Below are 144,179 nucleotides of genomic sequence, written 5' to 3'. Positions count from 1 at the left end.
AGCTGACCCAACCATTCTGGAGCACAATTTGGAACTACACCCAAAATGCGCACCCCAAAGAGCTATAAAAATGTATATACCCTTTGACCCAGCAATACTGCTTCTAAGGCTGCATCCCAAAGAAACCATAAAAATAGGAAAAGGATCCATGTGTACAAAAATATTTATAGTACCCTTTTTGTGGTGGCCAAGAACTGGAAATTGAGGGAATGTCCATCAATTGGGGAATGACTGAACAAGTTGTGGTCTATGAATGTAAAGGAATACTATTGTGCTATAAGAAATGATGAACAGGCCGACATAGAAAATCCTGGAAAGACTATATGAACTGATGCTGAGTGAAGCAAGAAGAACCAGAACATTGTTCACAAGAAACAGTCACACTGTGCAATGACTGATTTTGATAGACCTAAAACAATTCCAAAGGACTCATGATGATAAATGCCATCCACATCCAGAGAAAGAACTATGAAATCAGAATGTAGAGGGAAGCAGACTATTACCTTTTTTTTGTTTTATTTTGTTTTTTCTTTCTTATTCATTATAATTCTTCTATGCAACATGATGTGAAAATGTGTTTAATAGGAATGTATGTGTAGAGCCATATCATATTGCATGCCATAATTTAAAACTCATGGAAGTGAATGTTGAAAACTAAAAATAAATAAACTAATAATTTAAAAAAAATAAATTAATTCCTTCTGTCTTCCAGTTGTTTCCAATAAGACTGTAAAGAATTATGTAATTCAGTTCCTCCATTAATATACCCACTCATTGGTTATTAGACAGAGATTCCACATTTAGAATAACAACAGCCAAGGTAAAATATATAGATGGTCTAGAACCAGTGATTCTTAGCACTCTCTGCCTCTTTTTTCTGCCATCACTGAAGAAGTGGAGGTGGACTATAGAGGACTAAAAACTGGTTTGTATTTTTGTTTTGTTTCATGGTTTTCTACATGAAGTAGCCAACCTGCTGGCAGGTAAGCCTCTTCATACTCGGGTAGGTTTATTACATACTTGAGTACATGCTGTCTGTTGTTGAAACCATATTTGAAGCCCTTCCAATAGGGTAAAACTTACAAGAGCTTGTGTTCATCTGGCATAGCCTTTGAGAACCCCAGGTCACCTCCATGCCATGATGAGGCATCAGAATAGATAACAGAAGTGTAACCAATATAAAACAGCAAGGGGACCGAAAGAACCCAGAATCATCCTCATTTAAGCAAAACATCATTTCCTTGCCAAGTGGAGAAATATAGCGACCTAGGGTGACACCAGTATAAAGCACAAATGCATTGGCAAACATTATGGGGGCAGATGACAAAAGATCAAAAAGCAATTAAATGCAGTGGAAGGAAAAACAAGTCTTCAGAAAGCCTGAGATGGGACTGAATTATGACATAGCATTTCAAGGCCATTTACAGCAATCTGGAAGGAGTACAGCAGACAGACATGAACCAGAACACATTTTGCAGCATTTCTAGAACAATCTATTTTCATCACTGATGATACTGTAATCACCACATTTAGACTCTACCACCTCATTCATGTGCTATATGAGGAAATGGACATGAGACTCAAGATTTAATTGAGAAGAAAGTTTGTATCTAACCATGTTCTTACAGAAATCCATATTGTAGACATTTTGGGATAAATGTTTAAGATAATTCAAAGAGGAAAAATCCCCCCCAAAAAATATGAAATGTCACAGATACCATTGTTAATTTTTTTAAAAAGGGAGGCATAAGCAACTAGTGATCCTAGTTCTCATTTCTATATATTTATGAAACTAGTCAACACCAGTGCTTTGACCTGGTAGGCTATGAATTCCTAGAGAGCCATGGAGTTATAAAAGTCTGTATCCCATCATTTGTTTTCTCAATCATCAGATATTCATAGTAAAATTATATTCATATAGGGTCTGGGATTTTTTTTAACACTGAAAAGGGGTTCTTAGACTTAAAGAGACTGGAATTCACTGGTCTACTAAACCATTAAGTAATTAATGTTATCAAGTTATTTTCATCTATAAATGAAAATATGACAAGGGAATAAGAAGGTTTTTGTAAATATTTGAAAAATATTTACAAAAGTATTCTTTAAATAAGAAGCCAGTTACTTCTTAACAGTAACACTGGACTGTTTGGAGGTGTCTTGTTTCTGGGCTTCAGTATAAATCTCTTTTGTATTTTTTTTTATTAAAGCCTGTTCTATATTTGATATTCTGTCAGTCAGAGTACTTTCATAAGAGCTGAGGGTCTTTTTCCTTTTGTGGTAGAACCCTAAAAACAAAGAAAATTCTGATGGTACCATAGGAAATGTAATGGCTTCCCAGGGCTTGAGTAAAAGGGTATGATTATAAAGAAGCCCTAAAGATGAACCTAGCTGGTGTATAACTAGAGCTTTGGTCCTGAACCATGCATTACATATGAAAAGAGATTTGTAGATATGAAAGCACCACATGGATATATCACGGCTATTGTTGTTATTATTTTGTATTGCTATTATTATTATTGTCTAAGTTCACATGACTAGTAAATGGAGGATTAAGACCCACATTTCCTGGTTCTTAGCCCAGTGTTGGTGGTGGTGGTGGTGTTTTATGGTAAACTGTGCCAAAGGTATTTACATTCAAAAAGAGGACAAACCCTTGAACCAAAAGAATGAATCCCTAATGATAGAATTTTATTGGCTAAATCAGATTTTTTTTTCCTATCTTAAGTGGGGAAGTACTTCCTAGAACCCTCCATATTAGAACAAGCAGGCTCCCGTCTACTTGGCTTCGGTGCCAATGCCTGTGTCCTCCTCCTCCTCCATAACAACCAGAATCACTGACTCTTTCCTTTTCTTCTGTGCCTTCATGTGATCCTTAATATTCTTTCTGGTTGGAATAATACGAGGTTGCATCCACTCTTGTTCTATTCATCAGTGTGCTAGGAGACTTGCCAAGGTTTCACTGTGAGAACCAAAAGTAACTCTTTTCTCTTATCCCATAGTCTGTGGAAGAACTGAATATTTAAAGACCCAGGAGGGCTATTAACTCATGCAGGTTGGCTCCCATCTTGTGACACAGTGATTTGGCAGTCAATAGATTTTAAAAAAAAAACCAGTGCTTTTAAAAATACTTAAAAAAAAAAAAAGAAACAGGATAATGCACTAAATTCAGCCTTTGCTGTCACCAAACAGAATGGAAAATAAAGAGAAATTAACCCCAATTTGGCCTGTAGGTAGTATCTTATTCTCTTTTTCTTCTGTTGTCACCCTAATAATTTTTTCCTTCTCCTTTCTGTTGCATAACCTTACAGCCAAATAAATCTTTTTGTTAAGAATTTATAAGGAAAAATAATAGAATTTGAGTAAATATTCCAAAGGTGTATCAGGAATAAAGTACATGGAATGAAATGTAAACAGAGTAACTTGACTTACTTCCAACCTTAAGAAATCTGCCTATAAGTTAGGACAGATACCTTCTCAAGGCCGGTTCCTATACCACAATTTGTGGTGACTACTCTCTTGGCTCCGAAGAGGTTAATTTCATTATTTTCAAAATCCTGTCAGCATAACTTGTCCCATCCACGATTCCCTAACTTACTGGCATGTTTTAACCACCTCATCAAACCCTTCACCAAAAAGGCACCACCATTGATGCCCGGCTAAGCTTTCATCTCCATTAATAAAATTCCCCTTGAGATAACTAAGTTTCCACCACCCCCTCCCTGCAATGAGAGCAAGGAAGAGTGGGGGAGCCTCACTGAGCAGAATCATAATTGGCATGCTGATACTAAGAAATAGGTATTACGGTGTCCTTCTGGTCTCCGTTGGGGCTCCCACCCCACTTCGCGTGTCTGGGTCACAGCCCCGTTGCTGTGCCCTCCCAACGTCGCTCCCCGCCGTGGTCGCCGCCACCCGCACCTTCAAGGCCTCCCGGCCCGAGGAATCACCAGTGGGCCCAGCCTGTGCCCTTGCAGGTGCGGGAGGGCTCCACACCGAGGGAGACAAGGTGTTTGTTGAATTCCTGACAGATGAAATTAAAGAGAGGAAAATCCAGGACCACAAATCCCTCCCCAAGATGTCCAGAGATTGGGAATTGAGTGTGCAAGGGAGAGAAGCCAGGTAAGTCCCGAGATCAGCTGGAGAGGGGATCACGGTCACATTCAATATTAACCACAGTCTCCTTCCGACATTTGATGACGAGCCACCGGAGGGACAGAAAGCCCCAGAACAGAGAGAGCTTGAACTTACGGCTACCCCGAACTCCGTGGTGGAGGTTATGAAGATGGTACCAATGAGGCCCTCGTGCTGCACTGTCACCATCCAGAGGACGTGGTTGGACAGGAGGAAGAGGAGGAAAGCTGCATCTTCTCCTTCAGCAAGTTAGCTTTCAGCCCACCAGCAAGTCCTCATGGAAGGATACAAACTACACGTGTGCTCAACACGGGATCCCTGCACTGGGCCCTGCAAGACCACTTAGTGGACTTCCTGGCTAACCGAGGGGTGGACAGTATGTTTGCAGACGAACTGACCGAGCTAAACACAGCCTTAGAATCACCAGGAGTACATCAGTTTTCTGGAAAGGTCTGAAAGGGTTTGTCAAGTGTCCGTAGGGAGGCCTGAGGCTGCAGGCCCTTGCTGGGCACTCAGAGCCCTTCCTTCCAAGACAGTGATTATCTAGAAGTTATCATGGAGAAAGTGCCATGAAATACGGTCAGGCATAAATTATGTTCCCTAACTCTTTTATTTCCCTTGTGTGCTGGCATTTTTGTACACCACCGCAGAATGAAGAGAAATAAAACCCTTGGACCCCTCCACACACACAAAAAAAGTATTACAAAATGTTCCCAGGAAAGCATGAAAGTCACTCTCAAATCAATTTTTAAGGCAAATTTATTTGTTTATTGAGAAAGATCACTGAAAAAAAGTGTTAGACATTTAAACAGAAGGCCCCAAGACAGAAGAAACCCCAGTACACACAAAGCTACTACTGGAGAGGCCTTTGCTAGGGAATGGAACAAGGTAGATCCAGTCCTTAACTCTTACATGTGTTAAACTACTTGGTCCTTATTTCAGAATGGGTTATTTTGGTAAGTTGAAATTACCATTTAACCCAGATGTGTGTGTGCACGCACATACACACACACACACACACTTGCTATGAAAGGGCATGGTGCCCCAAATCTGACTGGTTGTCCTAAGGGTAAGGGAGTAATGGCTTATTCTCCAGAGAGACTAACTCTCTGTTCATGATCTCATGTCTTGGAGGCATGCCGATAATGGTCTTCTTCAACATTGAGATATTAGTGGTGCTCTGTATTGTAAGTGGCAGTTTGAGAGATATATGACAGCATTAAGGCCATTGGAGATGATATCCTGGGGCTTGGATTAGAGGAGAGGCAAGCCATAGGAACATGGCGCAGGCCAGAGGACTACTGGGCATAGGAATCATTCTGCAGATGTTGGCTACCCACCCAAAATGAAAGATATTTCTGGTTTCTGAACGAGTACAAGCACTAACAGTGCCCTCTAAACTTGGGTACCCAGGGAGAAAACCCAGATTACTTTGCCCTAATCCTTGCTGCCCTGATTCCAGCTCTATCACAGAGCAAGTGCTCACCATATTCAAATATTTAAAGCTTCACCAGATATTAATGATCAGAGAGTCATCAAACAAGGTTATCTCCATTTGTTATGTCTTACAATATCTTACAGGTGGCACAATGGATGGCGTTCCAGGTCTACAATCAGGAAGATTGATCTTCCTGAGTTCAAATCTGGCCATAGACACTAGTTCTGTGAGCCTGGGTAAGTCACTTATCCCTGTTTGCCTCAGTTTCCTCTTCTGTAAAATGATCTGGAGAAGAAACTGTCAGACCATTCCAGTGTCTTTGCCAAGAAAACCCCAAATGAAGTCATAAAGAGTCAGAAGTGATTTTTAAAAACTGAACCATAAGAACATCATGTTACACTAGAATAGTAAAGACTTTGTTGGAAGAAAAGTCTTTAAGGTAGTTTTTTGTAATACCAAATAAATTGCTATTTTTTAGTCAACGAGCACAATGGGAGCTTGGATTCTCTACATCTTTCAGACGACTATATAATGGTAAAGGTGTGATCTACTGTGAAATATTGTTTGTGAAAGTCTGTTACCTATTATTACTCTCAACAATGATGCCCTTGATTGAAGATATTTTTTCTCGTAACAATATTATGTACATGAGAAAATAAATATATATATATGTCAGCAGTTGTTGCTCTTCTCTGGGTCTTTTTTTTTTTAATTTAATAATAAGGTTTGAGGGTTTTTTCCTACATCTTTGGTATCTTCCTTCCCATAAAATACCCTGTGAATTGATCTTTCAACACCATAACCATTGTGTCACCTTCAGCATTTATTTTATATACCCCATTTCTAGCTACCCCCATTCTAATTCAGACACTTTTCAATTCTTTATTTTCTTTAGTATCATTTCTACTTTATCTTTAAGCACACGTGAAAATGTGATGTTAAGTGTCCAAGTATGGTAGATTCACCTCTCTCAACAGTGAAAAGTATCTGTCATTAAAAAAAAAATCCCTACAGATCTTTTCCATCTTTTACCTATATATTGTCCACCTTCTCTAGTTCCATCCTTAAATATCTTGGAGATGATTTTGCTCCTGTGGGTCTCTCATCAAGATTTATTTAAACTAGATTTATCCTCTATGGCTATTCTCTGTTTTGCAAGATATTATTAAAATTTTTCTGTCACCCTTTGCTGCAAAATGATACACATAAATTTTCATTCTTAACCAGTTTTTCTCTTTATCTTCATATCTATCCACTTAGTATATAAGCAAAGTGTTTACTGAATAAGGCTTCTATGTAGTCTGAAAATGTTTGCTGTCATTTCTTCTTCCTTATATATGTGTGTGTGTGTGTGCAATGTATGTATAGATATATACTTTTTATATATCTATATATTAACATATAATATATATGTATCATACATAGACACATTTCTCACCCATTCCCACATTCACAGTAAAGTGAGTATTGAAGGATTAGTTTATTTTTGAAAAGTCTCACTGAGTTTTTCACAAAATTTCTTTTTCTCTCCATCCCCTACAACAGATGTTGGTGCATAAGCTGCAATTATTTTCATGGTGGTCTTTTTGCAAATACTTATCATGAGCACTAAAAAACAAGATGAACAAATGTTCCACAAAATTATGTTTCTTGTTGTCTTCGGATGCACAATAAAAACAACTCTACCAGCTCCTTTATTTTACTCTGCAGGGACAATCTGTGAGCTATCCTTCTATTTAGCAGCAATTTTCTTCTGTCTCCTGGGTTTTTTCATAGTGGTAATTTCAATATTGATTTGGTTCAATTCCTTTAATCATGTGTCCACTCGGGGTCGTTGGATAAAGATCTCATGTTTAAGTTACCAACATCTGGGGCAAATTTTATATAGATGGTTTACAAAACATGATTTTTAGCACCTTCCACTGCCTTTTCTACCACTCTACTACTGTCACTTGGAGTTTATTGCCACCACTCAGAAGTTAGTTATTCTGTGAAAATCTCTAAATGCAGCTTAGTTACAGCTCATGTCAAAGTTTCCCCAAATGTGGGTAAGAGTCCCCAAATTCCCTATAAGTGCTCAAGCCATTAAGGCAATATCATGTATAGTAAATAGCCTTTATTTCACTGCATAGAAAATTCAGAAAGGACAAACATAGAAAATACACAAAGCACTCAAACAACTCACAGGAGTCCTGAAACAAATCTTAAACACACACAAAGCACTCACAGTAATTTATACTGAAAGAATCTAAATGCAGGTTTGCTATAGGGTAACCTTTAATATTCCAGTGGAACACTAGCTCTCCCATAGGGAGATTCCAACACAGTCACTCCTAGATTCATAGGATGACATTCTGGATTAGACTCCCCACTGAAGGCAAGCACACTTTGTGGCAGCTAAACAAATAATCCTTTTCCCACTGGACTGATACTGTCTAAATAACTTCCTGTAATAGTGGAAGTTGAGGAAGAAGCAAGATCTTGATAGCTTACCAACCAGATGGCATAGCTTAAACCTTTATTGATCTTCCAGCTTCAGGGATCACAGAGGTGATGTTCTCTTTTTGGAGAAGGGATACATCGTGCCATGGATTAAGTTGGAAAATTATTGCCATACTTGAAATCAAGACAAGTCATCCCCCAAAACCATCCTCATTGCTTACGGGTTTTCCTTCAAAAATTTTCTTACCTCCCAAATTCAGATTGTTTATGCAAAGTATTTACTTTCTATCTGGTGTATGAACTTGTGATTGTTAATTTACATTATTCAAATAAATATCTCCATTTTTTCATTTCAAGCCTTTAGCTTGAAATACACAATCATAGCATTGCAAGGTGTGAGTGTAATGGCACCCTGGAGTTTATAGGTATATCATAGACAAAGGGGCAGGGAGGATTACACAAACCAATAGCTATCATTTTAAAGGGGCAGCAGATTAAACAAAATTATCCTTGGCCCTGTCAGGGGCACCATTTTCTAGAGCTCAATCAAAAAACTAATGGGATTCAGTGGGATGCCTACCGTCCAGCACTTTGCACCATGCAGTGCAATAATTATGCTCAATTACAGCCTAGTGTGTGGTTTCTGGCACCATAAAAATCTCCCTGAGTCAAACTAGTCTTAAAGAAAACGAAGAGCCAGCTTTGAAATGACTCTGCACTGTTAAATATCAATCCATAATTTAGTTCTCTGGGGTGCCTCTACAACTTCATATGTGTCACTAGTCTTTTGTAAGATCACAGCGTTAAAAGGTTAAACAATGACTTGGATTCATCTAGGGACATCTCTAGACCCAAACTCTCCCAGTGAGTTTGTGAGTATGTTGTCCCTGCCTTGGTCAGTGGATCATGAGCCCCATGGCAAATTGATGAAAAAAAAAAACAAAACCCAAATAGAAACACAGCGCAGAAGTCTCAGCACAGAAAATGGCCCACATTCTCATTTAAAGCCCGTGCCTGCATGTGTACACCCACCAGCTGTTCTGAATTGGAATAAGAGACACAGAGCCAAATAAAACAAAAGCTTTAGAAACTTGTATGTGTGTACATGGGTGCTCATGTGTATATACCCTGCCCACAAACACAGGCAACAATTCAATAAACATATATTGTCTGCTATGTACATGGCACTTTGCTAGATACTAAAAATTAGAACATCTTTCCTCCCAGCTTTTATTCTATTTGGGGAGATACAATATGCAATCAAATGAGTAAGTACAAAATAATATCAGGAAGAGAAAAGCCTAACATCTGAGAGAATCAAGAATAGCTTGACATAGGAGGAGGCATCTGTGCTAAACCTTAAAGACAGATAAGAACTCTGAGGCAAAGGAAAAGAGGGGATCCACTCTATGCATGGGGATACCCTATGAGGAAACAGAAGATGAGTTTGAGAATTAAGTGGCAGATCACTTTGGTTGGAATGGAGAATAAATGAAGGGAAGTAAAATGAATTAAGTCAGGAAAGGCAGGTGGGAGACATTGTAGAGTGCTTTAAATTCCCTGCTGAGGCATTTGTATATTATCCTACAAGCAATTGGGAACTATTGAGGGTTTTTGTGTAGAGGAATGTTATGGTCAGATTTGCACTTGAGAAAGACTGTCTTGGTGTCTCTGTGGAGGATAGATTGGAAAGAATAGAGAGAATTAGAGAAAATAGAAACATGGTTACTAATTACGAGGCACTTGCAACAGGTCAAGTGAGGGGTGATGAGGGTCCGTTCTTAGGGAAAACTGAAGTGAAGATTTAGGTAAGATCTGAGGTGGTTAATGGCAAAGAGCAACCAAATTGTGCATACTCTTTGATCCAACAATACCACTACAAACTAGGTCTGTGTCTCAAAGAGATCATAAAAAAGGGGAAAGGACCTATATGTGCAAAAATATTTATGGTAACCCTTTTCATGGTGGCAAAATATTGGAAACTGAGGGTATGCCCACCAATTGGGAAATGGTTAAACAAGATGAGGCATATGAATGTCATGGAATACTATTGTGCAATAAGAAATCAGCAGATTTCAGGAAAAACCCAAAAAGACTTGTAGGAACTGATACAAAGTGAAATTAGCAGAACCAGGGAAACATTATACACAATATCAGCAACACTGTGTGATGATCAGTTATGAATGACTCAGCTTTTCTCAGCAACACAATGATTCAAGAAAAGTACAAAGGACTCACGAAGGAAAATACTGTCCACATTCAGATAAAGAACTGATGGGCTCTGAATGAAGATTGAAACATACTTTTTTCCCTTACTTTAATTCTTTTTCATATTTTTTTTCTTTTGATCTGTTTCTTCTTTCGCAACTGTGACTGATATGGAAATATGTTTTACATAATGGAACATGTAACCTACCGTGTTTCCCCGATAATAAGACCTATCCCGAAAATAAGCCCTCCCCTTACTGTGTAAGATTCCTCTAAAATAAGCCCTCCCCTGAAAATAAGCCCTATTGAGATTGCTACTGTAGTGAAGGGGATCTCCTGCGCTACACGCTACATTACGGTACCCTCTGTATGCACCGTTCCCCCCCCCCATGAAACGCACGCCACGCTCCGAGCTTCATCCAATCAGAGCTGCAGCAGTGAGCGTGTCATCCTGTTCTTTATTGAATTCATTATTGAATAAAGGTACATTTTTTGTTCACATTTACCCGTTTATTAAAATTGCTGTCAATGTTCATTAAAATAAGCCCTCCCCTGAAAATAAGCCCTCTGGTGCTTTTCTGTCCAAAAAAATTAATAAGACAGTGTCTTATTATTGGGGAAACATGGTATATCAAATTGCCTACCACTTTAGGAAGAGGGAAGGGGACAGAGGGAGGGAGAAAAAATTGGAACTCAAAATCTTGTAAAAATGAATGCTAAAAATTGTCTTGACATATAACTGGGGGAAAATACTATAAAAATGGAGGGTGCATTTCAGAATGCAAGGTGGCATATATAGGCAGAGGACATAGACTGAAAAGGATTAGAGCTGAGATGAATTGGGATGAATTAATGGTTTTTGTTATTGCCTCATCAAGATATTAGTTTTTAATAACAGGGGTAAGGGGAGCTGCCACTGGGAGTTGGCCTTCTAGAGTAAGGGGATCAGAATCACCAGTCTCCATCATATAAGACAAAACTATGTCCTATATCTATATGCATACTTTCATCCTATATATGGTGAAGATTAGCCAATATTTGTCTCCAAAATATACTCATCACACTCTACAAAATAATTTAAAAGTAAAATTTCTATAGAAACATAGGTCTTAAGTAATTATCTCCCCTGGCCCAAAGGCACTCAGCTTTTTAGTAACCAAACCAAGGCTACAATTCCTCTCTCCTGATTCTCAAGCTAGTATTTGTCCTGCTACACCAAAATACTTCTCAGTCAAAGCTTCCTTAGCCCCTGCTATGCACAAGATTCTGCATATGATGGACTCTAGAGAGGATTCTAGGATTTGGAGCGAGAATGAATCACAGAAATCATCTATTTCCAATTCTTCAATTTACACAGGAGGAAATTAAGAATCAGGAATGTTAAGTGTCTTGTCTAAGGTTATACCGGTGATCTAGAATTTAAACCCAAATATTTTTACTCCAAATCCAATTTTTAAAAAAATTTCTATTCTGAAGGGATTAAAAAATATACATCACACATCTTCAAGGAGCTTTCGATATAAATGGGAAGACAAGATAAATATAATAATATATCTAGAATAATACTATCATTAAAAGGGAGAGCATTACATAGTAGATGGACTGCTGAGCTCACATCCAGGAAGACTGGAGATCAAGGCCTGCCTCCAATACATGCTGACTATTTAACCTTTCTCAAGTTGTTTAACCTCTTCATGCTCTGGGCAGTTAAGACCACAAACTGTAGAAAAGATATCGATATGCATTGGGAGAAGAAATTTCCTCATCAGAGAATTGTCTTTACCAGTGAAATTACAGGCTCAATCCACATCCCAGTATAATAATTAAAACATAATAATACAAGGTCACATTGTCAAATGAACATACCATGCACTTATTCTTCCCTCATCACTTCATATATGACCATTTTTCTTCCAAAGAATTTTTACTAAAAAGTTTTAAAAAAATCTAATTCTTTTCAATACCCCAGGCCAGAGTCAGTGTGTGTGTGTACATGCATATACATATGTGTGTATATACACATAAAAATAAAATTTTATTTATTTTATGTGTGTGTATTTAACTGTCTCATCCCTTTACCTCTAAAATAAAACAAAAAAAACCCCCTCACTTTTGGAAGAAGTCTAAATAACACTGTTCAATTCTAAAGACTATCAAGGTTAAAGAAATAAACTGTTCAACCACACTGACTCTCTATTCCCTTTCTTTTGACCATGACCTTGTGCTGTCAAGAGTAAATCATCAGCTACCTCCCATATGCTGGCAGCTCCTTCTCTTGATCACCCTTTAGGAAGGAGGAACTGTATTTATGGGATTAGACAGAGATGATCAAGTGTCAGACTAGTGGGAGGATTTTCTTTTCCCTCCAAACCCATACTCCCCACTCCTCAGATCCCAGGTGGACCACCAAGCTAAAATTTTACTCTAGGAATAATCACACTAACACATGCAAAATCTTTCACTATTCTTCATTTTGCAGTTCACTGAGGAAGGCAGAAAATGTTTCAGTTAGAGTCAGGCATCTGAGGAATCAATTAATAGCAGGAGCATCTCCCTCCCTCCTGCTCCTCCCCATTTTGAATTTAAAGAGGGCTCCTAAGAGAGTGTCATTAGTAGCCCTTTAATTAAGAGCAAGTGTTCTTTCAAGGTAAGCTTGCTATTAAAACCAGCAAAATGGTGTTTTGTCTTTTAAAGTAATCAAAAGCAGCAGGTAGGCTGAGACTAATCTTTAATATTGTAGGAAGAAAGAGTGAAGGGGGTGGGGCATGTTTGCTGCTCTCTTAATACCAGGTGGCAATATGGTATTCCTAAATTCAAAATATGAGGAATATTGTGATGTAAGACCCAAACAAGGCATTGAATAGAACACAAATAGTCTCAAAACAGAACTTAAATAAAATCAAAAGTCACTTGGGGAAGGGCCTAGAAAAGCCACCTTGTATTAACTTTGTTATTCAAATAAACAGCAAATATAATGGGATGAACTGACTTCAGTGTACATCCTCCTTTTGCCTTATCTCTCATTTGTAATGAATGTACTCATTTCATAAATTTCTAAGTCCTAGATGAGCTTCCAGAATGTGTTTTATTATCCCAGAGCATCTCTTTCCTCATCCCCAAGCCAGAGGCATTTTTAGTTTAAAATAGGAAAAAGTATCTGCTTTAAGTATATCCTATGGCTTTTTTATTGATTGGAAGCCCCAAAATGCTTTGGAAAGAAATGATATTCATCTATTTGGATAATCAATAGATCAACAAGCATAAATTAAATGCTTACTACATGCTAGGTTCTGTACTAGATGTGGATATACAAAGACAAAAATGACACAGTTCTTACCTGGAAAGACCATACATCTCATCAGGATAAAAAATATGTGCCCATGAAATGTAAACCAAAGTTAAAAGCCTATTTGCATAAGGCCTGCTTCATTGATGGAAACTGATTACTCAATGATCTAAGCCTGAATGAGTTGTAGAGTGGGCAAGAGCTAGAGAGAAGAGAAATTCTGGTCTTGTGGCTTCCAGCTTTGAGAAAGATGACATATGGTTTTGTTGGTTTTTTTTGTTTGCTTTTTGGAGGGCAATTGGGGTTAAGTCACTTGCCCAAGGTCACACAGTTATTTTTTGTGTTAAGTGTCTGAAACTGGATCTGAACCCAGGTCCTCCTGACTCCAGGGCTCATGCTCTATTCACTGTGCCACCTAGCCACCCCTGACATATGGTTTTAAACTCTTTTCAGGCCCCTAAACAGAAAGAAATACTATGGGAAGAAGCTGACATTTAAAGGAGTTGGCACCTTGATCATGTCCGTATCCACAACTTGAACAGTCAAACCTTAGATAGAGAGTTTGGAGTCACTCCTTCCCCAAAAGATAGGGATAGGGTAGAAATAAAGAGCTAAATATAAACTGAGAAAATATTTCCCCAAGCTAACAATATTAATGGGTTTATATAATTCTAACCTAGCACCTATTCTCTGAGGAAAGCAGAATGAGCAGCCCCTGGCCCTAACTTTATGCTTCCCCTCATGGCAGGAATCAAAATCTCTCTGGGGGAGGGGAAGAGGAAAGGGTAGGAGAGTGTATCACCAAGGCAATATTCACAACACCAACAGCAACTATGAATATGCTAGCATAGTTCTGAATTGCAAAATGTAACAGACTCTCCATAAAGAAGAAGGAAGCAAAATATTTATTCAGATACCAGAAAGTCAAATCCTAATACCAGAAAACCGAATCTATCATAGCAACAAAGAAGTTAATACATCTTATCATAGCAGGAAGCAACACCATCCCAAAGCCTTCCCCCTGCTCAGACCTTCCCACAAACACTCACAAGCCTAGCTGTCTCCTTGCTTGCATCCTCTCCTCTCTCCATTCTAACTTCTCTGTCTCCCAGCTTCCTCTGGGCTCAGCTCCACTCTTCCTGCTCCACCCATTCAGCAAGCTCCTCCCACCACAGGCTCCATGTGATTACATTTGGCCTATTAAGGGGCAGGGAAGATCTTCAAATTCCCATTATCATTACAGGGAGGTAAATGAAGAAAATTCTGGAGATATCTTATTCACACCTCCCCTTGAGCTTCATCTAGACAGTCTTAGGTGGACACATATTGAACCCACAGGGGCAAAATATGGCACACACTAAATACTACAAAAGAATATATAAGATACATATGAAGCTGACATAAGGTAATCTTGAATAGAAGGCAATAGCAACTAAAAGACCAGAGAAATCCTCCCGCAGAAAGTGGACTTTGAGCTGTCTTAAGAAAACCAAAGATTCCAGAAGGCAGAAATGAAGAAGGGGGACATTCTAGGCATGGAGGACAGTCTGAAAAAATGAGAAAATGGAAGATAGAGTGTGAGAAACAGTAAAAGTAAATAAAACTACATTGTAGAGTATAAAGGGGAATAAAGTTGAAGTAGACAAGAAAAGTAGGAAGATGTTTGGGTTGTAAAGAATTTTAAATGCCAATCAAAGGGGTTTGGATAGGATCCAAGAGGTAATAGGACATTGGAGTTCATTGAGTAGGGGTCAGCATGGTCATCTTTAGATTATGACTTTTGTTAGGACACCGATGCATTATTGGTAGAATTGTGAACTGATCCAACCATTCTGGAAAACAATTTGAAATTGCCAAAAGAGCTATAAAACTATGTATACCCAGGGGCAGAGTCAAGATGGCAGAGTAGAAGCAGGACCTCTGAGTGGCTCCGGCTTCCACCTTCCCCAATCAATGTATAAAGGGGACTCTGAACAAACTTTGGAGCTGCAGAAACCACAAAATGACACAGAGAAGCTAAACTCCCGCTGAGGACAGCCTGGCAGGTCGGCAGGAATTGGCCAGAGCAGAGCTTTGGGAGCCGAGCCCAGGCCCATGGGAGACAGAGGTTTTAGCCCAAGGGTGGGTCTGACCAGCCGCTGCTCAGAGGGACTCCAGATCAGCAGCAGCTGTGGCCGTTTCCAGAATTATCAACACATAGATGCAAAGAGCAAAGTGAGAGGTCTGTGCAGTCTGGACTTTGGGACCCAGTAAGTGGGAGTGCGTGGCTTTTACCCCTGGGGCGAGAAGCCACTGAGACACCCGGCACAGCCAGCACCACATGGCAACTTCAGTTACTGGCCTGTGTAGTGTAGGGGGTAGAGTGTAGGGGGACAAAGCGACCAGTCTGAGGGGTAACTCCTCTTTAACCTGCTTGGATCTGGATTGGTGGAGGTCCTAGGGTGTGTGTCCAGCTTGCCAGAGCATGTGAAAGCCTCAGAGAGACACCCATCTAATACCTCTGGCAGTTGAGAAAACCCCAGCGTTTGGGATGAAAGCTCCCCTGTCTGGTGGCAGAGTCCTACTGTGGCAAAAAGCCCAGGGGTCAAGTGACTGAGGGGTGTTGTGACCAGGAAAAGGAAACAAAGCAGACAGAAGATTCCAACATTACACTCCCATTTTGGGGACAAAAAGGAGCAAAGCATGGAACAGGAGGAAGACAGTGAAGTCAGAACTCCTGCACCAAAAGCTTCAAAGGAAAATACAAGCTGGTTACAGGTCATAGAGGACCTTAAGAAGCAGATAAGAGAAATGGAGGAAAAATTGGGAAGAGAAATGAGAACAATGCAAGAAAATTACGAAATGAGAGTCAACAACCTGACTAAGGAAAATTACATCTTAAAAAATAGACTAACTCAATTGGCAAAAGAGGCTCAAAAAGGCAATGAGGAGAAGAATGCCTTAAAAAGCCACATTTGCCAGATGGAAAAAGAATCTCAAAAGCTCACTGAGGAGAATCATTGCTTCAGAATTAGATTGGAGCAAATGGAAGCTAATGACTTTATGAGAAATCAAGATGCTGTTAAACAGATCCAAACAAATGAAAGAATAGAAGGCAATGTGACATATCTCATGGTAAAAACCACTGACCTGGAAAATAGATCCAGGAGAGATAATTTAAAAATTATTGGACTACCTGAAAGCCATACTCAAAGTAAGAACCTAGAAAGCATCCTCCAGGAAGTTCTCAAAGAAAACTGCCCTGATATTTTAGAACCAGAGGGCAAAATAGAGGTTGAAAGAATCCACCGATCACCTCCTGAAAAAGAACCCCCCCCAAAAAAACTCCTAGAAATATTATAGCCAGGTTCCAGAATTCCCAGATTAAGGAGAGAATATTTATTAGAAGCAGACAGGAAGGAACAATTTGAATATTGTGGAAACACAATCAGGATAACGCAGGATATGGCAGCTTCTACACTGAGGGATCGAAGGGCTTGGAATATGATATTCTGGAGGTCAAAGTAGCTGGGATTAAAACCTAGAGTCACCTACTCAGAAAAACTGAGTATCATGTTTCAGGGCAAAATATGGTCATTCAGTGGAATAGAGGACTTTCAAGCATTCTTAATGAAAAAACCAGAGTTGAATAGAAAATTTGACATCCAGATACAAGAAGCAAGAGAAGCTTGAGAAGGTAAACAGGGAATAGAAATCATAAGCTACTGATCAAAGTTGAACTATTAACATTCCTACATGGAAAAACAATAATTGTAACTTATGAAACTTTTCTCAGTATGAAAATAGTTGAAGGGAATAGAAATTTATGTGTCTATATATGAGGGTATATGGGCATATGAATACATATGTGAATGTGTGTATATATGTTTACAGGTATACATAGATAGAGAGCACAAGACCAATTTAATAGGAAGGGATGATACTTAAAAGGTGAAATTAAGAGGGGAGAGAGGAATATAAAGAGAGGAGATGGGGAGAGGCAGAATTGGGTAAACTATCTCATATAGAAGAGGCAAGGGAAAATGGTTACAATGGAGGGGAAGAATAGGAAGGCAAAAGGGAATGGGTCAAACTTATTCTCATTAAATTTGGCTTGGGAAGAGAATGAAATACACACTAAACATGGTATCTCACCCTACAGGAGAGTAGGGGGGAAGGGGATGAGAGGGGGGATGATGGAAGGGAGGGCAGGCTAGCAGGGAGGGAAGTTGGAAGCACCCACTTTTGAAAAGGGATGGAATCAAAGTAGAGAATAGAACAAGTGGGAGGTGGGATAGGAGGGAGGGAAATATAGTCAGTCTTTTACAATATATCTACTCTGTTATTGTTTTGCATTAGCTACACATGTACAACCTGTGCTAAACTGCTTATCTTCCCAGTAAGGGTGGGTGATGAGGGAGGAAGGGAATGAATCTGGAATTCAAAGTTTTAAAATCAAATGTTTAAATATATATACATATATTATTATTATTAATACTATTTTACATGTAATTGAGAAATAAGATATACGGGCACTGGGGTATAGAGATCCACCATACCCTACTGGAAAAGTCAAAAGGGGTATGGGAGAAAATATGGGAGAGAGCAAATTGGAGGATGGGATATCCTGTGGGACTTCTATTTTGGGATGGTGGGTAGGGGTAAAATGGGGAGAAAAGTTGTAACTCAAAATCTGGCGGAAATGAATGATGTAAATCAGAAGTTAATAAAGCATTTGAAAAATTAACTATGCATACCCTTTGATTCAGCAATACTAGGTCTATATCCCAGTAAGACCAAAAGAAAGGGGGAAAGAACAAAAATATTCATAGCAGTTCTTTTTGTAGTGGCTATAAATGTTTTTGTATGTCTGGGTCTTTTCCCCCATTCTTTTATCTCTTTAGGATATAGGCTTAGTAGTGGTATTGCTGGGTCAAAGGTTATACACAACTTACAATAGGACATTTCTATCAAACTATGTCACCCTGACAAGTTGGACAACGTGTAGTAGAATGCTGGATCTGGCAAAATCTGCATTCAAGGCCTGTTTGGGCTGTTTACTGCCAGTGAGACCTAACTACTTCGGTATTTCAGTTTCCTCATCTGTAAAATGAGAGTGTTAAAAAGTTCTCACAGCCAAAGTCCTTAGCTTTGTCAAATGGTTCGGTATCAACCAAAGATATGATTTTTTTTAACCAACAGTTATTGTTGTTCAGTCATTTCAGTCATGTCTGACTCTTTGTGACCCCATGTGGAGTTTTCTTGGCAAAGATACTGGAGACATTTGCCATTTCCTTCTCCAATGCATTTTACAAATGAGGAAATGGAGGCAAAAAGGGTTAAGTGACTTGCCCTAGGCTATATGGCTAGTTAGTATCTAAGGTTGGATTTTAACTCAAGGCCCAGCATTCTATCCACTGCACCACCTAGCTTCCCCCCTCCCACCTTTTTTTTTTTTCATTTTTATCAATGGAAATAACACCAAAGATGCTGTAACTGAAGGACCATTGAGCCTTTCCATAGAAGTTAGAATGGAAATTTACTATGTGTGTTGTCTTGATGTGAGCTCTTTGATAGCAAGTACTGTCTTGCTCTTCTATTTGTGCCCCAAGCACTTAGCACAGTGCTTAACACATACAAAGCATTTAGAATTTTTTTTCCATTTATTCATTCTTTTGTATGTTCTACTTTTAGGACACTTGTCTACCACTAACCAGATGGGTTATCTAAAATGAAACCCTAACTAAGGCTGAAGACACACTGACAAAATCTTTCCTACTTAAATCTCCTCTTTCAATATTCCCTATTAGTTACAAAATTTGTTATTTCAACATTTCAAGATGACTATATTTCATTAGTTACAATAGTGTCCTATTGAAATCTTAAAGAAATATCAGGCAACATATCTGCAAATCATAGATTAAGGTAGGAAAGATTTTGCAGCTGTTTAATTATGTACATATTCTGATTCTTATGTTTCTTCTCTCTATTTGATGGTACAGTTTACTTGAGAATCTTGCAGGTCTTAATGCACTTAATGAAAAAAAGTCTAATGCACTTAATGCACATTTTCAGGTGCCTCAATATTACATATCCATAAATTCAGATAACATTGATACTCTCTTAAAAAAAAGACAAATAATAACTTGCTTATAACATGCACTGAGATCAGCAGAATATTCCAGGGATGACTGAGTTGGATAGAGGCCAAAGTAAGGCAAAGATCATAGATTCAATCCACATTTTTATTAACTAGTTTGGTTTCATTATGCTTTATGGCCTCAGGTGGATTCCACTACTCACAGCTGGGACCAAGTGAGTATGAATGGATCACTGCAAATCTATCCTCTACTCCTAGAAAAATAAAATATGCTACAATAGGTCCATAGCACCATTTGAAGGACAGCACATCATTACTAATGTTGTTCTGCTTGTCAAAACATATTAAAGACCGAATAGAATGTGAAGGGATGAAATATTTGAGAAATGTTTTCTATCTCAAGTCCTTCTTATTCTCCTTGATTTAGGCAGTTTAAGGCCCACATTTCTACCATAGCTACCAGGCTAGGTAGGATGACAATGAAAATGAACCACTATTATCAGGAAAAAAAACCATCACTTTGTCACTTAGAGAAGCATTGCCTATTATATATGACCTAAATATATATATATATATATGTATATATATACATATACATATATATACACACATATGTATATGTGTATAGACATCATATATATACATGCATAACACATACATATATACATGCATACATAAGTTTGTGTGTGTGTGTGTATATATATACATATATATGAAAAGGAGGAAACAAACCGTGGCTTCTTTTTCCTGTTGTCACCAAAAATTAATTTAAAACACTAGTCCATAGTATGTGATGGTCATTGTACACAGAGTTCTATACTTGATGGAGGGGAGAATAGATTGTTTTTTTCAATTACTATTTAATCCTTGATCTTGATGTTTTTACAATCTAAGGAAAAAGAGAAAATACACTCACCCCAAAAAAGGCAAGACCATTCTCTCACATCCATTAATCTGGTTAAAAAAAAAAACCATAGAAAATAAAATATTTCATCCCTATCCTCATCAAACTTACATTCTAAAATATACTCTGACACTCTGATATGTATTTGGTCTAGATTACTATAATGGGTTTCTTTCTTTTTTCGGGGGGAAGGAAATTGAGGTTAAGTAACTTACCCAAGTTTACACGGCTAATTTTTTTGTGTGGGTGTTAAGTGTCTGAGGCCGGAACTGAACTCGGGTCCTCCTGACTTCGGGGCCAGAGCTTTACTCACTGTGCCACCTAGCCGCCCCTACTATAATAGGTTTCTAACTGATCCTATTGCCTCCTGACTCTTCTCCAAATCCATCACTCACTGAGTTGCCAAAACAATCTTCCTGTTCCATAAGTCCAACCATATCATTCCTGTGATCCAAAACCTTCAGTAGGCTCTACTGAGTATAATATAAAATACACACTCTTTAACCAGGCATTCAAGTACAATAATAAAGCTCCAACCCACCTTTGTAGTCACACACTATTCACTCCATCCAAACTGAATTAGTCCCACTGTTCTATGATTTCATCCTGCCCTTTCCTACCTCTACTTTTTCTCATTCTATCTCCATAACTAGAATTGATTCTGTTTTTGATGAATGATTTCTAAGATCATTTCCCACTCTTAATTCTTTGATCTTTCCCTCAATCCCCCAATTATAAGTAATCCTTCCCCTCGTTGACTGTCTTAGTACTGTATTTGACCTTTCTTATACTCTTAACCATATTCTAACTTGCATTTTATGTATACATATCTCATCCCTCTATTAGATTGTCAGATCTTTAAGGGATCTTCTATTTTTCATTTTTACCTCTCCAGAGCAATACACAAACACACACACACACACACACACACACACACACACACACACACACAAACTGGACTCTTAATAATCAATGGATAAAACCGACCCCAGCACACAGAAATAAGAGCATGAACAAAACCAGCAGAAAAGTACATATGTGCTGTTGCCAGATGCAAAGGATATATATGATGTATGATTTCTTCTACCCTACTCCACCAAAGTTTCATGGAAGGGGATTTGAGACCAAAAAAAAAAAAAATCAAGGGAGTTAGGACAATTGGCCCAAGAATAATGATAATGAAAAGCAAATACCAATAGAGAAAGGGAAGAGAAAAAATATCGAGTCCAGAGCAGAGGAAAGGTGAAGAACAAACTATGTTATCTGACTGCAAGAGGGGAATAAGATGAAGGAAAACTTTAAGAACATTATCTCAAACTTTGCTGATCATCCTTATGTTTAGCAAAGACTTCTTTTTCCCCTTGCCCCCTTACAATTCCCACTTCCCCAGCTCTATCCAGGTCTTATGTTGTGTCCTTTCATTTCCACTATAAGCACGACTGTCCTCTGCAACTCATACCTGTGCTTCATGAGGTAAAGGCAGCTGCATCCCCACCTCCAGTTCAGATTTTAGAGACAGACATTAAAGTATATCAGATAAATTCTCATATGCTATTTGCTCTCTGCCTATCTTGGTCCTATAGCACAGCTGAAACTGGTACCAAACAGCATTCCTTAAAAGCAACTCCTGCTACAAAACCAAATACATGAAAAAGAAACATATGCCTTCTCCCCTACCCCCAACAATGAAGAAAAGAAAGCTTTCTGCTAGAGAAGATAATATATGACGTAAAACTTATATCACTTAGAAAATGCAATAATTGTATATTTTGGAATAGACAATCATATTATTTAACATGCCTATAGGTTTTCAAAACAGCCTTAAAAAGTCAATACTTTTTTGATAAAACTAAGTAGCTGGTGGGATGGACAATTAATTTTCTGTCCATATTTCTATAAAGAGCCATGGTTGTATAAGCCCAGGTTGAAGGCACCCCACTCCTGCAAAATGTAAACAAAAACATTACACTCACACAATGTAATAATGGGTTTTACTCATCACAGCTAACAGCATGATTCTAGTAATTAGGGCAAATAAGCCCAGTAAATGTTGCTGGGATGGTAGGCTCCTACAAAGATGAGCCAATTTAAGTAATTAGCCAGTCTTTATGGTATGATCATCTTCTGGTCACAGCGGGACAGTAGCGTAGCACATGGCTCTTATGCAATAAAAACCATCCTTCATTTTTATAATCTTTTCATCACTTTCTCATGTCCCAAGCCTCCACACTACACCCACAGAGGATATTTCTTCCCAGTAACTTTCAACCAACTAGAAAGGAGCAGGAAAATTGCTGTCACAAACTAGCACATGATTACAAGTTTTGCTTTATGGGAAGAAAAAAAAAACAGATGAAGTTACTCAACAGTCTAAATTACTAAAATCTAAAATGGAGCCTTATGTCTCTCTTATGTAGTTCTCATGCTTAAAGAGAAAAATGTTGGAATCAACAATGTAACAAATAGATTTGCATTTCTTCTTTAAAAATTCTTCTTGACTAATCCAGTCCCCACTGATGTGTTTTCTTTAAATGATTCAGTCTCAACCACACATTTTAGCATAGCACTTTATGTTGTTTTCTAATTGCTTTCTGTATGTGTCTTGTCTCCCCAGCAAGAAGGTAAGTTCCTCTGGAAGGCAGGAGCTGTCTTATACTTTCCTTGAATTCTCCCAATTAATATGTGAAATAATGCTGAGAACATAGTAGCCACTTGATGAAAACTGGATGATTGACAGACACAGTCTTCTTCTAAACACTTTGTTCAGCAATCAATCACATGTTGTACTTTGCTAGGTTCTATACAACAGTTCTGTCCCTCTAAGAACATCATCTAAAACAGAATAGAAGTAAAGAAACTATGTCTAATTTATATAATGGCAAAAGCACTTGACTAGGAATAAGGAAGTTGAATCCTCCTGTTTTTCCCAGTAACTGGCCTTATTACCTTAATAACTATAGTCCTTAGTTATTCAGAGTTCTAGGGATACCTCTGAGGAATTGGGATGTCTTTCTTTTTTTCAGTTTATAATATTTATTCTTTACCAATAACTTGTTAAAATAATTTTTTAAACATTTTTTAAAATGTTTTTAGTTCCAAATTCTATCCCTTTCCTCTCCTCCTCTCCCCCCTGCCTGGGATGGTAAGCAATCCAAAAATAGTTTATACATGTGCAATCATGTAAAACATTTTCATATTGCTCTTTTTGTGCAAGTCTTGAATTTTAAAAAATGAATGAAAGAAAGTGAAAAACAGCATCCTTCAGTCTGTATTTAGACAGTATTGATTCTTTTTCTAGAGGTAGATAGTATGATTCATTATGAGTCCTTTGGGATGGTCTTAGATCACTGTATTGCTGAGTTTCGCGAAGTCATTCACAGTTCTTCATACAATATTGCTGTCACCGTGTACAATGTTCTCTTGGTTCTGCTCACTTGACTTTCTATCAATTCATATGTCTTTCCAAGTTTTTCTGAAATCATTCTGCTTGTCATTTCTAATAGCACAATATTATTCCATCACAATCATATACTACAGCCATTCCCCAACTGATGGGCATCCTGATTTCCAATTCTTAGCGACCACAAAAAAGAGCTGCTATAAATATTTTTGCACAAATTGGTTCTTCCTCCCCCCCACACCTTTTTTTATGTCTTTAGGATATAGACCCAGCAGTGGTATTTCTGGATCAAAGGGAATACACAGTTTTATAGCCCTTTGGACAAAGCTCCAAATTGCTCTCCAGAATGGCAAGATTAGTTCACAATTCTACCACAGTGCATTAGTGTCTTGGGGTGTCTTTCTAAAGCTTTTGGCAGCTAGGGGAATCAGGAGTTACTGACTTCAAATCTAGCTTAAGATATGTACTAGGTGCATGACCCTGGTAAATCACAACCTCTGTCTGCTTCAGTTTCCTCAACTGTAAAACTAGGGATCATAATATCACCTACTTCCCAGGGATGTTGAGATAGTATTTGAGATGTCTGTAATGAGCTTATGTGCTATTATTTGTAATGCACTTAGCAGAATGGCTGGTTTAATAAATATTTGTTCCCTTCCCCTACTAGCTTAGCTCTCATTCTAGTGTTTCCTCTCCACCCCCATCAGTGACTAAATGTATTACTTCAACTTAACCAATTAACATCAACTAGCTTTCCAAAAACATACTTACTTTGAAGATATGACAAGAACAGAACAAACATTCCTCCCCAACTCCTCAGGAGCACATTCTCCCATATACCACATCAATCTCAGGGGAGAAGAGGCTCAGACTTAATATATTTTCTAGACAGCAGTAGTCAAGTCCAAATGTGGCATCACTGTCAGATGAGTTAATGTCTCAACTACTAATGGGGTGGTCTCAAATATTGTGCTTCAGGCCATTGACTGGACTGCTTAACTGCAAAAGCATGACATGGACTCTGATCCCAGATGTCTCCTGATCATAACTCAGAATCTCCAATCTCTTTCACCTAAAAGAGGAAAGAACCAAGGCCAAGGCAGAGAAGGGAGGCTTGTATTCCCAGGTCACATGCTGGCCTCTGATTGGGAAGGCTTCTCCCTCTGTAGCATTGTCTTTTTTCTTTCACTGGGACATAGCCAGCCAAGAAAGAGTCAGACCAAAAGGACAGGCCTGGATTAACTAGCAACTTTTGAATTTATCACAGTTCTGGCTCAAACTAAAGTTCTAATTAACCAAAGAGGTTCCTTTATACCATGTGGTTAGCAATCTGGAAATCAGTTATAGAATATCTGAATACAAACCAAATCTAAGGCACTTCCATTACAAATCAACATGCCTCTTCTAAGATTTCCCCATCGTCTCCCATGTAGAGGATTGTATTCTATTACATAGACATAAAAATCAAACTAATTTCAGGGTAGCTCAAAGCCTGCAAGGCAGCCACTTATGTATAATGAAGATAGAAACCTGGAATGGAGGGCAAGGATATTGAGACACTTAGGAAAACTACAGGGCCTCAGATCTAGAAAGCCTTTTTTGGTTTGTTGGAAGGAAGTGCCTAAAATTATTTCAAAGGGGTGTAAGCAAGCAGTTGGGTATCAAATACAAAGGCTTTTGCCTCATCTCCACATTTTGATTTTTTAGGTTTCCTTAAAGGCCCAACTAAAAATCCCATCTTCTACAGGAAGCCTTTCCCAACCTCTCTCAATTCTAGTGCCTTCCCTCTATCATTTCCTATTTATTCTGTATATAGCATTCTTGCATGTATTTGTTTGCTTTTAGTATCCCCAATTAGATCGTAAGCACAGTGCTTGGCAAATAGTGGGCACTTAATAAATACTTACTGACAGACTGACCCTTTAATCCTTGATCAGACAGAGGTTTGGGACTTCAATCACTGTAAGCAGAGGAAGCAGGTTCAAACACAGGCTAAATGTCTGAGGGTTCTACTTTGCGGGTTGATTGTTTAATGTTCTAAAAGTGTTTGGTTGGGGCAGCCAGGTAGCACAGCGAGTAAGAGCACTGGCTCCAGTGTCGGGATGACCTAGAGATCGAATCCTGGGCTCAGACACTTAGCACCCACCCAGAAACACCTGGCTGTGTAACCTTGAGCAAGTTACTTAACCCCAATCGCTTAGGGGCGGCCATGTGGCTCAGTGAGTAAGAGCACTGGCTCCAGTGTCGGGATGACCTGGAGATGGAATCCTGGGCTCAGACACTTAGCACCACATCCAGAAATAACTGGCCGTGTAACCTTGAGCAAATTACTTAACCCCGATTGCTTTAAAAAAAAAAAAAAGGGTTTGGTCTCTGGAAGCCAGGACTCTGGAAACTCACAGATCCCATTCCTTATGGAGAGAAAATAGCAGAATTTTTTTTCTTAGACTGAGTAAGTGAAAGACATGCCTTTCTTACTGAAAGAGCTGAAGGTTAAATTTCTGGGCTCTAAGCTAAGAGAAAGAGCACCTAACCCACTCCACCTATTATAGCAGAAGCACTTTAGTTGAGAATTCCAACAGAAGACAGAGACTCATAGCAGAAAGAAACTGCAATAAAGCACCCAGAGGAAATGTCTTATAGGAGACAATCAGAGAAATCCTCAACAGAAATTACATGCCCAGCAGCAAGACTGAAACCAGGGGGAACATCATGGTGACATCACCAAAAGACATTGGCATTTCTGCAATGTTGGAGACACGAGTTGCCTTTCCATGCATGAGATCTGGACACATGTATTCTCTACACATTTCCACAATACAAATGTTCTCTAGGTGGGTGTATATTTTTTAATTAGTGTTATTCTTAACTTGGCAAAAAAAAAGAGCATTTCCATATGCAAAGAATAGAAAAAGGTAATGAAATCCTGCATCTCCACTACATATAGTTTGCCTTTCTTTTCAAAATTATGTAAGTACCATATATTATATTCAATCATTTTAACTTCCTATTCTCTTGCATTCATTTTTCAAAAAGTTACAATTTCCATCTTTTTTTTGCATTACTATAATACTTTCCCATATGCCCTCTCCAACTTAAAAAATATCACTTGTAACAAATAAGCATAGTCAAGCAAAACAATTTTACACATTAATCATGCATGAAAAATTTGCATCTCAGTCTGTACCCCCTAGAGATCTCCACTGCTTTGTCAATTGATGGATAGCATGTTTCATCATCATCTTTCTGGAGTTGTAATTGGTCATCACATTAATTAGAGTTCTTAAGTCTTTCAAAGTGTTTTTCTTTACCATATATTTACTGTATAAACTTTTCTCCTGGTGCTTATTTCACTTGGCATCAGTTCATGTATTTTCTCAGATTTCTGACTTTATCACTTTCATTATTTCCTATGGTACAATGATATCCTATTACATTCAAGTACCATAATTTGATCAGCTGTTCCCCAGTTGATGGCCACCACCATGCTTCCAGTTCCAGTTCTTTAATATAATTAAAAGTACTACAAGAAATATACATGTGGGCACTTTCCTTTTTTTTATTCTTTTGTGGAGAGGCAATTGGGGTTAAGTGACTTGCCCAAGGTCACACAGCTAGTTTTTTGTGTTAAGTGTCTGAGGCTGTATTTGAACTCAGGTCCTCCTGACTCCAGGGCCAGTGATCTATTCATTGTGCCACCTAGCCGCCACCCCCCTTTTTAAAAATTTCTTTGGGGTATGACTATTAGTGGTATTGGTGGGTCTAAGAGTATCAAGTTAAGTGAATTTGTAGGCATAGTTCCAAACTTCTTTCCAGAATGACTAAATCAATTTATACCTTTGAACTCAGGTCTTCCTGACTCCAGTTGTTATTTTCTTCAGTCAGGTTGTTGACTTTCATTTCATAATTTTCTTGCATTGTTCTCATTTCTCTTCCCAATTTTTCCTCCACTTCTCTTATTTGGTTTTCAAAATCCTTCTCAAGCTCCTCTATGGCCTGTAATCAATTCATATTTTTCTTGGAAGCTTTTGGTGCAGGAGTTCTGACTTCATTGTCTTCCTCCGGTTCCATGCTTTGATCCTTTTTGTCCCCAAAATAGGAGTCTAATGTCAGATTGCTCTGCTTGCTTTGCTTCCTTTGCTTGCTCATATTGCCACTCAATTACCTGACTTTTGAGCTTTTTGCCACAGTAGAACTCTGCTACCAGAGAGGGGAGCTTTGTCCCAATCACTGGGGTTTTCGCAGCTGCTGGAGCTATTAGTTGGGTGCCCTCTCTGAAGCCTCCACATGCTCTGGCAGACTGGTCACGCACCCCAGGACCTCCACCCTAGATACCAATCCAGATCCAAGCAGGTTAAAGCAAGAGCGATTAACCCTCAGACTGGTCGATTGGTCCCCCTACAATCTGCAGGAGCTCTGAAGCAGTTATGTGGCAGTGACTGCACCACCACAGTGCCTCACCTGCTTCTCCCTCCAGGGGGTAAAGGCCGGACCATATTTCCCAACTCCTGGTTCCCAAAGTCCACACTGCACCAACCTCTCATTTTGTCCTTAGCATCTACAGATTGATAATTCTGGAAACCGCCACAGCTACTGGTGATTGGAAGTCCATCCAGCTTGTTGTGGCCTTGCTGAGGCTAAAACCTCCAGCTCCTGTAGGGCTGGGATCAGCTCCTAGCATGCTGCACTGGCCCCTTCCTGCCAGTCTGCCAGACTGTCTTCAGTGGGAAGTTAGTTTCTCTGTCATTTTGTGAGTTCTGTAGTTCCAAAGTTTGTTTAGAGTCATTTTTTACATGAATTGGAGGAGATGGAAGCGGGAGCTGTGCAGAAGTCCTGTTTCTACTCTGCCATCTTGACTCTGCCCCTAGATGTCAGATTTTTACTAGAGAAACTTTATGTAAAAAAATTTTCCACCATTAACCATTTCCATTCTAATTTTAACTGCACCGGTTGTACAAAAATTTTTCAATTTTATGTAATCAAAATTAATATTTTTTCTTCTGTGATCCTTCTTATGGTTTGTTTGATCATGTACTCATATTCTATTCATAACTGTGAAAGGCATCTCCTTTCTTCTAATTTATTCATGTGACTTTTTATATCTAGGTCAAGTATGCATTTGGAGCTGGTTTAAGATGTTGTCTAAGCCTAATTTCTAACAGACTGCTTTGCAGTTTTCCCAGCAGCTTTTGTCAAATAACATTTGTTTTTATAGGAGAGTGAACCCAAGGTTTGGGTGGTTGAATGATGTATTGATACTTTCTTGTTATGTGACATCATTAAATGCTTTTTTAAAAAAATCTAATTGTATCTGAATTATTAGTAAGAGTAAGCACAAGAAAGGCAATGATAACAGCTGATGAAAAACTAGCCTGCTACTCAGGAATACCTAGGTTCATGTCATGCCCTTAATACATATACTGGTCATTGAACCCAGTGGAAATTACTTAACTTTTCAACACCCCAGGCAACTCTTTTAAAATAAAAGTTACAGAGAAGGTGTTTACCTGCATTGGTAGAAAAATATTTCTCACTGGGGGATATCTACATGAATGAAATCACAGGTCTAGTTTTTCAAAAGTAACTTGTAATTTTTTTTTTTAAGATTGAGCTTGTTGGGATAGCAAGCAATGGTTTTGAGGAGATGCAGACCCACACAGTATCTTGAATCTATGACAGTTTATGGGAGGCAGGAGATACAAAAACAGAAGGGACAAGGGATTATAATGTTTTTAATAATGTGGTAATATTACATAGATGAGTAAGTGCCTAGTGAAGTTTTCTCAAGAGTAATGTATTTAACATCAAGTATGCTAATTATGTAAATAACAAACACATGTATGTAATTGTTTTTTCCCTAGGATGTATAATATCCCCATTATATTCATATACCTCAATGCTCAGTCCTGGTTTTGAACCAATGCAAGATGCCTCAAATTAAAGGGATCTGGAGAAATTTTCAAAACAGGGACAGAGTCAACATAGCAGAGTAGAGCCAGCCACCTAGTCAAACTGTCCCAATAGTCCCTCCAAACAACTTAAAAACAGCTACTCAAATAAAATTCTGGAGTGGCAGGGTCAACAAAAGCTTAGGGTGGGACATTTTTCCAGCCTAAGACAACTAAGCAGATCAACAAGAGAGGTTTGTGACACCTGGGCCAGGGACAGCCCAGAGCCAATGAGACAGTAGCACCAGTGGTGGGCCTTGGAGGCAGCTGTGACAACAGAAGCAGCAGCTTCAGGAGCTCAATTCAAAGATGTTAAAGGAGTTGGATAACTGGTGCAGGGCCTGGAGATGTTTGGTAACTCTATTGCTCATATGCAGTTCTGAGTCTCGATTCTGGGTGACAGTTGTGGCCAGTCAGAAGGCAGCAGAAGTCCTGGTTCTGGTTCCAAGAGAAAGAAGAGCTCTAGCACTTGCAGCTGCAAGAAAGCAGGGAACCTGGGCCAAGAGTCCCAGAGCATGCTTGCAGCTACAGAGGAAGGAGAATCTTTCCTGCATAAAAACCAGAGCTAAGACCAAGAAAGTAATGACCACACCTCACCCCTGATCACACCACCTTGAAATTACTGGAAACTTATAGACCCCCAGAACTAGCTCTGAAGTTTGGGACAGTGGCTCCCTACTCTCAGAGAAGCAGAACTGAATTTTAACATAAACCTCAAAGTTTTAAGAAATAGACTGGAAAAATGAGCTAAAAAAAAAGAACTTCACAATAAAAAACTACTACAGTGGTAGGGAAGACCAAGACACAAACTCAGAAAAAGACAACACTGTGAAAACAGCTATCATCAAAGCATCCAAGAAAGATACAAATTGGATGCAAACCCAATAGGAATTCCCGAAAAAGTTAAAGAGATGAGAGTAAAAGAAGAAAAATTGGGAAAAGAAATGAGAATGACGCAAGAAGAGTATGAAAAAAGAATTAACAGCTTAGTAAAAAGAGGCACCAAAAATACTGAAGAAAATAACACCTTTAAAAACAAAATTGGCCTAATGATAAAAAGAGGCACAAAAATTCACTGAAAAAATAATTTCTTAAAAAGCAAAATAGGTCAAATGGAAAAAAGGTACAAAAACACACCGAAGAAAAGAATTTCTTAAAAAGTAAAATTGGAGGGTGGCTAGGTGGCATAGTGAATAGAGCACCAGCCCTAGAGTCAGAAAATCTGAGTTCAAATCCAGCCTCAGACACTTAACACAAAACTAGCCATGTGACCTTGGGCAAGTCACTTAACCCCAATTGCCTGCCTTCCCCCTCCAAAAAAAAAAATAAAATAAAATTGGCCAAAAGGAAAAAAGAGACACCAAAAGCTCCCTGAGGAAAATAATTCCCTAAAAATTATAACTGGCAAGTGGAAACTAATGACTCCATAAGACATGAAGAAACAATAAAACAAAGTCAAAATAATGAAAAAAAAATAGGAGAAAACATGAATATCTCATCAGAAACACAACTGACCTATAAAAGATAATTTAAGAATTATTGGACTGCCTGAAAGCCCTAAGATCATATTTCAAGAAATTACCAAGGAAAACTGCCCTATATCCTAGAACTAGAGGGTAAAAAAGGAATTGAAAGAATATACCAATCACCCCCTGAAAGAGAATAAAAATTGCCAGCAATATTATAGCCAAATTCTAGAACTCCCAGGTCAAGGACATAATATTGCAAGCAGCCAGAAAGAAACAATTCAGATATCACAGAGCCACATTCAGAATCACACGAGATTTAGCAGCCTCCATATTAAAAGAGTAAAGGGTTTGGAATATAATATTCTGGAAGGCAAAGAAGCTAGGATTACAACCAAGAATCACCCACCAAGCAAAACTGAGTATAATCCTTCAGGGAGAAATTTTCCAAACAAAATTGCCTTAAATTCTCAGGAAGCTTTATAGTATTTTTTTTTTGCTTTGCTTTTTGGAGGGGGGAAAGTAGAGCAATTAGGGTTAAGTGATTTGCACAAGGTCACACAGCTAGTTTTGTGTTAAGTGTCTGAGACCGAATTTGAACTCAGGTCCTCCTGACTCCAGGGCCGGTACTCTATTCACTGCACCACCTAGCTGCCCCAATTTTATAGCATTCTTAAGAAGAAAATGAGGTGTGATTTTTTTTTTTAAGGATAGGATTTAGACAATCATAAAAAATTTAAAGATCAATGATTTCAACAAGTGGCACATTCATTCAATACCTTGGGCAATTTAAATTAATGAGCAATGACAATGTAATTATCATTTCACTGAGAGTTTTGGAACATACAAAAGAAGTAGAAATTTTGACCACTGATCTGCAGAAATTCAGGCTTTAAGTAAAACAACCAGAGGAAAACTTCAGGGTAACATATAAGCAAGAAGGATAAGGGAATTTATAATAATGGAAATTTCATAACAGGGCAGAATTAGTAATGGAATGTCAAAGAGATGATGAATCTTAAGCTGGCTTTTGAAGAATGAATAGGATTTATGTTGGAAGAAAAGTAGACAGAAGACATTCCTTATATGAGGAACATCACTTCACCATGGAGTGAAAATACAAAGACAAGGGGAGGCCAGGTGGCTCAGCGAGTAAGAGCACCGGCTCCAGTGTTGGGATGACCTGGATCAAATCTGGGCTTGGATACTCAGCACCACACCCAGAAATAACTGGCCGTGTAACCTTGAGCAAGTTACTTAACCCCTATTGCTTTAAAAAAAAAAAAAATACAAAGACAGAGATAAAAACAGCAAATGTAAAGTACCATAAAAAGATCATAACAAAGTGGCTTTCTAGGGGAGCAGAGATACATAAAGTAGAGCATACTGATGATTTCAAATACCAGTCTGAGTTTCAATTTAATACAACATTCAGAAACCATTGTAGATCTTGAGCAAAGATGTCTTTCTCCCTACTGCCACACACCCAACCACTGATTTTTTGTGTAGAGAAATAATTCTTTCCTGGGCCAAAGGACTTTAAAGAGGATTCAGAGTTGGTAGAAGTGCAGGTATAAACTGAGGTCGGGCCATACTGATTACCAAGTATCAATGTAGAGGGGAAATCCACAGGGCTGAAACAAGTGGTAAGTTAGTAGCCAATGACTTAAGAGTTGGTAGAATCCATAGGAAAAATAGAAAACCAAGTATTAGGGAGTACTATGGAGTTGATAATTTGTTGCAAATCATTTGGAAGCTCACCCTGGGCTGATGCAAATATTTCCATGTAATCATGGAGAAGGCTACTCATTCCTTCAAATTTAGTATTTTAGGATGAAGAATTTTACAGTTGAGTTTTGAACTGACTGGAATAAATAGTGATGAGAAACTAGAAGACCATCTTGGAAACTGCTGCAGTAGACAAAATGAGACGTGATAAGGCCTAAACTGAAAAGGTAGCTATGGAAATGACAAGTGGGGTGAAATCTGAGACACTGCAGAGAAGCTGAGAAACAGTAGAGAAACAATTAGCAATGTTTCCCGACAGTGGATATTAGGTGGAAGAAGACACTGAATTTGAGCTTAGGGTATTAGAAAGATGGTATTGTCATTAACAGAAATGGGGAAATGGGATGTTTGGATATTTAAATGGTAAAGGGACAACACTCATCTGAAGCAGAAATAGCTAAACTCTTGATAAGACATGATGTGTTTTGTGCTTATCATGTCTCTCACAAACACAGGAGCATAATGACTTGCTATTTATCCCAGCTTCCTTAGGAACTTCTTTCTGCTTCTCAAAATGTAATTTTTGATCACCATCTAGTTCTTCTCATTGGCACACCTGTCAGGCATAGCTCCTGGTAACCAACTCCACTGCCAGACAAAAATAAAGAAATTTCTACCATGAGCAAGGCAAGGTTTCAAAGCTTCCGTCTAGTCTCCTTACTCTTGCTCCTTTCCTTGATCTGAAAAGGTCATATCAAGGACTTCTCACTTACTTATGTGGATTTTACCAATAGCTTTTTACAGAAAGTATATTTATTTTCACAGTACTTTAATCCTCCATACATCCTGTTCCTTCACTAGTAAGCTTTCTTGGTGATTCAAACCTCATCTGATCTTTATGCAGGTGTATTTTTCTCTGAGGTTATATGCTAGATGCCTTGTTTTTTGCCATTGGTTTTCTAAGATGGCATTATAGTGTTTGCCTGGTTCTTAAGAGTCTCCCTTTGCTGAACTTTCATTTATTTCAAAGGCAGGATGCTGAAAGGAAAAGATTACTATGCTTGAGGGTAGAAGAGATGAAGGTTTGTGCCTCAGTTTCTTCAGCTGTAAAACAGGGATAGTAATAGTTATAGACTTCACATCACAAATTTCCTGGAGGAACCAAAGGAGCTCATGCATGCAAAACATGCTTTAAATCTGTGTATGAATGTCAGCTATTGTTATTTTTCTTCGTTGAAAAATATTTCTTTTTACTAACATTTTTGTCTCCTGTATTTTGGGGGAATGTAGTTCTTCATCTTTCTATAATATTTTTAATATGGAAAAAGTTAAGGTTCCTCTCATTTTCTTTGTCCTTAACCCCCCAGGAATGCAAGAAAATAAAAGGGGTTTGCATCTAATTAATTCCAGCAGCCACAAGTAACGAGCTATCTCTTTAAAATCTATAGCAGAAATGTCTATGTGAACCAAATTTTCTCTAGCATGATACAATAAGAAAGGGGTAAACAATTCTCAAAATCCACCATGCTGATTGACCAGTGTGTTTTTATATTTGTTGAGTCTGTGTGTGTAGGTTCAGCTTTGCTGTTGCCACAGTGCTAATGACAAGAACCTCATATGTGAAATTTAGCTCCACTGAAGATTTTGACATGACAACAGAAAAACAGATTAAATGAAAATATGGGCTATTTCTGTACTTGCTTGCTATTTCAAGGTCTGAGAAAGATGTCACTGTGCAACATTTAAAAATTACAAATGGTTTAGCAATCTCTTCAAAATATACCGTGACAGTCAATATATACATATCTATGGATTTTCAATGGCAAATTTTCAATCTCAGGATGGCTTTCTTTGCCCAAAGAACCTGGAGTCACTTATCTCAAGTGTATGTGCCCAGTTGACAGAACCCCAACGTCAATCATGTGATTACATGTTGTAATAAGAATGTAAATTTTAAAGATCTTCCCTGCCCCTAGGCTAATGTGCACCTGAAGCCTGGGGTGGGGGAGGCTTGTTTTTCAGTAGATACTCCTTGATTGGCCAGTGAGTCCATGAGGTTGTTACATTCTCTGAGCCAGGAGAAGGCTATATAAGCCCTGATGTGTAGCTTTGTTTTGGGACTCACTTTGAGAAGTGTTCTGTGATTTGATCTGAATTCTGGGAAGCTGTTGTTGAGAGTCCCCCGGCTTTGAAAAACCCAGAATGTGGAAACCCAGATGTTGACTGGGTATGGATGTAATGGTTGGACAGTTTGGAAATCTGTCTACTTGATGTTTCTGTCTTGATAATTATGCCTGTATACTTTGAGGTTCGGGGTGCTGACCTTTTCTCCTGAACAAGGTAAACGATATATGTCTGACTGATTAAAGTAAGCTTGTTAACCCATTTTGAGTTGCTTTCCTTTAACAAAGCAGATCCAAGAACCTGTATGGGCAGCAAACCCTGAGGACGCGCTTGGGGTGCTTGCTGCTACAAAATGGCGTCAGGAACAGGATCTGCAGAGTAAAAGGAAAGTATGGGGGCTGGGATAATTGTTTGTTTCCCAGTTGTGGTAGCTGTGATTCTGTGGAGCTGTGGAGCAGGAGAGAAGAATGGCCTGCATGCAGACTTCGCTGAGCTGAGAGCGGGAATGGTGAGCTGCCTGCATCGGGACCTGGGCAGAAGCCAGGAGCAGCTGCCACCTGCGGGAGGAGAAGGAGCCCAGGAGTTCAGAATTCAGCCACAGGAAAAGATAAGAACTGAGCAGCAAAGCAGGGGCACTGAATGTGTTTCCTGGCTGCATCCCACAGCTTGGGACCCAGGGGGAGGATGGACTTGTGACTATGGTGGGTGGGATGAAGTGCCTTGGATCCTCAGGGACCCCACCTTGTTGGTTTTGTTGCCCAGCCCCCTCTCTGTGCTTGGAGGCAGGGGCTGGAGCTGTGTGAGGGGAAGGATACCCCTCCCCCCTCCCCCAGAGAACTGTATTTGAACTCTTGTTTTGAATTGAGATGATAATGCTATGTACTTTGTGTTTGTTTAAGGGCCAGTAGCCACTTTGGTAACTTTGGTTCTGTACGAATAGGTCCTTTTCTCTTTTCTTTGATCTCTTTGGCATAGCAGTGGTATTGCTGGGACAAAGGGTATGCACAGTTTTATAGCCCATTAAGCATAGTTTCAAACCATTCTCCAGAATGGTTGGACCAGTTCACAACTCCACTAATAGTGCATGTGTCCCAATTCTTCCATATCCCTTCCAGCATTTGTCATTTCACTTTTCTGTCATGTTAGTCAATCTAATAGGTGTGAGGTGATATCTCAGAGTTGTTTTCATTTGCATTTCTCTGGTCAATTGTGATTTACAGCACCAACTGTACCCCTAACACAAATAAATAGTACATCCTTAAAGACAAGGAACACTATGCAAATGGCTTAACCCCAAATTCATATCCACTGTGGAAAAACTACTTAAATCACATGCCTTCACAGTGATTCAGTAGTGTCTTCATAAGAGCACTGTATCAAAAAATCTACTAGTGACTAAATTCATAGGACTCTAAATGGAAAAAGTCTGAAAAGGGTAGAAAGTTTTTTAACCATTGCATAAAATCCCCAAAGGATCCTGTTTAGTGGCATACATAAAGCCAGTGCTTAATAGATATTTGTTAATTCTAGGCATAAGTACCAACCCACACCTACTGAAATGGTAACTAATCTCGGGAGAAGCAGGAGGGCTAGGGAAGAAAAGTCCCCAGATTTTATGCCCTAAAGACCTATTAGATTGGTGACAAGATGGAACTGAGAAGTAGGCTTTATGAAATACTCTACCTATCTTATACACTGCCCCAAACATTCATTCACCAGCAAAGCACCCAGACCTAACTACTCCCAACATTTCAGCAAAGTAGGATATATAAGTCGATCAGATCTCAGGAGATCAGAACAGATTGCCTTGTATTTTAAACTATAGTCCAAAGAGGTTAAAAAGGAAAGTAAAAAATGATGGGACAAAGTTAAAATCTAAAAGAAAATCCTAAATTATTTGAAAATATTTTTTCTGAAAAAAAAAACACGTAGTAAGATGTTTACAGATCTTTCTAACAATTACGTTGATAAATGTGGCAATTAAAAATGCATATGTATAAATCTTATAAACAATAGTGGGGGCAAAGGGTAGGGATTGAGAGATTTTCATAGTACTCTCCCAACACTGATCTAAAAACATGAACTGCTACTTAGGCTGACATTCAGGAAGCTTGAGGTTTTGTAAGAGTAGCTGAGAACCAAAGAAATTCTACAGAAATCAGTGCCTGAAACAGACTCAGGAACCAGTCCTTTTAGGACTAGATGCTGAGCTCAGCATTTACATGACAATCTCTACTCTGTCTCTGTTGTAATCAACTTCATGCTTCACATATTCAAATCAATGAGAGATAAGAATCTACCCAAACTCTATGAAATTAATTTCATTAAATACAGAAATTGGCAGCTCAACAAAACCAAATCTTTAATAATTAAATAGGTACCCTGAAAATTCTCCTCTATGAAAGGACATGATTAATGCAATTAATAAGGGAGTTTTGAAGATATAGTACTTTAGTCCAAGAGTTAATGTCATCACTCAATAAAAGGACAGCTTTAGTGTTTACAATTCAGTACGATGCCTTGTCTATACAACAGTAGTGCCCCCTGCTGGCCTGATGAGAAATAAGATTGTTTCCTATTAACCTCTGGATTTTAGAATAATCCATGTTAACAGTGGAAACTTTTTAAAAATTTTATTTTAGATTCAAAATGTGTTGAGAGCCGTCCGTCTTTTCTCTGCTTCCTTGTGAGTTTTCTTTTGCTCTCTGCTGTATACTTTTTACTTTGTTGGGGTTTTTTTTTGCCCTTCCCCCCAGAAGGCTACAATTGTGAATATGTAAAGATGCATACACATAGACATATACTTTCCCTAACGAATTCTACTCCTGATCTTTATATTTGTGCATATCTTGTTTCCTATCCCTCCTGCCTCCTCTATTTTACTTCTACCTGCGATCTAGCCCTCCTACTACTTAGCCTACCACCCTCCAAGGATCCCTCCCCCATCTTCCCATTCCCATAAATCTAAATACTCTCCTACCTCTTTGAGGGGGTAAAGTCTTGAGATCTTGGGATTTTCTGACCTATTTTGCCACCTTCCCAGAATCCTCTCCAGTGGATACTTTTTAAAAAGTACATGTGCATTGACACTTCTCAACTCCTTGCAATCTGACTTTCAAACTTGGACATAGCTAAAACTGCTTTCTCTAAATTACCACTGACTTTTTAATTGGCAAAACTTCTGGTCTTTTCTCAATCCTCGATCTTTCTGAACTCTCTGTAGCATTTGACACTATTAACTAATCACCCTCACTTCCTGGATATGCTGTCCTTTCATAACAGTCTCCTGGTTCTCCTACATGTCTGATCACTTCTTTTCAGTCAACTTCACTAGACATGCCACCCCCTGAGTATGTATCCTAATATATTTATGTCTTCTTCATCACTTGGAGACCTCAACCATTTCCAGTTAATTCAATTATCATCTTTACAAAGTTGACCTCTCATATCTCCATATTTTTCACCAGTCTCTCTCCTTGAACTAAAAGGGATCAGGAAATGCTTCCTGGTATTTTAGATGCAGCTTCCTGACGCTTTACTAAAACACACCTGAAAGAAGCCATGCCTTTTTCTGTACAATATGCCTGAATGCCATTTGAATTTCTAGGATTTTAAGAAAGCCATGGAAACCTCAAGGTGTAGATGAGGAGAGAGCATTCTAAGCATAGATGACAGCCAGTGAAAACCCATGGATTGTATTGGGATTGCTCTCTCCACACTATTTTCTGCATGTAAATCCAATGTCTTTTACCCCATATTCACACAAAATATTTCAGATTCAGTATTTCAGCCTATCTAAAACTTAGGTCTTCACAAGCCCACTATTAACAGAAACAAAGGCATTCCTTGGCTCATAAGGTGGTAATTGTTCTTCCATGGCAGAATAAAAACAATTTAAAATACATATCCACTAAAATAAGAAGTTTGTTGAACATTGTAAAAATATTACAGAAAAAGATGAGCTATTACTATTCATGCTAAAAAATATCGCAATTCTATTAGCATGCAGTACACTTGAAAATCATGCTCATTTCATTAAAGCATAATAATTTATATGGACTACTTTGGATTTTAGAATATAAAACCGTATCTTCTATGGCTTCTCCCCGCTCCGAGTTTTAAATAGGGCTCATGCTTGATATATTTGAGTTTTCTTAAGTAGCTCTGGGTGCTAGAGTAGGCAGTTGTGGTAGATAAGATCTGAATGGTTCTTCCCATCAGTGAATTCAGACTAATTTTTTTGTTGTTGATAAGCCCTAAAGAAATCACTGTCCCATTCAAAACACAATTTCTATATTGATGTGAAGTTGAAGAATTGAATATAAATGTTCCAAATAAAGCATACTTTTTCTTTGAGATGCAGCTTCCTAAGGTTTTACTAAAACATACCTGAAAGAAGTCATGTCTTTTTCTGTACAACATGCCTGAATGGTATTTGAATCTTACCATTCTGGATCAAGTCTCTGCCACCTTCCTGTTTAATAAAAATTAAACATTTCTCTGAAATTCATTATTTGGTTTTAAAGAGATTATAGTGCCCTTCTCATTTTCCCTAAGCCCTATTTGGATTCCATTTGCACAACCAAATAGAAATCTACAGATGACAGAAGCAGCAAAGTTTGGAAGAAAGCTTTTGTGTTAATAAAAAGCAAAGGCTACCTGGTTAATTATATTAAGTTCATATTCTCATTCATTTTTCATTTATTATCCTTACAAGTGTAAACATAAGATAGTAAATTGACTTCTCTATAGGTTTTAGACTTGTTATAGTAATTCCTCTTTCAAAAAATCATTCCATTCACTCTTCATTATCTTGTTAGTTTTTTTTTTATTACAGAAGTGATTTAAAAAAAAAACAATGAGGTATTGGCAGAATCTGAATTTCAATATCAATACTAAATTCTCAGAGTTGGAAGAGATACTAGTGGTCTATAGAGTGCAATCCTTTGATTCTAAAGAGAATGGCCTCTAACTATTGTTAGAAGCAGAATGGAAGAGAAGAAAAAGCAGTGGACTTGAAGTCAGAGGAAGAAGACTAGGGTTTGAATTCTGGCTTCTTCCACATCACCTGTGGGACCTTAAGCAAGCAAATTCACCTCTCTGTGTCTCTTTCTCCATCTTCAAAATAAGGGAATAGAATTAGATAACTTCTGAGGTATATTCCAATTATAAATCTCTGATACTATGTAGTTGACCCAAAAGTAGTCATCCAAACAATTCAAAGATCTGTTAAGAAAAAACCCATTAAACCTCCCAAGTGCATACCAGGTATGGGGGATGGCCAGTCAAAAGACAAAGAGAGGAGTGAAAAGGTGTCATGTATAAAAAACACAAAGAACACTTTGGCCAAACAACAGTACAGGAGAATCATGTATAGTGAGGCTAATGGTAGGTTAGGACCAGGTTGTGAAGGGCTTAAAAGTCAAACAGAGGATTTAATCCCAGAGACAATAGTGGAATCCTGGAGTTTGAGGAGTAACACAGTGAGACATATACTTAAAATCACTTCAGCAAGTGTGACATGGAGAACAATCAGGTCATTGCAATAGATAATATCCACAGGTCCTTAAACAGATGCTTATATGGCATAATTTCAAACTCCTTTACAATACCGGATACTCTCTTGAATGTCCCCCAGCTAAAATATCTTTCCTAAATATTGTGCTAAAACTGAACACAATACTTTAGATATTGTCAAACCTGATTATGGTACAGTGGGACTATTACTTCCTTATTCATGCCTCCTTTAAATTATAATGAAACTTAAGATTGCATTAAATGTTTGGGCTATTAGCACACACTATTGCCTCACTGAGCTTTCAGTTCACAAAGACCAAGATGTTTTTCAGAAGAACTGCCGTATATCTGGACCTTCCCCACATCAGGCTTATGAAGCTGAAGTATAAGAGTTACCAGTAATCTTCCTAAAGCAGGCCTGCCCATGGGTGGTATGTTGTGCAAATCTGTTTTACATCTTCTACATTTTTCACAGGCCACCTAAAATCCCTTGGCGGGTAGGCCTGCCCTAAATTTCACAAAGTCAATTCTGCTGAGGGATTTGCATAGAGCAGCACTGCACAACATACTGCCTGCATATGACATAGGCAGTCCTGCCCCACACCCCACAACAAAATCTTGTGACTTCCCATCAAAAATAAAATCTGCTATTCAAAGCCTTTCATTACCTGTTCTCCTCAAAACACCTTTCTTTTTTTTTGAGGGCAATTGGGGTTAAGTGACTTGCCCAAGGTCACACTGCTTGTGTTAAGTGTCTGGGGCCGGATTTGAACTCAGGTCCTTCTGACTTCAGGGCCCGTGCTCTATTCACTGTGCCACCTAGCTGCCCCTCAAAACACCTTTCTGCTCTTCTTAAACCTTACATCTTCCCTTTCCCACATACTCTGCAGTCCAGTGACATTTGTCTCCTTGATGTTCCTTGAACAAGATACTGCATCTCTCAGCTCCAATCATATTCTGTCCCCTGTGCCTGGAATCCTCTCTCTTTGCTAGCTTCCCTCAAATCCTGGCTAAAACCCCATCTTCTACCAGATACTTTTCCTAGGCCTCCTTAATTCTATTGACTTCCCTCTGCTGATTATTTCTAGTGTATCTTGTATTCAATTTGTTTGTATACAATTGTATGCATGTCATCTCTCCCATTAGATTGAGTTCCTTGAAAACAGATACCATATCTTGCCTAACTATCCCTAGTGCTCAGCACAGCATCTGGAACAAAGTGGCACCTGATATACATTTATTGATTGACTGACCAATCTTAATCATATGGCACTGATTTGGCCTGCCTTTTTGAAGTCTTTTGCATTCAGACACCCCTCAGTTGTGCACCCAAATTTATTAAACACGTATATATTCCCTATGACCCAGAGAAACTTCTACTAGGCTTATGCCCCCAAAAGACCCAAGACAAAAGGAAAGAACATATCTATAGCAACTCCTTTCGTAGTAGTAGCAAAGAATAGTAAGCTAATGGATTACCTATCAGAATAGTTGATACATTATATGAGTATAATGGAATACTATTATGCCAGAAGAAAGAATGAAAGAGAAGTTCAGAGAAACCTGGAAAGACTTATATGGACTGATGTAGAGTGAAGTGAGTAGTACTAGGGGAAAAAAATTTATACATGAACACTGGAAAGACTAACAATTTGGAAAGATAAAAACTTTGATCAATGCAATGACCAACTATGATTCCAGAGGACAGATAATAATCTATCCTCTACCTATCTCCCAGGAGATGTGATGGACTCAAGATACAGGACAAGATACATTTCAAGACATGGACAAATGTAGACATTTGTTTTGCTTGATTATTCATGTTATAAGGGTTTTTCTTTTGCTTGCTAATTGAAAAATAAATGAAATTAATAAAATCCAGCTATCCCTGTTTCATCATCTACAAATATGGTAAGCATGATATCTGTGTCTTTATCCAAGTCACTAATAAAAATGTTAGAGCAAACCACAGATACACAGATACCCTTAAGGTGTCCTTCTTAGAAGCTGAACTCAGTTCTAAATTCACCTAATTATATTTCCATCTAGTCCCCCTCTTTTGATCTTTTTTCCTAAGAACAGCATGAAAATTTTGTCAAGTGTTTGGCTAACGCTAGATAATCTATGTCTATAGTATTACACGATCCACCCATTTTGCTAAGTTTGTTGAAATTAGGCTAAGAATTATAAACGTGTTTCAATAAAAGGAATCTTTATAAACAAAAAGCTTAGAGGATAGACCTACATTTTCATGTCTTTTGTGGACACACAACAAATATAAAATACATTTTACATCAATTACTTTATACAATAAGACTCACATTTTTCTTTACATTTATTTCACAGGGATTTGGCATGGATATTAAAAATATTTTCAGTATCAGAGCCCATCTTTCTCAATTTAACAATTAAACGCTACAAAGTGGTATTTCAAACTACTCAAACATCCATTTTTTTTATCTTGACTCAGTTATGCCATTAAAAACTAGAAATGAGGCATTTAAAAATGTATTTAATTAATTTAAATCTATCTGTATTTAATTTCAGATGTCAGTTTCTCAACATTTTTACTTCATTAAAAATTGTGGGAGGAAAAGGAAAACAAAAATCAAAAGTTGTAATAAGTGTTGAATAAAAACCAGTATTAAATCACCTACACCAAATAAGAACACACCAGAAAGAATCATCTAATGATTAATCTATGCTTAACAATATTTCACTACAGGTACCTGACTGTGTCTATTAATTACCTTTCTAATGATTTTTATGTAAATTACTCATCTGCATAAGTCCATTCATTACTGAATGGAGAAAGATCAGATCAAATATTAAAACATGCTACAATTTGATTACAAGGGCAACCACTATACTGACCCAAGACAGATCTGTAAATGCAATATATGCTAAACCATTTAACAAATAGTATTTTACATTCACTAGTAAAAAGGACTATGGCACAAAGTTACACTAAAAATAAATATGACAGTGTTTCGAAAATTCCTTGAAATCTTTCAACCCTAAATAAAATTATTCTTTTACATAGGGTAATTTTGCTCTGTTACACAATTGATTGTGAAGACTTGCTTCAGAATGTACTAATTTCACTATTTCCGTTACACTACAGTACATGAAATAGATTTTTGTGCCATCATAGATAATTTACTTTATTCTAGAAAAAGGGCATCAAAATTCTTAATGTTCTGAATACTTTTTCCAAATTATTACTTTTCTTTAAAGATTTTTTAAGTATTTCAAGCAGTCTAATGAAGTGATGTATTTAACAATACTCAATGAACAAGGCCTCACCTCTCCTACTCTTAAACACACTTTATTCACAGCTAAAATTTTCCAAGCTTTCTAGAAGATAGTAGATACTTCATTTTGTTTCCACATACAAATCCAAGCCATGGCCAAGTAGACCCTTAAAGCTTTTAAGCTCCTCAGATCAATCCAGTCTATGCAATAGAAAAGAAGTTGGCATCCAGGGAAGAAATTATGTTATGTTTATGATTACTTTACTTTTCTTACAAATTGGAATTAAAAGTTAAAGGATACACAATTATTTTAACATAAGACCTTTAAGTAACCCAAGTTTTAAGGTTTTAAAATTCATAATACCCAGTTATTGCTTCAAAAGTAACTTATGACCATTAAGTTAAAAGCCATGTTCTCAAAATACTTGATCTCATTTTCTTTGAACCTCATTTTAAGCAATCTGTGTCTTAAAGTTTCCAATAAAAAGGGAGTCAATTACATATCATATGAAAATGTATTAACACTATTGTGCCACCAGGATAAAAACTGATACAGTAAAGAATTCATAATTTAACAAATAATAACAAAATATAGGTACTTCATTTTCTAATTATCTGAAGGACTACTGAAATAAGATAGTCACATATTCCAACATCAGGTGTACATTTGAACTCTTGTCACATAAACTGTACTTCATCTGACTCTTGAAAACTTTGTAAGAATTTTGATATCTGATTGAAATAAAACACATTCATTATGACACCAATATTTCTCCACATACAAAACCTTCAGCAGGCAACAAGCTGCTTGGTCTGATACAACATTAACCTATTAAAGTCACAAAAATCATAAAATAGCCCAGAAATATAACTTAGTCTAGTTAAGAACCAGATGTGGAAGAAACTTCAGAGACCAGCTAGTCCAAACTGTAAATGAAATGGAGTCCTCTCTACAATAACCCTAACAAGTTAACCTCTGTTCCAAGACATGTCATGTGTTAATAACCCTTTACATTTGAGGTTAACTCAACTATTCAGAAATTTTCCTTACAGTGAACTTAGATCTGCCTCGATGGACTTTTGAGTCCAATTCTTTCATTTTATAGATTAGGAAACTGAAGCCCAGACTAGTCAACTAATCTACAAGCATTTATTAAGTACTACTAGATGCCAGGTACTCTGATAAGGGCTAGAGATTTAAAGTCAAAAGTGACAGTCCCTGCCCTCAAGGAACTTACATTCTAATGAGTGAAATAAATTTACCAAGTTACATAGCTAATTGGTGGCAGAGTTGGCACTAGAACTCAGCTTTCAGATTACTATTCCAAAACACTCACTACATTGCCTCTCTCATGTATACTTGGGTGTATATGGCAAAACACGACAGTTTTACACAACACAAAGTCTGAATATGATCATGCCATTTTTCTATACTTAATTAGGGTAAGGATGCCTTCAAAAATGTTTTTGCTATTATGTTATATATTTCCTCACTTGTAACATCTTATTTCTACTGGATTTTTTTCTGTAGGAAAAAAGTAGAAGTTATATGTGTGTGTGTACACACACACACACACACACACACACACAAATACTGGTAAGTAAAGTGTTAAATTTATTTGTACCATACAGAAAAAGATTTATTATCAGCACTTTCCAACCTGTATGATAATTATTTTTGTAAAAAGAAGAAAAGTTACTGAAATTAGTGGATACTTTCATAATGCTGATTTTAATGGTACTTGAGCTAAAAATAACAACCAGAAAATTATGTAGGAAAATACTGCACGGTTAGTTAGCATAATAGGATATTTTGGACAATAAGTATTAAAGTAGTTCTTTTGCTTTTATAAAAGAAATCATATCTAAAGCATTAATTCTAAAATGAAGTAAAAAATTTTCAAGTAAAGCAATCCATGTCCTCTATACCCATATATAGTCATTCATACTATACATACACACACATACACTTTATTAGATTCAAATTTTCTGTGAATTCACAGACCTCTCATGACAAAGTTTCTTTGTATTTATGTTTAATAAATGCTTAGGAATTGAATTGAATTGAATAGTGCCCAAAATAAATCCATGCCTATACCATCACAGATTCAGGTCTTTTTTGTTTCAGAGCTACCATCTCACAAACAAATTTCAAAGAATTTTTCTAAGTAGCAAATCAGACAACTGAACTACTAAGTGTGTTCAAATGAAAATTTTTCTCTATTTATGCCACTTATGTTTTGACAAATTAATTGAAACTACCAGATTCTACTTTTTTTATGGCTGCTGTTAAACAGCAATTGGTTTCTAATCCAGTAGTCTTGGAGAAAGTCCCTGAACCTCATTTGTGAAATATGAATTATCTGTCCTGCCCACCCCACCTCACAGTATCTTAGTGATCAAATGAGATAATTTATGGGGATGCACTTTGCAAACTATAAAGTCCTATACAAATAATTCACTATTATTCAAAATAAATAATTGGGTTTTTTTTTAAGATGCAGGTGAGTGTCTTATTATTTTTATCAAAATGTCAGAATTGAAACAAGGAATTCTAACAAAAATAATTAAAACAAAGTTTTCCAATGTTGTGAATTAATATTCAACAGCAAAAATAACCTTCCATTACTATAATTAGACATTTTCAAATGTGGTTTGTATTTTAGAGTTTATTTTTATTGGACCTATGATTTCATTAGTGTAAGGAGCTCTGGTGAGTAATTTCCTTTATCAATGTAGATCAGCATCTTCTCTATAACTTACACTCTTATAGACTTGCCTGGAGTACTAAGTGAACTTGTTTAGAATCACACATGAGGGTCAAAAGCAGAGCCTGAACTCAGATCTTCCTGATGCTTGAGGTCAACTTTCTAACACTACACTACATGGCCTCTTATTTTAGTTACTATGACCTTTGGTAAGACAGATCATTTAGCCAGCAAGCATTTAAATTTAATACCTACTATGTGCTAGGGCACTGTGCTAAGCACTGGGGATACAAAGGGGAAAAAAAGCCCCTGCTCAAGAAGCTCATCTTAATGGATACTTACATATATATACACACATATACACACAAAATACACACACACACACACACAACTGCTGTATATTGATGATTCCTGGGAACCATTTCTTATAAAAGGCAAATGTCCTATGCATCATTTACATACATATCCAAACAGAGCACAGACTTCTTCTGAAAGAAATCAAGGGTCTAAAAATCTCATTTTGATGTAAGAAAGTTTTTGTCACATTTTACTTTAAAGTGTTAGTGAAACATGTCAAAAAGAGAATTTTAATAGTGAATTCTGTAATATGGGTATGTTATTTAAAAATTTTGGTTCACTAATAATTTGCTAAAATTTCAGATACCACACACACCATTCACTTCTTATTTCACTGCATCAAATTCCTATGCATTACCTATAATATATTCTTTTGCTCATCTTTCCTTTACACATAGAAAGAAATGGAAGACTAAAAGAATTAACTAAATAAATTTCATGTTTCATTTACTTCAAGATTACATATCAGTGTAACTTTGAGATGTACTTAATCCTTCCTCTTATACTGTCCCTTTATCACTCTGAAAAAATAAGCATTTCCTAATTAATGCCTCCTTCCTCAAAACATTTCATTTAAAGTCAATAAACTCTTATTAAGAGCCTACTATGTGTCAGACACTGTTAAGCTAACCAGAACAATACAGTTTAGTACTACAGACTTAATGGCTTGTTTTATGGGGGCAGGAGTAGTGGGGGAACAAAACAAAACCTGGCCTGCAGACAGTAGGCATGCCTTGCAATCCAAAACTGACATAATTTTGGCTATTCATAATTTGGCATTCTTCCTAAAATAAAGCAATATACCTGAGACAGTACTTATTTAACCTTTCTAATAAGTTCGCTTCTGCATATACCATCTTATGCTTTTAGCAGCCAGGGAGGAAAAAACCAGCTTAATGTAAAGAATTAATTAAGCCATCTTGAGAGAAGCCAACATCTCAATAACATATCAAACATTATTTAAAAGAACAAGTATATGTAGTTGGTTGCCAATATATACTAATGGTTTTTCCTAGCTTTAAAAGGCACACATATTAGATTCTTTTAAAAAGCCTCACTGCAGTTCCTTCAAATTTGAATGCTCATTTGAAACAAAAAGTCTTCCTTCATTCCAAACAACTGTCAAGCTTTTTTGGATCGAGGTCAGATTTTTAAAGTATAATATGATAATGACATTTAAATTATATATAGAAAGAGGAAAAGAAAACAAAACTTCTATCTCTGTGCTATTAGGCTAAACATGGTTCAGCAAAAATTATTAGAGGCAACCTGTGCAACTAAAGAGGATAAGTGTGTCTAGTCATTTAATTGTCACCAACTCCCAAGCTGACATTTGTCATGAACATGAGACATGGCTACTATAATTTCCATAGGTAGATCTCTATCTTTCTCCTGTGCAAAAATGGAAATAAAATTTCTCACACTCACACACACACACAATTTCTTTGTTGGTTAGACACTTAAGGGAAAAGATAAAGTCTTTCCACATATCTCCCCTCTCCAATTTTACAAAAGTAAACTGCTACACTAATGAAAAACAATTCAACGACAAAGGAGAGAAACTGAGTGAGGGAGGCAAATGCTAATAACCTGTTAATGCTAATAAAATGCTAATAACCTGTTCATCTAGATCAAAGCTTCTTAACCTGGGGTCTGTAAACTTTAAAAAAACAATTCTGAGAGTTATTTTTAAATAGCTGGTTTCCTTTGTAATCCTATGTATTTTACATTCTGCATTTAAAAACATTTTTCTGAGAAAAAGTCCATGGGTTTCTTCAAACTACCTTAAGAGTCTACGAAAGAACCCCTCATCTATAAGAGTGTATCCTTTGAAGGACTTTTCCTCTTTAGAAAGAAGCAAGGCAGTTGGAGAATTTAGTGTATCTCTGTCTCTCTTTCTCAGAACTAAGCAGACATTTTAAATGTCTTCATACATCTATGAGAATATATCTCCACTGCCAAACTATAGTTACAAAATCAGTCTGATTAGTTGATAAGCATAAGCAACAACCCAAAATAAGGAAATATCACCAAACTTCATTTATTTTATTTTCTGCCTCCTTCACCAATACATTTACCAGATTCAGAAGACCAATTTTTTAAATTGTTAATTATACCTCTTCTTCCTAGCCCTACCTGGCTTTGGCAAAGGTATTTCTGAAATAATAAGGTAGGCAGCAAGATAGATGAGAAGTGTGTGCTAAATAATCCTAAACCCAAATTAGCCCCCGATGATCCTAAAGTTAAGTACTTTAAAAAAGCAAAAGACCTTTCATTTCCCCCAGATACACAATTTAAAAAGATAATAAAAAGACCAAAATCAATTTAATTTGGGCTGCCAAGAACTTTCACTAGTCCTGAGAAAGTGGATAAATATTTATCCATGATGCTACATTAAAGAACAAATAACCTGACTTTTATGATGTAAAAATACTTTCAATAACAATATAACAAGAATGTTTAGAACCAGAGGGCTGAGCTTTCTCTTACTCTTATACTGCTACAAAGAGTTTTAGAACTTAAATGAAGCGGTGTAAGTAACATTACTACAAAGTGAATTTTAAAATGTCAATCTAGTTAAGCACTTTTCATGAAAACTAAATTATCCTATTTAAAAGCTTGAAATGGGAAGGGGTTATTCATTAGTCATAAGCATGGAAAAAATCAGAAGACTCATTCATTCACTACCATCTATAGTGGTTAGAGTCAGAAGTAGTTGCACAGTAGACACATTCAAGAATCTAAAGTCACATTAAGAGCTAAATGTTTTATATACAATTTTATCTTAGAGGGCTTTTTATTAAAGTACACAAACAAACAAAACCCTCAAATGACAGAATCCCTTTTTGGTCTCTCTCACTTTAGTTTAATTATTTAAAAGCTTGTTTAGAAATACAAATCTAAGGAGGTGGTTTATAGTTCTACAATAAATGGACACATTTAAGCTTGTGGAAAAACCAGTAATTGCTTGACTCATTTGTAATACACATACATAAATGTAAGTTTAAACAGTATTTTATTTTAATAATGGGCCATATCACGTCAATCTAAATTATTCCATTATGAAAATTTCTTCATTGAAAAATGACCATTTCTTCCAAACTTTATAGCAAGCACAGCTTTAGGAAGTCAATTTTAAATATTAATAACCTTGAGAAGTATTTAATCCTCCCTCTTATAATACTATTTCCCCTTTAAAAACTTGCTCTGGGTCGTCAAATTTATAACACACAAGGCACATAATGCTACAGAAAAATTTTACAAAGATATCATAGTATATGTAGTGTAAGAGAACAAAAGATCCTGTTCCAAAGATTTTTTTTTAATCTCAGATTTGCAAAAATGTATTATTTCATAAATTAAACTATATTTCTGTGGTGTTTATATTCAACAGTTTACACAACACAAAAATATAATACGTACCTACAAGGCACCTTAGCCTTTTGCATCTCCCCTAAAACAAACACCGATCTATGGACATTAAAGATTTCTTACACATAGCTCCATAGTCCAGCATTTAACAAAAATGTGAAAACAAAGTCTCTTTTAACATCAGCATTTTCTTCCTTGATAATTTCACCAACTGAACCCCATGAGATCTGTAAGGCAAGTTGGTTCTTTAGATGGATTGGAATATCCTATACTTAAAGTGATATGTTTGTAGCAAAATAGTTCATTATAAAACTCAACAAAACAATAATGAGGAGAAAATATGTATTTTAGAGTTTCAAAGAACTGAAACTATTATTTTAAATTTGGAGTAGGCACTGAAATATTTTTTTCTATATAACTTTGTTGGAGATTGTCTCTTCGCTGTATAATGCTTCATCATCAAGCTAAAAATAAATAAAGACATCATCATTAGATTATAATTTTCATAATACTTATCCTTTTATGTTGTAAAAATATTCTTCAGAAAAAATTCTAATGTTGAAACTAAAGATTGCTTATATTTCACTAGTAATTCTTACACTGGACTACTGAAAAGTACTGCAGATGAGTCCTGAGAAGAATTCCAAAAGCAGAAATACCAGTCTATCAAAATGAACAAAGGTGTTCATCCTGTCTTATCTCTGCAACCATGCAACCAGTCTCTTTTCCCATGTGTTCTACTTTATCCTCCAAGATTATGCTGTTCTCAGCCTTCTCTGCCCCATTTAGTTTTGATGATAAAATCATCAAAATCCACAGGTTTGCTCAGATAGGTAGGAATTATGTGTGATATACTGCGAATGGGGTTGGCAAAAGAAAAATCACAGCAGAGAAAAATACATTTAATTTTAAAATGGCATATTAATAAAAGGAAAACAGACAACTAGTCCAAGATAGATGTTGTCAGTCTCATTATTGTGCTAGTCACAAAAAAGTAGATCAGATTAATTCTACCAGAAATAAATGAATGGGAAATCTATTCTGTATTGGGAAACTACAACACTTAAACGCTATTAATGTCAGCTCCCACATAATGAATACAGTCAACTTATTTTTTCCAAATGTGTTTAAAGGCTTACCTATTATTTATGAACAGCAGATAGCTCCATCCTCCTGAGAAACACTGTGCAAAGGAATGAGACTCTCACATTGTTCACTATCTTCTGGGATTCTTAAAAAAAAAAAAGCAAATAGTTATGCCAAATAACTAAAAAGTTATATAAAAAGAGTTCTATCCTATTTAGTAAAGTTTCTGCGTCTAAATTAACTACAACAAAGTTGTTTTTTTCTCTCTAGTAATCAAATAAAAATTTATTAAGCTAAGAGTTTATTAGACACCAAAAGTAAACATGCCTAACTAATAAAGGAATTAATTTACTATTATTAGTTTATCCAGCAGATTATTCATATTAAGCACAATCTTTATTCTTCACAAAAGCTCTAAAAGCTTAGCTAAGCTTGTATGGCCATCACATTGGAAGAGAACCAATGTTATGGTTAAAAAAAAACAAACTTACCTCTGAATTCGATGTTTTCTACAGATAAAAGCAAAAATTCTTCTGACTCCCACCATCACTGGATCCCAGTTATTATAATGGCATAGGAGAGTTACAATGAAAAATGAAAAAAATACAGGGATAGCACCTGCAAAAAATAACCAGGAAAATTGCACCTGGAAAAAGAAATTAAGAAAACTCATTTATTACTGGAACAATTACTTTTTTCTTAAATTTAAGTTTTCATTTATGGAAACTGGCATGTATAAATTTAATACCAAGAAGAAAATATAAAGGACCTAATTTTATTACTTTTAACATTAAAAATCTGGGTAATTTGAGACTTCTTCATATAACCATTATCTTCTAAAAACTGATAGCTGTACCAACTGACCGAAAGAAGGGAGAAGTCAGCAGCAGTGTCAATGCATACTTTTCTTGTACTATAACCAAGAGAACAGTAATACTTTTCCTATAGCTTCCTGTAACCTTTGATCCACACACACTACACATTGATTCCCTAGTGCCTATCATTTCTCTCTCACTGGTTTTTCTTGACTGTTGTTCTCCCTTGTTCTCAGGCTAACTCCAAGAACCATCTTTTGGCTAAAAGTTGTTTATCTTAATATTAGCTATCAAAATTAAATTACTAAGGTATAACAATTTTTAATGAAAAAGAAAGAAAAGAAAACTTTTCTTAAAAGCTTAACTCTTCTTTTCATAAAGCAGCTATGATATGCCATTAGTTCTAATTCTGACTCGAAGTAGCTTAGATTAAGTATCTCATGGAAAATATTTCAATTAAAATAGAATTAAAAAAGGAAATACAAAAGCTAAATAGCTAAAACATTAAGATGCTATTAGCCATCTAAGCAGTAAAAGATGTAACAAGAAATTTACATCAAACCCACTTTTTTCATCCAAATTTAAGACATGGTTTTGATGCAAACACCATTACCTAACTTACATATGGGAAGAGCAAGGGCAAGAAGAGGTCTAATTTCCATAGTTGTCCAGTAAGATTTTAAATGTTATACAGCACACTGAAGCTTAATTATTATGAAAAGAAAGATTTTGACTATGAAATAAAGAAAAAAAACTCTGCTTGCTCTTTGAGATTGCAAACAATTAAGGATGAAAGGTTTCTATTCATAGGTAAGGCTCCCTCTGCTGGAAAGTTTAGAATATTCCATTTTAAAACATTTTAAGTCATAAAAAATAGCCAGTGATAAATCAGCATTCCTCTTACTAGGAATATTTTAAAGCAAACTCAGTAGAAAACTTAAGTTAAAATCCCTTGATTCTGACTTTATACATTTTCTAGTTGTTTAGGCATATATTATGGTTATGACAACTAATATTTTTCTATGGAGGCAAGGTTCACAAAATGCTTTGCTTATCCATTTTACAGATGAATAAGTCCAAGTACTCAAAGGGAGAAAACATTAATATTTCTAAATCTTAATATTCTGTTCATGGAACTTAAATGCTATATTAAAAAGAGTTTAATCTGTGACAAACAGCTTAATAACTGAGACTTAAAAGCATGACATCATAAACAAATTAGAAGTGTAAGGAAGAAAATTTTCATCAGATTTATGGATAGAGGAAGAGTCCTTGACCAAACATGATAGAGGTTCGCAGAAGGTAAAACAGACAATTTTAACTAGATAAAATTTAAGTTTTAGCACAACAAACAAAACCAATGTGGCCAAAATTATACGAAAAGCAGGTAAGTGGGAAAAAAAGTCTTTGCAGAAAATTTTTTTTGATAAAGTTCTAATTTCTAAGATATCACTGACTCCAATTTATAAGAACAGCAATTAATTAATTAATAATCAAAGGATACGAATAGGCACTTTTCAGAGGAAGAAACCCAAGTTATAAATAGCAATATGAAAAAAAGATGATATAAATCATTATTAGAAAAATTCTCACACTCATCAAGATTGGCAAAGTTGACAAAAAAGGAAAATCATAAATTCTGGAAGGGTAAATAGGTACATTAAAGTACTACTGATAGAAATGTAAAATGTCCACCATTCTGAAAAGTAATTTGAAACTATGCCCGAAAAGTTATTATACTGTGCATACTCTTTTTGATGTAGAGAAACCATTAATAGATCTATATCCCTGAGATCAAAGAGGGAAAAAAAAAGGGTGTGTGTGTATGTGTGTGTGTGTGTGTGTATCAGATCTTTTTGCAGTACAGAACTGGAAATTAATGGGATACTTATCAATTAGGGAAATGCTGAACAAGCTATAATATATAAACATGATGGAATACTACTATGCTAAGAAGAAATGGTAGAAGCAACAGTTTCTGAGGAACAAGGGAAAATTTTAATAAACTGATACAGTAATTTATACCACAACAATATTGTAAAGACAAATGACTCTGAAAGACTTAGGAACTCTGATCATTGCAACGACAGACTATAATTCCAGAAACCTCACAATGAAAGGTACCCCATCTCCTGAAAAAGAGGTACCCCATCTCCTGATAAAGACAGTGATGGACTCATGATATAAAATGAGACTTTTTTTTTATATGGCTAATGAGGGAATCTATTTTGACTGTACATTTATAATAGGTTTTGTTTTGGAGGAAAAGTAGAAGGGAAAGAAGGCACACTTTAATTTTTTTTTTAAAAAAAGAGTTTAGAACTTCAGAAAACCTGGATTCTAAGCTTAGTTCTGACACACTTTATATGAATTTAGACATTTTTTCAAACAGGTATAACCTACCTACTAGGTACTAGCAAGGTCAGGATGGGGTAGGGTGGGGAGTGGATTAAGAAAATACTTTAATTTTTGAATGCTTTGAAAAAAATTTTAAGTGAGTTATTGTAGTACTGATGCTGTGGTTATTATTGTAGGGGAATTAAGAGTAGAATTTCTTTGATCCTAACAACAACTTTAGAAAGTAGGTGCTAAGGGGGCGGAGCCAAGATGGCGGAGTAGATGCACGACCCTCCCGCGGCTCCGGCTTCCACCCTCCCCAATCCATGTAAAAAGGGGATTCTAAACAAACTTTGGAGCTGCAGAACCCACAAAATGACACAGAGAAGCTAACCTCCTGCTGAGAACAGCCCGGCAGGCCGGCAGGAATCGGCCAGCGCAACGCTCGTTTTAGCCCCAGGGCGGGCCTGACCAGCTGCCAGCCAGAGGGATTCCAGATCAGCAGCAGCTGTAGCCGTTTCCAGATTTATCAATACATAGATGCGAAGAACAAGGTGAGAGGCCAGTGCAGTCTGAACTTTGGGACCCAGTAAGTGGGAGTGCATGGCTTTTACCCCCGGGGCCTGCCAGCGCCACGTGGCGGCTTCAGCTCCTGGCCTGCAGAGTGTAGGGGGACCAAGCACCAGTCTGAGGGGTAATCACTCTTGCTTTAACCTGCCTGGATCTGGATTGCAGTCTAGGGTGGAGGTCCTTGGGTGTGTGTCCAGCTTGCCAGAGCGTGTGGAGACCTCAGAGAGGGCACCCATCTAATACCTCCGGCAGCTGAGAAAACCCCAGCGTTTGGGACAAAAACGCTGTCTGGGGGCAGAGTCCTACTGTGGCAAAAAGTCCAAAAGTCAAATCGAGTGGCAAAATGAGCAGGAAAAGGAAACAAAGCAGACAGAAGATTCCAACATTACACTCCTATTTTGGGGATAAGAAGGAGCAAGGCATGGAACAGGAGGAAAACAGTGAAGTCAGAACTCCTGCACCAAAAGCTTCAAAGGAAAATACAAGCTGGTTACAGGCCACAGAGGACCTTAAGAAGCAGATAAGAGAAGTGGAGGAAAAACTGGGAAGAGAAATGAGAACAATGCAAGAAAATTATGAAATGAGAATCAACAGCCTGACTGAAGAAAATAATACCTTAAAAAACAGACTGGCTCAAATGGCAAAGGAGGCTCAAAAAGGCAATGAGGAGAAGAATGCCTTAAAAAGTCGAATTTGCCAGATGGAAAAAGAATCTCAAAAGCTCACTGATGAGAATCATTGCTTCAGAATTAGATTGGAGCAAATGGAAGCTAATGACTTTATGAGAAATCAAGATGCTGTTAAACAGATTCAAACAAATGAAAGAATAGAAGGCAATGTGAAATATCTCATGGGAAAAAACCACTGACCTGGAAAATAGATCCAGGAGAGATAATTTAAAAATTATTGGACTGCCTGAGAGCCATGACCAAAGTAAGAGCCTGGAAAGCATCCTCCAAGAAGTTCTCAAAGAAAACTGCCCTGATGTTTTAGAACCAGAGGGCAAAATAGAGGTTGAAAGAATCCACTGATCACCTCCTGAAAAAGATCCCAAAAAGAAAACTCCTAGGAATATTATAGCCAGGCTCCAGAATTCCCAGATTAAGGAGAGAATATTACAAGCAGCCAGGAAGAAACAATTTGAATATTGTGGAAACACAATCAGGATAACCCAGGATCTGGCAGCTTCTACACTGAGGGATCGAAGGGCCTGGAATGTGATATTCCAGAGGTTAAGGGAGCTGGGATTAAAACCAAGAGTCACCTACCCAGCAAAACTGAGTATCATGTTTCAGGGGAAAATATGGTCATTCAGTGGAATAGAGGGCTTTCAAGCATTCTTGCTGAAAAAACCAGAGTTGAATAGAAAATTTGACATTCAGATACAAGAAGCAAGAGAAGCATGAGAAGGTAAACAGGGAAAAGAAATCATACTTTTTCAAAAAAAAAAAGAACTATTTTTTTTTTAAAGCAATTGGGGTTGAGTGGCTTGCTCGGGGTTACATGGCCGGTTGTTGTTTCTGGGTGTGGTGCTGAGTGTCTGGGCCCGGATTTGATCCAGGTCGTCCCGGCACTGGGGCCGGTGCTCTTGCTTGCTGAGACCTGGCCAAAGTTGAACTATTAACATTCCTACATGGAAAAACAATAATTGTAACTTATGAAACTTTTCGCAGTAGTTGAAGGGATTAGAAATATATATATGTATATATATATATATGTCTATATGAGGGTATGCAGGCATATGAATACATATGTGAATGTGTGTATATACATTTACAGGTATACATAGATAGAGGGCACGGGACCAATTTAACAGGAAGGGATGATACTTAAAAGGTGAAATTAAGAGGTCAGAGGAATATAATGAGAGGAGATGGGGAGAGACAGATTGGGGCAACTATCTCATACAGAAGAGGCAAGGGAAAATGGTTGCAATGGAGAGGAAGAATAGGTGGGTGGGGGGGAATGGGTCAACCTTATTCCTATTGAATCTGGCTTGAGGAGGGAGGGAAATACACACTAAATAGGGGATCTCACCCTCCAGGAGAATAGGGGGGGAAGGAGATGTGAGGGGGGATGATGGAAGGGAGGGCAGGCTGGGGGGGAGGGAAGTTGGAAGCACCCACTTTTGAAAAGGGACAGGATCAAAGTAGAGAATAGAACAAGTGGGAGGTGGGATAGGAGGGAGGGAAATATAGTCAGTCTTTTACAATACATCTACTATGTTATTATTTTGCATTAGCCACACATGTTCAACCTATACTGAACTGCTCATCTCCCAGTGGGGGGGGGGGGGGGAAGGGGGGGAAGGGAATGAATCTGGAATTGAAAGTTTTAAAATCAAATATTCAAATATATGTGTGTGTGTGTGTGTATATATATACTATTATTAATACCATCTTACATGTTATTAAGAAAAAAAAGATATACAGGCACTGAGGCATAGAGATCCACTGGAAAAGTTGAAACGGGTATGGGAGAAAATATGGGAGAGAGCAGATTGGAGGTGGGGATATCCTGTGGGACTGCTGTTTTGGGGGGATGGGTGGGGGAAAAACGGGGAGAAAATTTGTAACTCAAAATCTGGCGGAAACGAATGATGTAAATCAGAAGTTAATAAAGCATTAAAAAAAAAAAGAAAGTAGGTGCTATAATTACTATTCCCATTTTACAGATACAGAACTGAAGTAAAAAGAGGCTAAGTAACTTGCCTAGCGTCACACAGTGTCACACAGTATTAGAAAGTGGATTTGAAGTCAGGTTTCCAAGCCTGCCACTCCATTCACTGAGCCACCAAAACTGGCCAGTAAGTAAGTGATAAATTTTGGAGGGTGACCCAGAATAGAACAGGGGAAAAGTCAGTCACTGAAAAACAATTATAATACTCAAATCCGTATTGGGGATAGGGGTAAGAGAAAAACAAAGTAGAAGAGATTTTTTTTTTCTACACAATACCCTTGTTTCAGTGAACTTTGATGCTAACATTATATATATAGTTAGCCTGATATTCTTCTCATTCTCAGTCTAGAGAATATAATACCAAGGAAAGAAAGTAAGGATAAAATATAGCTCTTCTGTCCTTGTAAGGCTAAAAAACAAACTAGAACTTCACAAAACAAATATGAAAAAGTTAATACATAAAGTTAATTTTCATTTTTAATAGATTTCACCTATAACGAGCATATTGCTACTTACCATTATTACTATGTTGTCTGAAAACGAAGAATTCAAAATTTTTGCAAATCAGATTTGATGGCATTTTTGGTTATGTTTCTGAAATAATTTTAATAATATATCATTATCTTTAATCAATAAAAGATAACTTACCTTTTGCAAACACATATCAGCTATTATGGTCAGAGGTATCGTAAGGCTTAGTGCAAGTGTGCCAATCAGGGATGAGGTAAGAAAACAGCCCCTAAAATAGATTAAAATACACATTCTTGTATTTAAAAGCCACAACTAAAGCAAATCATTAAAAAGTAGATGCTAATTCTAAATTTTATATACTGAGGGAGGGAAATCAGTGGTGGCAAGCTAAAATTGTGACATTCACATATAATATTTTATTTTAAACAATCTTATATTGTTAAAACAATCCTTCTTAATGGTAAACTTGAAATGACAAACCCATATAAAATTCTTACTGTAAAAAAATGGAAAATAGTAAAAAACAATTTAAGACAACTATAGAACATTATGACAAGCTAAAATAAAAAAATGTTATATTCCATTAAGAAATAATTTATATATTTAAAATTAACTATAAGCTTTTCTAAAGCTCTAATACTATGAAATTATAAAGTAAGATTAAATCATTTTCTTCTTTTCCTCATTTGAATTTTTTAAAAAGGGGGTAGAGGAAAGATTTGGACTAAGAACCCTTTTAACTCAGTTCCTCCTTAACCCTCTTGACCCAGTTCCACTATCCTCTAGTGATCCTCATTCCAACTCAGCTATACTGAAAGCCATGCTTTGATAATTCCTGGAATTTTATCAGTATTCAGCCCCTTACAAAAGATTTTCCAAGCTGTTCTCCATCCTGCACCCTTTTCCTCTGTCCTTCATCAACATTTCAGATGCTTCTGACTATTCAAACTCAGTTTATTCTGTTCTAATACTCTGCCTGATTAGCAGAGATCCCATTGCTTCAACTAAAGCTTCTGTCAACCCAGGGTTTAATATAAAAATCAGTTAATATTTTTTAAAACCCAAGGGAAGAGGATTTTCAAGAAGTACCAAAAAAAAAAAAAAAAAAAAAAAAGCGGGGGGGGGGGGGGAGAGGGAGGGGCGCTTCCTGACTCCATTCTATTCCGTCCTGGAACCTTTTCCAGCCTTTACTATCCCACTTTTGATTCCCAGAACTATCCAAGCAATGCTACTGTTCCTTCAAAACTCTTCCCTCCAAGTTATCTATCATTTGAACTTTGTTCTTAAAGTACTATACTGCTTCCTGGAAGCATAAAAGTTTTCAAGACCTCAATGAAAGGAGTTAGGTGAGAAATACTTGTAGTTGGTATCCTTAAATAATAATAATAATAATAATAATATCCATATAAAATAAATAGTACAGGGGCGGCCAGGTAGCACAGCGAGTAAGAGCACTGGCTCCAGTGTCGGGATGACCTGGGGATCGAATCCGGGCTCTGATACTTAGCACCACACCCAGAAATAACTGGCTGTGTAACCTTGAGCAAGTTACTTAACCCCGATTGCTTAAAAAATAAATAAATAAATAAATAAATGAATGAATGAATGAATGAATAGTACATACCATAACCACAGCAACTCTGAGAGAACTGTTCCAATTAGGCCATTAATGACAATGCACATCAACACTAATTTATTAGGAAACTCAAAGGCCTCAAATCCAGTATAATGAAGTAAAAAGAAGCCCGGCCATAACAGCAGCAGATTAAAGAGACCTACAAAACCTGAACACATATATAAGAGAATCAGGGTTAGTCACTGCAATTTATTTCACTTCCAAAAATTATTATTGTCAAACTATGTCCCTGCATCTGGCACAAGGATATTAACTGTTTTATTTCCTAAGGGATGAAAGGCTTGTTACCTGGCTAATGTTTTATAACTTAACAAAGGCAAAAATTGTATAAAAAAACTGGTGAATATTCATTCTCTTGAATTTAAACTACCACAGATGAACCACTACTAAAATGATTCAAAATAAACTACTTTAAATGATTTTAAAGTAGGGTTCGAACATAGTTACTAACAATAGAAATTTCTTAGTACGGAATGATATAAGCAAACATTAAAGATATTAAAATCCAAATTATCATTGACAAATTGGGCAGTTGGAATTTTTACTTTTTCAGAAAATATTTGTTGTCCTTGCTCTTCACTCAGATCAAATACAAATAATTATAAAAAAGCAACATATTTTTAGTGCCATATAAATGAAAGTGCTGTTTACATTTGTAATGACATAGAAGGGGATTCCCAATTTATATCTTTTTAAAAATAGGGTCTGTTCTACTCTCATTATGAATGTCATGAACTAACATATTTTAGAAGATATTTCAGAGAATCCTTAAGGCACTGCTAAGGTTTATTGGAGGAGTGGGGAGGGTGGTGGTGGTAGAGGGAGATGAACATAAAAACAAATTATATCTGTTGTCATCTCTAGGCACCAACTATATCAATAAACAGGGAATAAAATTCCAGAACACGAAAAACATGGAAGAATTCCATATAATCACAAACTGAGTTGGAAGGAACCTCAGGAATTGGTAGAGACAGGAATCTCCTCTATAACATTCTCTGAAACTGGTCATCCAACCTCTCTAAAGACCACCAGTAAAAGGGAAACCACTACTTTAAGAAACAGTCCTGAACTGATGAAACTTAAGGGCCCATAATCTTTGGGTCCCTTCTAATTAGCAATTTTTTTCTTTATTTCAAACCTAAATTTCCCTCTCTGTATTTCTACCTACATAATTTATTTTGCCCTCTGGGTTCACACAAAATTGAGTCTAAACCTCTTCTAGTCCTTCAAATATTTGATTACAACAAATTTGTGATCTATAAAATAAGTGTGTCTAGCTCTTTCTACCAATACTGTATGGCACATGTAATACACCAAGCACTGTATGTAGTGGTAGGGAAGGGTATGACAAAGTTTGAAGACTGTCTTACATAAAGAAACATAGTTTTCTAGATAGTTTCCAGTTTCTTAGATAAAGAAACATAGTTTTCCACTTTCTAAATAGGACTGAAAAATAGCAATGTATGATATAGCATATGAAGTCTTGTGACATGCCATTGTCTAGTTATCTAGTAAGCATGAATGACAGAAAACATGAGTGTTTTACTGGCATCCATGTGATTCTAGAAGACCTGAAGGTAGGTAGCTTTTGAAGGATTTATGGGAAGAAAGAAACAAGAACCAAACAGGATGAAAAGACACCACATCATCCCTACAAACACATGCACAAACACCAGTGGCTCCCTGTAAGCTCAGTGAGCAAACATTTAAAGCTCTTCAAAACCAGGATTCCTCTTATCTTTCTAGTCTTCTTATACATTTTCCCCTACTACAGCCCAGCTATACTGACCACTCTGCTGTTCCTCACCCACAACAAATCATCTTTCACTTCTGTGCCTTTGCAATGACTGCCTCCCATGTCTGTAATACTCCCCATCTTCACCTCTACCTCTTGGAATCACTAGCTTCCTGCAAAACTTAGTCAACAAGCATTTATTAAGTTTCTGTTATGCATCAAGCACTGTGCCAAACACAAGTGCCACTGTCTTTAAGAAGCTGTTACAGATTCCAACCCACCCTCTGTCTTATTCTCTCTCTCCATACACATACATACCCACACACACACACACACACACACACACACAACATACACAAAATTGTGAGTGCCTAGCATATAGTGGCAACTTAAGAAATGTTTGTTGATCAATTGACTGACCTACCCAAATCTTATTAATTCTTCAAGGTTCAGTTCAATTTCTTCCTTTCCATATATATGTATACATTCTGGCAATTCCAGTACAGTGACTTCTCTCTTCCTCTGCTTATAGTACTCTTTATATCATTATATTTGACACACATCTTATTCTTGCAAATAAACTAATCAGGTCACAGACACTAAATAAAAATGACCTAAACAAAACTTTGCAATAATTTATTCTAGGGCTAAAGAATGACAAGTTATTAGAGAAAGAGATTAAGGAAGCACTACTTCTGAAAAAGAGAAATCTTTTCCAACTATTAACATTATACTAGGAAGGAAAGCTTAACAAGATTTCAAACCAATTTGGATTTGACACATCATGTCACACCTGAAGGTAGTTTAGTAAACTAGTTATCTCTTACAAAAGTAGGAACAATTTTCTTTCTGAAAGGTTGTTAAGAAAAAGAAACAACATGTCACAGATACAACACTTTTCTTGTATACATTATACTTGGATATATAACTTTATTGACACATCATTTCACTGAAGTTTACTTTTGATAGTGCTCATTTCCTAGAATTAGTACTACACTTAAAAATCAGATTTTAAAGCCAGAAGCAACTTTAGAAACAAAATCGATCAACTCTCTCATTGTCAATTCAGAAACTGAGGCCTAGAGGTTAACAGTTTCAAGATTATATAGCAAACTGGTAGCATAATTAGAAAGGCCTTCTGACTCTGTGTCAAAGGCTTCCCTACAATACCATATGGTTTCCTTATTTGAAGAAAATAATGGACATGGAAACAAAGAAAAGCCTTTATAAGGTTCTTTTTCATTATCATGGAAGTCAGCTTCCAAAAAAACCCAAATGTCTGATCATTTCCAGCAGTCTAGTCCTATGAACACAAGCTTTACTAGTAAGCAAGTGGTAGGTAACAGAGAATGTTTGGATTTATATTTGAGAAACCTCAAATCCAAGGGATGGTGAGTTCTAGGTTAAGTTCTGAAAACTATATTTGTTCAATTTTTTTTCAGTCATGTGACACCACTGAAGTTTTCTTGGCAAAGATACTGGAATGGTTTGCCATCTCCTTCTCTATTTCATTTTACAGATGAGGAAACTGAGGCAAACAAGGTTAAGTGACTTCCCCAGAGTCACCTAGTAAGTGTCTGAGGCCAAATTTGAACGAAGGAAGGTAAGTCTTCCTGACTCCAGGCCTGATACTCTATCCACAGTGCCACCTAGCTGTGGGTACTGTAACAGTTTTAATCTCAATGAAGAAATGTCAGGCAAAATCAATTCCAAATGCCCTCATGATCTTTTTTCTTAGTATGGCAACAAAACCACAGAGTGAAAGCATTATTCCTAATACTGTCACAGTGAATGCATTCTTATATTTTCTATGATACACAAACTGTCAAATGCAAAAACAAGAACAGATTATTTGTCTCATGAGATTTACATTACTCAGCAGAGAAGTAAAGTGGTGTGACTCAATAAAGGAGTTCCCTTTTGACAGTAAAATAAAGAATTCTCATTTCCAAGCATATTCACATTTTACACTGAGAGAAAACACATTAATAGCTTCGTGCTAAAAGTTTAAAATGTGCACAGTAAAAAGGAAAGCTAAGGGCAATGAAAATAGAAGCTCAAAGACTTTGGCTCGGGGCAGAGAGGTGGATGATAATGGACAATTAAGAGAAGGTAGACTACTCAACTCTCCTACTTCTGTTTTCTCTCCTGGAAATGAGAGAAGAAGAGGGAGTTGAATACTCAGAAATTCAAATGGATATGCTAATATCATTTTGGAAGTTGCCCTCCTATAATGAAGATCTCAACCCACCTATGCCTGCCCACCCTGTGTGACTCTTGTCCATAACCTTCCATAAGCTGGCCACAGGCGACTGGTCCATCCAGCACGCTACAGATCTTTCTCACTTTCTCCTGAAAATATACCCATGGGTCATATACACTCTGATCACATACCTGTCACCTCTTGCCTTCATCCTCATCACTTTACTAGCCCTTCTTTTCTTCTTACCATATACTTCCTTAGTGACATCTTTTACTCCTATTCAAAATTTCTAATTTTGGTTCTATGTCACAGTCTGCTCACATCTACCACATGCCACCAGTGTCCTATATGACAAATCATTTTTAATAATTCAGAGATTTGTATTTCACATTTCATTATCACATAGCAACACCACAAGAATGCTGGTATTCAAAAGATACACACTGGTTTCTTCGGGAAGTCTAGGGTCATTAAAGAGACTCAGCAATTTCCCAAGGTCAAGCTTCATTTTCAACTCTGTGCACCACTTGTTACCCATCTGTATTGTCTATTCCAGATATACATACTGATAGGCAAGATCTAAAGAGAGGCCATCCAAATGCTTGTCATAATCTGGGCAACAGACATTCTTCATACACATGGGTCATACCTGTGTAGATAATCAAGGAGTAGAACCCAAGAAAGGAGACAGTTAAAAAACCACCCACTGGCCCTTGACAAATTCAGAGCCAGAGGTCCACGAAAACTAGATTTCAATGTAGAAGGTGATATATGATAAAGTACTGGAGGACAAATACTTTGATTTTCAAAAAAGGGGTAAAGTGAAGCATGTGAATCATAGGTCAGTCAAGTTGTATACACTGTTAAACATGGTTGCTGTGTTGCTCAGTTTTTTACAACTATTTGGTCAGTTTTCTTTATCTTTTTTTTCTTCATTAGGTGGTTCTGGGGGTTAGTGTGGAGAGAACAAGGATACATGGATACATACATACATATGGAAATTATGTGGAATAAAAAATTAAGGACTAATTTTCTTAAGGATAATTTAAGAAATACAGCCAATAAACTTGACTTTAATTCCTGATTAAAAACTTGAAAGACAGTATTAAAAGAACTAGTAAACATCTTGAAAGGGCTATAGTAATTGCAATGAATTATAACTTTCTAGCATGTCTTCAACAAGAACAACTCATGGCTTATGAAGTTCCATTATTTCTGATTCTCTTTTATCCAGTCTGTTCCACTGTTCATTCCTCTGTGCCCATAGTTTGTCGGGTTTTTTAGAATAAATTACTGTTGAACTGTGTTGAAGGCTTTTTCTACATCTTTTGAGATAATCGTGTAGTTTTGGACAGTTTTAAATATGATTATGTTGTTTTCTTAATGCTGAAACATCTGGTATAAATCCAGCTTGTGTCATAATGAAAGATTTATTAAATAACTGCTGACACCTATTTGATTTTTAAACAACATCCATTAATAATAATGGCTGATATTTCTTTCATTTTATCCTTCCCTGGTGTAGGTATTTTAGCATATTTGTCTCATTAAAAAAAGGAGTCTGGAAGAGTACTTTTTTTCCCTCAATATCTGAAAATAATTTGCATAGTATTGACATTAACTGTTCTTTTAAAGTGTGACAGAATTCATCTATAAATCTATCAGGACCAGGAATTTATTATTTGTTATTCTGGAGGGGGGCAGAGAAAAGGTGAGAGTCCTGTTTACAGTTCTAGTGAGACCACATTTGGAATACTGAATTTGGTTCTGGGTGCTTCATGAATGACACTAAGAAAGCTGGAGAACATCCAGAGCAAAACAACCAAGAAGCATCTAGAGATCATAGGAAGAATGGCTGAAATGGAGAACAGAAAAATTAGTGGGAAGGGGGACATGACAGACATTTTCAAGTATTTAAGGGCTATTACATGAAATAGATTACAGCTGCTCAGTTTAGTCTTATGGGGTAAAATTATAAGAATTATGTAGGGGTTCTAAACAGGTAGATTTAGATTTATAGTAAGGAGAAACTAACAAATAAAAGGATCATAAGTGGAACAGCTGCCTTGGGAGGGAGCAGGTTACCTCTTACTGGAGGTCTTCAAAGCCTCTGAAAGATAACCAATTTTTGGATAAATTACAGAGGCCTTTCTTGCTCAAATATGTGTTGGATTAAACAGATTCTAGTGTATTTTTCTTCCAGTTGAGATCCTGAAATTCTGCAACTGTCTTACCCAAGTAGAGAGGAGAGAATTAACCATAATGTAGTATGCAGCGTAAATGACAAAACAAAGGTGGGAGTAAGGGTGAGGAGTAAACTATTTAATTACTAAAGCCCTTTATTGTGATAAAATTTCACGATCCTAATTACAAACCTTTATAAATTAAAGAAAATTAAATATCAAAATCTTAAAATAACTACAACACAAAGTTAATTAGTCATTTAGAAAAAAAAAGTCCTATGAATTCATAGTCTTACCAAAGAACATTGGTATATCCAATTTATCTTCTCTGTCTACTTTTCTCTTAATCATAACAATATAGACAGCATAGAGCATGGCACCAATAAGAGACCAAATAGAACCTATAAAAACAAAAATAATTTAAATCAAATTTTTGAAGTACTGTTAAAACACATTTACTATTTCCATCTCCCTGGTGTTGTGTCTCTATAACGTTTCCATTCTTCTCTATCTAAATCCTACCCATCCATCAAGGACCAACTCAAATCCCACATCCTCTGCAAAGCCTTCTCCAACTACTCCAGTCAATGCTGACATCTCCCTTCCCTTAAGTCTTACTGTAGTCGTTACCACGTAATTAGCACTTAGTGCAATTATACATTCACTGTCTTATATTGTTCTCTAGTTGAAAAATACATTTAAGTAACATGCTCAACTAGATTTCAAGCTCCTTGGAGACAGGAGACTTGTATTATATCAATTTTATACCCCCTAAATCATATAGTACCAGCTATACAGAAAACATATAATAAATACTTAGTAAATAAACATCTACTTTTGAACATTTTTAATATGAAATTTTAATAAACCATCAAAAGTATTTAAATTTCAAACAAGTCAAATATCTATTTGCTTTATGATAATTTTTAGCACACCAAAAATTTCATTGCATTCATTTCTTCTTTTTGGTTTTTCAGGGTCTCTTTATCATTTACTCCATGTAAGGACTTCCCATAACTAATAAAGACATTCAGAAGTAAACAAATGGTAAATGTGAAGGTTGGAATTTGAATGACAAATAATTGAAATGCCCCTAGATATCTATGTTCTTACTATTTTGCATCTGAACATAATTTAGGGGCTAAAAGAAGACATTAGGAAACTGAAGCCCAAAGAGGTTGACTTGTCCATAGTAACACAGAATGTCAGCAGGATAGGCAGGATCTGCACTTGAGTTTTCTGACTTCAGATCCACCCCTCACTCTATTCTGCTGTGATGCCGTATACTCATAAAGGTGTGTATATAACTACAGATGCACATACACATAATACAATATGCATACTCCTATAAAATAGGAAGATTAATTCAACAGAGTGGAAAAAGCGTAGTAATATATAAAAAGCTTTTCTCAGTGCCAGGAAAGACTCTGTTCAAGTCCAGCCCCTCACATATATTAGCAATATAATCCTGAGCAGGTCACACATTAACTTCTCAATGCTCAAGAAAACATTCAAAGACTATACATTGTAGAAAAGGTGCCAACCAACACCATTAAAGGAAGCTTCCTCATCTGGGAGCTCCTGCTACCAGTAAAAGCACAAATTTAGTCCCTATCACTATTCAACAACTATTTATCATTTAGTTTATAAATACATGAAAGATATATAATGATATCTCTACATACAAGCCTTCTTATACATACACAGAAACTCGTACATACCTATTGTATCTTTTCCAGCAGATTTCTCAGACCCTGAAAGGTTTACCAGCACAACACCTCCAATGCTATGGGAAAAAGGGGTCATTACTAATTAGTTTAATAACTTATTCTGAAGAGGACTACTTGTAAAAATAAAAATTTTAAGTGAAAGAACTTTAAACTACTTACAGTCACTAATCCTATTAGTTAAAAGTTTTTTTTAAAAAAAGGTTATTTACTGGAGAATTAAACGGTCAACAAGCATTTATATAATCAAACTGTCCTGAGTAGGTGACCGATACATTTGTTAAATTCAGGTCAGGGAAATAGGCAAAGTAAGGTACAGACTGGGATGGATATGTGTGTGTGTGTGTGTGTGTGTTTGTGTCTGTGTGTGTGTGATGGAAAAAAACATCAATAAAATTTGCTTTATATTCAAACTTCATTACAAAGATTTCTGTTTATCAATCTGAGCTGGATCATGAAGGAAGTGAGAGACAAGAGGTACTCTATCTCCCATCTCCACAGCTTTGCACTGATTGTACCCAATCCCTAGAATGTGTTCTTTCCTCTCCTACCTCTAGCTCTTAGAAGTCCTGGCTCAGTTCAAATGCCACCTGCTCCAGGAGGTCATTTCCAATCCTCCAGCTTCCCATGCCTTCCCCTATAAGATTAGCTTCAATCCACTCTGTATCCGCGCAACTTCCTATGTATATGCTGTCTACTCGATCTTCTTGAGGTTAAGGACTGCTTTTTATTTTTCTTTGTATCTCTAGCACTCATCACACTGCCTGGCACATAGTAAACTCTTAATAAATGCTTGCTGGCTAGTGTATGAGAATTATTAAAATGTTAGCCATGATTAAATTTCAGAGATTTTTAAAGGGTAAAGAAAAAAATTTCAAATTTATAAAGGTAACTATGTTTGTTTCTTTCTTGAACCCTGTAAATACACTTTTATATGCAAAACAAAATAATGACAATCTGCTACAGAAAAAGTTAAAAGTACACATCTATCATATTCATACAGGAAAATAAGGTTCAGTTAAAGACCTAACCAATTTAACATTTGGCAAAGGTCAGCATTTCCATTCCCAACTTTCTGTATTACAGTACTGTAGGATGACTTGGGTTCAAATCCTACCTTTGCTTGCTGTGTGACTTTAGACCAGTCACTTAACATTTCTGGTCCTCAGTTTTCCTCATCTATAAAATAAAAGGGTTGAACTAGATGATCTCTAAGTTCCCTTCCAAGTCTAAATCTTATTAACCTCTTTCAAATTGCATCTACTTAAGTGGAATAATGAAATAATTCTTAACCTTTACTTCAAGGATTTATTCTTTCTTTGATGTGGTCATTTCTCTCCATTGTAGCAAGTCACAATCCCTATGCCACTTAGTAGATGGTCTTGGAGAGTTGCTATAGCTGAAAAATTCATCAGCCATTATATCATTCAAAAAGATAATTAATCTGACTATATAATCCATGGATCAGAAATCAAGATAGCAATAGAAATAGCCAATAGGTGTTTTCCCTTAAAGAATTCTGTTGGTTATGTTTTTATTCTGAACTTAACACCAAATAAAATGGGAATATATGTATATATATATATATATATATATATATATATACATACACATATATAGTAGTACAGACAAAAAAAAAAGGATTATACACAAAACTGCAGGGCTCTATAATATACAGCTTATTTTTCTTTTAAAGTATGTAAATTCAACCTATCGCTTTCAAAGCTGTCATGCTTGTCTATGCTTCTTTCTGGTCTTCCTTACTTTTTCTTATCTACATTAAAAAAAAAAAAAAAGATGCCTTAATGAACCTTTTTTTCCTTAATATTTCTTTCTTTTTTCTACCCTATCCCTTTTACCCTCCCAACCTCTGCCCTTGGGAGAAACAAAAACAAAGCCCTTATAATTAATATGTGTTTTCAAGCACAAAAAAAAAAAAAAAACCTCACTCTGGCTGTGTCCAAAAAAATGTAAATCTTATTTTACACCTTATGTCTATCACCTCTTTGTTAAGAAACAGCTAACAGGGCGGCTAGGCGGCGCAGTGAGTAGGGCGCTGGCCCTGGAGTCAGGAGGACCTGAGTTCGGATTCGGGCTCAGACACTTAACACACACACAGAAAAACTTAGCCGTGTGACCTTGGACAAGTTACTTAACCCCAACTGCCCTCCACAAAAGGAAAAAAAAAAAATAGCTAACAGACTTCATCACCATAAATCCTCCGAAATACTTGAGTTTTTCAAAGTGACTTTTTATATATCCTTTAGAGCTAGAATTTTCTAGTATATTAACTCAAATTTAGTTCCATGTAGAGATTAATTTTGTACCCATACCACAACACAATTAAAAAAAAAAAACAAGTAATGATCACAAACACACAAAAAGAAATCCATGGTTGTTGGAAAAGTTAGGAGAGAGTTTGCTTATATTTAAGCTAGATTCCCCTCCCTGCACCCCTCCATTAAACTGTAAATTCCTTGTGGTATGGGACTGTTTTCTTAGCTCTTGTTATAATTCTTTGCACAGAGGAGGTGCTTTAAAAAGTTTGTTAAATTGAAAACCAATAATGTCTAACTCCCTCCTCACATTATTATTCCTAAGAGGTCTGGAGGAAACCAGGAACCCAGGGCAGACATAAGCAGCACAACATCATCTTTAAATCTCCACTGATATTTTCCTTTAGCATTGGCCCATGTTGGATACTATCCCTGTCTGTATGTTTCCCTATATCTCAATCCATCCCCAACATCCAAGCGCCAGAAAAAAAAGTAACTCTACACTTGTTTTTTACCAGAGAAAAGTACATATCATTTGATAGTCTTACCATAAAATGACAGCTAACAGTTTAGAAAGAGTAAATCTGTCTCCACTGTTACTTGGAAACACTGCAGCTAAGATTAAAGTAAAAAGCCCTGTGGAAGATTAAAACAAAGGGTTAATTAAAATATTGTCATGGCTATATACTGCCAAATATTTTTAAGAATAAGAAAATAACATGCTTAACTTTAGGATTAGTTCATATGTTATATTTAAATTATCTTAACAATGATACTATAGTTAGCTGGAATTCATTTTCCACTGGACAATAAAAATACCTTTAAATTAAAATGACAATTTTTAATATAATTCAAGAATGGATTGATACATTTAAAAAACTCACCATGCAACTAAACTGCACAGATTCAAAGCAGTTATTCTGACTTCATAATCATGCATGTGTGACAAAGCTATTTTTAAAACATTAAAAAAATTTTTTATCTTCTTGTTTGAAGTGACTCAACTTTAAAAATAAAAGTTACCACAGGTCAGACTATAGTTCAGAAATAGGTGATTATATATAGTCTTAAGGCCTGGAAAAATTCCCCTCCAGAATGGAAATGTGAAGAGATAAGACAATTATATTATGAAACAGTTGTACTATAAAAATGCAACAAAGGAGCATACATATATATAACACCAAACCCAAGGGCTTTTTAAGTCCTCATCCTTGACATCTCCACACTTTTTTCATTTTGTCTTTGTATCCCCAGCCCCTAACAGTGTTTTGAGTATGACTGACAGCAAATTAATGCTTACTGGGTTGGATACTGTTAAACTAGCCTTTTCATTCTTAATACTTTTTCCTCCTCTGGTTCCCGTAGTATTTCATTCCTACACCTCCTGTTCTACCTGACTGCTTCTACTATTAAACTTGTCTGAGTCTTCATCATGCTACCACCCCCTTAAAAATGGGTACATAACACATTTATACATATAGCATGTGAAAATATGCAAATAGTATTCCATCATAAAAACTCTGAAAGAAGGGCAACACAACTGATAATATCATCCCTATTTTAGGGATAAGAAAACAGGCTCTAAGAAGTTGTGTGTTAATAAAGACAAAAATTTAAAAAAGAAATTGTGTGGCATCCACTGCAATGTCTGCAGCATGATTTGAAGTCTCAAAACTAGTACTTCACCAGTCATGCCACACCACTTAACTCTGGCTCTGTCCTTTGCACTCTCTCCTTTCTCTATACCCTCTTGATGAGCCATAGCTTCTATCATGACTGCTTCATTTGTCACCTCTATAAAACTAATTCCCAAATCTGTCTCTCTTCCCTACACCTCTCCCTAAAACAGTTCCATATTTCTAACTGCCTGCTTAATATTTCTACTTAATGTCCTGTTCATGCTTCAAATTCAACATATCCCAAATTGAAATCGTCCGCCCTTCTTTCTAATGTCTTTATTTCCATTAATGGAACTACTTTTTCCCCAGGCATCCATACTCAAAATATTTGGATCCTCTTTACCTCTTCACTTTCCATTATCTCCCAACATATATTAGTTGCCAAAACCCACTGATTTTTACTTCCAATATCTCTTGAAACTTTTCACTACTCTGCAACCACCTAGCTCAGATATTCACATCAGTTGTACTACTATAAAAGTTTATTAACTAAATTCAAGAATAACACACTCAAGAGTAAAGAGGGCCTTCAAAGGTGAGCTAAACCAACCTTTAAATGAAGAGTAACCTCATTTTAAAAATCTCCAACCAGTGTTCATCCAACTTCTACTCTAAGATCTCCAATGAAGTGAGAACTCAGTGGCTTGCAAAACAGCCCACTACAGTATCAAAAAGCTCTGTTGATAATACATCATTCTGTAGACCTAAATATACTTCTTTGAAACCATTCTCATTTTCCCTAATTCTGCCCCCTAGGAACAAACAAAACTTTTCTAAAACTTCTTCCATTTAACAGCCCTTTAAAGACAAGACATCACCCTTTGGGTCACCTCTAATTTTGGTTCTTCTGAGACAGTGGTATTCCATGATTCACATCTATATGACATCATGAGAGAATGTGGGTGATAAAAAAATGGGCTTTTTTTTTTTTTTGGTCTTTTTGGAGGGGGGAAGGCAGGGCAATTGGGGTTAAGTGACTTGCCCAGGGTCACACAGCTAGTGTTACGTATCTGAGGTTAGATTTGAATTCAGGTCCTCCTGACTCCAGGGCTAGTGCTCTCTATTCACTGCACCACCTAGCTGCCCCAAGAAATGGGCTTTTCAAAAAATAAACAGCAAAAAATTAAAAGTACTATGCAATTTCTTAAGAATAATGTAGTCCAGTCTCCTCACTTCTGTGCACTAGGCAAAACATACAGATACAAAGAAACTGAAAAAGAGAAAGGGGGAGAGAGAGAGAAACTAATTCAAAAGGCACAGGATCCCTCTGGGAATTTTCATCAACTCTGTTTTCCTAATGTTGATGGTCAAACCAATCGTGTTTTGGAGGGGCAGAGCCAGAAAAAACGCAGGGACTCATCTGAGCTCTCTCCAATTCCCCTCCAAATAACTTTAATGCCTCAAAACAAATTCTGGAGCAGCAGACGCCCAAAAAGGATAGGGTGAAACAATTTTCCAGTCCAAGACAACATACTGTGTTTCCCTGATAATAAGACCTATCCCGAAAATAAGCCCTCCCCTTACTGTGTGAGATTCCTCTAAAATAAGCCCTCCCCCGAAAATAAGCCCTATTGAGATTGCTACTGTAGTGAAGGTGATCCCCTGCGCTACACGCTACATTACGGTACCCTCTGTATGCACCGTCCCCCCCCCCCCATGAAACGCATGCCGCGCTCCGAGCTGCATCCAATCAGAGCTGCAACAGTGAGCGCATCATCCTGTTCTTCCCCAGTGATTTTCTTGCTGGAGCCATTGAGAGCAGTGCCGCGGAGGAGAGCTGAGGCAGGACAACATAAGCCCTCCCCTGAAAATAAGCCCTCTGGTGTTTTTCTTTCAAAAAAAAATTAATAAGACAGTGTCTTATTATCGGGGTAACACGGTAGAAGGTTGGCAAGAAACGTCTGTCACACCAGACTCAGTGGAACACAATCCAGTGTAGGCCACACCAGTGCAGACAGGCCGCAGCAAACCAGGAACAGGCCTTGGAAGCAAATGAATTAAGTAGCAGCTGCTTCCAGAGCTCCAAGCCCACAGATGGCAAGGGATTCAGAAAACTGGTCAGAAGGAGATAACAGGGGTCCCTTTGCTGGCAATGGGGGCAAGACTGTTTCAATGCTCATACTCTGATCCAAGTCATAGTCCTGGGTGGCAATCCCAGGGTGAGAAGGAGCATGAGCACACAAGAGCTTGAAGCTACAGGGGAGCAATAACCCTGGTCACAGTTCTAGGACAAAAAAGAGTGCTTATGGATCATTTGCAGACCAGAGCACAGGCCAAGAAAGTAGTAAACACACCTATTCATAGAGACCAACCACCTTGGAAGAATTGAAAATTTATAGGTTCCTAGAATTATCTCTGAAAACAGTTGCACAAAAACCCTAAAAGCTTGGGAAAGTACACCCTCCACCAAGAAACAGAGGCCCCACTTTAGCATAGAGTTAAAAGTCAAGAAATAGGCTGGAAAAATAAACAAAGAACAGAAAAAAAATTCTGACAATAGAAAGTTACTATGGTGAAAAGGAAAATCAAAACATACTCAAAGATAACAAAGTTAAACAATTACATGTTTCAATGAGAATGAGTAGCATAGCTTGTCTATGCAATTATTATAATGCTGTCTATGAATAGGGGAATTCTAAGAGATCATCAACACAATATTCTGTTTTTGCTCTACAAAGGACATCTTCCATGACACTGGCAAAGACCCTAGAGGGAGGCTTGTCTCCTCGATTTGATGCTTCATTTAATATTAATGCTCAGTGGGTTATGAACCAAATTATTCCCCTTGTTCCATTTTTCATAGTATACTTTATTATTTTAACATAATAGCTGGAAGACAACTTTTGAGAAAAAAATTAACAGAGCAGAATCTTGTATTCTCTACCTTTACCAATCCAATGTATAAATATAAGGATATATAAAATATATCTGCTATAGGCCAGTGACTGTAAAAAACCTGTTCCTTTTGTATATTTAGAATGAGGATACCCTAAATGTGTGCATAAGCCATTTTCAAACATTTTATAGATGTGAGAAAGCAAGTATGAGTTTGTCATTTTACTTTCCTTCTTTTTTTTTTTAGCTGTGTCAACTCCCTGATTGCCGCAAAATTATTATACATTAAGATAGCAACAACTTTTTTTGATTAATAATTAACACTATTTGAACCATCTCTTATGCCACAAAACAGGTCTAACCATGCTCCTTCCCCACTCATAAAGCTCTCATAATTCCCTCTTGCATATAGATTAAAACACAAAAGTTTCCATTTGATTTTTAAGGATAAGAGATAGAGGTCAATGATTGGACCTGGGTATTTATTAGCAGTGAACTCCTGGATGAGAAAAATCTTATCTACCAATATAGATCAGCGCCTTTTCTGAAATTTGTAATCTCGGAGAGTTGCCTAGGGCATTGAGAAGACAAGTAATTTGTCCACGATCACATAGCCTTGTCAAGAGGCTGGAACTGAACCCAGGTCTTTCCAGCCCTGAGGATGTCCCTCTTTCAAACATATCACACCACATTCAAATATTTAAAGTCTTCATACTGGCTCCTGCCTGCTTCTCCAGGCTTACTGCACATTCCTCTTTTTCACATACTCTAGGTTCCAACCCCCAAATTACTTATTTGTTATTGCCCTTCATAACATTGCAACCCTCAACTCAGTAACACTGCACAGGCTGTCTTCCATATCTGTAAATGCATGCCTTCCTCACCTATACCTAAAAAAAACCCAACCTCTTGCTTCCTTTAAGGATCAAGTCCCACCTTTTACAGCAAGCCTATTCTGATCCTCTTCCATTTAAGAAAAGTCCACAATCCCCTTTCCTCTGAAAATTACTCCATATCTACACTGCATCTATTCTGCATGTTGTTCTGTATAGATTCCTCTGCTACACCCTTCCTTACTTTTTTCCTTCCTTCCTATTGAAGGTAAGTGGTTACACATCTGTCTTTTTAATCCCCAATGTCTATCATATTACCAGGAATACAGTAGAAGCTTAATGATTGTTTATTTAAGGGCCACTTAATACTAAAGGCCATTACTTATGCTTTCTGCATTATGTTTTAAATCTGGTTGCTTTAGAAAAAAAATAACGCACCTATTCGTCAACATGGTTGGCTTATATTTTCACATACTATATAGTTCCATACATAATAAAAATGTAATATGCAGCAAGATAATTTTATTATGAAATGTAATACATTTCAGCCTATAAAGGCACACAAATTTATCAAGACTCAGAAAGTCTAAGTATTACCTTTAAAAACAAAATAATGTTATAATTTGATATAAGAGAAATGTCATAACTCTTTAGGTGTATCTACACAAATGCTTCTTAATTTATTGAAGTAGAATGACAAAATCTTCAAAATAAATCTTAACAATTAGGTAATTTGAAAGTTGCATTACACAACAAATATCTTACCAGAAGTTGAAGACAAGATGTTAACTATAGCAACTTGTGTGTCTGAAAGTGCTTCCTGATATGATAAATTTGCCAAAAACCACTAGAGAGAAGAAAAAGATTTCACATGTGAATAACATACATTTACAATTAAAATAAAAAATTATATTTCTTTCCTTTATTCTCCTCTAAATATTATTCATTACTTCAGTTTTAGAAGCTGTTCTATAATGAAAAAGTAGCTTTAAAAAACTTAGCTTAGACTAAGACTTCCACTATCAACATCACCCAAATAACTAATCCTAGCTATGTACTCTTAAGAAAAAATAAACCAATTTATCAGTTGGAAGTTGGAAAAACTGTATTTATTTTTAGAGATAATAACAGGGATTGGACCTGTGATTTCATTAACACAAGAGAACTCCCAGATGAGGACACTCACTCTCTACTATTGAAAGCTATTTTCTCTGTGACATATAGTTTTAAAGAGTCACCTAGAACACTGATAGGTTAAGTGACTTACCCAGATTCACATAAGCCAATACGTGCCAGAGGAAGGATTTCAAGCCAGTTGGCTCTGAGGCCAGCTATTTGTTTTTAATAAGGGCCAAATAATTTGATGAATCAATACTAACCTTTGTTTTGTTTAGTACTGATGGCATTCTATAAAAAAGGAACAGCAGTTGACTTCAAATATTTCTACTTTCAGAGGATTTTCAATTGTAAGAGAATATTTTAATTCTTTACAAACTGACAAATTTCACAACAGTTTTATATCCACAAAATGAAAGAATGTGTAAGGCTATACAATTCTGCTATTTAAAAAAAAAATCCCTTAAGAAACAATTATTGGGGGCAGCTAGGTGGCGCAGTGAATAGAGCACCAGCCCTGAAGTCAGGAGGATCCCAAGTTCAAATTCGACCTCAGACACTTGACATACTTACTAGCTGCATGACCTCGGGCAAGTCACTTAACCCAATTGCCCTGCCTTCCCCCCTCCAAAATAAAATATACTAAAAAAAAGAAACAATTCTTAGATTTAACCAGGTTAACTGTTATTTTATACTTTCTCTTAATATGTAGAAATAGTTGCACAAGTCTTCATCACAGTGGGATTGGATTATAGTTTAATTAACTATGAAGAATCCACTCTTTTTGTATTTTCCTTCTATTCATCTAGCATATGTTCACACTTGTTCTTATTTTAACTTAGATAAGAAATCTGACCTATTTTTCTGTTACTTCTTTTAAAAAACTATAACAGAATACTAAATCATTTAAGTCAATAAAATGTAAGCCTAACACTACCACCATTTAAGAATTTTTCATCAGGAATACACTGACTAGGAGAGATCACTATATTCCTTGGTCAAAGAGTCACTTGCATCTATTTAAAGAAGTACTTTGTCTTTTTAGATACTGGAATTAAACCGGCAAAAAAAATCTTAGCCAACTTAACCTTCAAAGAACTGGCAGTCAACTTAACACCACTAGTCACCAACCCTTGAGAAAGCCTACTTATGACTAGGGGCTCATGGTCTCCCTTCTGTCTCTAGTCAATGCTAAGGCTGTAATCTATCTAAAGTTCTCCTCCTTCTTAGTCTTTTTCATGCATCAAAATAAGAAAATGAAGTAGTATCAAAGAAAGTCAGCAACATAAATCATATTGTCACAGAAATAATTATATCTCGTCCCTCCCATACACATTTATCACATTCTACTTTGTATTATATTTATTTGTGAACATGTCTTATCTCCCCTACCAAACCATAAATTCAAGGAGAAAGGGACTGTCTTATTTATCTTTGTCTCCTCCATGTTCTTATATTATTGCCTTGTACATAGTAAGTGCCTAATAAATGTCTGCTGAACTACATCTTAGAAGAATTAGTTTCTCCTGAAAGGGCAAAATATCTTCTTAATGTCACATGAAATACTCTAAGAAATTCAGATTTATATTTGGTTCTATTTTCCCTATTTTGTTTGTTGTTTTCCCTATATAAAAGCACTATTAAAAATAACCTAGTCTGAGGCAGAAATAATTGAGGGAAATTCTCCCATATTAGAAGTGAAATGAAGTGGAGACCAGAATTTTTGGTGAGAAGATCAAAGTCATTTACCACAGTTACAAATCAACTCTATGTAACACATTCTAGGATTAAATAACAATGGTCCAAAGTCTAAGGGCCACTATTCTGCTGACATTCATTCAGGTCTAAGTTGGCATTCTCACCTCATAATTCCCTTGATAAGTTTTCAATACTTTTCATTTATCACTTGCTTTTTCTGCCATAAATTATCCCTCCCTCTTGAACACTATTTACTACTACCTCTGTTACACTAATGACAACAAGCTAGCACATTGAAAAAGGAAAAGATTTCTCTAAATACTCTATTGGAGGTTTACAGTAAGGAGGAAACAACACAGATGACCATGATAACAGCAACTTCCTTAACCATCTCCTTTACTACTAGCATAAAAAACAAATTAAATTTTTAGTCAAAAATAGATTTTGCCTTCTCAGCAATCTGTTCTCTGCTAGATGAGCATTTAAATAGAAGGTAATACAAAGGATAGAGACCACATCTGAATCACATCATCTACCAGTTCTTTCAAGGGACTGCTTACTAGTTCTATGCCTTTCCAATTAGTCAAACTATGTTCCAGATTTAAGATACAGCTTCTCAAAAAAGTGTCAAGATAATTCTCTACTATAAATTTATGAATTCATTCATGCAAGAGTTGTACATTAGGCCCTTCCCAGTATGAATAAAAACAAACAAAAAGAGGAAGTTTTCCATCATATTGAGTGGAACCTCAATAATAAAAAGCCATGATAAAGAGTCACAAAGTATGTGTAGGCACAAATGTGTTGTGATCTGCACAGCTGGAGACAACACCCAGATCCATGGCATCAATAAAACAGATCAATTTGAGTTTTTGAATAATGCTGATGAAGAGTTATAGGTAGCTATTAAAAGCAATACAAGTAATCTATTAACAAGTGATTTATGTGTGTGAATACACAGAGTGAGTACATGTTCATTTATGTGTTATATGTAAATGTATGCATGCTTACATATCTCACATATGCATATATACACACATCAATTCATAGTGTATGCATATATACATATATTTAATTATGCATAATAAAGACAATTATCTGTGAGAGAATGGGTTTTGGTAAAGCTAATATCTAAGTAAAATAATGCCTGGTGAAGGGCAAAGTCAAAAGATCTGAGTTTGAATCGCAGCTTCAATTCTTGTTAGTCTATGACCCAGAAAAATCATTTAATACCTCATAGAGCTACGAACAAAGTGTTCTATATCCCTTGAATACATGTAAAGGATCTAGGACTTTTCTCAGCATGGAGGAATGCCTAGTTTTGAAATTCTCTTCACCAGCTGTGATTACAACCTAGGACTCAGTAAATAAATTATTAGTAGTTGTCTGAGGCTCCAAGAGGTTAAATGATTTACCCAAGGTAAATGCAGCTACCAAGTCTCAGAATCTTGACTTGGCCCCAGGTTTTTCTGACTCCAAGTTCAGCACACTATCCTAATAGCAGTATAGGATCAATAGGTCTAGAGCTGGAAAGGACCTCAGAAGTCATCTATTCCAAATCCCTCATTATACAGATGAAAGTGAAACCCAGGGAGACTAAATAATGTACTTAAGGTCAGGAAACTAAACCAAAGAGGTAGCATTTCAACCCTGGTCTTCCTATGCCAGTGCTCTTCACACTATATACCACTGCTTCCAATACCCTGTCACTCCATGCTACTTCTCTACATAAATGAAATTATTTTACTTTATAAAAGTTTTAAGAAAAAAAATTCTCTAAAATAAAATTGTTACTATGACTTGAAACAAAAATGAAAAGAGAAATCACAATGTTTCTTTAAAACTACTAAACAGAGGCTTTTTAAAAAAATGACCGAAAAAAAAATGACCACATTAATTTGTCTCAAATTTTCTTCTGGTTCCATGGAAAAGCCTTATTACTTCAGAAAAGACCAAGCTAAAGTTTATGGTTCTATCGTAGGTAGGAAAAAAAATAGTTAACTGAAGCATCAAATAAACATCTAATTATGTTTTGTACAGTTTATCATTAAATTTTATTATATTCTAATTCTCTTTAAATTGGTAATCCACACATGAGTTTAATAGTAGTTTTTTTATACTTGTTAAATATACTAAATATTTTCTTTATTAAATATAATATAAAGAGAAGACCTACCACAAAGCAAAAGAAAAAGCTAATTTTTGCTACTTGAGTTGCAGTAAGTTTCCCTACAGTTTTCAGGATTGACTCTTGTTCTTTCACAGCAGGATATGACATTCGCGATAACTTGGCTTCTAGTGCATGGCTTGATGGAAGTTGTCGGATCTCCATAATATTACTGAATCTCACACGAGATTTTTTGGGTGCTTAAAAGAAAAAGTATGGCACAAGATCATTACCCACAAGAGAAGTTTTTTAAAAAGTGGATTTACTGATAACATCACTATACTTAATACACCTGTCTCTGGTCAAACCCAGAAAGTCTAAGAAAGCACTATGTATTGTTAAATGGATAAATTTTATTCATTCAAAATGGCAAAAGTAAAAATTATCTTTTTAAAAAATAGCCAGCTTCTTTACTATTTCTGAAAGTTTCTAAATATGATTAGTTGTTAAACTGTTAGTCTACTGCACATATTAATAAGAAATAAAAAAGTAGTAAAAAAGATGTGTTCCATTATGTGATTTTCAAAGGGGTGAAATGAACCCCCAAACATTATACACAAATTTACCTATTAACTCTAAACCCTCCATGAATGTATTTGTAAAAATGATGATGATGATAACTAGCAGTTATACAGTGCTTTATGGTTTGCAAAGCAAACAAAAACAAACAAAACCCTGTGAGCTGAGGTGTTAGAATTATCTCCATTTAACACACGAGAAAACTGAAGCATTAAGAATTTAAGTGCCTTACAAGAATTATACAGCTGTATCTGAGACAAGATTCAAAGTGAGGCCTTTCTAACTCCAAATCTGGCACTCTATCCACTGCACCATTCAGAGGCCTTAACATTTAATACTTACCATCTCTAACAATACCGTGTTTCCCCGATAATAAGACACTGTCTTATTATTTTTTTGGGGACAGAAAAACACCCGAGGGCTTATTTTCAGGGGAGGGTTTATTTTAATGAACATTGACAGCAATTTTAATAAACAGGTAAATGTGAACAAAAAAATGTACCTTTATTCAATAAGCAAATCACTGGGGAAGAACAGGATGACGCACTCACTGCTGCAGCTCTGATTGGATGCAGCTCGGAGCACGGCGTGCGGGGACGGGACGGTGCATACAGAGGGTACTGTAATGTAGCGTGTAGCGCAGGGGATCACCTTCACTACAGTAGCAATCTCAATAGGGCTTATTTTCGGGGGAGGGCTTATTTTAGAGGAATCTTACACAGTAAGGGGAGGGCTTATTTTCGGGATAGGTCTTATTATCGGGGAAACACGGTAAGTATCATAGGTATAGCTCGTGTGTAAAGCAGGACTTCAATTTATCCTCAAGTTTCCTCTTACTAACTTCCAACAATGATTCCTAATTTTACTATTCCAAAATTCAGTGACCAAGTTCAATTTTACCTTATCTGTCCTGATCATGACCTTCAATAGCTCATCACTGCCTACTAAGCACATTCACTCATTAGCACAATTTGTACTCAAGGTTTGTTATAGTCTCTAGTCACCCCAAATTTTATCTCGTACTACTCCCTTTCATGCACTTGTCATGACTGCCAAATTTAACATGCCCCTTGTCATAGTTTACTGTCTCCATACCTTTTCTAATGTTACTATCTATGCCTTGCTTAACCAAACCCTCTGCCCAAGCCATCACTGTTTCATTTAAATCCATCTTTGAAGACCTACATCAAATAGATCTTCCATGGAACCATTCCTGATTACCCTGGGGGGAAGCTGTCTTCCTTCATGATGAACCCTCATACCACAAGTGCAAACATCTTACACACCTATCATTCTACTTTGTACTACTTATTTGTACATATCTAATTTTTGCACTTAAGGCTTTGTGGAGAAAAACATGTGTCATTCAATGTTGTTTTCATCTTAGCTCCTATTATAGTCCCTTATGCATATTAAGTGCTTATTGTTAAGCAAATAAACTGATTTTCTTCCTGTGCCTTTCTAGACTGTAACCTTAATTTTGTCAATCTTCTTCCATGCCCTCAAATGATTTTAATTGGCTTTTCCTAGACACAATTTTTTTCTTTCTTGAGGAGAAGTAATCACAACTGCACAAAGTATTCCATGGTTTTATACAAAGGCAGAAAAACATTTTCTATTTTGTTTCAAATGTTTACTAGGAATATGTGCTGTCCTTTTTTTCCTATTGACACATTAAAAATATTTCTTTAAGAAATCTTCTAAAATTATCTCATGGGTCTAACTTGTCACTTAAAACCCATCAACCTGTGAGTGCCATTTGCATTAATATACTCTAAATGATTTATGTAATACTTGTCACAATGAAGCTCATCTGACACTTTACTAATATGCAAAAATCTCTTAAGGTACTTCTGGTTAACAGCCTGATTATTTCACTCAGGAAGAATATTTGCAAATTTGAGCTATTTCACTGTATAATCCCTCTCTAATGTCATTTATAAAAGTTAAGTAAGACAGGCATCACCACCAATCATTGCAAGGATACCCCATTAGCTATACTGTTCACTGGGGGAATACCTCTATTATTTAGGCTATTTCACTATTATGACTCTTATTTCTTAAAGGGGCTATGTGGGTGGCAACTAATCTTATACTTGGCATCCATCCCTCATTTTACCTCAAAATTTTAGGCACATCTCTTGGGTTTCAGATATGTTGCATGTATGTGTGTGTGCATGTGTGTGTGCACGTGCATAATGCATGTATAAGAAATACCTATTTCAGCAACATCCTTTAAATATTAAAGACCAAGCAATCAATACAAACTTCAACACGACAATAAACAGAACACTGACAACACTGTCACCTGACAACACTAGCTCCAAAGACCTTGGAGATTGAAGTAGAGTGGACCTTCATTAGGGTGAATTCAAAATAAATTTACTCAAGTTAGCTCCTTCCATTCATATACGTAAAGTTTCCACTTTTTAAACATCCTAGTTATGTAGCTTTAACCTCTCTGGAACAGCTTTATTTTATCTCAGTAAAATGAGATCAAAATAGAAAAAAATCTCTTAGATCCATTCTGGTCCTAAGAGTCCATGACTAACAGTCTACCTAGAAGGTGTAAATACTGTAAGCTATGATTTATTTAATTCATGGTTTTGGAATTACCCTTTATCAGAGGCCTTCATACATGTTATAATGGGAGGAGAGAAAAAAGAAAAAGTCATAAGGGCTCTACCCTTTATCAGAGGCCTTCATACATGTTATAATGGGAGGAGAGAAAAAAGAAAAAGTCATAAGGGCTCTCTCTATATTTTCTGAATTTTCACATATCTGTATAACCCCAAGTTTAGGCTGAATCAATATAAAGTGATACTATATGTAGCACTATTTATAAATTATTTATATTTATTCACTGAAAATGTCAGCTATAAACATTCTTATATAAAAGCATTACCTAAAGCACCTTGTCCAAAAGGGACAGCAACAGGAATGTTTTATGTTCAAGAAATAAGTAATGTTCAAGATATAGCTTTACCTCATTTTATTCCCTGAATGAACCATTAAACATGGTGTAGAAAATGAAACTTTGCATATTAAATCAAGTTTCTGTATTAACTTCTATTATTTCAGAGATGCATCATCAACAGAAATAAAATTCGTCTTTATAAACAATAAAGATCACACTTAAGAATGCCAATAATCATGTGAAACAGAACTACACTGTCTGTCTATTTGTTGCCTATTTGCAATAAATTTTCCATCAACTCTAAAAGGAAAACTCTCTGCATATACACTAAAAGCACTTTAAAACATTTTAAGTCATTCAATTTCACAGGAAGTTCCCAAAGGCTAGATGATATGAACATTTTTTGCATTCCTTAATGCAATTATTCCAGATATGCTAATAGAACTCATTAGATAGGAGTTACAACTTTTCCAGATCTCAGTGGTTCTCCAAATATATAAAACAATCACAGTGAATTATGCAAAAAGATATTGAGTGCCTCAGTTAAGTTTGATGAAGGCCATGCTGACCTCTACTTTTACAAAGAATCCCTGCAACTTAGTTTTTTACTTCTTTTAAATTTTATTTTGAATGCTAAAGGCATCACACATGAAAGTTGGATTCTTACTGTATTTTATTACGTAAGCTTGTCCTACAAATGGCACCAAAATCAATTTATACTTGAAAAGAATAGATTAAAATTGTCATTTAACTAACGAATTTTAATTTACAGTTATTTAAAAACACATTTCATCAATGATAAATTATCTGCACTTTATGATAAAGGTAAGAAATTACAATTTTAACTTACTTTTTTCATTTTCACCATTTATACTTTCAGGTTTTTCACTTGCCAAGTCATGAAATTTCACAGGAACATACAGAGGTTCACTCTGATATGGAAAAAATAACAAATGCAGTTAAACCAAAAACATCACTTAAAATTTATGTAGGTAGTAATTAAATACGGGCATAATTATGAAAACATCATTCACAGGAAAATTTATGAGATGTAACTTTCTATAAACTGAATTTAAGGATTTTAAAAAGCTATTGATATATAAAAGAATGCAACTAACCCGCAGAGATGCTAGTAAGTCCAATGACTCAACAACTTAATTTAATTTGGTAATTTAGTAGAAAAGTTGGCATATATTATAGATATATCACTTTCTGCTTCTCATTTTCTACTCAGTTGGCTGCTTTTCCTTGAACAAGATCCTCTCCTTTGACCAATTGTTTCCATCCCTTCACTTAGGAAATAACTTAAAATCTATCCTGTATCGTAAAACTTCCCCAGATTAATAAAGGACCTCTATGATTATAAACTCTCTCAAGACATTTTTGGATGGATCTAATCCAAATGGCCTCAAAAAAAAATCCATAAAGGAGAAGCATCTTAACTATAAAATGTCCTTCCTTTATATAGCTAATCTATATTGATCTATTTGCAAATCCCATAAGCTCAAGGCCTGACTCATTATCTCTTTGACCTCCAGTGCCCTATCCCTAGTAGCTAGATCAAAAATGGATAATAATGACAATGATGAAAAAGATATTTCTATAGCAGCCACTCCCGACTAAAGGACAAGAATATTTTTCTTCTATTTTACAAAGGCAACAACATACTCCTTACATGCATTTTCTTTTTTCTCTACAGGGTCCTCTAAAAGGATCCATTATTTTGAATTCTGAAGTCCTACACCTTTAGGAGAAAAAATGTCAAGAAATAACCCTTAGAAGAGCTGTCAAAGACAATGATGTGGCTAAACAAAACCTGCTTCTATCTGTTCTCCATGGTTCTACTCTACTGCCCCATTTCTGATGCATGAGCCCTACAAATGCCAGATATATAAAAAAGTAACAAAAATAATCTCAAAATAGTGCTAATAAATGTGGGGGGATTAGGAAAAGCTTTTTATAGAAGTGACACCCTGTAACAGTAATGAAATCTAAAGATCACCTTGTATTGGCTTAGTTTTTAGGTTGTGTTAAGACTCAGAGCTTGTGAACCCTACAGTGGGATAAACTTGTTGACGTGAAGAGAGGGGGCTGAACTGAGAGGAGCTTTTGCCCTGTACAGGGAAAGGCCCAAGCTGAAAGAGGCTAGAAGAATTTTTGGGAGCAGCATCATGGAGGCAGAGAGAGAACTGCCAGGGGCCAGAGTTGCTGAGAGAGATAGAACTGCCAGCCAAAGTTGCCCAGACTGCTGAGGGCCAGTTGGAGTTACCCAGAACTTCTAAGAACTGCCACCCAAAGCTGCCAAGAACTGAGGAGGCATGACTGTGGTACTGGTATTTTGTCTGTTTGTTTTGATGTTACTTTGTCAGAGTCCTTTTGTTGACAGAAGCCTCAGACCTTGTTGGGCCTAGGTTGATTTCACAGGCAGAAGGTGAATTGAAGAGGATGCATAAATGTTGTGGTGTCTTTGTTAAGCTTTGTCTTCCCAGGAACAGAAATTGTTGAGAACTTATCTCGGGTCAAGATGAAGAAAAGACCTCTCCTTGGGTACTGAATGCTGTGATGATACTGCAACCTAGTTGTGACCTAGAGGTAGATGGCCTTTGTGTTTTGTGACTAACCAAATGAATGTATTTTGTTTATGATTGGAAACTAATCTCCAATTAAGACTACCTGGGGTGGAGTACTTTGACTTCTGTACTTTTGAACTGCGGAATTTGGACTTTGTGATTGACCAAATGAACGTACTACCAGGGGTGGCATACTTTGACTTTTGTATTTTGTGACTGAACTGAAAACTTACTAAATGAATGAGTTACCCTGTATTTTAATTTTCTCTTTTCTATGAATGTCTTGCCTTAATTTGTTACTGAATATATGGAGTTACTATGGTCATAATCAGAACCTGGAAGATGTTTTTGCTTGGCATTACACACCTGAGCTTTAAAGGGAGCTAGAACAAAGAAGTGAGGATACAGTACACATCAGACTTTTATGAAAAGACATGGAGGCAGAGAACGAAATGTCATATAGAGGAAATGGCTAGCTAGCAGATTGACTATATGAAGACAAGAAACACGAAACAAAGTTGGAAAGGTAAATGGGAGCCAGAATGTAAAGGACTTTCAATCCCAGGATGAGCACTTTATTGAAGAACTTTGAGTAACATGGCCAGATCTTTATCTTAGGGACCTATCTTAGCAGCTGTTTTGAGGAAGGATTGCAGAGAGCAGAGAATGGAGACAGGGGGACCAACTAAGAGAGTACTGCAATATCCAGGTATGTTAAGGCTTCATGAATAGAAACAAAATAATAATAGCTGGAATTTATATATTGCTTTATGGTTTACAAAGTATTTTACCTATGTTATCTCATTTGATCGTCAAAACAATTTGAAAGATAGGTGCTATTATTATCTTCCCTTTATAGCTGAGGAAACTGAGGCTGGCACAGGTTAAGTGATTTATCCAAGGTCACACAGCTAGTAAGTATCTGAGAGGTAGAATTTTAATTAAAATCTTCCTAACTCCAAATTCAGCCATGTATTCACTGCTCTGCCTAGATACCTCAGACAAATGAGAATGGAGATAGGATGAAAAAAAGTTGACATCTACTTCCTTCCTCTCTCATTCTTTCTCTTTTCTTCTCTCTTCTTTCTCCTTTACTGCCATTTCTCCGATGATTTGTGGTTTTGGTGCCACAAAGACATGGCGCTGATTGCCACTGCTTGCTAGTCAATGAGAGCGGCCCCTGAATATAGTAAATTAACCAAATAGTGTTTTTTGTAACTTTTATATCTTTGGCTCTTCTCCTTGCTTACATCCAGTTCATTGCTATATCACTGGGTAGAGGTTACCAGTCATGTGAAAAACCAAATAACTTAGAAATTATTATATTTACCTCAATCCTAAATGTTTCACAATGAAGTATAATCCACATATTCTCTTCAAGTGAAAGATATTACTTTGGGAAAATATTCATTCTAAGAACTTCTTTCAGTTTTGATCAATATATTATATATGACAGAATGGTCTTTAGCTTTTTTGCAGTTTTTATATCAATAATTCAAGTATCTTTTATAGAACAATCTAAATGGAATTAGAAGCAAGTTCACATTTGTTAAATTTAAATTTTTCTATTCATTAGCAATTAACCATTTTACAAAAATCTTCCCACTTATTAATATTTTGTAATCATTTAAGCAAATATCAAAGTAGCATTTTAAAATGTTATAGAGCAATTTACTTAATGATAGCTCTAAATTCTTCAAATCAGGCAGAACTTACCAAAGAACTATTCATGGTATTATCTGTAGTACAAGCAGCAAAGTAACCTTCAGCATCTGCAAACTGAATGGAGTAAAATTAGCTTAAAATTCAAACTCAATCACAATCAAAATTTATCATGAATTTATCAAGTATAGAGGGCAAGACTACTCTTAATTCACCACTCTATGACACCCAAAGAACATGTAAAAGTGTCTTAAGAATTTTATCAATCTAAGACAAAAGTGTTTCCCTCTCTTCTACTATCTACCTCACAGAAACCAAAGAATACTATATTCTACTAAAATTTAAGCTTCTAGAAAATTTCATTTTTAAAAATGTTTGGGAAAAATATATCCTCTAGGAAATTAAAAAACATTCCATATTCCATATTCAAGTTCCAGGCCTTCCAAGTAAATTCTAGTCATACAACATTTTGTTCGTAAAAATACAACTGTTTTATGTCATTATCAAACTCAAATGTCAATGCTAAGTATGCCAAAGGTGAGAAAAAAGGACCAAACTAATCTCTAATCAATGTCACTAATTTTAACCTATATCTCAAAGACACAAAAAATTAATAAAGCATTTCTGACAGAATTTAGGGAATTAATTTCTCAAGATTCTTCTGGAGAATCACACAAGTTAGAAATAACTTCAAAAGTAATGAAAAAGCGGGGGGGGAGGAGCTAAAGATCAGCTTTGAGAACATTCATTCTTATTAATTCAATGTCACTTTTTTCCCCATCTCAATTCTATAAAAAAGGTATACTACAATGACAATTTCTAATTCTTTTTGTGCCATGATGGAGTTTATAACGTTCTTTAAATGTCAAATGGATAATCCGATTTACTGAACATCTGAAATTCAGTTTGTAACATGCTAATTTTCCTTTAACATAAAATATTGAAATATTTTGCAAACAGAGTCAACTTCTTTTCTTTCTTTTAAGATTAGGTCTCCCCATCTAGATTAGGACAGAACTACAGTGGGCTCCTCAAAGGCCCAATCCCACTACCAATGAGCATAGTCTAGGCTGGTCACCCCACCTTAAGCAACCTAATGGTCCCCCTGCCCTCCGACTCCTGTGGGCTCACAATTTAATGTTGAACATTGTACAGACATCCAATAGACAAAGCCCACTAAGTTCATAACTTTGGAGCTCAAAAGATCTGCCAGCCACAGCCCTACAGGGAGCATAGATTCAAGGTGCATATGCACCACCGTACCTGGCTACACAAATCAACTTAGAACGAATTAACTAGTCTACTAATTCCTGAAGCTATTGGTTGCTTCTCTGCTTCCTTTTTTTTCCTCTGTCTACACTTTTTTTTGGTATTTCACTAGACTTTAACAACTCTCAAAAATATGGGAAAAGGAAAAGAGATAAAACTCAAATATGTCTGTTTTGGTCATTATTAACATTTAATTAGTTAATAGTTTAACATTATTAAAACTAATGGTTATAGTCAGGATTTGTTTGGGGTTTGTTTGTTTTTTTTAACTTCTATGATACCTCTACACACCTAATACCATTGTTAAGATGTGGCTGCCTTACAAAAATTTAAACATTTCTCAACTCTGATAAGATATATACTCTATCTCCCTTACAAACACAGAAATTATAAAACTTACAAAAGCAGCATGTCTTCCACGAAATCCTCGTGTGCACTGTTGCCTCCATGGCTTCCAAATAATAAAGCCCAAGAGGTATAAAACAAACATTGATGTTTTTGCAAAGGTGCTGAAGAATGGTTTATTATACTGAGTAAAAACATACTGTGGGGAAAAAAAAAGTTACATAGACCACTATGAAATTACTGAATCATACTATTAATCTTTACTAAAGCAAAGTTAAATTTTTTTTAACTTGGTGATATTTGTACTTTAAACTTTTGTTGGCTTATGGCCTCTTCGAAGTTAGGATATTTATTCCTTAGTTGTGTGCACTTGAGTGTTCCCATAGATGCAAAACTGTATAGTTATAATTTGTCTCTTATTGCAAGATATGACTTGCAACAATAAGAGTTTGACAAATTATTTCCATGATCATTTTTTCATTGTTCTCTTTATTTGCCCTTTACTTTAAATTTCTGATAAGTGTGAAACCTCTATGTGGTTGACAATTCAGAAATAAGAAGCAATATGTCTATGTATATATATTAAAAAAAAAACACCTGGGAACACAAAAACAAAAATCAAAATACATAAGAAGTCACGTTCTGAAATATACTAAAGGATTTGTTTTATATTAATTTAATCCACTTCAATTAAACACTAAGCAAATAAGTTAAAAAGCACTGAGCTACCCATCAGTGAAACAAAGACAAAAATTAAACAATCTCTATCCTCAAGGGCCTTTTATTCTACTGAGAAGAATAAATGTATATAATGTATACATTTAAGTAAATACAAAGTAATGGAGGAGAAAAAGCCTAGCAACTGGGTGTCCTGGGAAGGCTTCACAAAGGAGGAAGCACCTGAGCTGAGCCTTAAGGATTCAGAAACATGTAGCTAAGGAAGAAGTCAATGTTAGGCATGGGTGATGGGTTATATGAAAATGCAAAGGCAGGAAATGACAATGTCAAGTTTAGGAAATCGTTTGTAATACAACTGGGCTGGATAATAGAAAATTTTAAATGCCAGGCTATTGAGTTCATATAAACGGGGAGGGGGAACCCTAAGATTTTTGAAGAGAGAAGCAGCATGGTAAGATCTATGGCTTAGAAAAATTGCTTTATTAACTATGTACAGGATAGATTGGAGTAAAGAAAGACCAGAAACAGACCAATAAAGTGACTTTCACAATAATCCAGAGGAGAGGGAAGCCTGAACCAGGGAGACAGTAGCTTGAGTAGAGAGAAGTGGATGAGTGTAAGAGATGTTATGGAAGTGAAATCAACAAGAATTGGCAACTTACTAGATAGAAGAGATAAAGGAAAGGAAAGAATCTAGGAAGGCTCTTTGGTTACATGTTACAGCTTTAATCACATAAAACTAATATTCTAGTTTGACTCCATATTAACAGAAAATAAGCAAAACTGAATGTTCTCCACATCAGGAGAGACTAAGTTCTAACTAAGGCTGAATGAAATTTCTTTTTCTACTAAATTTTACTTCTTAACTGATGTAAAATTCATTAAGATTAAAAAAACATATAACCTAAGGTTCATATCCTTACTACCTTTAAACAACTGCTTATTTTCCTGAATTCAGGTCCAAAAATGCTCTTACAAGCATTTAAGTCATAAAGGTTATCAGCTTCACCAGTGAAAACTACTTATTCTGGAAAAAAAAATCACATTCCCTATCCCCACTCCCAAAAAAGCCTTTTTTAAAGTACTCTAACCAGGGCATCTAGGTGGCACAGTGAATAGAGCATCAGCCCTGGAGTCAGGAGGAGCTGAGTTCAAATCCAGCCTCAGGCACTTAACACTTACTGGCCGAGTGACCTTGGGCAAGTCACTTAACTCCAATTGCCCCTCCAAAAAAAGGCAAAAAAAAAAATATATATATATATATATATATATGAAGTATATAGATCTATACAGAGATCTAACCAAAATCTAGTAAGGCATGGATGAGGCCCATTAACAAATTTATAAAACAGCTATCACATTATAAGTGTAATACTATGCTTTCCTATTTAAATAAATGATACTTGTTATAGTTATATATACAAGTATATACAAGGTCAAAACTTGAATACATTAAGATCCAATTATTTCTAAAGGAAAAAACTGTCATCTTCATAAAAAGTGCTGTTAACCAAGTAAGTTCAAATAATAATTATACAAGGAGAGAAAAATCAGACTCCAGAATTCTTAATGAGCTCATTACCCAAGTGTAATGCATAAACTTTTACTAGAAAGCAAGCAATTAGTTACATAATATAGCATTTCATGATCCATTCAATATCACCATAAACAAACACTTATTAAGATAATTAAGGCGGAGATATATTAATGGATATATTTCCAAAATTAAAACTCAGTATTATTTTGTTTAGGTATCTTTTTTTTTTTAAATATAACTTGTATTCATTGTATAAAAGCTGTTCTGTATCCTAGATATGTCATACTAGGAAAAACACACTCTGAGATATATTTACCAACATAAAGGAATAGTTTCAAATATTTATTTAGAAAATCTACATTAACATATCATATTTCTAGCTTAAAATAAGGCCCATTCATATTACCTTCCCTAACCGAAAGGAAATCAAGTGAAATCAAACTTTCAACTTAAACATGGGTTAAAAATTAATACAACATCAAGAGAAAAATGAAAAAATTCCCAAATAGTCATAAGATTAGCTAGTCGACTTTTTTATAAGTTTGGTTTTTTTATTAGGTTCATGAAGTTTTCTTAAAATAAAATTACTCTTTTAAAAGTTTAAATTACTTACTGAAGTAAGTTCTGAGGAAGCAACCCATATAACATCCACAAGTAGGAGAATAACAATTCCAAGAGCCATTCGCCTTCGCTGAGTAAAAGCACTGCTCTGGGAATTCATTCGGTTCATGATAAATACCCACACCATTTGCAGTCTATTAAAATAAATACAGATCACATTAAAAGACATATATGGAAAATAACCACATAAAAGTAAGCAATTTAGCAGAACAGAAATTTTTTTATATTTGTTACCTAATATAAATGCAAATTATTTCACAATCATGAAACAAATAAAGGGACTTGTACTGACCTCCCTTTAAAGGCCTTTTTCAGGTTTTGGAGAGAATAGCTTGAAAGCTTTGCACAGCTGAGAATATTACAGGCTGAAGAATTCAAATCACCTAAAAACAACAAAAACAAAAGCTGAAGCTTGCAAAAACAAAAACTTAAGACATACTGAAGGATAACATTTTAAAAATTTAGCTTCCAAGATCAAATACTAAAGCATAACACTAAAAATTTAGCTTCCAAGATCACTGAAGCTGGTGCTACTCAAAACTGCCTACACAAAAAATAAAAGTTCTGTATTTCTCATCTTCTCCTTCAAATATACCTACCTGAGAAGGTTCCAAAGATAAATTTAAAAATATCAATCAACAAGTATTTATTTAAATATCAATATCTGTCAGGCACTGTGCTACACTCTGGGGATATAAGTAAATGGAATTCATCTAACTCCCTTTTTATAAACTTTAAAGATAGTGGTTCTATAGGGTGTCACAGTGAATAGAGCACTGGCCCTGGAGTCAGGAGGACCCCGAGTTCAAATCTGACCTCACACACTTGACACACTTACTAGCCATGTGACTTTGGGCAAGTCACTTAACCCCAACTGCCCTCCAAAGGAAAAAAAAAAAGCAAAAGATAGTGGTTATAAATCAAGACTATGCTCAAAGATGAGTAATCACGTAGAATAAAACACTGTCATACTGCGCATAGGAGATTTTAATAAACATCTTCTGAAGTGATTTATATGACCTAGTTGAATAACAATCTGGTCAATACCCTAGAATACATCTTCTCAGAGGCTACACATAGTCCCTAAGTCAATCAACAGGCATTTATTAAAGGTCTACTATGTGTTAGGCACTGTGCTCACTGCAGGGGATGATAAGACAAAACTTCTAAGAAACAATAGTCCCTATCTTCAAGGAGCTTAGACTAATAGGGGAGACCATGCAAACAACTATGTACAAACAAAATATAAACAGGAAAAATTTGAGATAATCAAGAAATAAGTGGGGCTCTAGTATTAAAGGGGGATCAAGAATGGTTTCTTATAGAAGGAATTTAGCTGGGATTTGAAGGAAGAAAGGGAGGTCAAGAGATGGAGACAAGAGGGACATTAGACCCATAGCCTATAGTTGGCAGTATATCATCTCAGATACTCGTGACCCTGGGTAAGTAGCTTAATCTCTGTGGTTTTATCTGTAAAATGGAGATAATAATAACACCTACAGCTACTGGCAGAGTGAATAAAATGCAGAGCATAAACCTGAGTTCAAATTCTGTCTAAGAACCAAAGGTGGTTAGTAGCTATGAGACTTGGAAAGTCACTTAACTTCTGCCTGTTTTCTCAATTGTAAAATGGGGATGATAATAACAGCACCTACCTCGCAAGATGGTAGTAAGGGATCAAATGAGATAATATTTGTAATTTGTTGTTGTTGTTACCTGGTGTTGGACTCTTTGTGACCCTACATGGGGTTGTCTTCGCAAAGATACTGGAGAGGTTTGCCATTTCTTTCTCCAGCAGATTAAGGCAAACAGATTAAGAGTTTTGCCCCGGGTCACACTACTAGTGCCTGAGACCAATTTGACCAGTCTACCCGACTCAAGGTCCAGCACGCTATCCACCTAGCGCTGCCTTTCTAGGACCAACATTTGTAAATTATAAAGGGCTCTACAAGGTGTTTCGAAAGTCTATTAAAACCTTAAAACTGCACTTTTGGGACAGTGTGTAAATGGTAACTTTTATAATAAGATTTCAATTACCTAAGCAGTGCATGGATGGCTGAGCCTGGACTCAGGAAAAAATTCAAGTTCAAATACAGCTTCAGGTATTTATTAACTGGGTGAAATGGGCAAGCAAGTCACTTGACATTCGTCTGCGTAAGTTTCCTTATATGTAAAACGAGGATCATAATAGCACCTATCTTATAGGACTGCTCTTAAGGATCAAATGAAAGAGATATTTGTAAAATGGGTTGCCTACCTAAAAGATATACACAGATCGTAGCTGTAATTCTTTTCTCCCCCATCCCTACATTAGAATCCACTTTACACCGCGTGGATCCAGAGACCCCACCCCAAAGCTTCTAAAAATACGAACCCAGACCAAGGTCAAAAGACCCCTCCCCCACCCGGGGAGGGGGGATTTGAGAGAGCCTCAACCTGGCCGGCCGTGGCAGCCCTGCGGCCAAACTTCCCAAACTGTGCCCCGACTTCGGCAATTCTCGCAGGAAGCGAAAACTGAAGGGAGGAGGAAACAGCTGTGGAAAGGAGCCCTGGTCCTCGGCCCAGGCGGGTGGCGGCCCGGGGGACTTACCCGACCCAACTTCCCCCGCACCGTCCCCCGGCTGAGGACGCGGGTCCCCGCTGAGCCCGCGGGCCGCCCCTCCCGCCCCCTCCAAGTGTCACTCGGCAAACTCCTTTGGCCTCCCTGAAAATGGGGGCAGGGAGCGAGCTAAGGTGTTGTGGGCTTTACTTACTTATTATTTATTCTTTAAAAGCGAAGCGAAGGCAACGACCTGAGGAGGGGAAGGAAGGAGAAGAGACGGAAAGAAAGGGGAGGAGAAGGGACAGGAGCTGTCAGGGGCGCGGCGCCCCCGCTCCCCCAGCCTACCCGGCCACCGTCGTCGCCCCCACCTGCAAGGCTGCCTCCCGGGCCTCCTCCCCCGCTCCCTACCTGGCCGTCCTGCGCCGCGATGGCGTCGTGGCGACACCATGAGCGGCCCCGGCCGGGCCGGGCCGCGCCCCCCCCCCCCTCCGCCTCTGCTCAATCCGCTGCGGCCGACGTCCGCTGAGGGGACTCACTGAGCCCGCGCGCTCGTCATCTCTCCGGACAGGGGAGGCGGGGAATCTAGGCCCCGCTAAAGCCTCCTGGGCTCCCACGGGGAGAGGATTCCCAGTCGCGTCTCTCCTCGGGAGCCCGGGAGGGGGGCGGGGGAAGGTGGAACAGAGCACAGCCGAGAAGGGGGCGGGGAACGAGCAGTGATGGCGGCGGAGCTCTGGCTCTGGACCCCGCCCCCTCCTGGACACCGGCCAGCTGACGACACGCTAGCGTCACCGGCGGCTTCTGCACAGGCGCAAGGGCTTGGCTAGGCCACGCCTCTTTTTGGACTACAGTAGTGCCTGAAGGTGGGATGGGCGTGAGCCTTTAGGTTGGGTTTGGGGGGGAAAGGTCAAAAGCCTAAGACCCCAGAAGGAGAACGAATGGGAACGAAGAATTAGGTATAAAGATTAAGCCTATCAATGAATGACCCCACTCCCTTAGCCCTGGTACCATTTTAATCCTGAAATGGAAGTGATTAACTTGCATAAAGCCATCAAACTAGTTTGAAATGGTTGATCATCTAGATGGACAGAGTGCTGGACTAGAGTCAGGACCCCAAGTTCAAATTCATCCTCAGGCATACTAGCTGTGTGACCCTGAGCAAATTACTTAACCCTGTTTGCCTCAGTTTCCCAAACCCTAAAATGAGCTGGAGAAGGAAATGGCAGACCACTCCAGTATCTTTGCCAAGAAACCCAAATGGAGTTTGGATAGGACATGACTGAAAAGGGATAGGATATGACTGAACAATAACAACAAAATTTGGAGTGAAGGCTTCCAACTTTTGCCAGCATTGAAAGTGAGCCCAGGGGGCAGCCAGGTGGCTCAGCAAGTAGGAGCACCGGCTCCAGTGTCGGGATGACCTGGATCAAATCCGGGCTCAGATACTCAGCACCACACCCAGCAATAACTGGCCGTGTAACCTTGAGCAAGTTACTTAACCCCAATTGCTTAAAAAAAAAAAAAAGTGAGCCCAAACATTACGAAGGCAAATGATCTGACTGATGTTGGCAGAAAGGGGTTAGAACTGGGGTTCTTAGATTCCAGTGTACTTCTTAAGCTGGGTCTTTGAACTTGAGTGGGGGAAAAAATTGCATCTTTATTTAATCTAACCTTTCCTGAAATTTAGTATTTCCTTCCATCGTTTAAAACCTTGGGAAGTGCTGTTAGTATACACACACAGGTCAATTCCTAGAGCTAGGAGTTGAATGCATGTCTTCTCATTTCAGATCCATTACCCTTCCAGCAATGGTGATGCTACTATGACTTAGAGTAAAAAGACTTTCCTTAGTTTACACTCTACTTTGGGTTGGCTGTTTAGGAAGACTCTGCTAATGTAGCCAAAATATATATTTAGCTCCAGTGGGTTGCATAGTTTCATTCTGCTCCATGGTCATGGGATACCTCTTCTTGGCTAACTGACTTAGACATGCAGGCTGTCATGCTGTTAACAGGTCACAAGAGGTCTAGTCAGAAAATCTGGATAGATGAGTAAATACTTGATTGCTTGGGGGTGGGGGCCTCCCCCCCTCTCCCAGGCAATATGGTAATGGTGTATCAGTTTAATAGAACACTGGTGTAAGACTGAGAAACAAATCCAGAGAGATGAAGTAATTTCCCCATTGTCACATAGCTAACAAGTGTTGGAACTGGGACTTTGGCCCAGAGCTCCTGATTCCTAGTCTATCCCATTCCACTGTGCCAAACTGCCTGTAATTTTTTAGGGGAAAGGAAAATGACTTGCTTGAGACCCTACCTATTAGCCCACCAAAGGGATGCTAATTTAATCTGTTTCTTTTTTCACACAATGTCATCACCATATCCCAAGAATCTTCCAAGAACAGGAAAGAAAAAGAGCAGAGAATCAAGTAAATTGATAGTTCAGATCAAAGGATTGAGACCTACAAGGACCAGGCAAATAAAACAACTTGCTGAAGGTCACAAATCTTGGTTGGTTGGTTGTTGTCATTCATTCTCAAAGAGGACCAAAATGACATCAGTATGTTGGAGTCAAGTTACAGTGTGTCCAACTGTGACTGATCAGACCAGTATGAATTAGGAATGTTCTACCACAGGTCAGTCACAAATAGTCCATTTGAACATTTGGGGTTGATTCTCTAAATTTGAGCATCTCACATTTCTTTTGAGTTACTTCAATTCTGCTTTGCTTATAGAGCACAGTACCTCCTCTGATGATGGCATTCCATGCTGAGGAGTCCTGTGCCAGTCTCCCATGTCACACAATCAATTCCAAAGTTCTTAAGAGAGACCTTGAAAATGTCCTTGTATTGCTTTTTCTGTCCACCATGTGAGCCCTTACCCTGAGTTGTCCATAAAATAGTTTTTTAGGTTTCTTACATATAACTTCCAAATGTAAAATTTCATAACACTTTTTGTTAATCTTTGCCCTTGTTTCCAGGAGTTTTATTAAGACCCAAAGGCTTTTGTTTTAGTTAATTTTGAGAATCATCCCTTATTATCCCAAGAAGTAATGTCTTGGCAAGTATTCTCATTCTCATTCATTGTTGAAAAAGACATGCAAAGGTCAAGTGACTTATGGAAAGCCGCTTAGTTTGGTTTCAGTTATCAAAATTACACGAGGACATAATAGGTTACACAATTTCGAAACATTTCAAAATCACACATTTGTAATTCAAAAATGCCTCAGAGATTCTCTGGTTCAACCTCTAGCCAAATCACAAATCCCATATACCAAATCCCCAAGTCTATCCTCTGCTAGAAACCTTCTAGTGACAAAGATCTCACAGCTCTGTCCCTCTCCCTAACTCCAAACCTCAATGAAGGGGCCTGTTTCTTTCGAACATTCCTAATTGTCAGGAAGTTCTTTATACTGAGATGAAATCCATTTTCCAGCTACTTCTACTCATCAAAGTTCTTATCTTTTGGTACCAAGCAGACAATTCTAATTTCTCTTCCACATTACAATCTTTTATATATTTAAAGACTGCCTGTTCTATGTACTGCTTCTTAGCCTCTAGTCTTTGATTTTTCAACTCCCCCACTTCCTTTAACTAATCCTTGTAATGACATGATAAGTTCTTTCACCATCCCAGTCCCCTTCTTGTCTCAAACTTACTCCAACTGAAGGATTTGAAAATATATCCTTGCTCCCCTGGCTTTAAAGCAAAGAGTTTTTGCTTTTTAAAATACTAACAATTTGATACTTTTTAATACTTTTAAAAATACTAACAATTTTAAAACAGAGAATTCAAAAATAAACTGAAGAATTGTATTTATCCATTTTGAATTTTCATATTGTTATCTTTTAACAACTCACCACAAGAAGTACTTTAAACTTTTGATCAAACAATGGAAACAATAATTTAATTTTTCCTTGAAGAGGTACAATGTAGTTTTTTTCATTTCCTTTTTAATTTTATTGTTCTCAAGTTTTCATTGGAATATATTTCCTAACCACTGATAAAGTAGTACCAATGAAACTGTCAATCGAAATCTCTATCCAGATAGTTCTGATACATTATTCAATAACACCTCTAAACAAATCATTCAAAAAATTCTTCTGTAAAATAAAGAGACTTTGACCATCTTGAAATGGTAACTCCTTGGAAACTTGATTATTCACATTGATATAAATTATTCTAGTGCCAGAAATTTGTTTTCTTTTGTATATTATTATCATTTATGTTTCTTTAAACATTCTTTAGTGGTCAGGTTTATGTTACCAAAAGCCAAAAGCAGATAAAAGAGAAGGGAAGCAACAGGTCTAAGAAAGGTACAGACGCCTTTCTCTAACAGAATTAAAGGAAGCAAAAGTAATTGACCAAGCAAAAAAATTAGCCGTCATAATTAGCTCCTAGGCCTAGCAACTTTAAATAATTAACTTTGGAAAGGGAAAAATAGTCAAGACTTGGAGCATTTGTGGGGGTGTGGTGTGGAAGAGAGAGGGAGAGGAGGAGAAGCCAAAAGAGAAAATAGGTTTGTCCCCACCCCTCTCTCTTCTTTTCCCTCTCCCTCTTCCTGCCCTTCTCTTCCTCCTTCCTTTACTTCCTCCCTTTCCCTTCTCTTTCTCAAGCTCTCTGTCATCCTTTGCCATGCATGTGCCTCACTACCAAACTACTCTTAAGTTGAACCTCCTTTTTCCATAGATAGTTGTGTTCTCTCCAGATTTATTGAGGAGTGGAATGTTTTGTAGCTATGTTTTTTAATTATTTTTAATTATTCACCTTAGTAAATGCCTTGGCTAAGTTAGTTGAATTTGTTGGCTAATTGTCAAAGGAAGTACACTGTGAGTTCATGAGCTGTAGCTTTTGGAGTAGCCAGCCACAGGGTTACCCCTGGCACCCCAGGTAGCAGCCACCCTCTGAGGCCCTATGCTTGACTCCTGAGAGACAGGCTGAGGAAGTAGGCCAGAATAAGTTCTATACACAATGCATATAGAATATATGAAAAGCAATATTGGAGGGGAAGGTAATAGCATCTGGGGACACCAGAAAAGGCCCCTCCAGAAAAAGGGGAGTTTTGATCTTAGTCTTGGAGAAAGCCAGGGATTCTAAGAGGTAGAAGTAAGAAATAAGAACATTCCAAGGAGACAAAGACACAGAGACAACTAATAGTATCACATGAGGGATAATAAGTAAGTTCACTATGATTGGACTATAAAATTTGCAGAAGGGAATTAGGTGTAAGGAGACTGGAAAGGTAAAACGAGGAGCAGGTTACAAAGAACTTTAAATTCCAAAGAGAGTTTAATCCTAGAGGTAACAGGCAGCCCCTTGTCTCTATTGTAATTCAAAAGATCCAAGATTTTATTGGTATGAGTGACCCCACACACACACCAAAAACATATCATAGCCCTTCCATACCTGAAGAAGCTATCTTTTTTTTTTGCTGTTTTTTTGGGAGGGCAATTGGGGTTGTGACTTGCCCAAGGTCACACGGCTAGTTTTTGTGTTAAGTGTCTGTATCAGCAATGCAATATTCACAATGCCTACGGAAATTGTAAATATACTGATGTGGTTATCCATCACAAAAATATATCAGGCTTTCTATATGGGCGATAAAGCTGGAACGTTTATTAAAATACCAATAGACTGAGTCCCAAAACCAGAAAGTCAAAGCCATCAGGGTAGTTAAGAAATTGGCACAGGCAGATAAATTAGAAAGCACCCACATTCTCAAGCCTTTAAAACAGAACAGGCTACCTCAGGCAAAGGTCCTCCTCTCCCCACTCACAGCAACCACCCAGTGTCCAGGAAGCATGCTCCCAGCAGCTCCGGCCCCCCTGGCACTCTTCAGCAGGAGTCCTTAGCAGAAATTCTGGCTGACTCAAAAAGGGGTTCATGCTTCCGCTGCCGCTGCCTCTGCTGCTGCTACCACCGTCGCCACCACTGCTAGCCACCACAGGAACTCTAGCTTGACTTCCGCTTCCTCTTGCTCCGCCCCTTCCTGCTACATCAGCAAGTCCAATGGGGCATGGAAGATCTTTAAATCCCATAACCCTTACAGTGTCTGAGGCCGGATTTGAACTCAGCTCCTCCTAACTCCAGGGCCAGTGTTCTATTCACTGCACCACCTAGCCACCCCCTGAAGAGGATATCTTAATGAGTTCCTATACTAAAAAAAATAAAAAATCCCGACTGGAAGCTAAAATTCTGATGCCATCTCTCTCCAAAGAGAACTATCCCATGGTTCATCACAAGGACCCTAATTATAGCCTTTCAGCTTGGCAGGACCTGAAAGAACTTTTGATCTCTAGGTACAGCCTTTGAGAATCAAGGGTTACTCTCTATAACAGTCATGCATCAGAGCAGGACTTGAGGTATCATCACACTTAGTAAAATATCAGGCATACCTGCTCCTTCCCTAAAAAAAGATGAAGACAAATCCACGTAGACCATCTGCAGAGGATTCTCAAAACTCTTCAGCTGTTTTAACTTTTCTATCAGTAAATATTTTGGTCTATTAGCCTTGACCCCTGTTTAGGTATTTAATTCTGTTCAAAACTCTTTAAAAAAAACTCTTAAGATGATTTCTGAAATACTACACAGTACTGGTTCTACCTCCCCAGTGGCTCCCCTGTCTCTTTCCTTGGCTTCTCCTCCTCTTAATACTTCCTAATAGTGAGTGTTTTTTCAAAGTTCAGTCTTTGTCTACTTTTTGGCTTTTTTTTTAAACTTTCTCCCTTGAAGAGTTCATTTAATCTTATAACTTCAACTATCACTTCTTTGAAAATCATTCTCTAGATTAGACAGATTAATACAAGGGTAAAAGAAAAACTTGTCTTCAAGATCCCTAAGTTTGAGCCTCAAAGCTCCATTTAGAATGCCTATGAATTCCTATTCCTGACAAAGATTCATTCTCCCTTCCTCTCACCTTAGCCTAAGATTGGGTACCTTCCTGTTCTATCTGCTTAAACTCTCCCCAATAGTCCATTTCAGATTAAGGACCTCAGAGTATAGTTAGGAACCCCACCCCAAGTGAGAACCAGAAGATTTGAATTAGGGATGGGGAAAGAGCATGGGAAGGATGAAAAAAAAACATTCTAGAAGGTGGAAATTGTCAATAATGACCAGAGGAAGCAGCTGCTAGATAGGGTCATGACTCTAGTCTAGTATCCTTCAGTTTCATTTACCATATGGCTCTCCCAGGAGGAGAGCCTTTCTTCAGCTAAAACTTGAGAACCCATATCTCCCCTTGTTGGTGCATTTCTTTCCCCTTACTTCATACTTAATAAACCCCTGTCCAGAACCTAACTCAGTGACAGTACTAACATAGATACCTCAATGCTGCCATTTTTACTACAACCTCTGCACTGGTGCTGGTGGCTAAATTGTTCTGGGGCATAGGATTATCACTCTGAGAAGTGGGTAGAGTTGGCTCTCAACCCTACACCCCACCCCATAAACACAACTTACTGTAATCCATTTAACATGTTGGAAGAGAGACTTTATGTCTTTTGCTTCAGGGCCCCACCTGTTCTCAATCAACTTCTTTCCATTGTATATTCTCAATCACAGAATCCCACAATTCTAAATTTGGAAAGTTCTTCAATTGTCATCTGTCCAACCCAAAATTGAAAATGGATCTCTGCTATAACATACTAGACAAGTTCTACCCTCTGATGGAATACCTTCTTGTGAGACAGAATCTACTAAACCTTCCAAAGCAGCCCATTCTATTTCTGGGTAGCTCTAGTGCCTGGGAAAATTTTCATGTCATTTAGCCTAAATTTGCCTTTTAGCAACTTTTCATCCATTGCTCCTAGTTCTGTGCTTTGGGGTCAAATAGACCAAACTAATCCTTTTTCCATATAATAACCCTTTAGATCTTTAAAGACAGATAACATATCATGTCTCCAAACCTTTTTTTCTGAAGGATAAACATTCTCACTTCCTTCAACCCATTTTTCACATAGTATGGACTCAAGGCTACTTTGGTTGCCTTCCTCTTAGATACATCCCAGCTGACCAATATCCTTTCTAAACTTCAGTGCCCACAACTGAACACAATACTTAGAATGATGTCTGACCAAAGCAGTATATAATAGAACTATCACCTTTTTCCAGGAAACTGTTGTCTCAATGCAGCCCAAAATCACATTACCTTTTTTATCTGCCACACCACAATGCTGATTAATATCAAGTCTGTAATGTGCTTAAAACTTTTTCAACCTATCTACCTCATCTTGAACTTCAGAAGTTGATTTTTTGAAACCAAGTATAAAATTTTGTAATTGATCAATTTATAATTGAATGAATTTCATCTTATTAGCACAAACCCAATATTCTAGTCCAAAGGTTCTTAATATTTTGGGTGTGTGCCATGGTGGATTCCTTTTGTTTCTGTGGGGGCTCTGCCCACCCAAAAACTGTTGGGGTTTTATGATGATTTGTGGTGGAACTGTCTCAAAGAATTCAGTCAGACCACCTCTAATCCAAGTATAGGCATTTATTGAGATTGATGCCTCCCATGGAGCAGGCTAAATTCCAAGAGGAACCAGCAACTTCAGAGAAAGCAAGATGGATTTTTATAGGCTAAAGATGCTGATTACACAATAAAAATTTACATAGAATATAAGAATATGGTTAATATTAAAAAGGCAGGAGAAGTTTGTTAAGGGATTAGGTAATGGAGGAGGGATCCCATCTATGTTTCGGTGGTTAAACATTCTGGTCATGGTGCCCTTCAACTGGTTAGCTATTGTGGTCCTGTCTTGGGCTATATGGATGATGTGATTGTGATTGAGTACAAGAACACACCTGTTTCCGTGGGAATGGGTCTGGGGACAGTGACCAGGTAGAGTCAGTAGCCAGGTTCCCATCAAATGGACATACTGCTGTTATACACCTGTTGTTCCAGTGAGCTGTGAGATATATATGAAGAAGTTAGGACATTGGCAGGAGGGCTACATAGGTACAGTGGACCTGTAATGAAGTTAGAATTTTGGGGCTGGGAGCAGCTTTATTAGGATTCCATCACTTTGATAATCCAGTGAGTTCTATGGACTTCTCAAAATAATATTTTTAAAATAATTGAAGAAAATGCTAAATTTTAGTTAGAAGTGAATTAAAATAAAAATGCTAAATTTTTCCCAATTAAAAATCATAAAGATTCTGAAATCTATCAATAGATCCCATGTTAAGAACCCCTGACAACAAACTGGTCAAATTTTTTTAGCTCCTGACCATCTTCCAATGTGTTACCATTTCTCTACCTTTATGTAGATTAGAAGTTTGATGAGCATGACGTCTATGCCTTTATTTGGGTCAATGATAAAAAATGTTAAATGGCACAGGGCCAAGAAGGGATCTTTGGGGCATTCCACTGGATACCACCTACTAAACTGTTAATGAACCATTAAAGATTCTGTTAATATTCAGCCAGTTTAGAATCCATCTAAATATATTAGCATTTTGGCCATCTCTTTTCCTATTTCCCAAAAGAATATTATGAGATATTTTAACAAATACTTTGCTAAAATCAAGGTAAAAAATGTTTCTATAACATTCCCCTAATACACTACTAGTTTCTAGTATGTTCCTTTTTACCTGCCTGTCTATTATGATTAAACTATATCCATTCAAAATATCTTCTAGTTACAGATTTCATCCTACAAAGCTTCACCTTTGAGGTGAAATTTTCCCTCATGTGTTAGTTAGGACCTCTACTTCTTTCTTTTCTCTAAACTTTGTGCATCTGCATATAGACAATAGAGACCAAAGGTGTTTGTACCTTTCTTGGATTTTGTATCCTGTGAACTTTTGGGTGTCTCAACTGCTGTTTTTCTTCCTTTGTTGTAGTTATTCTCTGCAGTGCTTTTTAAACTGTGGGTCACAACCCCATATTTGGGTCACGTAACTGAATGTGGCAGTCAAGGAAAAATTTGGCAACAGTAAAAGGTTTCTGAACACATGATGACCAAAAATTAATTCAAAACCAAATGCGTAATGAATCTGACTTGTATCTGGTAGCACTTGCCCATGTTGCATCACACAACTTCACTGCAGGCTTGGTTCTGAACACACAACATTCATACTTTGCACTATATATGCCATCATGCCATGCAATGCCAACTAACACTGCCAGATACACCTTGGCTTAGAATTGAGACTACTGTATGTTATGAATTAGTGTTTTTACTTTCCATACAAAATTTTCTGCTCTTTTAGAAACATAATAGTTTAATTAGAGAAAAGAAAAATTTTTAATATTTTACTCCCATCATTCCTCAGCATATAAGTATCAAATTAGTATACCTTTGGATTGTATTGTATTAGAATGTTCGATTATAAAAATTGCTGTTATCTCCTTTTATAGAAGTATGTGTTTAATTGCAACAAGTAAAGACAAAGGCCCTTTAATAATATCTCTCCATCATCACAGCTGTATGTGTATGTAAGTGTGAACATCAGTTCTTCAAATTTAGAACAAATGTAATTTAATACAATAAGTATTTATTTGAGAAATTATTAGCAATATTTATTTATATTTTAGGACAAAAATTTTGTCATTATGAATAAGTGGTTAAATTTAGACAGAAGAGGTAAAAATACTGATGACAGTGTGGCAGTCTTCTCTATCAGGTTGTAGTATACCTAAATTGACATGAAAAAGAAAATATGTCAAGTCATTTTTGCAAAACCACTTTGCTTAATTTGTAATGAAGTTTTGGTTGCGGAGAGCATGAAACCAGCCAAACTAAAACTCCATCTTAATGCCAATCATTGCAGCTTATTGCAATAAACCAAAGGAATATTTTGAATGACTGTTAAAATCTTCAAATAAAGAAAAACAATGTTTTGAGAAATTTGTTTCTGTCAATGAAAAGTATTGACTTTCATCTCACAAAACTTCTTATTTAATTGCAAAAATTAAAAAGCCCTATATGATAGGAGAAGATCTCATGTTACCTGCTGCCATTAAAATGTCAGAAATAGTTCATGGGAAAAAGTATGGGGATGAAATTCCTTTATCAAAGGAATATATTTTATATTGTAAAATTCCTTTATCAAATGACATCATTTCCAAAATAATTTCTGAAATTAGTGATGTCCAATTCTAGCACCCTATTTACCAGGCATAAAGGCAACCCAAACTTCGCAATTTAGTTAGATGAAACAACTAATATTTCTCACATGGCGTAGTTGTTACTTTATATAAGATATGTTTATGAAGGAAGCAGACATCAGAAATTATTGTTTTGTTACCCTTTAGAAGGGCACACAAGAGGGGAAGATATGTATCTTAAATTCAATGAATTTTTTACAAATGAAAGTTTACAGTCAGTGGAAAAATTGCTTTGGAGTCTGTACAGTGCTGGAGCAATGAGGAATAAGAATGTTGGATTTGTAGCAAAAGTTAAGGCTGGTAGCAGTGAACATATCACCTTTACTCACTATATGGTCCATCAGGAGGCACTTGTAGCCACCCAGAGTTAAATGTTGTGCTTCATAATACTATCAAAATCAATAACTTCATTAAAAGCGGTGCCCTTAACAGTGGTTTGTTTTCAAACCTTTCCAAAGACATGGACTCCAATTACAAAAGCTCATTATTACATACATAAGAGGTAAGAGGTAAGGTGGCTCTCAAGAGCATGAAGTGTAAACAGATTATTGAAACTGAAAGAAGTTGTTATAGTTTTGAATGAGCAGAAATCCAATTTTGTTAATTTTTTTCATAATGATTTATGGCTTTCAAAACTGTTATTTGTTGGATATTTTTTTTAAAAAAAAACTCAATGATTTAAACATGCCACTTCAAGGGGAAAAATATATTTATGTTAAAAGATAAAATTCAAAGTTTTACTTAAAAAGTTAATATATGGAAGAATAAGGTGGAAAATGGTTCTTTAGAAATATTTACAACTACAGATAATTTTATAATCAAAAATAACCTTCCCAAAGATTTAATTGTAAGAGTTGTAATTGATCATTTGAAGTGACTGGAGACACGGTTTCAGAAATAATTCCCTTCAAATTTTGATTCTAAAAAACTAAATTGGGTTCATAAACCATACTAAATTGAAATAAAAAATGTCAGTCATCTGCCATTTAAAGTTGAAGAAGGATTTGTCAAGTTTCCAAGCAAAAGAGGTTTAAAACTTGCATTTCCTTAAAAACCATAAATTAATTTTGACTTGGGAGTAGGACAGAATTTCCAACAATTTCTGAAATGGTCCTATATATACTTCTGCCATTTTGTACTACATATTTATGCAAAGCAGTGTTCTCAGCATTGGTAATTATAAAAATAAAAATATCAATCAACTCTGAACAAACATTGATGATGCTCTATGTCTATTTAATTCTTTATGTAAAAATAAACAAGCATGTCCATCTTATTAATATGCAAAATCACTTTCGTCTTTAATAAATGGTAAAATTATATGTATACTGAAGAATTGTTTTAAATAATTTTCTTTATGACTTACTATCAGTAAATGTTTGACTTGTATACCTATTTTATATACCTATATACCTGGGGTCATGTAAAAATTTCTTGGGTGAAAGGAGTAGCAAGTGGAAAAAGTTTAAGAAACCCAGCTCTATGATATCTATCTTGCTTACCTGCAAACACAGATACAAATCTCTAAAAGTCTATTGGTCATTTTCAGTTTGATTTTCTGTTCATTTCAAATTCATGTTCAAAACCAAACCTCACAAATCAGCTCCTCTTTTAAAGACTCCATTTTTGTCATTCACCACATTTCCACATATAAGCTTAATGTTTTGGCATATTTTTTTTTCATTTTTCCCTGTAACTTTCAGTTCTCAAACTTAATCAGTCACCATGACTGTCATTTCTATTTTTTTTTATACTTCTCACCCTTTCCTTTCTACTGCTACCACCCTAATTTAGGTCCTTATGATCACATGCTTGGGCTTCTATTTGTAGGATAATAGGATCATAGATTTAGAAATGGAAGGGACTTTAAAAGCCATCTAGTCCAAGCCCCTCATTTTACAGATGAATAAAGTAGACTCTGCAAAACTAAATGACATGTCCTAGTTTATAGATAATTTTTTGTTACATTTTAAGTTCCAGACTGTCTCCCTCCCTCCCTCTCTCCCTATCCCTTACTAGAAAAGGCCACCATTTAACCTGATTTATAAATATATATACTATGCATACTTCTATTATCAGTTCTTTCTCTAGATGTGGAAAACATCTTTATTCACAGGTTCTTTGTAGTTGATTTGAGTATTTATAATACTCAGAATAACTTGGTTGTTCACAATTATTCCTCAAACAATATTGATATTACTGTATACATTATTCTTGTGGTTCTGCTCATTTCATTTTTCATTATTTCATGCAAATCTTTCCATGTTTTTCTAAAAATCAATCTGCTCATTATTTCTTACAACATAGTATTCCATCACAATCATAAATACAAATTGTTCAGCCCTTCCCCAATTGATGGTCATTCCCTCAATTTACAGTTCTTTGCCACAATAAAGACAGTTGCTATAAATATTCTAGAACATTTAGGTCCTTTTCCTTTTCCCCAATCACTTTGGGAAACAGATCTAATAGTGGTATTTCTGGGTCAAAAGGAATGCATAGTTTTATAATTCTTTGGACTTAATTACAGATTGCTCTCCAAAATGACTGGATCAGTTCACAGTTCTACCAACACTATTAATATCTCAATTTTTCCACATCCTCTCCAACATCCTTCTATTATTTTAACTAATCTGATAGCTATGAGATGATATCTCAAAGTTGTTTCAATTTGTATTTCTTTAACCAATAGTGATTTAGAACATTTTTATATGATTTTATATAGTTTTGATTTCTTGATCAAAAAACTGCCTATTCATATCCTTTGACCATTTATCAATCAGATGACTCATATTCTTATAAATTTGACAAAGTTCTTATATATATTTGAGGTATGAGAACTTTATCAGAGAAATGATCTATGAAAAATTTTCCCAATTTTTTCCTTTCCTTCTAACCTTAGCTACAATGGTTTTATTTCTACAAACCCTTTTTGATTTAATGTAATCAAAATTATCTATTTTATATCTCATAATGCTGTCTGTCTCTTGTTTATTCATAAATTCTCCTACTATCCATAAGTCCACCTCATTTAAAATAAATGTAGAGGGGCGGCCAGGTAGCACAGCGAGAGAAGACCTGGAGATCGAATCCCGGGCTCAGACACTCAGCACCACACCCAGAAATAACTGGCCGTGTAACCTTGAGCAAGTTACTTAACCCCGATTGCTTAAAAAAATAAAATAAAATAAAATAAATGTAGACTGTATAAAATACCTGGGAGTATACCTTCCAAGAGAAATCTAGGAACTGTATGAAGATAATTATAAATTATAAAACATTTTTATACTAATAAAGCCAGATTTAAATAATTCAATCCATACTAATTGTTCATGAGTGGTCAGAGCCAATATAATAAAAATGACAACTCTACCTAAACTAGTTCATAGATATTAAGGAACATGTAGTCTCCTTACTATTCTTACCTTTAATCTTTCCCCCTTCAATACATTTTGTATACAGTTGTAAGATAAATCTTCCCAAAATGCATTTTTATTGTCCCACTCCCCCACTCCAAAACCTTTAGTGACTCCAATGCTTATCTTGGCTTTCAAGGCCTTAATCTGAATAACAATAACTGACCTTTATGTATTACTTTGTAAAACATATATCATTTGATCTTTTGAAGTAAGTGAGTTAAGGTCCCTCTGATCCAAGTCCAGTGTTCTGGTTTTTTTTTTTTTTTTGCTTTTTGGAGGGCAATTGGGGTTAAGTAACTTGCCCAGGGTTACACGGCTAGATTTTGTGTGTGTGTGTGTGTGTGTGTGTGTGTGTGTGTGTGTGTGTGTGCGTGCACACGCTAAGTGCCTGAGGCTGCATCTGAACCCAGGTCCTCCTGACTCTAGGGCCAGCGCTCTACTCACTGGGCCAAGTCCAGTGTTCTATGCACTATACTATACCTCCCTGAGTACCTATCCCTGACTTACACTATTTCTCTAAGTCTACTTTCCACAATTTCCTAAGAGATACTTTCTATTCCGATCAGACCAACCACTGTCTTTCAAATATATTCACAATATAATATAAGATCTAAATCATTTAACCTCTCTAGAACTCAGTTTCCTTATATGTAAAATGAGGAGGTTGGTTAGACTCATTGACCCCTAAGGTTCTTTCTAGTTCTAAATCTATGATCCTATTATCTTATCAATTTGAGTACCCTCCATCTATGCAGACTGCAACCTATCCATGCCTGCCTATACTGTGAGACTCAGTATATGTTTGTCATAGAGGGTCTACCTCCTATGTTAAAAGTCTTCTTCATATGCTCCTGACATTGTAAGGTTGCCAATAGATCACTTTGGTGGTCTACTTGTCAACCCTCTTCAGCTAACCAGTCCATATGCTCTTCCTCTGGTACACTTCTTTAATGATGTCCTTCACTCCTACTCTTCAGTTCCTCATTGAGTATATGCCAAAGCCTACTCACACCCACCAAGAGCATCTCCATTGACCTATGAATGATGCTTATTTTTGATTCTTCAGAAACAGGTATATCCTGTGTCTTATTGTCTAATATGCCCTGAGAAAAACTACCATTATTCATACTACTCCCTTAGCCTGAAATGCATTAAATTTGCCTATTTATCCAAATCATACATTCTTTCAAATTCTAACCTAAGTCCTACTTTCTCCCAAAACTGCTTCCAATATGAATTTCTGGGTTAGAAGACTGTGCAGGAGGTAAATGGCTAGGTGTGATCACATTAGTGGGGTACCCAACAGCAGAGCAGGTATTTATATCCTGCCTATTATTTGCAAAACATTATGTTATGCAATAAAAAAGATAAGAGGATGCTGTCTAGTTAGGAAATTACAGAAATACCTGAAAACAAATAACAATGAAATTTTAATAACAGTTCAAGATAATAACAAACATTTACATGGCTAATTATCAGATGAATTCTATAAAGACTACTAGGCTCCTTGGTTCATAGATGAAAGAACATTTTAGATTGTGATGGTCATGAATGACTTATAGATGAAATAAAATTTTTATCTAGCTCTAGATTATTAAATTTAGATGGACTGAGATGAAGGGAAGTAGGCATTCCAAAAAGATGAAACATCATGAGCAAAAGCACAAAGGCTGGAAAGTGTTATAAGGCATTTGGTGTGGGGCAGTAATTGAAGCAGGTTTGTGTAAGAGAATAATGATTGGGAAAGAGGAATGAGGTTGCTATACTATAAGAGGCTTTGAATGTGAGGTAAAGTAATTTAGTTTTGATTTTGTAAACAAACAATAAGGAGCCATTGAAGTACTTGTAAGAGAAGAGATACGAACAATACAATCAACAGATATTTTCTGAGTGCTTACCACATGCATCTTTTTGCGCTTGGTGTCATAGGGCATATGAAAGAGGAATAAGGTATATAACATGGCATCTGTCTTCAAGGACCTCATAGTCATGTTAAAAAAATAATATTAATACATTTGAAAAATTTAGAAAAATTCAATTGCTAAACTTTATACCATTGGGTGAGGGCACTGCCTTCAGTTTCTCACACAGTGATAACAGTACAGTCACTGTTATTTATCATCTGGTTGGGGAGATAAAATGAAGAAGTAGATGGCCATGCAGATAATTAACACTACAGGATTTCAGAAAAAGGAGAAATCATTTATTGGTACTAATTGGGGAATGGGAGTAGGGGTGGAGAGGATTTGAGGAAAGGTGGTAGAGGAAAATAAAGAACTCACAACCTCCTAGGAAATTGCATATAGTTCAAAAGTCACAGTAACCTTGCAATAGCCAAAATTAATCACTAAAAATTGTTCATAGCAACAGAATTGATGAGGTGTTTTTTCTCCTACAAGAGATGAAAAATACTAGTGTATTATTGACTTAAACCCCTGACATACATAGACCTGACTTTTCTAAAATAGTAGACTTTGAGTTATTAAGAATTGGGTATGTAATCTGGCCAGGTAAGATTTTTTTTAAGGTAAACAGCAAAACTTTGATAACATTCAGACTATTATTTCAACTTTGAAAGGACTTTATTTTATTTTTACAAGGAATTGTAATAGTAATTTGAATAAGACATAAAGCAGGTACTTGCAAACTGCGGGACTTGTGGATGCAGAGAAGTTAAAGCAAAGATTCTCATAAGCCCTACCTTAGAATGCTTATAGCTTCAGCTTCTTCTCTAGGCCAGGAGGCAGGCTCATTAATGTTATTTTTAAAAGAGCTATCATCAGTCAAACAATGTTTGTTTGTTCTTTAGACCACTAAAGATAACAAGGCTGTGGAAGAAATTTATGAATTGGGAAAATAGAAAATATAGTTGGAGTACAACTTTACCTACCCATAAATGCTATCAAGATGACTAATTAATATTTTCAGCATTAACTAAGGAAGTTGCTTCCTATGTCCAGAAATGAAGCCATCTTTCATCTGATTTCACAAAATCATGGAATCTTAAAGTTGGAAGAGACCCGGAATTCATCTAGTCTAATCTGTACCTGAATAAGAATCCCCTCTACAGCAACCCCAACAAGTTATTACTAGTGTTATTTAAAAAGATGTGAGAGCTATTATCAGTGACACTATGATTTTTTTTCCTGTCAATAAAAATAAAGGAGGAGAGATGTTAGGTAAGGGGAACCCACTACCCCTTGAGGTAGTCCATTTTATATAGCTTTACATAGCTATAATTGTTAGGGAGACCATCAATGTTCAGAATTTGTATGTGCTTATGTAATGGGGTACTGGCCAATGTTGAGGGGGATATTGTCCCGCCACTTAGACTTCCTAGCTCTATGACCATAGACAAATTACAACCTCTGTATGGTACAAGTGACTCCTTAAGACTTATCTATTGAGTGTGCATTAGTACAGGGAGTTCCCAAATTGTATAGATTCTATGCATATATGCATGTAATATATATGTACACACATACTTGAGAAGGCTACAATCCAAGACCAAAGTGAAGGGAGTGTTGGTGCATGATTTTCTCTTTGCAGATGATTGTTCACTCAATGCATTCTCTGAAGCTGAGATGCAATAAATTATGCGTCAATTCTCTGCTGCTTGTGCTAATTTTGGCCTAACAATTAACACCAAGGAAGCACAGGTGCTCCATCAACCACCACCACACCATCCATACATGGAACCATTGGTTACAGCAAATAGAGAAGTTTTGAATGCTGTGGATAAGTTCACTTACTTTGGTAGTGTCCTTTCCAGGGATTTACACATTGATAATGAGGTTGACACATGCATTGCTAGAGATAGCTCAGTGTTTGGGAGGCTCCAAAGGAAAGTATGAGAGAGAAGAGGTATTAGACTGACTACCTAACCAAAGGTCTACAGAGCTATTATGCTGACCTCACTGTTGTGAAACCTGGACAGCCTTCTAGCACCATGCCAGGAAACTAAATTGCTTACATTTAAATTGTCTTAGGAGGATTCTGAAGGTCACCTGGCAGGATAAGGTACCAGACACTGAGGTCCTTATACAAACTAAACTGCCAAGCATTCAAACTCTGCCTCAGAGAGCGCAGCTCTGATGGGATGGCCATGTTGCTCAAATGCAAAATGTACACTTGCCAAAAAGAATACTTTATGAAGAACTCACACAGGGCAGATAAAGCGATACAAGGATATTCTCGAGGTCTCTCTTAAGAACTCTGGAATAGATTGTGTGATATGGGAGACACTGGCACAGGACGCTCAGCATGGTATGCCCACATCAGAGTGGGTACTGTGCTCTATGAGCAAAGCAGAATTGAAACAGCTCAAAGGAAACACAGGATGTGAAGATTTAGAGAATCCACCCCAAATGTTTACATGGACTGTTTGTACCCAACCTGTGGTAGAGCATTCCAAGCTCATATTGGTCTGATCGAAACAGTTGGACACATTGAAACTTGACTCTAGCATAGTGATGTCATTTTAGTCCTCTTCAAGAAAGGACAACAACCAACCACATACACACACATATGAAGTATGATTGACAGGTGAAGAGAGATACAGAAGCAACAGAGGCCCCCACTTCAAGGTTGAGAGACCAATCTATTGCACCTATAGGGGCACCTAAATATTATCACAGGGTGAGGCAAAAGTGGTATGGGGGATTTTCTAGTGCAAATTCTCAAATACAGGTACTTTGGAGAGTGACAGTGAGCTGAGAAAGCATCACTTGGGATATATTAGAAAATGTGAGATTCTCATGTAAATATCAACAAAGAATCCAAAAAGGGAATCCATGCAGTACACACAGTAGTGTAGCTCCATCCCAGATCCCAATTAGGCCATAAATTTATTCTACTATATTCAAGGGCTTTTGGTTTACTTTAAGTTAATAACTGTTCTTGTTTGTCAGCTTGAGCTGGGGTGGGAATACCATCACAAAATATTTATTTCCACCTCTTGCATTTTTACCCAAATCTCAGTCCAAGATCCTAACATTAATCATGCAATACAGATTGTGGTTGTTTGATCATTTTCAGTCATGTCCAACTCTTCATTAACCCATTTGAGGTTTTCTTTGCAAAGATGTTGGAGTGGTTTGCCATTTCCTTTTCCAGCTCATTTTACAGATAAGGAACTGAGGCAAATAGGGTTAAGTGACTTGCCCAAGGTCACACAGCTAGCAAGTGTCTGAGGCCAGATTTGAACTCAGGAAGATGAGTCTTCCTGACTCCAGGCCTAGCACTCTATCCACTTTACCACCTAGCTCCTAATTTTCTTTATAAAGGGGGTCCCTAAAGTCTTAGCAATGTTTTTTCTGTGTACTGCTGTGTCAGTAATTCACTTTTCTTTAGTTAGGCTCTTTCTCCTCATGGGGCAGAAACTGACACACACACACAAAAAAAGACAAACACAAAATTCTTCCAAGTAGTTACTCAATCAATGAAAACTACTTCATTCCTAACTTAGTGTAGCAGAAGGAAATTGCCTCAGAGGGGCCACTTAGATTATCTCACCAACCATGATCAGTGCCAGCATAACAATGACTATGAGCCACAGCAGTTGATTGGTTTTCATTTTTGATTTCTTGAAATATAGCTCTGAAAAGACAGGCTTTTAAAAGCCTGTTGTGTTTTTAACACAAATCACTTTGTCTTTCATCGAATGGCCAATAACAGCTCCAACTCAAATCTCCCTGGTTCAATTGTTTGAGTTTGGGTGGCTTAAAATGAGTGTAAATAGCAAACATTTTCTGTTCTGGCCAGAAACTTGATGGGTCTTCCCCTCCTAGACTGATATTTTTGTAATGGTAAATTGATGACTATGGTAAATTTCTTCTCAACCCCTAATCATTGAGTGGGCATGATCTCCGACAAACTGAGACCTGGGAAAGACCTTAATTTAGAATGGTCAAGGTCATCCATTGCATTCAGGGTCATCACCAGCCATCTTGACCTTTGCCTTGCCACTGGACTTCAATGTCTTCGGAGGAGAGAGAGGTTGAAGACTTTGTACACCTCTGCCCTGCTCATATCCAATTCACATGAAAGTCAAGACATCACTCTCCTAATATCATTGGACTTCTTTGAGAACAAAGGACAAACAACAATGAACAATAGTGGCCATTGGTCTCAGAGGTGAAGAACAGAAGAACACAAACCCAAAGAATCAGCTTAGTGCTTAAGCTTAGACTATCATGACCCCCAAAATGGAGGCTGAACTTAGAACTCTCAGTCTTGACTCAGAGCCATTCCTTCAGATGTCAGTTTCCCAGAAATCTTCACATAACCCTACACAGAAATCTCAATTCCAAAGGTTATTAGCTGATGAATTCTAGTGTTGGACCCCATCTAATTCATGGATTATACACATGAATCTTGAACCATAAAAACTATTTTCATACAGGTCAGTGTTTCAGCAACAAAGACAAGGGTCCCCAGCCAATTGATCTTGTTGACTAATTTCTTTTCAAGACCAGCCAGATGACAAGGCATATTCCTTTTTGATGCATTGGCATTTTCATTGAGGAGGAAATATTTAAGTTTCTGTCTCCACCCTATTCCTAGTCTTATACTGTCAGAATCCCCTCTCACTACCCCTTACATATCTATCATCACCATATACTGAGTTATAGCATTGTCAGGATCCCCATGCCAAGACTATCCCTCCCTTTTTACTCCTCTCTTTTTACTATCAGAAAGAAGACACTCTGTTTTCCACAGCTAAGACCCAGCAAGCAAGTTGTGCCCTGAGCTTGGCATAACAACAATCCTTTGCTCTCACCCTCTGGATGAGTTCAGCCACAGCAAAATCCCAGAATTGTTTCACACCAGGCTCAGGGGATCTCTGAGCTCAAACAAGCATCTGTAGTACCTGTGTTCTGGTCATAAAGTCCTGCTGTGAATCAATCCTCTCATTGTTGCTATTACCCCTCATTGTCAGGGCTACAGTTCACTGCATAGCCATTCACTCATATATGTTGAGATTTGCCCACACTAATGTGGGTCTCCTACTAGGAGAGTCTCTGGTACATGTATCTAGTTTCCTTTTTCCAGTGGAATAAAGAAAGCTTTTTGGTTATGACCATTGTTAGCTCTTTGGTTGTATTTTGTTTTATTTTATTATTTAGAATTAACTGTGCTTTTGATAACCTATGTGAGCTTTGTAGAGTTAACAGTAGTTCCAGAGGTGCTATTGGTCGGGGTTGACAGCATAAAAACCTCTTCAAGTTAGAATTTATAATTAATTATATGATTTTGGGGGGACTTACCAGGAAAGATCACAATTGGCAGTGGGAAACAGGGTGACAATCACACAATTTAATTAATTATTTTAATTAAACACAGAGAAAAATGATTTAAAAAAAAAGTGGTACAGAGGTAGACAGTGAATGGGATAGTGAAGGAAGAAAGCAGTATAGGTAAGAGGATGGAGGTGGGATGAGGAAGAGAATATCATTCACATAACCATGGGTTTGAGTTGAAAGCCCTAGGCAGCATGGCCTCAATGGACAGGGAAGGATGCTGGGGCAGAAGTTTGAACTCTCATTTTTATTCTCTTTTTTATTGGGTTGTTTGGGGGAACAGACCAACTCCTATCTATGCCACCTTGGGATTAGTTTGCTAACATATCCAAATCATCTCAGAGTTATCTGTAAAACTTCAAAGTCATCATCCAAAAGTTATCAATATAATGTTATTGGAACTTAATCAGAACAAGTTTGATGTTCTTTTTGATGTTCTTCAGATCTGGAGCTGCAGAGTGTGAATTGTCTGGAATTTATATATCACAGGTCAGAAATTTTGACAAGCAGTGCCTAGATGGTTTCCCTTGATTTAGCACATATACCAGGATGTGAATTTTACTTAATAGATTATACAGTTTGTAAATTATGCTCATTTGACCTTTGGAAGGGTTTGTACATGATCTCCAGATTCCCCTTTGCAATGTTATTTCCTGCTAAAAATTAATATACTGACTAGAATATACTGACCAGAACAAGATCCATTTTAACACAAAGTTTAACCTGTCAATATTCTCTTATTCCTCTCTCCATTCTCCCATTTCTCCAATGACTGTATCATTTCAGAGAAGTGAAAAAGTAGATCTTATAAACTAGTAAACTGATGAAAAATTACTAAACTCAGTAATCTCTTCCTCATAAATTGTCAATCAGTGTTTTAATTTTTAATTGAAATACAATTTCCAGTTTGCTTCATGAGGCATGCCAAACAAGTATGTGTTCATTCCTGGGAGAGTCATTAATAGGTATAACTCAGTCAATAAGAAAACAGCAGCAATGCTGATTGAATTGGTCCAAGTTAGGCATTATGCTGTAGGCCTACTAAACAGCATCCTAAACCTAATGACATACCATCAATATCCAAACCTCATCAATGGATGCCAGTAAGAACATGAAAAAAAATAATAATAGTAAGTAGACACTTCCTATATAAAGCCCCTCAGTGGAATTACAAATTCATCAAGTTGTACAACTATTAATATATAGCTATATAATAATATAAATCATATAAATATAAACTATAATTTAAAATTCATGGTTATCTTTGATGCTTTTAGATTTTAGTAGCTTTTTAATGATTAAAAGAAAAGAACTTATAGAACTATCAGAGTCCATCATAAGAACCAGGTTTAGTCTTTTGCTTGAAGGCTAAAATAACTTTTATTTCCTGGAGTAGAATAAAGGCGATGGACTAGAGTAAGAAATTAGATGATAAAACTTGGCTTTATAAAGTATGAAGGAATAAAGATCTAAGTCTTTATCCTTAGTTTAACTGAGAACTATAACAGTTCTAAAGAAATTAGAATTGTGGTTAAAGCAACAGGCAGAGAAAACAATTTTTTATTGACTGGCAAGTAGTTTTAACATAGTAAATCCAGTGAAAATTATTTCTATACAAACTAAGGCCCATAATGATCTTTTTCTTACTCTGAATTCCTTAGTCTTTAACAGCTCACATTTATAAGAAGAAAGAATAGCTTACTTTGACACTAACAACACCTTGTCCCTACCCCAAGCCTGGGTAAATGACTTATTGACCCATGATGGAAATTGAAAAGAATATTTATACCATAACTCAAAGAGGAAACCTAATTCAAAGAATGGTAACTGAAGTAAATGAAAAGGAGTTCAACCATACATTCGGTACCTAAAAACTTCTCAGGTTGTCTATGATCAAAGGTTTGAATCACAAAAGAGCTGAAATAGCTACTGTGAATGGAAGCTAAAGGAGCATTTTGACCCTATCTCTGAGGAAAAGTCTACATTGCAATTATAATTCAGTAAAGGACCAAGGATGGCAACTACAGAAACTCAAAAGAGAAATTCAGCAGAAATACAAAAAATGGCAGAGTAGGAATGGGGAAAAAAAAAACCCAACAGTTTAAGTTCCGATAATATTATGTGAACATCAGATTCTGTAATTCTGCAAGGTAGTAAACAGCTAAACATGAGAAATGTGAGACAGAGAGATGTTCCAGTGTGAATGCTACCCTAGCAACTTGAGTTATCATGGCTATGTTCTATTCCTGACCACACCACACATGTACTCTATATGTGTGACCTTCATCTAAGTTCACTTACTATGTTCCCATTCCCACTAGTGGTATGGTGGTCTGTGGGAGAGTTTACTCCAATGGGTGCAAATGGTCTTTTATTTTGCTATTCCATTTAATTATCTTTTGTTCTAAACTGAATCCCTTGGCTGGGATGGTAAAAGAAATATTAGTGACGGTTCATGAGCTATGGTTTGAATAGATATTGATCCCAATATATATACACAAACAAATTTGAATGTACATGTAAATATTGTGAATTGCAATGCAGTACATGTATGCATATATGCAGATATATTCATATATATACTGCTATACAATTTTCCATTTACAAAATGCTTTCCCCTACAATAATAAACACTTATTCCTGTAATAGTCCAAGCATTATTATTTTTCTTATTTCTTACAAATGAGACAAATAATAACTTAGAAACGTTAAGTAACTTGTCAAAGATTCCACAAAAAATCAGCATCACAGCCAGGGTTTGAATCCAGGTGTGTGTTCTGATTCCCAGCCTAGTGCTTTTTCACATCTATACCTCATCATACTTCAAATCTACCCAGTATCTCACACTTGCTTGTAAGTTGCCTTGGAATAATTTTCTAATTGTTTCATGTATGTGAGTCTTGTCTTCTCAATTAGATTTTAAGTTAGGTGTCCTGTGTTTTCTACTTTTTTATTATACATTGTTATCCAGATCCAACATAGTGGTGTGCATGCAGCAGGCATCTTATAAACACTAGTTGAATTGCATGGGTTGATCAGACAAGAGAAGACCAAGACTTGGAAAAATGTTGAAAGTGTCGGGCTGAAAAGGAAGAGAGATATAAGAGATTTTATAGAAACTGCATTAAACCTTGACAATAGGCTACATGTGTAGAACAAAGAACATTGACAATTCAACAAATTCCTGAAATGGAAATTGCACCTTTGCCATCTGCTACAAATATGATTACTTTACCCGGATACATTAAGGCACATGTGTTTGAGGTGGAATTTTGCCAATTAGCCAACATATGCCAAAGGTATATTTGGATGATAGCCCACAAAGATTTGGGTAGATAAAATATCTCCCATTCTGTGCCAGCTAAAAGCAAATTGTCGGGTCCTTTCTTCCTATAATGTTAGGGAGAGGAGGAACTTTTTATCTCCCTTCTTTTTTTCCCTTTTTCATTTCTTAGTTATTCAACAAGAATTTGTTTATGTGCCAGGCATTATGCTAGGCTCTGGAAATATAATACAAAGAATGAAATAATATCTATTTGCAGTAAGCTTACATTCTAACAGGAAAGACAAGAACATATAGAAATTTATCAGGATAAATATGAAGTATATGTGTTTATACTTATATGTATGTATACATATATGTTAAATTCATAATAGTTTGGCAAGGAGGACACTAGCAATTGAGGGGATCAAGAAAAGCTTCATGCAGAAGGTAGAGTTTGAACTATATCTTAAATAGAGAGACTATATGAGATGGAAGTAATGAGGGAGTGTATTTCAGGCATGAGGGATGGTCAGTACAAAATATGGAGTATCACTGGTGAGGAACAGATAGAAGGCCAGTTTGGAACATGAAGTAGTTGGGGGTGGGAGTGGGGGAAAAATGTCTAGTAAGGCCAGGTAGTATAGGAGTTTGTGTTTTATTCTAGAGGTAATAGGAAGCCATTAGTGTTTGTTGAGCAGAGGAGTCCCATGGCTAGATTTGTACTAGAGAGATTTGAAATAGGGAGATGAGTTAGCAGGCTGTTGCAAAAATCTAAGCCAGAGATTCTGAAGGCCTGAATTGGTAATATCACTATAAGTGGAAAGAAAGATCCAGATGTGAGAGCTGTTTGAAGGCAAGATTTAATTGGAGACATGAAGTAAAAGAGAAGAAGGTTCCAAGATAGGCTGAGATTTTGAACTTGAAACACTGGAAAATGATAGTGACATCGACAAGCAAAAGTTTGGAAATTTTAGGGGGAAGGGCAACAAATTCCATTTAAGGCAGAACTCGAAGTGGTGACATGATGAAGGAAAGGAAGAACAGGAATGATCATTCACAGAAAATTTCCTCCATCATAATTTAGTTCAAAGCAGGAAGACTATTATATACCAAATCTAGCCTCATTTCCCATGAACTAGTGATATATACATAAGTTTTCCCATATTCATCAGATTTCTCCCTACCCTGGGTCTTTGTCAGACTCCTCCTTCCCTATACTTTGGAACACATCCATATGACAATAACCAGTGTGACCTTTCGCAAGCTCAGGGATTATATGAATAAACTGGTTATATGCCCCACCCATCCTGCTGCCTGTTTTCCTGCACTGATCACCAGTTAGCAATCCTTTATTTTTATTTTTCTTAACTCCCTTCCCAATGTTTATCTCCCTCCCTCCGCCTTTCAACCTTTCCTCCCCCCATCCCCTCACCCAATATCCTGTTTGAGACTGATTGCCTACTATTATGCATCAGGAGACAGGAAGTTGAGGTCACTGTCTTCCTTTCTTTCTGTGTGTGTGTGTGTGTGTGTGTGTGTGTGTGTGTGTGTGTGTCTCTACCTGTCTGTCTGTTTCTCTATCCTCTTTCTCACTTATTGTTCTCCTACACTGGCCACACTATCCAGTAATATCTAGAAAAATACTCCTAAACTCCAGCTAATGGGTTATTAAAAAAAAAAAAAGCCCTCTACAGGTAATATGGATATACGTAGTTTTCTGAAATCCATGGTCCTCAGCCTGATATTTCACGACCAGATCCCACCTTCTAACCTATGCAAATTTTCCTCTACTACTTTCCATTATGAAGCTAACACTCTAGCCAGATGAATGTGTTCCCTCTCCTCTAAATATCCTACACTTATTCTCTTTCCATGCCTTTACTTAAGTAATTCCCCCTTCTGGGATGCCCTCTTTCCTCCTTTCTACTCATCCAATCACTCATCCTTTAACTAAATCAAAGTCTTCTACTCTATGATACCATCCAACAATTTTAACCCACATTGATCTCACTCTTCTTTGAACTCCTATTGAACCTATTATGTGTGCACTAATTTTGGTTTTTAGTTTCTTACCATCTCCTACTATTAGTTAATTGTCACATTACATTCTTAATCTCTTCAACTAGCTTAAGAAACTTCAAGTACAGGAACCAATTTTTATATTTTCCTTTTATCTGTTGAAGAATACAGTGCAGGGTTAGGCACACAGGGTGAGTTACACACAGTAACTCAAACACTTGTTAAACTGAACAGAACTAACCTGAATTTAATTGAATTAGAAAAACCTAGAATACATGTAGATAGAGAAGCTTTGTAATTGATAGAAAGGTATGATAGAATAATCTCTAACTACAGGTAAAACCCATACTAATCCTTGACTGTAATGTTCTAATTCATTTACACACTGTGCACCTCTGTCAAGATTGAAAGAATGATGGATAATGTAAAGCATGAATCTGTTCTGTCTTGTTCCCTCTAGGGATTAGTTTGGTGTGGGAGGATGAAGTTCTTTTAAACACTTGGGTGGATCACTGCTCCCATGGGAGCAGATTCCACTTCCTCTAGCATTGCATGTCCCACAGAAGGCCACACTCCCTCCACCACCGCAGATCATAAAGCAGACCACAAGCCCTCCACAGGTTCCAGTTCCCATGTAGAACATGTTTCTTCTAACATGCAAATCACTGAGCGAGCCACACTCCATGCACTAGGGCAAAGCATGATCCTTTCACTGGTGAACTTCACAACCCTCTACACTTTCTAATCTTATGCAGTTCTTCTCCAAACATCGCAGGATTTCTTTTGGTTATTATAATCCTATTTATATGCACCATGCCCTTTAAATCATCTGCAATTTTTATTCTTCTGAAATAATGATGTTCCTCAATACATAGCCATTTATCATCATTAGGATACCATGTGAAGAATCTATTAATTCTTCAATGTGGGGAAGTCCATGGATGCGAATTCCTTTCACCAATATAGATCAACCATTCATCATCAATCGCAGAAGAACATGGGTGTTAAAAAAAATACATGGTTTTGTGTCTCTAAGGATCATTGAAAGCACATATTTAATTTCCCCAAAATGATCTCATCTGACCTGCTCTTACTCAATTCTAGACTTAGTTCTTTGCAATTTGTAGAGCATGTACTCAATTTCAATGTATATACTGATGGCATAACTGTCTAATTTTACACAAACACATACACACACACATATGAATGTGTGCATGCATGTGTGTGTACACAAATACATGTAGAAACACTTTCTCAGTGTTTTTCCCTCCCTCAATTTATCAGTTACAAAGCCATAAGTAACCACCTTAGGTAGATACATAAGTACAACATCATAACATACTTGTGTCCATAATACATTAAAACCCATTTCTAGGTTATATATCTAAAGTTCCTCAGTGGGGCACCTTTTAGATTCCCTGTCCCTTGTAATGTGGTGTAGTAAAAAAGCATTCACAGTTCTACAAGGGGGAAAGTACTCTGTTTGGAGTCATAGGGCCTACAATCAAATACTGTCTATCTCACTTACTAATCTGTGTGATATTGTGCAATTCCTCTTGGAACCTTAGTTTACCAATTATTGTAATGTGAAGAGATTGAACTAGATGACTTCTAAGATCTTTTCCAAGAGGGGATGTGTTGGTAAATATTTAATAACCAGCTCTCTGAAAATCATGATATACTTTGCAAGTGATCTGCATTATTAATATTTTCTCCCTCATTTTATTAAGTCTAGACAATCAAAGAATAAATAATAAATCAATAACTCTGACAATAAATCAAACTCTGATTTGTAGCATTCATTAATTTCTGAGGTATAAATGCTCACACTGAAAATTTAACATTTGCTTCTTGGCAACCAATACAGGCTGGCTCTAGCACAAATCTATTACTATATGTTTGACCTCTGACTGCTGTTGATGACTTTCATTCAATTTAATTTTTGATAGTCATTCCCCATGCCTAAAATGAATTCCCTCCTGACTTCTGCCTCAGAGTCCCTCTCTTTCTTCAAGACATAGCCCAATCACCACTTTCTTCAGGAAGCCTTTCCTAATCCCCTAACTGCTAATGTCCTCACTCCTTAACTACCTTGTTCTCATTCTCTTTACACACACACACACACACACACACATATATATATACACACACATTTACATGTGTGTATATACATATACGATACTGTATATGAAATATGTATATATATGCATTATATATACATGTATGATGTGTGTACATACTTATTGACTGCCCTTTTAGAATGTAAATGCCTTGGCTGCTTCATTTTTTGTATTTGTATCCCCAGTGCCAAACACCAGTTGCTGGCATATAGTGATTAGTTAATAAATGCTTGTTGATTGATATTAAAATTAACTCAATTCTGTAAACATTTATTATACCTCCTGTGCTTAATAACATGTAAGGCCCTATATTCTTTTTTTTTTGGGGGAGGGGGGAAGGTAGGGCAATTGGGGTTAAGTGACTTGCCCAAGGTCACATGGCTAGTTTTGTGTTGTGTCTGAGGCTGGATCTGCATTCAGGTCCTCCTGACTCCAGGGCCGGTGCTCTATTCAAAGGCCCTATCCATATTCTACACTGGTTATACAAAGACAAAACTGAAATAGTTCTTTCTTTTAAGAAGCTTAAACTCTACTGTGGGAATTCAACACATACACAGATAAATAATAAAAGTAATTTGAGGAGGTAAAGAACACTAACACCAGGGAGGATCAGAGAAGGCTACAACAGTATTGACCTAAAGGAAGAATAGGATTCAGGGGAGTTCAGAAGGGAGCATATTACAATTGGAGTGATGTGTGCAAATGTATGGAGGTAGGAAATAGAATTTGGAAAATAGTAGTCCAGTATGCCTAGACTATATAGTGGCTAAAAATAGTATGAAGAGGGGCAGTAAGGTGGTGCAGTGAGTAAAGCAATGGCCCCAGAGTCAGGAGAACCCGAGTTCGGTTCCAGCCTTAGACACTTAACACCCACACAAAAAAAACCTAGCTGTGTAACCTTGGGCAAGTTACTTAACCCCAATTGCCCTCCAAAAGCCCCCCCCCCCCAAATAGTATGAAGAGAGAGTAGAAAAGGTAGGTTAAGTGATGTGCTGATGTGCTGGTAAATGTTTAACAACCAGCTCTGGAGGGAGAGTACACAAAACACACTTTTAAGTTTAATCTGCATTTTTAACATTTTTTCCACCACTTTTTTTTTTTTTCCTTTTGGAGGGCAACTGGGGTTAAGTAACTTGCCCAAGGTTACACGGCTAGTTTTGTGTGTGTGTGTGTGTGTGTGTGTGTGTGTGTGTGTGTTAAGTGTCTGAGGCTGGAACCGAACTCGGGTTCTCCTGACTCTGGGGCCGGCGCTTTACTCACTGTGCCACCTAGCCACCCCATCACTTTCTTAAGTGTAGACAATTAACAAAACAATAAATCAGACCCTGACTTACAGCATTTGCCATTTTCTGTGGTCTAAATATTGACACTAGAAATTTAACAATCAGCACACAAATTGGTATAAACTAGCTCCAACATACCCCTGGGTAGGTTGGATTTAGACTGATGGAAATCAAGTATTTTATGGTTAGTAGTGTGGGGTGGAAGAAAGAAGAGGGGGGTTCAAATTGGGGAAAATATTTTCAACTTTATTGTCTTCAAATAAACGACTATTATATATTACTGAAGCAATAATTTTGTTCTCTGACTAAAACTTAATAAAAGCAATTAAACCATAGCCTTAAAAACATTTGTATTTTTTTGTTTAAAGAAAGAACATTCTGGGGGCAGCTAGGTGGCTCAGTGAATAGGAGTCAGGAGGACCTGAGTTCAATTTGGCCTCAGACACTCAACACTTACTAGCTGTGTGACCTTGGGCAAGTCACTTAACCCCAATTGCCCTGCTTTCCCCCTCCAAAAAAGACCAAAAAACCCCAAAACATTGTTACAGATAATTTTCCACAATCATGAAAACAACTTAATCTTTCAATGTTGGAATAAAGTCTCCATTTACCTGTCGTACACTGAATTCACCATGCCACAGGACTTATGTACACATTAAAAAAACTGAATTAAGCAAATACTTATGTAAAAAAATTATAACATAATGGGGTGATCAAGGATTACCTAATTTGTTAGACTGGAGCACCACCTATGGGACTGGTCATGAGATGTATCTCCTTGCTGAGAGACATGCCACAGAGAACTCCTGATTGGTTGCCTTTGCAGCCTTTGCATTGGCTATCCCATATACCTGTAATTCACCTCTTAGGATGCTTAATTTCTTTCAAGGATTGACTCTAATTCTGTCTTCTACATGAAGCCTTTCCTGATGCCCAAGCTGCTAATACATCCCAACCCCCTACCAAATTACTTCATATCTATTTTATATCTGCTTTACATAAACATATATGTGTGTGCACACATATGTATATACCTATACCTATATATTTACATACTTAAAACCACACACATACTATATATAATACAAACTCAGAGGTCACACTCCTCAGCACTGTCTTCTGTCTCAGCCATCTACCTACTGAGCCTGTTTCCTGCTGGGTGCAATAACTCCTCTTTGGCAAATAGCTGTAACACAAGCTGTTTTGGCTGATGATGGTGGGTAGTGGTGGGGTGGAGGGATGGAGAATTTCTGTCCTCATAGAAGTAAACAACAATTCCCTCTCAAGCCCTTGAGGAAGCAAGACAGCACAGTGGATACAGTACTGGACCAATATTCAGAAAGTCCTGAGTTAAAATTTGCTCTTAGAAAAAATAAAATTTGCTCACAGATACTTCCTAATTATGTGAGCCTGAGCAAGTCACTTAACTTCTCTCACCCTCAGTTGCCTTATTTGATGAGAAATGAGAATAACAATAGCACCTACCTCCTGGATTTTGTGAGGACTGAGTGGAAATAATAAATACTTTGCAAACCATAATGCACTATACAAATACAAGCTATTATTATTTAAATGTCAGAACTAGAAGGAACTTTAAAGGTCATCTAATCTAGTGTTTTTTAAACAGTGGGTCATGATACCATCTGGGACAACAGTAAAAGGTTTCTGAAATGGGCAAGGACCAAAAATTAATTAAAAATCAAATGCGCATATATATACATTTATGTATATATATGGGGGATATATGTATGTACATGTATATATAGACAGAGGGCACAGGATGAGTTGAATATGAAGGGATGATATCTAAAAAATAAAATTAAGAGGTGAGAGGAATATATTGGGAAGAGAAAGGGAGAGATAGAATAGGGTAAATTATCTCACATAAAAGAAGCAAGAGAAAGTTGTTACAAAGAAGGGGAAGAGCAGTGTTGAGGTTGGGAAACCATAAAGGTTGAGATTTAAGGTTTAGAAGGTCATGAGACCCCAAACTACCCACGCACTGGGTCCTGCTGAATGAATTCAACTCGTCTTCTCTCAGCCAAAGAAAAGCAAAGTTTATTAAAAGTTCACCAGAATGGGTAGTCTCTTAAGGAGCCTTGGTATCTGTAAGGCTTATAATGGGCAAGTGGGCCAGAATCATGTGACACAGAGCAAGTCTGTGCTAGAAAATTCTATGGTGTTCTCACACCAGATGGATGCAAGATGGGGTCTTATATACAGAAAGGTTGTGGGAGGAATCTAGGGGTGGTCTAGAGGAGGAGTTTGGGGAGGGTCTTCAGGAGGAGTCAATGAGGTCAGACTCCAGTAAATGAGTGAAGTTGCTGGAGGCTACCTGGAGAGGACAGACAATGGTGGGCTAGGCCAGTTCAAGGGTGTTACAGTTGAGGATCAAGGGTGGGAGCTAACTGGATAATGGAGGGCTAGGCTAGTAACAGAGGTTTTGGCCCAGCCCCAATGTAAGGCTTATGGCCTCAGGTAAATGCCTCATCAAGTGGGAAAATTCAAGTTCAAGGGGGTTCCCAGAGCCTGTACCTCATCACTAGGAGAAAGGGAGAACCAGAAATATTAATCCTTTTGAGTGACCTTAAATGTTTGATTAAGCTTTTGAACAGGATTGATTGACCCAGAAATGGCATGTGTGTCTACAAGTTGTCTACATGTGGGTTGAGAGATAAATACCATTTTTTACTGGAAAAAAAAAGTCTCTTAATCACCTGGAATAAACTTCTGACCAATATATAATGAGTTGCTTTGGTGCCCTGCATGAGTTAATTCTTTTATAATTTTTTTATTATGAACTTAAACATAAGCAAACATGAACATTTCAACAGACAGAGAATAGAAAAGAGGATTGTATATGAAACTTTGAACTTGTTTCATAGTTTATATGTACATTAAATTTAACACAGTAGTAACAAAACCACCCTATTTGTTTGTGTGCCCTTTTAAACTTTCTTTTACTCTTTCTTCTATGTATTTTTAATGTCTCATGGATGCTCTAGTCTTTCTTTTTTGGGGGGAGCATAACTATCACGACCCGACAACTTTTCCCTATCACCAGATAGAATCCCTCCCTTCTAACAGTCAAACAGCAACAACAACAAAAAAAATCAACAAATTAGCCATGTTTGAAAATGTATATCTCATTCTCCATCTCTAGTCTGATGAGGTATGGGCTCTGGGAGCCCCCTCTAGCTCTCCTTGTGTCCTTGAGGTACAGGCTCTTGAACTCTGATGAAATTGTCTCATTTGATGAGGCATTTGCATGAGGCAATAAGCCTTACATTGTGGCTGCCAAGCCTGTTACTAGACTTCCCACCCTCTGTTACTAGACTGCCCACCCTTGAGCCTTTCAAACAAAGTGTCAATCCACCCTTGAACTGGCCTAGTCCATCTTTGTTTGTGGTCTCCAGGTGGCCTCCAGCAACTTCCCACCCTTAATCACTCATTGACCTCATTAACTCCTCCTGAAGACCTTCCCCAAACTCCTCCCCTAGACTACCCCTAGATTTCTCCCATAACTTTCTGTATATAAGACCCCATCCTGTCTTCGTGTTTGTAAGAGCACCACGGAATAGTGAGCACACCATAGAATAGGGATAGTGCCACAGAATGACCTAGCACAGACTTACTCTGTGTCCAGTACAAGTGAACTTTAATAAACTTTACTTTTCTTTGGCTGAGAGAAGACTTGAGTCGAATTCATTCTGCAGGACCCATCGTGTTGGTATTTTGGGGTCTCCAGAGCAAGCCTAACCCTCTTTATGGGTAACCTCTTCATAGTCTATCACTTCTTTTCCAAGATATGGGAAGTATGCTTCATCATTAGTCTTCTGAAGTATGATTTTCACAGCATAGATACGAGTTCTATCAGTCTCTCCAATAATTGCTATTTTCCTATTTTTGTCATCTTTGACAGTCCTGAGCCCAAAGTCACAGTCATACCAAAGGGAGTCATTTTAACAGGATGATAGGAGACTAGCCAGACATAACAGGTGTTAAAAAAGAAAAAAGAAAAGAACAACAGCAGCAAAGATTGCAAGTAAAAATTGCCTAAGAAGTCTGCAATCTGTACTAGTGGAGGGAGCCCTGAGTCAGTGAGATCATGGAATCCCGAGGAACACCATCCAGAGTATGACTTCAGGGGTTCTAAATTGTTCTGACCTTCCTCTAACCTCTCTTACTAATTCTTCATTATCATCATAAGAAAACATTTATAATACATTCAATTACACATCGATACTATGCTGGAGAGGATATTCATGTATGCATTGTCTGTCTGTCTGTCTTACTACAGATAAAGATTGGCAACTCTTGCTTTCCTGTCAATGATGGCTTGAAGGCAGATTTATTTTGGCAAGTGAACTAGTTACTATTGCTAGGGCTCATTGCATAGGTCCCTCTGCCAGTCCCTGCTATTATCTAACATGAGAGTTAGGGTTAGTGAGGAGACGTTTGACTTAATTGGTGCATGGAGTTCCTGCATGAGGAAATCACCTTTACGAATGCAAGTTGGTATCTCCTCTGCAAATTATAGAATTGCCTAAAAGATCAAGCAGTTAGGTAACAGACCCAGAGTCATACAACCAGTGCACATCAGAGGCATGACTTGAACTCAGTCTTCCTGGCTCTGAGGCTATTATTTATTATGCTATGCTGTCTATTACCATAAGAGTTAGCGGTTTTAATACTCCCCTTTCCACTCACAAGTCAGCAGTCCAATAAATCCTCTGGAGCTCAACCTCTTTGACCTCAAAAGTCTGTGATTCAAAATCGATATCCTCTGCCCAGGAAAAACTCAGCATTTTGACTTACCCCTTTACAAAAGGTTGTTAAGTGAATATATAATAAGAATAATAAATTAATCATAACTTTTAACACTGCAATTCCATTGCTAGGATTTTATCCTACCAAATCATAAAAAGGACCTATCTTACAAAAATATTCACAGCTGCTTTATTTAATAACAGCTAAAAATGTAGAAAACCAAATACAGCAATTGGAAAATGCTGAATGAATTCTATTCCCTTTTTTTTGCTTACATTTAATGTAAATCTAATACATTAAGAATTATAAATATGAACCATGCAAATGTAACCCCTATTCCAAATACGTCTTTCACAGAGTGTTACTATATATTTAAACTAGCAAATATGGAAAGGCCTAGAAGATGTGATAAAATTTATAGAACCAAAAATATTTGCACATTAACCAGAGCTATAACCATATGGGATGATCATGTCATTGACTCAGGGTGGCAAAATTTAGAGGGTTTGCCTAATTTACAAGAATAGTTAGTTTAAAGGAGAAGTAACTAGATGGCCCACATCCTCTCCCTGACAGTGTAGAGTTCCTCTCTGGAAGTCCCCCTCCCTCTCCCTGTCATAATACCACCACCCCACCTCTAGCAATGTCCCAAGTTCTCTATCATCACCACCTACAACTAAATTGTTTCATGATGGTTTTCTCAAGGACAAAAATGGCTACTTTACCTCTGGCATAAGGAGGGAGAGAAGGAGGGAGGGAAGGAAGGAAGGAAGGAAGGAAGGGGAGGGAAAGAAAAAGGAAGAATGGAGGGAGGGAGGAAGGAAGGGAGGGTGGGGAGGAATGTCAAATGATAATTTGATTCTACCTTGTTCAATTTTTTAAATTTCATGCAAGAATTTACTTGTTTTGAATGTTTGTTGGTTATTAATAAGTTTATAAACAAAACATTTTTTAAGGTTTCTAATTGAGATTTGCTTCTCTAGAAGCTTATACCTTTTGGGAGAGTCACCCTTATGTTGTAAAATGCATAAATGTGGTTTAAATGGATCTATCTTCATTCTTTTTCTTTTTCATCTATTTTCTTTTGCATGCCTCTGAATTTATATCTATTGACTTTGGATACATACAGCTCTCTATATATGTCGAAAATATTAAAGTAGTGATCTGCCTTCTCTATTCATATTACAGTGTAATCCACATGTTACAGTTAGGGTCAATTGTGTTTTCTCTTACCATCTGCACACTGTTTCAGCCATAACCTTGCACAGATTCTTAGCAAGGACTCTATTACCAAAAATGAACCAAACACTAAGGCTCCCCTCCTTGTCTGTTCTGCACAGTGGGTAGTACATTATTGCTGCTCAACAAATGTTAAGTGGTAATAATAGCAAGGGCATAGACTAAGAGAGATTTGCTTTTTATGTCCTTCCAACTGCAAATGTATTGCAGCACATCACAAAATAACAATGTGAAAATCATACCTTTTACTTGTATTGCTCCTTTTCTTTGACAAATGCAAAGAAACTCTTGGCTTATGGGAGACTAGACCAAGTTATAGTTTCTTTATCTTACCAGATAGGCCTGGAAAAGTTAAATGGGTTAAATGCTCAGTGAGGCAGGGAGATAGCTTGGGAAAAAAATCAGTGTTTCATCTCCTAAGGCCCCTCCATCCTCTTCCAAACCCTCCTAGCCTCACCTAATTCACAGATAGTGCTCAGTGGAAGATCATGTCAAGATACTACCTTGGAAAGAGGTATATGACCTTGCATGCTTAGTAATACAAACTCTCACAGGGCCCGATAAGTTGCCTTTTTTTAATAAGGGCATTTCACTATTTAAGGATCTTTCCAGCAGCCTACTTAATTTCCACTTGATTATAAATGAGAAAAAAGATAAAGCTAATCCTACTTATAATGTTTGCCCTTTAATACATAAATTGCCTAGCAGTAGGGTGTCTTCTAGGAAAAGGACAAAAAGAACACTCCTGTGAAATCCAAGGGTGATTTGCCTATTGTTCCAACCTACATGCTTATTTGCCCACGTGTTATCCTAAGCACTACAACAACTAAGCCTTTTCTTATTGCTGAAGTGAAGAATAACTAATAGAAAGTTATGTTCTATCCATGATTATTTTAAATGGCCATTTCCATCACATAAATATAGCTTTTTGAGAAAACCAACAATATAAAAATTGAGTAGGAGGGCTTTCATAAGGATAAGATTGGTTCTCCCAAAATTAGTATATTTTACATAGAGGTAGTTGAGGAAAGATTGTGAGACTTGAAATTGACTTAATTAAAATAATAAAATATTTTAACCCTGATACTTATTTTGTATGTATCACCGCTAATGACTTGGCAGGAAACCTTTACAGTCACAGTCCAGTGAGCACCTATGGATCTTTCCATTCAGTGAACCACCCATATTTTGTATGCTCTGGCACTATTCCTCCCACCCCTGTTTAACTTGTTTGGTTACTTGAACTAAATAGCTCACTAGGCTGAAAGGATTGTTGAAGGTCTATGTTCCTGTAAGAACAAGATTTCTCCCTAGTCTACAGATTAATGGAGATAAACTATGTGGAAGGGGGAAAAATGACATGATATTACTATTCCATATGAAGCCCCTAAAACATCAATAGTTTAGAATCAAAGGATGGAAAGCCATTAATTGCACAGGTACATAGCAATCAGGAGTTTGAAGAGAAATGCTATGAAGAGCTATTTACACCATAACTATAACTATTATCACAAGCTGAATTTATAGCTACAGCATAATAGGAACTAGAACCATAACTAGGGTGGAGAAATTAGGGCTGTACCCCAAGATGCTGAATTTAGAGGTTGCCAACAGGACTTGAAGTCCTGCAGTTCATGTTAAAGCAGCAGGGCAGGTGGGGGAAAGGGGGAAGCTCAGTACCAAGTTAGCAAAAATTTATTAGTTGAAATGGGAAGCTACAATTTGGCAGGCTGAGTTGGAGGAACTATTGTTCCTCCAGTACCTGAGAGGTACCTCCCCTGCATCAGTCTTGAGATAGTTTGTACCACTGGTTCTAGGTATGGTTGGTGATATTTGACACAACACAAAAATTACTAGTTACAGTTCTGATAGAAACTATAAACATCCTTACCACAGACCAACTCGGGATGATTTGAGGGAAACTACCGGAAATCATCCATGCCTCCAAATCTCCTTTCCACTGGAATACCAATGTGTCTGAAATTCACATCATTTAGAGATTTATTGGAGGAAAAGTACTGGTCATCAGTACTCTTTTAAAAATACAAACAAGGTAATATGAATCCTCTAGAAATAGTTATAGAGCACATAAAAATAAAGGAAGGCAGAAGGAAGAAATGGACTTCCATCTGGGACCTGGCCAACCTCAAATTGGATGCCTGAGAAGCATTATGTTTATATATGCTTATCATGAGACTGACAAAAAAAGGGGGGGGTAGGGGAGGGGGAGGGAGGGACAAAGGCACTATCCTTTTATAAAACACGGTGTAGCTGAGTAACTAAGGAAATAAAACTGTATCCTTGACACATTACATTCAATAGACTTTTTCTCCATCCCCTCCCTGTCTCATATATACACTGACCTTGTCCCACCCTATCACACTCTGGCTGTCTTCCATCCTGAATCGTCTTGCTTCTGGTTACCTGCCTCTTATTCTCTCCCTGAACATAACGCTTTTGATATTGATTATTTCATAAAAGAAGATTCTGAACTTTGATATCTGCCTCTTTCTTCTACTCCTAAAATAAATGAACTCTGAATCCTGTGATCCTTCCTGTTTTGAACTCTGGGAACATACTTCTTCCTGTTGATTCTTCTTGCTCAGGTCCTCAATTGTTAATTACCTTCATGCAACCTTGGTTGTATCTCTGGAATCTATGGAGGTAGTGACCCAGCTGAAACTCCTCTGTCGTCTCTACCCTTGGTCTCATCATCACACCTCAGCTATCCAGGCCACAGCAAGGTATTTGTACTTGGTCTCAAATGTCCAGGACACTAGGTGCAAATACCTTTGGGAAGTTGCAAATACCTATGGGAAGGGTGAAATAGAAGTCATTATAAACTATTAACATCATAATTAGGATTAATCTACTATGGACGTGCATGTCAGTAATCTTGCAAAGCTCTCAAAGAATAAGACTAGGGAAATTTTAATCAGGAAAACTGGAGAGGCCAGAAGCTGGGCTATTTATTTTTTTTTTTAAATTTTTTAAATGCTTTATTAACTTCTGATTTTCATCATTCATTTCCACCAGATTTTGAGTTACAAATTTTCTCCCCATTTTTCCCCTACCAACCACCCCAAAATAGCAGTCCAACAGGATATCCCCTCCTCCAATCTGCTCTCTCCCATATTTTCTCCCATAACCCTTTCGAATTTTCTCTATGCCCCAGTGCCTGTATATCTTATTTCCCAATTACATGTAAAATAGTATTAGTAATAGTATATATATATATATATATATTTGATTTTAAAACTTTGAATTCCAGATTCATTCCCTTCCTCCCTTGTTACCCATCCTTACTGGGAAGACAAGCAGTTTGGTATAGATTGTACATGTGTGGCTAATGCAAAACAATAACATACAAGATATATTGTAAAAGACTGACTATATTTCCCTCCCTGCTATCCCACCTCCCACTTGTTCTATTCTCTACTTTGATCCCATCCCTTTTCAAAAGTGGGTGCTTCCAACTTCCCTCCCCCCCCAGCCTGCTCTCCCTTCCATCATCACCCCTTTCATCCCCTTCCCCACCTACTCTTCTGGAGAGTGAGATACCCTATTTAGTGTGTATTTCATTCCCTCCTCAAGCCAAATTCAATGGGAATAAGGTTGACCCATTCCCTTTTTCCTTCCTATTCTTCCCCTCCATTGTAACCATTTTCCCTTACCTCTTCTATATGAGATAGTTTACCCCATTCTGTCTCTCCCCATCTTCTCTCATTATACTCCTCTTTCACCTCTTAATTTCACCTTTTAAGTATCATCCCTTCCTGTTAAATTGGTCCTGTGCCCTCTATCTATATATACCTGTAAACATGTATACACACATTCACATACGTATTCATATGTCCATATACCCTCATAGACATATATATGGATGTGTGTGTGTGTGTATATATATATATATACATATATATATATACATATATATATATATATATATATTCCCTTCAACTACTGAGAAAAGTTTCATAAGTTACAATTATTGTTTTTCCATGTAGGAATGTTAATAGTTCATCTTTGATAAGTTCCTTCTGATTTCTTCTCCCTGTTTACCTTCTCATGCTTCTTGTATCTGAATGTCAAATTTTCTATTCAACTCTGGTTTTTTTCAGCAAGAATGCTTGAAAGTCCTCTATTCCACTGAATGACCATATTTTCCCCTGAAACATGATACTCAATTTTGCTGGGTAGGTGACTCTTGATTTTAATCCCAGCTCCTTTGCCCTCTGGAATATCATATTCCAAGCCCTTCAATCCCTCAGTGTAGAGGCTGCCAGATCCTGGGTTATCCTGATTTTGTTTCCACAGTATTCAAATTGTTTCTTCCTGGCTGCTTCTAATATTCTCTCCTTAATCTGGGAATTCTGGAACCTGGCTATAACATTCCTAGGAGTTTTCTTTTTGGGATCTTTTTCAGGAGGTGATCGGTGGATTCTTTCAACCTCTGTTTTGCCCTCTGGTTCTAAAACATCAGGGCAGTTTTCTTAGAGAACTTCCTGGAGGATGATTTCTAGGTTCTTACTTTGATCATGGCTTTCAGGTAGTCCAATAATTTTTAAATTATCTCTCCTGGATCTATTTTCTAGGTCAGTGGTTTTTCCCATGAGGTATTTCACATTGCCTTCTATTCTTTCATTTGTTTGGATCTGTTTAACAGCATCTTGATTTCTCCTAAAGTCATTAGCTTCCATTTGCTCCAATCTAATTCTGAAGCAATGATTCTCCTCACTGAGCTTTTGAGATTCTTTTTCCATCTGGAAAATTCGGCTTTTTAAGGCATTCTTCTCCTCATTGCCTTTTTGAGCCTCTTTTGCCATTTGAGTTAGTCTGTTTTTAAGGTATGATTTTCCTCAGTCAGGCTGTTGACTCTCATTTCTTAATTTTCTTGCATTGTTCTCATTTCTCTTCCCAATTTTTCCTCCACTTCATTTATCTGTTTCTTAAGGTCCTCTATGACCTGTAACCAGCTTGTATTTTCCTTTGAAGCTTTCGGTGCAGGAGTTCTGACTTCACTGTCTTCTTCCTGTTCCATGCTTTGCTCCTTTTTGTCCCCAAAATAGGAGTCTAATGTTGGAATCTTCTGTCTGCTTTGTTTCCTTTGCCTGGTCATATCGCCCCTCAGTCACTTGACCCCTGGGCTTTTTGCCACAGTAGCACTCTGCCACCAGACAGGGGAGCTTTTGTCCCAAAAGCTGATGGGGTTCTCTCAGCTGCCAGAGGTATTAGTTGGGTGCCCTCTCTGAGGTCTCCACATGCTCTGGCAAGCTGGGCACCCACCCCAGGACCTCCACCCTAGACTGCAATCCAGATCCAATAAGGTTAAAGCAAGAGTGATCAAACCTCAGACTGGTCGCTTGGTCCTCCTACACTCTGCAGGCCAGGAGCTGAAGCTGCCATGTGGCACTGGCTGGCTGTGCCAGAGCCTCAGCAGCTTCTTGCCCTGGGGAGCAAAAGCCATGCACTCCCACTTACTGGTTCCCAAAGTCCAGACTGCACTGACCTCTCACTTTGTCATTTGCATCTATGTGTTGATAAATCTGGAAATGGCCACAGCTGCTGCTGATCTGGAGTCCTTCTGGCCAGTGGCTGGTCAGGCCCGCCCTGGGGCTAAAGCCTTGGCGTGGGGCTGGGGTAGGCTGCCAGAGCACTGTGCTAGCTGATTCCTGCCGGCCTGCTGGGCTGTCCTTAGCGGGAGGTTAGCTTCTGTGTGTCATTTTGTGGGTTTTGCAGCTCCAAAGTTTGTTTAGAGTCCCCTTTTTACATGGATTGGGGAAGGTGGAACCAGAGCAATGGGGAGGTCCTGCTTCTACTCTGCCATCTTGACTCCACCCCAAAGCTGGGCTATTTCAAAAAGAAGCCTTTGGCAGCTAAAGAGGACTGGACTTGAAGTCAAAAGACCTAAACTTTCCTAGGACAGTTGATTATTAACTATGTGATTTTGAAAAAGTCCCTCTGGACCTTAGTTTTTTTCTTTCTTTCTTTCTTTTTTGGAGGGAGGAAGGCAAGGCAATTGGGGTTAAGTGATTTGCCCAAGGTCACACAGCTAGTAAGTGTGTCAAGTGTCTGAGGCTGGATTTGAATTCAGGTCCTCCTGACTCCAAGGCATTTAGTCTATTCAGTAGCTCCCCCTGTGCTTCAGTTTTTTTATCTGTTAAATGACAATTTTGGATAGATGATTCCTTCTAGACCAAAGATTCCCAAACTTATTTGGCCTACCACTCCCTTAAAAAAAATTACTCAGCATCCACCTGAAAATCTACTTTCTTTAACCCTTTAATGTTTTTTAAAATTTGCATAATTTAAAAAAATATAAAATATTTTTAAATGATACATCTTAAATTTAATAATTTATTGAAAATTTATAGGTTTTTTTCTGCATAGAAATTTTGATGACACAATATTGCATTATGTAACTGTATAGTATCTGTAATGGGAATGTAAATTTTTAAGATCTTCCCTGCCCATAGGCTAAAGTGCTCCTGGAGCCTGGGGTGGGAGGCTTGTTTTTCAGTAGATACTTTTTGATTGGCCAGTGGGTCAATAAGGTTGTTACATTCTCTGAGCCAGGAGAAGGCTATATAAGCCCTGATGTGTAGCTTTGTTTTGGGGCTCACTTTGAGAAATGTTCTGTGATTTGATCAGATGAAACTCTGGGAAGCCATTGTCCAGCGCCCCCCGGCTTTGAAACCCAGATGTTGTTTGGTATGGATGTAATGGTTGGGCAGTTTGGAAATCTGTCTACTTGATCTGTTTCTGTCTTGATAATTCTGTCTGTATATTCTGAAGTTCAGGGTGCTGACCTCTTTCCCCTGAACGAGGTAAACGATACATATTTGACTGATTAAAGTAAGCTTGTTAACCCATTTTGAGTTGCTTTCCTTTAACAAAGTAGATCTAAGAACCTGTGGTGGCAGCAACCCTGGGGATGCTGGGGTGCTTGCCACTACAGTATCAAAACAAATCATTACATGCACATTTTCCTGCTGATGCATGCTGGACTTCCCAACAATGCACAATATGCTCCCCTGCAAACATTTGCTTGTTAAGATCTGTGGGCCGACTTTACTACTGATCAGTTATAACTTGCATTTTGTGTGTTTATCTGGAAAATAATGTAATCACTACAACTTTAACTCTGCTACACAACAGATGAAACATGTATGATTTTTCAAAATTTTCTTCTCTTCTTTCCTTATGCTTCTACCACCCTCTTATTTTTATTCAATGCCCTCCAATTGCACCTGAGGCTATGACCACCCCCGGGATCATTCTATAGGTATCACCCACTTTGGAAACCTATGTTAGACAGAGATATCTATTTGTGATACTCCTGTTTAACAATTAGGTAGCACAACGGATGGACTTCTGGGCCTGGAGTCAGGAAAATTCGTCTTCCTAAGTTCAAATTTGTGTGACCCTGGGCAAGTCACTTAATCCTGTTTACTTAAAGTTCCTCATCTGTAAAAAATTATCTGGAGAAGAAATTGGCAAGCCATTCCAGTATCTTGCCAAGAAAATGCCAAATAGAGTCACAAAGAGACAGACACAACTGAAAAACAACTGAACAACAGACATAGTAATGCTCAAATAGGTCTGTGATCTCAAGAGTTCCCTCCAGTTATGCAGATTATAGTCTATCCTAGATTGCCTATCTTGTTTGACTCTGGTCTACATTCTCCCAAAAGTTTACTATAAGTAGTCTACCTAATATGCTGGATGCCTTTCATTGCCCCTTGATGACATCCTTTATTTCTGTTCTTTGGAGTTCCTCACTGATTTTGTGATGCAAATCTCCTTGAGATACTCATCCTTGGGTCTTTGGTAGTATCTTGTCTACCAAGGCTCTTTAACCCTTTCTGACACTGTTTCAGCAGCCCAAGCCATCCCTGTAAGGTAAAGGGGTTGGACTAGATGGTCTCAAAGGTGGCTTCTGGTTCTAATACTTTATCATGTCATAGCTTCTCACTGAGATCCCAGTACAAGCTTCTCCTTCCCTCCAATTTGAAAACCATACAAAAATCCCCTTTTACTAGAAGTCTATGTGTGGTTTTTTATACAGATTTCCCCCCCTGAACTTTACCAATCATGTTCCTCCCTTCACTTTATTCCTTTGCCTTCTTTCGCCTCATTTCCCTTTCCCTTTAATCTTTGTTTTTTTATCTTATACACATACTAAAACTTGGTTATAATATCTTTAATATAAAACATAATTTATTGTGACGTATATCCATCTTGGAATACATCCAAGGTTTAGTCATGGAAATACTGAAAGGACCTTTGTTATAGGGAGAACCCAGGATATGAACTCCAGTACACATAGTAAAACTGTATCATGTGTTTTCCTCATAATTTCTTTTTGTTTTCTCTCTGATTCTCTGTCTCTCTGTTTCTGTCTCTGTCTCTCTTTCTACTATTCTTTTTGCTCTTCTGACCACTTACCTTCCATTTTTTACTTACCCACTTTTTCCTTTTTATTATTTCTTCCACATTGGTCCCATCTTACAGGTGTGTTATCTGTAACTCTGTGCATGTGAGATGGCAAAGATCTTAAAAGCCATTTAATTCATTTCCTCATTTTATAGATGAGGGAACTGAGGTCCAGAGAAGCTAACTAACTTGTAAGGTAGTAAATAATAAAATAAGAGTTTGAATCCAGGTCCTCTGTCTCTTTTAAAAGTGTCTTCTGACACTTTTAATAGCATCCAACTGAGATCACCTTAGCTCAGGGCTTTGGAATACATTATGGGGTTTTCTTATGCTTTCCCCTCATGTCCAAAGTGCTTTATGAAAAGAGGGAAGATATTTAAAGCTTAGTTGCAGATTACATACTACAGTCTATTTGTACCTCTCCAGTTCTCTTAAGTACCTGAAGTCAGAGTGAAAGAAGATAAAGAAAATCTTGATGAGGTTTTCTGCTGCCAATTAAATGACTTTTAGGATGGAGAAGGAATTGTTTCTGTCTTTTGAGACAAGGGTCCCTTGAATTTGGCACTTGTTATCAAGTATTTAGAAAGTTGTGTGACAAATTGCTCAGGAGTTTGCACAGAGAATTTTGGCATATGAAGAGCAAAGAACAAGGAGACGAACATCAAAGAATACTGCACTTTGCAGTTTATTCAACTGCTTCATTGATTTCAGAGTCAAAGAAATGTTAGCTCAGTGATTATAACTGGCCAATGTGAATCCTCTGAGTCATGAATGGAACTAGAGAAATGTAATATAGATAGTGGTCATGCTGAGAATAGTCACTCATCTTTTTTAGGCATCTATCTTTCTAAGCAAAAAGAAATAAAAACAGGATCCCCCATTGTCTTTGTTTGGAAAAGGCAACTCTAAAGTAGTGAAATTTTTAAAATTTTATTATCCTTTTATAAAATTCTGCCACAGAGCATAAGTAAAAATACAAGTTTCATTTTTTGAAGACCATAGAAATAATTATTCAGCAGCAGCAATGATTTTTTTTTAAATCAGACAATAAGAAATTAATTGCTTTCTCCCTGGGAAAGCAGAAAAGACCGTTTTCTAAAATTCAGTCTTGCACTTAGTCTTTATAAATCTATTATCATTATCTTGCTTTTTGGAGTTATTTCTACTTTGGAGCACAAAATCCTAAAACTGATAATAACAGCTAGCATTTATATAGCACTTAAGAGTTTGCAAAGTATTTTATAAATATTACTCCATTTTCTATTTTCACAACAACCTTGGGAGGTAGGTACTATTATTACCTCCATTTTTACAGATCAGGAAACTGAGACAGACAGTTATTATTATGACTTGCTCATAATCACATGGCTGGCAAGGATCTGAGATGGGATTGAGTTCAAGTGTTCCTAACTCTAGGTCCAGTGTTCTATCCACTGTGCCACCAAACTGTTTTAAAATTATGTACCTTAAGGGGTGACTAGGTGGCGCAATGAATAGAGCACCATCCCTGGAGTCAGGAGGACCTGAGTTCAAATCCGGACTCTGACACTTAACACAAAAAAAACTAGCTGTGTGTCCTTGGGCAAGTCACTTAACCCCAATTGTCTCCAAAAAGCAAAAAAAAAAAATGTACCTTAAATTCTTCTTTTTCTTATTTTTTAGCAAAGAAATTCACTTATCCAAGTCTATAGTAAAACAGAAATTGGAGAAAGTAGACATAGTAGAACATATACCAGAGTGAAGGAGTTTTCCCATTGGGAATGAGGTAACAGTTCAAACAAGAGACAGAGTCCTAGACCTTACCCAAGGGGAAGTTCCCAAAGTCTCTGGTATAGCAAGTTAGGGGATAGGGACATGATGGAGACTGCTGCCTTTGCTTATGTTAACTTCTTCCTAGAGTTTTTTTTTTCCTTCAGAAAACTGAAGTGGCATTTGCATCTTCCATCTTCTCTCTCAAAGCTAGAAGGCAGAAGTACTCAACGTGACTATAGAGATTCAAAAGATATTTGAAAACCTAAAGAGATTCAAAGAGACTTGAAAAGCCTCCAAGGTGGTCTGAAGAGAGGACAGCTCTTCTCTCTCCTGCTCTCAGCAAATCTACCCTACCTATTACACAGGCACAAGGCACTGATTTCCATCAGCAAGGAAAGAATCCCATACCAGTGAGCTTTGGGTCTCAACTTACATTCCTCAGCAGGGCTCAAACTCTTTTCATTATCAAAACAATATTCACAGCACCAAAGGCAACTGTGAATATGTCGGCATAGTTCTCAAGCACAAAATATATCAGACTCTCTTTATATAAAATAGAAACAAAACATTTATTCAGACACTACAAAACCAAATCCCAATACCAGGAAACTGAATCCATTATAGCAATATAGAAGTTAATATACCACAATGCAGCAGAGAGCCACACCATCTTTTGACTTTCCCACAAACCAACACTCATAGGCCTAGCTCTCTCACTGGGTGTATCCTCTCCTCCCTCCAGTTCTAGCTGCTCCGACTCCCAGCTTCCTGTGGGCTCTGTTCCACCCTTCAGCAAACTCCTCACACCACAGGCTCCATGTGATCACATTCAGCCTATTAGGGGGCAGGGAAAAATCTTCAAATCAGGTAAGGTCTTCAAATTTCTTTAGGCTTATTAAGGGGCAGGGAAGATCTTCAAATTCCCATTACCATTACATTCCCTCACAAACATCAGCTAGGCAAATCCAAGCTCTACTACAATGTATAAACTCAAGCATCAGCAGTTCAAAATAACAAGGGTGGTTTTCCTAGCATCCTGGATAAACATCTTTAGCACCACTGAAACTAAAAGAAAACTAATGCACATTAACAGCACATTCAATAGACATGGCACTATACCAAGCATTATCTAGAAGGATACTAGAGTGGAAACATGGCCAAATACATATAGGACATTTCACAAGTACATTTCAAAAGTACATGTATACAGGGGCAGCTAGGTGGCACAGTGAATAGGGTGCCGGCCCTGGAGTCAGGAGGACCTGGGTTCAGATCTGGCCTCAGACACTTAAGACACACACACACACACACAAACTAGCTGTGTGACCTTGGGCAAGTCACTTAACCCCAGTTGCCCTCCAAAAAATTAAAAAAAAGTACATGCATAGCCATAGTGTGTAACAGTCAATCAATCAAAAGTCATAAGCTAAAAATAGCCCAAAGCATGGCTAACTAACAAAGCAAAGCTATTAACTACAATAATTCTATTAATAGGCTTACAAATAAAGTACAACTTATCTGTTAACATTAGCACAATGCAAAACAATTAACACAGAGACATTGCTATAGCATGAATATAACACAAAGAATAATCAAATGGACATAACAGCAAAATAATATTCAAACATGCAGCAATTTATATGCAGTAAACATATGCAAGGTACTTTTCCCAGGGGCAATCTCAAGTATCATTGTCTAGATAAATGTGTAGCTATATCTTCAGGTTTTCCTATAACATCCTAACTTAACCAATTATCTTAAATCTCTTCAAGATAATGGATCAATTAACAAGCATTTATGAAATGATTTGTATACCACTCTGTGCTAGATACAGAGACAAGACAAAGCAGTCCCTGCCCTCAAGAAGCTTACTTTCTATGGGAGAAATGAGTAAAAGTATAAATAAGTACAAAATTTATACACGGTAAATAAGGTAATTTTCGTGTGTGGGTAAGGTACTTATATCTAAGGCAGGGGAGGATGGTCAGGAAATCCTGAGTTCAATTCTGGTCTCAAATGATCACTTAGCTATGTCACCCTGGGCAAGTCACTTAACTTCTGTTTACCTCAGTTTCTTCAACTGTAAAAGGAGGAATAACAATAGCACTTACCTCTCAAGGTTGTTGTGAGGATCAAATGAGATATGCCTGACACATAGGTGCTATACAAATGTTTATTCCCTTCTCTAAAAGGGAAGACAAGATTAAACCTTATTAAACACCAACTTATAATACTCTACAACAGATCAATTGTGTCATGTACAGAATAAATGCTGTGGATTTTACAAAAGTCTAGACTAGACCAGAAAGGCTTCCTATATATTAATATCGAGCTGGGCTTTGAAGGGTGAATAGAATGTGGATAGGCAGAGAGGAAAGGGTTCTGGGGAGGAAGGGGTCAAGAG

The 144,179-nt window shown here is 37.0% G+C and overlaps 1 protein-coding gene and 1 pseudogene across 7 annotated transcripts; one reads left to right on the top strand and one right to left on the bottom strand.

Annotated features, from left to right (window-relative positions):
• Nucleotides 1-56: 56 nt before the first annotated feature.
• On the top strand, nucleotides 57-4,644 carry LOC138146101 (complement component 1 Q subcomponent-binding protein, mitochondrial pseudogene; annotated as a pseudogene).
• Nucleotides 4,645-42,985: 38,341 nt separating this feature from the next.
• SLC35F5 (solute carrier family 35 member F5) lies at nucleotides 42,986-95,761 on the bottom strand. 7 transcript variants are annotated; one of them, XM_069067786.1, is made up of 17 exons: nucleotides 95,477-95,755; nucleotides 95,280-95,318; nucleotides 92,819-92,909; nucleotides 92,519-92,660; nucleotides 89,746-89,889; nucleotides 88,131-88,193; nucleotides 84,695-84,776; nucleotides 80,418-80,608; nucleotides 76,193-76,274; nucleotides 70,629-70,716; nucleotides 67,799-67,863; nucleotides 66,374-66,478; nucleotides 59,942-60,101; nucleotides 58,495-58,585; nucleotides 51,937-52,091; nucleotides 51,499-51,590; nucleotides 42,986-50,823 (listed from the first exon to the last, which is right to left on the bottom strand). In XM_069067786.1, the coding sequence occupies exons 4-16, from the start codon at nucleotides 92,651-92,653 to the stop codon at nucleotides 51,506-51,508; spliced, it is 1,446 nt and encodes a 481-aa protein (XP_068923887.1). In that variant the 5' UTR covers nucleotides 92,654-92,660; nucleotides 92,819-92,909; nucleotides 95,280-95,318; nucleotides 95,477-95,755; the 3' UTR covers nucleotides 42,986-50,823; nucleotides 51,499-51,505. The 7 variants fall into 7 exon arrangements, with proteins under 7 accessions (XP_068923887.1, XP_068923881.1, XP_068923882.1 ...); XM_069067780.1 differs by lacking the exon at nucleotides 95,280-95,318 and having other exon boundaries at nucleotides 95,414-95,757; XM_069067781.1 differs by lacking the exon at nucleotides 95,280-95,318 and having other exon boundaries at nucleotides 95,477-95,756.
• Nucleotides 95,762-144,179: the final 48,418 nt, after the last annotated feature.

The sequence above is a fragment of the Petaurus breviceps genome, unplaced genomic scaffold (genome assembly GCF_028583685.1).
Source record: "Petaurus breviceps papuanus isolate PSGF00001 unplaced genomic scaffold, PetGlider_PUasm1.0 90752, whole genome shotgun sequence".
In the NCBI taxonomy this organism is placed as follows: Eukaryota; Metazoa; Chordata; class Mammalia; order Diprotodontia; family Petauridae; genus Petaurus; species Petaurus breviceps.
This window is presented reverse-complemented; position numbering and strand designations above follow the sequence as displayed.

Excerpts from the sequence above, each read along its gene's own strand:
- SLC35F5 (XM_069067780.1), bottom strand. The coding sequence starts at position 95,516 with ATGGTGTCGCCACGACGCCATCGCGGCGCAGGACGGCCAGGTAGGGAG. Across the intron at positions 92,910-95,413 it reads GGGGCGACGACGGTGGCCGG|GTGATTTGAATTCTTCAGCC; the intron begins GTAGGCTGGGGG and ends TGTTGTTTTTAG. Across the intron at positions 70,717-76,192 it reads CATCTTGTCTTCAACTTCTG|GGCTTTTTACTTTAATCTTA; the intron begins GTAAGATATTTG and ends AATCTTCCACAG.